Source organism: Nicotiana sylvestris, chromosome 6 (assembly GCF_000393655.2).
Source record: "Nicotiana sylvestris chromosome 6, ASM39365v2, whole genome shotgun sequence".
NCBI lineage: Eukaryota > Viridiplantae > Streptophyta > Magnoliopsida > Solanales > Solanaceae > Nicotiana > Nicotiana sylvestris.
The window spans coordinates 58,459,869-58,604,047 of NC_091062.1; the positions used below are offsets into that span (position 1 = coordinate 58,459,869).

At 39.9% G+C, this 144,179-nt stretch overlaps 4 protein-coding genes across 4 annotated transcripts; 1 reads left to right on the forward strand and 3 right to left on the reverse strand.

Annotated features, from left to right (window-relative positions):
• Positions 1-2,032: 2,032 nt before the first annotated feature.
• LOC104232942 (guanosine nucleotide diphosphate dissociation inhibitor 2) lies at positions 2,033-9,650 on the reverse strand. Its single transcript, XM_009786220.2, has 13 exons — positions 9,398-9,650; positions 8,520-8,582; positions 8,361-8,444; positions 8,170-8,277; positions 7,894-8,066; positions 7,034-7,145; positions 6,858-6,938; positions 6,651-6,713; positions 6,465-6,566; positions 5,967-6,091; positions 3,803-4,013; positions 3,647-3,721; positions 2,033-2,311 (listed from the first exon to the last, which is right to left on the reverse strand). Exons 1-13 carry the CDS (start codon positions 9,482-9,484, stop codon positions 2,261-2,263), a joined length of 1,335 nt encoding a protein of 444 aa, XP_009784522.1. The 5' UTR covers positions 9,485-9,650; the 3' UTR covers positions 2,033-2,260.
• A 28,018-nt stretch (positions 9,651-37,668) lies between these two features.
• Positions 37,669-39,687, forward strand: LOC138870669 (uncharacterized). The gene is made up of 3 exons (XM_070148496.1): positions 37,669-37,830; positions 37,922-39,158; positions 39,203-39,687. Exons 1-3 carry the CDS (start codon positions 37,669-37,671, stop codon positions 39,685-39,687), a joined length of 1,884 nt encoding a protein of 627 aa, XP_070004597.1.
• Positions 39,688-74,029: 34,342 nt separating this feature from the next.
• LOC138870671 (uncharacterized) lies at positions 74,030-74,785 on the reverse strand. Its single transcript, XM_070148497.1, has 2 exons — positions 74,276-74,785; positions 74,030-74,209 (listed from the first exon to the last, which is right to left on the reverse strand). Exons 1-2 carry the CDS (start codon positions 74,783-74,785, stop codon positions 74,030-74,032), a joined length of 690 nt encoding a protein of 229 aa, XP_070004598.1.
• Positions 74,786-95,014: 20,229 nt separating this feature from the next.
• LOC138870672 (uncharacterized) lies at positions 95,015-96,756 on the reverse strand. The gene is made up of 4 exons (XM_070148499.1): positions 96,430-96,756; positions 95,747-95,943; positions 95,444-95,546; positions 95,015-95,350 (listed from the first exon to the last, which is right to left on the reverse strand). Exons 1-4 carry the CDS (start codon positions 96,754-96,756, stop codon positions 95,015-95,017), a joined length of 963 nt encoding a protein of 320 aa, XP_070004600.1.
• Between the last annotated feature and the right edge of the window lie 47,423 nt (positions 96,757-144,179).

Here is a 144,179-nt window from a genome sequence, read left to right on the forward strand (position 1 = left end):
ATCTCAACAAAGCTCAGACATGATCTTCAACATAAGTATAGAACCCAAGTATCTCAAGAATAACGGAAATAGACTTGTATTTCTGATTAAATATAGTTATGATCGAATTCAGCACATCAACAGTCTCACAAAGAGTCCATCATATTTAATCGAGTTGTAATAAGTTGAAGCATGGTCTCTAGCATGGATATTTGTGCTCAGATTATTATGGGAGTCAAGTAAAACATAAGGCAAGAAAATCACAATGTTCAGCAAGGCATAAAGAATCACATAATCTACCCCGAGCATGGATAACCCTGGTCATGCATATACGTTTGTCACCTCACATATGCATCACCTTCGCATGTAGCAAACAATATCATTTTATTAGGAAAAATTCCATCAACAAAGCTAGGCAAGACACTTACCTCATCTTAGAATAATTTCCACAAACAATATTATCTTTCTTAAAAATACTCCTCAAAATGATTAAAACCTAGTCAAATATCATCTAAGGAAGTCAAACAATGCTAAAGGAAACATCCTCAATCAATAAAGGTTCAATCTTTGCCAAAATTCCAAAAGTCAATAAAAAGTCAATTGGCGCTCACATAATCTAAATCTGAAATCAAGATCAAATCCCGTTGACCCATAATCCCACGAGTCCAAATATATAATTTATTTCGAAATTCGACCTCAATTTGAGGTCTAAATCTCAATTTTACAAAATTTCTAAATTCTACCCAAAACCTCAATTTCTAGCCTATGAAATCTTAGATTTGATAACGAAAATTTTACAAATGTGATGCACTGATCGCAAATGCGAACCGAGGGACCATCGCAAATGCGAATTGGCTTCGCAAAAGCAAAGTTGTCCAATGTTCTCCAAAGTCGCAAATGCGACAAACCAATTGCAATTGCGGAGGCCACCCCAACGCAAAAGCAAACTTAGCTTCGCAAAATGCGAAGCTCCCCAGCCCCCTCCAGCATCGCTAATGCGAGCATGATCTCGCAAATGCGAGGCTCGCATTTGCGAACAATACCACGCAAATGAGAGAATTGCAGGCTTTCTAACCAGAATTTCTCATATATGCAAAAATGTTCCGCAACCAATCAGAAACTCACCCGAGCCCCTCGGGCTCTAGTTCGAATATTCACACAAGTACATTAACATCTTACAAACTCGCTCGTGAACTTAATTTACATCAAAATGCAAGAATTGTTTATCAAAACTCAAGATTTTCAACTTCAAAACTCAATTTTTAATTTTTCACATAACACGCCGAAATGGTCTTGGGTCACCCGGGACTCCAACCAAACATGCGTACAAATCCAAAATCATCATACGAATGTAAAGGAATCATCAAAACACTGATCCGAGGTCATTTACGAAAAACGTTGACCGTTGTCAACTCTAGCCATATTTAAATTCAAAAATCTCATTTTCTTCAAAATTTCACATTTAATTTTTTTTTTAAATCGACACAGACCACACATGCAAGTCATAAATCATTAAATAAAGCTATGCAAAATCTCGAAACACAAAAAATAAAATTAGCTAATACTCAAAACGACCGATCGAATCGTTACAATCATACATTATCTTTGTGCTACCTAGTTACATGCCACTTTCTCAGCTCTAACAATTTTGTTTGAGGATATAAAGGTAAGAGTCTCATTCAACGTTTTATACATTCATCACAAAGTTTTACTTTGTTCTATTTCAACCAAACACCTCAACAGTTTGTTTCAGTTTTAACACTTCTATCCAAATTTTATTTATAAACTAACTCTAGCACTTAAAAGTGCTTTTAAACGCATGTGCTCATAAGTCACTTTTTTTAACTAATCCAAATGGACTCAAAGGAAAAGCATGATTCAGGACAAAAGTGAAGGTGTATTCTCCAACATTATCAAGGAAAAAAAAACCTGCAAAAAATACAATGTTTTCATGGTTATCGTAATTTATTTTTAGTATATAACACGATAATCAAATACAGAATATCAAAAATCTTAAAAACTCCGACGGGATCGACAAGAAAAAGGAGCCAGGTGCAAGATAAACCCACGTATACATGCATCAACTTCTTCAACAAACATGATGTTATTGAGCATTACAAAAGCATATTGTTACAAGAAGGGCATCAACTCTTAACTCATAACAGAGAAAACAGTACAATGAGTCCATTTCTACATCAAATCCCATCACAATCTTGTTACACATCAAGGAATAAACCAGCGCAAAGTGCGTCGAAGTACATGAGGACTAGAGAGCAACTTCTCATTCTTCGGCTGCACTTGCAGCACTTAGATCCACATTGAGGTCCAAAACCTGAAGAAAGCAATTGAGTCATCTCGGTTAGGTCCTCCACATAAAATAAATACATCTTTTACCAAGGGGTGGGAAGACAAGAAATGGAAGGTAATAACGAATGCTAACTGAAGTATAATGCAGGGTATTCAGATACAGAAGCTCCGCCTTTGAAGGTAAAGTATCATGTTATCCGGATCCTATTTTAATCCAAATAAACTTTCTACCTAGAGTCACATCGCACCTCACAAACCCAAGCATTGGGCATAAAAAAATTTAATAAGCCATCAATCATAAGTTGTTAAGATAAAAAAATATTCAAGATCAAAAAGAAACTCTATACCAGCATCACATAATGCATGCTTCTCATAATTGAGATTTGGAGGGGGGAGGGGGAAGGAAAAAGAAGGGAAAGGGAGCAATTTTGTTGTTACATAAGTAACTAGGGATGCCAGTAAAAACCCTCAATCTATGAATCTATTATCAGAACTGAACCTTAACCTTACTTGATATAGCAATTTGTCATACCCTGTCAGAAACAGACTATTCATCAAGGATTCAGCTACAGTATTCAGCAGCACTCCCTTTAACTTATTCAACTTTGATGTAGAATTTGTCCCATTATCAACAACTATGGAACTCCAGAACAAAGGGAAAGTTATACATGTATGACCATTGCTACTGCAGCCAATTCTCCCCGTCTCCCACACACAAATGAGGGACGAACATGTCAATACTCATTTTGGGACAGACAGTCTGGCTACCATCAAATTATTAGAAAAAAATTCCAATGATGATACGTCCTCCCTTTCTCAGGTATCAGTACCAAAATACAGTGCAAGACCTAAATTTCAATCAATTAGAGTTATTGTTTCTTTCAAATAAGGAATCAATTAGAGTTACTGTTCTGGGGATACGTGAGCTGAGGCTAAACTACTTTCCATGAACAGCGATCCCTTCTCAATACTACTTGAATTCTGCATGACATCAAGAAAAGATATGAAAGTGTACTGAACTAGCAGAGAGGGGTGTTACCAAATGAATCAAGTTTATGCAAAGTACTATATCCTCCCCCGCCCTCCCAACCGACAAAGAGTTTTAAAAAAAAAAAAGGAAAGAAAAGAAATGACAAACTAATTTATCGTACTATCTTTTTTTGATCTACCAAAATTAGCATTCAATTACCGAAATCGTTTCCTTTATTCTATTTACTAAGAGATACGTAAGAAGATAAATGCTCAGCAATAGGACATGAAAAATGATGCATTCTGCAGAATGTCAAAAAGGATGGGCAGAGAGCGAAGGGTTGACCTCCTTTAACAAGTTCAATGTTTTCCAGAATATGCTAAAACGTACCTTTCCAGTTATCAAGGTATACATATTGAGCACATCATCAACAGTCGACTCAAAGTGAGTTGTGGGATCATAGCTCTGTTCAAACAGAAAACTGGACATGTCATGCTAGGTAGACTTTATAACAATCAGATTCAGAAGTGACTCAAAGAGACTCACAGTTGAAATAAAACAGTTATCTAATGAGGGTTCATTGACAGGTTCAAATCTGTCATATGCTTCAAAGAAGATCTCATCAACTTGTCCTAGAAGATCAATGCCAGGCTTGAGTTCACTCTCTGGATTATCAGTTTCTGCCTCTGTTGAGACAAATGCAATGAATTTGCCCTTTGGAGCAACATTATGAGTGTAAGAACAACAGAACAAGTACCTGAATATACAAATATTCAAGCATGAGTAAGAAGATCCCACTTATTTCCAAAATATTAAGTTTTCTTTACAAACCAAGTCAGAAGAACAAACATTTTCAAGGATGAATAGCTTCTGTAGGAGCATAACAACAACAACCCCAGAGGAGTTCCACAAGTGGGGTCTAGCTTCTCTAGAAGCATAATAAGTAGAAATAGTAGTGGCACTAATGCCAATCAGCAATAAGATCATCTCTCAGACCTGCTAATTTTCCTTTTCTTTCTGATGATTGAGAAATCCATCTAGGGCCAACCCTTAGGACCAACCGCTGCCTTCGAACTCAGGAATATTGGGCCCACCACTCTACCCTTCTCCACTTAAATATCAGGCTTAGTTCGCAGGGCAGCTCGAACCTATTACCTAAGTCGCAAGTCCCTCAACCTTTGCCACTTGAACTAAGCCCTAGGGGCTCTCGCGGATCTACTAATCATTAAGTTTAATGCTTATGATTCTTTGCATTAGTTGTTTGTTCAATGCTACACCAGAACTCCCAAGCAATGATTCATTGCTTGTAAAATGTCTGTTGATACAATAACTAGTCGCAGCGCGGATTTATAATCCATGTTTCTACTACTCGAGGAAGCTGATTACAGTTGGAAAGATCAACAATGCACAAAAGCTGGTATTCTCCACGTCTCTGACCATCATTCTATGCAGTTCTGGACATTGAATAACAAATACAATAAATACTTGAAATCAACTAAACAAATACGCTAGTGATGTGCTGTCTATCAAGAGTGTCTGCACAATCACATTCCCCTCAATAGTACCTAAAGAGAATCCAATTGCACATAGATAACTTTGCATTGAAATTTGAAACCTAAGAAAGCTGAAGAGCCATTTCCAGGATCCATTTATAATAATCAACCATGTCAAGCTCAGCCAAATTACCATTTTACTTATAATGGCACAGAAAACATACTGATTCCAGCAACAATCTATGCAAAGATGGAATGGGATTACAAGGGCAGAACAGTTAAGAAAAGGAATGTGCCTAAGCCAACTAACTCCCTCGCTTCTTTTCTTTTCTTTTTTTCTTTTCTTTTTTTTTTTTGGGGGCGGGGGGGTTGGGGCGTGGGATAGGGACTTAAGACACTTGCCCAAAAATAAATGCAATAGGAAGAATCTAATCACCCACCCCCACCACTGATAATAAATTAAAGAAACGGAAGAAGACATCAAGTTAAGGGAATCAGTCATAAAAAATAATATAAGCTTTGAAATGTAAAAGTAAAACAGTATCACAATGTATCACAATGTAAGAGAACGAACTTAGAAAATTTAGTCATGGAAAATTGGAGTGCATCGTTATGATACTTAAGTTCTTCCAAATGTCGAAAACTATAAGTCACATAACATTATATATCAGATAGAGAGCGAGTGAAAGAAAGTCATGGCAAACGTTGCATATATATTAAATTGTGAGATCATTATAGTTAGCATAAAGAAATTAAAATGCAATTAGTCGTCATACATCCTAAGGATAAATTTAATAAAAATTGTTCTAATCTAAATTTAATAAAAATTGTTCTTTTCTAATAAATATTTAAAAATACATCTTTTTGTAATTTAATGAAAATTGCTCACTCAACCAGGGCAAGATAAAATGTTATGACTTTAAGCTGAATAAAGTTTACCTAGTAAAATGAAGATTATCATTTATACGTGTGGATTTCTATGCTATGGCTGTAATTTCTTTACTTGATGAGAAATAAAATGATTAATTACCAAAAAAATGAAGATTATCCATGCAATAGTACACCAGCTATCAAGAAGGATCAAACAGGTCTAATGACGGGGCTAAATTTTGTTTCAAGAGTAAGCTTTGGTGTCTAATCATTTGTTTAGCTTTTTAGCTCTCCCCTGAGACTAAACACAAAATAAATTATTTGCAAGATACTGGAGAAAAACTTACATATCAGATTTACGGCCCAATTGTTTTTGGGGTAAGATAATTTGCACCGAGTGAGAATCATTGGTATTAGGAATTGGGTGGCTCATAATTGCAATAGCTCTTGCCACTTTTCCAACCTTTCTAACCTGCAATAAATGCCTTGGGTTTATTAATCTATCAAAACCACTTTAAATGATTAAGCCAGACATCCCAATAGTAAGTAGTTTGACATCTCCTAAGCTACATTGTCCACGCGTTCATTGTGATATACACGGACAATGGCCTTTTCTAAAATTTCATTAAGCACCAAATTGGTGTAAAATTTATGTCCGAGACGTCTACGTGACTCTACTTGAGTCATCCATTATCTTCCAAGTTTCACCAAGTTTGACCAACCTCCTGTACAACATGGTATTTTCTCCTTGTACTGAGAATGGCCAAATGGAATGCTAAATAAGACATGCTGGCTATATTATATTTAAGAAGTCACTAAAATTATCAGCTCAGAGCATTTATTACCTTGTTGGTCAAGTAAGAAGGATCACATACAACTTTCTTGCACTTAGCTGTCTCTCCTTCTGAAGTGACACCACAAACCTTTCCTTCATCATCAAACTCTACCTGGAATTTGAGGAGACATTCTTTTGAGGACAAAAAATCAAAGATACCTTTTATACACAGCCAATACAGAAATATAAATTGTACCTTGCATTCAGGTTTATTCAACATATAGGTGCCACCATACACAGCACTAAGTCGAGCAAATGCCTAAGTTAAGCAAAAGATACACCAAATAGAAATGATTTAATCAAGGAAAAAAAAAGTTCAAGACACTTTTTTAAGATGATGGAGGATGACTAATAATAACAAAAGCAGAAAATACAAAATTTAAGGAGGAACTCAAGGTAGTACCTGGGGAAGCTCTCCTAATCCGTATAAAGGGTAGATATAAGGTGATCCTCCTTGAAAACGTGCAAGAGACTCAGCATACAGCTGTCACATTACATGGAACAAAAGTTCAGACATAAGCACATGGAATTTTAAATACCACTAGCTTAAGAATTCAAAGGAGGAACAATTTGATTCACCTTCATCCTCTTCACTGTATCCAGCACAGGTTCATCTAAGTAGCGGTCATCTCTATGTAGTGCCAATGCATGACCAATGAAGTCCATAGTATTGTCATCAAGACCATATTTTCTGATAAAATAAAGAAATATCATAAGCAGCAGAACGCGGGGGTTTACAAATAAATTACAATATATTATAGGCAATGCTGACGAGCACTTTTTGATGCCAACTTCTACAAATTGACAATTTCAGAACATCAAAAGATCATTAAATAAAACACATGAGAGATTAAATATTAGGATTTCAACAATTTCTAATCTCAGATCATCTCACCACTACAGAAGCATGTTAGAAAAATAAGGCCCATTCTGGTCTAGTGGTAAGAGTCCAGCTCGTGATATGTGGATTAGGCGTAGTCACAAGTTCAGCCCTGCAGCAGACAAAAGTTTGGTGTTTACGTGGAGTAGGGTAGATGTGCAGGTCAATTATCCATTGAATTCCGAACCATGCGTCAGCATTGGATCTCTCGGTTAAATAAAAAAGGACCTTGGACCTAACTCAACTCCAATAATTAGCTCATGAAGTGATGATTGTTAAAACCATATTAAGGTGACAATAACCAATTTCCTCAACTAATGCAGGACACATTAAGAAAGCATAAGACAAATCAGACATTTTACAGGCACCTACCATTAATTCTACTCACTAGTTTCCTTTTCTTTTAGATAACAAAATTGTACTCACTACTTTCTTCTCACAAGCTCATAATAAACAGGTACAAAAGATACAAAATCTAAGACAATTTAACAACAATTATCTCAGACACGAAAGGCCTCAACTAATATATCGGAAGAAATAAGGAAGTTCAGGAGCTTACGCTATAAGCTCTCTTGTTGTCACTCTTGTTAGATCCATCCCCTCGTGTGTCTTAGGATCACTCTCATTATAATCCTGAACATAGATAAAGAATTTCCGTGCACGGCGTTTCTCAAAAATGCCCATTAAAGGAGATTTAAGTGCCTCCATATCTGTGGCAGGCACCTTGTGGACCTACTCATCAAGTAAATGAGAACTGTAGGTTAGATAAACGAATAGTCTTGAAACTAAAAGCTGACATCTCACGACAACACTAAAAGAATGAAAAGAAGTGTACCTTTCCTTTACTATACACAAAGCTTCCATCAACCGCTTTGAAGTACAAATATTTTGTAACATCGGTGTGGATTAGAACTCGTACAAGTGAACCATTAGCCATAATGAACTGCTCCAACCATTAAGTTAGAACACCAATACATAATCAAGAGTTTTCCATCAAGCAGATAGTCAAAAGAGGAAGAGGAAAACCTTAGGGATCATGTCGACATTATAATCCCTGCTCGAACCCAATTGAGGTGGAGGCTTGTCACTCCCCCTGAACCTCTTCCAGAGCTGAAAGCCAAAAACTCCATCAGACACATGTCAAAAACAGAAAACACGATTTGTAAATAATTAGAGGACCTTTACCTGCACAAGATTGAGGGATGTCGATTCTCCTCCATAGTAGTCATTCCTGTCCATGTGCAGAACCTATTTACATGTAAGGAGCAGTAATTACTGAGACACTTCAAGTAAAATAAGATAGCAAGCATATCTCACAAAAAAGAAAAAAAAAAGACATCAAGATAAAGAAAGTGATAAATTGCTCTAGTTGATAGTATCTCCCCTTGCTTTCTTTGTACAGACAGGAGGCTTGGTTGATCAAAGATATTGGCATCATCCATTGACATGTACATTTTATTTGCTCTGTTGTATTATATTTCTACCTCGTGCATAAACAACTAAGATCAATTGAGACAAATTCACAACATTTCGCAAAAGAGATGCAACAATCTTATAAGAAATTTAACCTTGCAAAGGAAATATAGCATACGGATATAGGTGGATAGTCAATTGTATGATTTGAATTGCATAATGCTTTAAGGCATTATTGTTCTTGTTATCTTTTATTACATGTTCGTTACCATTTTTATCAGGTTAACAATAAATGTTTATCCTGAGATTAACTTGTAATTACCTTAAAAATGACCTGATTGTGTAAGTATCTTTTACACCTAGAAGTTAAGCTCTAATTGAAATATGGCAAGTACATGTGAAACTCATGGGATTCTGATATGGCAAGTGATGAACCATTGAAAAGTAAATGCGAGAGCACAAAGAAACTGAGGGATAAAAAAAAGAATATCCGAAAAAGGAAAACTGAAAATCCACAAGATAGATCAAACAAAAGGATGAAACCGATCTCGAAGAAATCAAAAGTAGATAAACATCTTTAAGCTAATACAAAGGGGGAAACTGTAAGTAATATATAAGTAATAAGAATCAGAAATCATAAATGAAAAAACCTTAAGACCATCAACAGAGAGAAGACCACTGAGGATACATTCCTTGAGGCCTGTGCCAAGCACTATCACATCGTACTCTTCATCCATCTTTTTCTTTCGACACACAAAATTAATAAAGAGATTGGATCTACTCCGATAGTTAGGGTTCTTCTATACTTAAAGCTAAAATGGCAAGAGGAGGAGTAGACTGCGTTGATGACGAACTCTATTTTTAAAATATGACAAGTATGCTTTGATGATGGAACAAGGAAACGCCAACAAAGGGTTATGTTCCTATTTTTTATATTAAAAAGTTTCTTTTTGATTTATTTCGTTTTTATAATTCATTTATACTAATTACGTGTGATGATTTTATTAGTAATGAAAACTAAGATAGGATGAAAGACATTTAAAATTTGGTGATCTAAATTACCCCATTAAAAGTAAAATTGAAAGCTTTTTTCTTTTCTTTTTTCAATGAAAATCAGAAATTTTATTCAATAAAAAACTGCTCATTGGACTTTAGAAATAGGATCACTCAAAAATAACCAAAATTAAGCTCCCTTTTGGTCATAGATTTTGGCAGTCAAATTTTTTTGAAAATATTATTTGTTAGTGGAATATGATTAGTTTTCGAAAAAAAATTAATTTTTTTTTCAAATTACCAAAATCTCGGTTAGGATAGTTTTGGATGAAAACTTTTATTTCACTCACAACACTTCATCTTTTTTTCAAATAAAATGCATGTCTAAGTCATCCTATACTGTCTACTACTTTATTTCTCACCTTTAAAAAAAAATTAAAAGTTTACGGTTAAATACTTTTCAAATATAGGAATGTATTGCTCCTTTTCAAACGGAACAAAATGCATCATATAAATTAATACAAATATAAAGTATTTTTTCTTTTTGGTTAAAGTCCTAACTCCTAATACCTCAAAAGCATATTCTTTAGCAAAGTACATGAGATCGTGACTGAAGCAACCAAGATGCCTCTTGTCCATTACTATTAAATTAAACTCCCAGATTTGAAATCCTAAAAGAAATTAGAGAAATTCAAAAATAGTCTGATTTACAAGTCGTCATTCAAAAATAGCCATAGTTTCAAAAGTAATCGAAATTTAACCATTTTTCATGTAAAGATAAATTTGAACGAAAACACTGTTCAAAATCCAGAAAATACTCCAACATAATATATTGGAGTTCCAGCATAAGTATATTGAAACTCCAGCATATTATAATGGAGTTCCAGTATAATATACCGGTCCAGCATAATATGCTGGAAATTCATACACAGGTGCTCTAATCTCCAGTATATTATGCCGGAACTTTTCGCGTGTTGGAGTTCCAGCATAATATGCTGGAAGTTCATACACAGGTGCATCGATCTTCAGTATATTATGCTGGACCGGTCCCTGTTGCAACAAAATAGTGGCTATTTTTCAATGATTTTGCAAAGCTAGCTATTTTTGAATGACCAGTCCGAAAACTGGCTAGTCTGTGCTATTTTTACAAAAGAAACATGCACATCGATATATACCAAAGAAAAATGTTATCAATATTTCTATTTGTATCGATATATCTATTTATATTTATTTATACTATATTAAAAGCACAAAACCAATTAGCAAAACGTCGTTTGTTTTTTTTACCGTTTAACAAATAGTTTCACTTTCACACTAGACAAATAAGTCATTCAATTATTTTTTTAATATTTAGGAGTTCTAAAATTAGTCATTTAATTATTTTTCTAATATTTAGGAGCTCTAAAATTAGTCATTCAATTATTTTTCCCATATTTAGGAGCTCTAAATAAACTAATTTTGTGCATTATTTTTTAATATTAGGAGTTTCAAATCAACTAAAAAATTTCACATTAAATATTCCTTGTTTGAACTTCTATGTAATATTGTAATGAGGCCTAACGCATGCTATACACATGGAAAAAATAAACAAAATATTTTCTTTTATGAGAAAAAGAAAACTTAATGCTTAGATATAGGTAGTAGATTATCTTGATGGCTAGTGAAAAATATCATTTTTATGTCTTTATTTTATTATAAAAATATTCAACTTTCAACTAATTTTTTCTATCTATATTTACTTTTACAAAAGTAAGAAAAAATAAGAAAGTTCAAACAATTAATATTCTTTAATTACAATTAGTGCAACAAAGTGTTAAATAAAATTGTAATTATAATTAATATTTTAGAACATTATTTTATGTATGTTTTATTAGATACTAAGCATGAAAATCTAAACCAAGCTAACGATATAACACTAGAGAAGTAAATGGATTTGAATGGACTTCATTTTCTAACTTCTCATGTTATTCAATGACAATACACGTCATACTTTCTTTTGAAATTCTAATTACATAAATTTTAGCTTTCTAGATATAATTTTGTATAATATTTGAAAACTACATTGATCAATGGTAAGAACAAATTACTACTAGATAGTTAAGAATATAAAAGATTAAAAGAGAAAAAGAAATAGTTGATAGTTTAATAAAAACAAAAATTCAAAAGTAAAATATTAGATTAATTTTTTACTCTTCAAATATACAAATTTTTTATTGGATAAAATTATAATTACACTTAAATATTTAAAACTATGAATGAGATAATATATGAAGAACTTGAATGAAAAAACAATTACTATTTCTTTTAATACTGAGAACAAATAATTAAGTCTTTAAATTACTAATTAGCAAGAAAATTCAATTTAATTATTTTTAAAATTCATATAAGTAAAATTAGTTTTCAGGTTAACAAATATCTTAGGATACATAAATTTGTATCCATAAGAAAAGCATTAGCGGTACGAAAAATGAATAGCATTATTTATAATTAGTATTAAGAATTAAATTAGTAAAATACAAACTTGAAATAATAAGGATGAAATAGTGAAAGACGAAATGTATTCTAAAGAAGTTATTATTATTATTATTATTATTATTATTATTATTATTATTATTATTATTATTATTTGTATCTATTCCAAAAAAATGGCAACTTCTACATTTTTTTATATATTAAGTTAATAGTTTTAATTTATTAACTCAACATCAGTTATTTTTAGACTTTACATTGTCACTTATTAATTTTTTTCTATGATCTATAAAGCCATCTCATCAATTTTAAAGACCAAAAGATTCAATTTTTCAAATTATTTGATTTATATTTGTTGATAAAAGTATTTTTATGTTATTTGTTTGTTTTCAATATTAGGCTATAGAAATATCAGTTATTTTTCATAAATGTAACGACCCGACCGGTCGTTTTGAGATCTAGCGCGCCGTCTGGCGGTTTGAGGCTCTGAGTAGCTTCACTTCATGTTTTATAACTTGTACGTGCGGTCAGAATTAAATTTCGGGAAGGTCGGAATTGGTTCGGAAGCTTTAAGTTGGAAGAGTTGATCAAGGTTTATTTTTGAGTAAACGACCTTGGAATCAAGGTTTGAAGGTTTCAATAGGTTTGTATGATAATTTCGAACTTGGCGTATGTTCGGTTTGAATGTCGGGTGGTCCAGGAGCATTCGACGCTTATTGTGGAAGTTGGCATTTTGAAGGTTTTAAATATTCTTAAGTTTGATATGAAGTGGACTTTGGCGTTACCGATGTCCGTTTGAAATTCTGAGCCTTGGAATAGGTTTGTATCATGATTCAGGACTTGTACGTAAAGCTTGGCGTCATGTCGAGATGTTTAGATATAATTCGGACGCGTTCGGCGAAGTTTGAAAGTTGAAAGAAGGATTTTGATCATCGATTCGTGATTTGATGTTATTTGTGGCGTTTCGAGCCCTTTGGATAAGTTCGGATAAGGTATTGGGATTTGTTGGTGTGATTGGACGGGGTCTCGGGGGCCTCGGGCGTGTTTTGGGATAATTTCGGGTCATTTCCCCATGTTTTGCTGGTGATAGTGCTGGTATCTGGTTTTGCCCTTCGCGAACGCGAAGGGTCTCACGCTTTCACGAAAAAGGATTTTTGACACGCGACAGAGGGGTCGCGAACCCGAAGGAGGAACTAAGCTTCTCGTTGCGAACGCGACAGAGAGTCATGAACGCGTAGAAGGATGGTGAGCTGGGGGCCTAGAGGTGTTAAGCCTTTGCGAATGCGGCGCAATGACCGCAAACGCGAAGCGCCAGGACCTGGAGGCATCGCGAACGTGACATGTTGTTCACGAACACGAAGGAGGATTTTTGCGCAGCTGATTTTTGGCCTTCGCGATCGCGAGGGTGTTTTCGTGATCGCAAAGAAGAAGGACCTGGGCAGACTTATTTTTAAATCAGTACTTAGCTTTCATTTCTCTCATCTTGCACTTGGATGGCCGAATTTGGGGAGCTATTTTGAGGAGATTTCATCAAGCTACATAAGCTAAGTGAAATCATGAAGAAAAACCTAAAATTTAATATTTTTTTATTTTGACCACGAAATTGGACATGGAATTAGGGATAAATTATATATTTGAGTTTATGGTGTTATTGGTAATGTTAATTTTCAAAAAATATCAGAATTCGGGTACGTGGGCCGAGGGTTGAATTTGTTGACTTTTCGAGTCGAGTTGGGAATTGTTAAATTATAAGCATTGGAGTATATTTTGATTGATGTGCACGTTTTTGGCTAGTTTTGGATTGATGGGCATCAGTTTGAAGTGTTAGAGAGGCGTTGGAGCCGGTTATGAAACTTCGGAGCGAGGTAAGTCTCCTGTCTAACCTTGTGAGGGGGAAACTACCCCCTAGGTGATGAATTTGATATGTGCTACTTGTTGTGAGAGATACACACACATGAGGTAACGAGAGTTTGTACGTAACTAGATTCATGTTTATGTCCGGGTAGACCTAGAATTTTACCATGCAATAAATTGTATTACTTGAATTTAATTGTTAGCTTAATTATTTGAAGACTATAAGTAAAAGCGGATAAAGACCATGTTAGACCGAATCTCAATTCCCTGGACTATTTGTTAGGATAATCGATTGATGGTAGATATCATGTTTGCGTTACGTCTTTGACTCTAGATAGAAAATACGTGATTCATAAGTCGATAAGTTTCTTCTCTTCCTGGGTATCGGGCCGAACGCATAAGCCATATATGTATATATGAGATGTATCCATGGATCGGATCGTACGACCTCAGCAATGTGTACACGACTATATGGATCGGGCTAAATGACCTCAGCATATTGTGTGCGTAAAATCGCTAGGAGTTTGAATACCCATGAGATTACCCTCTTAATCAAACTTGGGAATTACGTAATATTCTCTTTGTGATCTGAGATCGAAAATCTAATTGATGGTTCCTATTTGTTGAGATAGCATGTGGCACTTGGGGACATTTAAACTGATAGTATTTGTTTACGGATTTTGTTATCTAGTGTTCCTTATTCTATTGATCCTATTGTATTTCATGCCTACTTATGATTCATGCATTTTATTTATTGGACCACCAGTAAGTGTCGATGTCGATCCCTCGTTACTACTTCTTCGGGAATAGGCTAGATACTTATTGGGTATGCATTTATTTACGTACTCATGCTACACTTCTGCACTACACGTGCATGATCTGACAGGTTAATTTGGTGGTCATCCTGGCGCATAGGCACTACTGCTGATGGGATTTTTATGGTGAGCTATTTTTTATGATACGCACTGCAACCCTCAGAGTCTCTATCATGTTTACTTACTTTATCATGTCTATTTTATATTCCAAACAGATGTTGTATTATTATTGCACTCTTAAGGAAATGCTCATGCACTTGTGACACCGGGTTCTGGGGATATTCTAGAATTTGGTTATGGGGTTGCTTAACATTGGCACACTTGTACTTTATATTTTATTCAAATTATATGTCTCTACGATTTTTAATACATTAATTTCTTTATCTAATATGATTCAGGATACCAAATTTAATAAAATGAATAATTTAGTTGGTAGTTCACTGTTGGCTTGCTAACGGCGACGTTGGGCGCCATCACGATCTATAGTGGGTTTTGAGTCGTGACAGTTTGGTATCAGAGCTCTAGGTTCACTTGAGTCTCATGAGTCATAAGTGAGTCTAGTAGAGTCTTGCGGATCAGTACGGAGACGTCTATACTTATCTTTGAGAGGCTGCATGGTTATTAGGAGCACTTCCCTTCTTGATTCGACGTCGTGCGATTTGATTCCATTGAAGCTCATACCTTTATTTCCTTCCTACTCATTCATATATGATGATGAGCGCTTGTTATCAATTGGGAATTGAGGAGTTGTAGTTTCTCCCTGCATATTCGGGTAGGCTATTATCGCCGCCTTATGGAAGGGTGTTCAGTTGTTTCAACCCAGTGTCAGTGTTGCCTACGGTTTTGAGGCTATGCATAGTGTATTATGATGTTCATGCGTTGTTATCGCGCATTATGGGTGTAAGTGGTAGAGTGCTTATTTATGTGTCGCGATAGTGAATGACTCGAAAGAAGGATTATTCGGTTCAAGGCTTAGAGGTTCGAAATTTAATTCTAGCGGAGGAAAGGTAATCGGACTAGGGGTGTTTAGGCCTTGGTTGACGGAGTAACGAGACTTGATATTTTCAGACGCGGTGGAATTCTCATTTGTGATGTAGTGTCGTCGTCCTTGTTGGAACGCATTAAGGCTCATCAGTGTTATGGTCTCCTTTGAATTGCCTCCAAGGCAAGGTGGTATGGGATGGTTCCTGAGCAGCAATTATTAGAGATGACGGTATAAGGAGGCTTTAGAGTCGAATCAGTGTTTCTAATATTGATGGCTCGGGAGAGATGATATTTATGGAGGCTTAAAGTTGGTGGTAGTTTATCCATTTGGGAGCTACAAAGATGAATTATGATTTGAGGCAGTGTGTTGGCAGTGAAGGAGGAAGAAGGACATGGTGAGAGGTGTCTCGCAATGGTTGAATTGCTAGAGGTCGAGTAATTCGCTCCGAAAGATGGTTAACTCGGAGTGGGAATGTTAGTGTATCATATGGATTCGTGGTAGGATGGCCACATGCTTCCAGAAAGCTTGGCACGATTATGGTCATGGTGAACAAGGGACTAAGTCTGTGTATTTGTTTGAGATGGTGGCTATGTGCTTCTGAAGTTTGAATATGACAGAAAAAGTTTGCTTGGGATGTAATATGACTTTGAGTTTCGGATGCATCGCTAGACCTTTGTTTGATGTTGATGGGAATGAGTAGGCGCTTTTGACTGGTGGGCGAGCGTGGGTTTAGGAGGATTAACTGATTTTGTGATGGCTGTAATTAGGGAAGGTCGTTGGACGATATCGATATGGGGTTACATAGGTGGGCTATCTCCTGCGAGGTGTTAGGAGCTGTGTGATTCCTAGTAAAGGTCCTTTGAGGAACTTTATTTTCTTTCCAACATGAAGTATGTACTATGACGTGAGTTGGGATCGCTTGAAGAAGATGGTGTAGCGGTCAGGAGGTTGAGTGTGTGTTTGGAGATGATAATTCGGGTTATGTTATGCAAAGGTAACAAGAGATTGCGAGAAATTTGGTGGAGAGACGGTGCGAAATCATGGTGACCGAGGAGGAGGAGTCATTGTGATTTATGGATTTAGGTAATTATGGCTTAAAGCTAAGTGGGGGAGCCCGCCGTCTATGATTGGGTCACGTGGTTGTGTGACTTTGCAGTATCGGGTTATCGGTACATTTGTAGATTAGTTATGATAAAAGGGAGAAAACATCAAGAGTATTTCAGGCAAGGAATTTGATGTATGTGTGCTACATTTCACCTTATCGATTCGAGGGTAGATATTGGGAGGACTCAGAGTTTCTTTGGAAGTGTTCATGTACTAGTAGAGCACCAGTGTTTGGTTATATTCGGGATCAGGTCAGAGTGGGTGATTCTAAAAAAAATGGTTCTAGTGGGTTCAAGAATTTAGTGCGGTGTCTAAGGATTTTAGGCCCGTTGTGTGGTTAAGGATTGAGTTTTTGTAGTGGATTATGAAAGGGACTTGGAGTGTTTCTATGTTAGCATCGAAGAGTATGTGGTGCGATGTTAGAGAGATGAAAGGAAACAACTTTGGATTCATAGAAGAACTTTCAGAATGGGTGCATCAATTGGAGATACTATTGAGTGCATGAGGAGGGTATAAGATGACTGATGGGTGTTGAGGAGATGTGGTCTCGTGATTTGGTGTCACTCAGGATGAATATTGTTTGAGGTCCATTATATGTTCGAATAGAACTATAATTTCAAGGTAAGTCAAGAGTAAATTGGAAGAAGTCGAGTAAACTAGTAATGGCTTGAATCAACATGGTTGTGGAAATGATCAGTTCCTTCAGTGTCTTAAGCTATACAGGTGATTTTTGGATGTACGTGCGGGCTTGACAGCCACCGTAATTTGGTTGATTGGAGCTATTTGATTATGATGATCCTGTTATATGTAAATGGATCCTAGAAGAATTATAGCGGTTTAGATTTTGACTTGAAGTTTGCATTTTCTGCGGTTGTGGGAATTCAGTTGCATATTGCAATTGTTCTTTTGAAATGAGTTGAGTGAAAAGGGTTCTAGCCGATGAAGTGTTTATTGTACTGGTGGTTCAGGGGTTATGATGAAATTCTTGTACTCTTGCGTAACGGCATGATAGGTGTAGTGAGCGGCATGGAAGTTGGAAGTTGAGGATCAAGGTTGCGGTTCGGTTTTGATAAGAATGTCACGAGCTCGAAGGAGCGGGGGAAGAATTAGGATGTTTAGAGTAAGCTGGCATTATCTTAATTTCGGCTGAGTATGGTGTTCTGTGGTAGAGTCATTATGCATTGGTTTGTGGATTCTTAATTGGCATTACAAAAATAGTAGGGTTGGTGTCCATGGATGTGTTGAGTTTGCTACCTAGTGATGTAGGTTATGGGAGTAACCTCCACGGGATGATTGTGTAAGTGTGACGTGTTGGTCATTTAAGTAGTAGAGAGTGAAATCGGGTATGAAGATTCCGGTACTGTCACTGATTAGAGAATTTATGTCTGAGGGACGCTCTCTTCCTTTGGTTGTGGATTGTGGAAGTTTGTTCCGGATTGGACGACTGCTCGTATGTGATATGAATAGGGTCATTATGGATCTTTGAAGGTTTATTGGCCCAATATGGGATGATCGGAATCAGCTTGAGGTCCGTTGGTAGATCTAATCTGAATGTATGCTCTATATCAAGTCAGATGTGTTTTAGCATTGCTTATGGATGATTCTTCGGGCATAGTGTAAGGCCCCATAAAATTTCACCTAGAACCGGGGTTTCGTGGCACCGAGGTAGGCTAATGTGTTTCCGCAGTACGGACTTTTTGGGTTTTCAGGTACGTCGGGGAGTTGAAAGAAAAATTTTGCACAGCATGGCATTTCTGTGGTCCACTATGCAATCGCAGAACCTCTTCGCAGACCGCAGATCGGCCATAGAATGCAACAGAACGTGAGCCAATTTTTGAAGATCATTATGCGGTCCATTATGCGACCGCATAATCATTTCGCCGGGTGCACAATTTGTTGCAGATTGAGCATGAAGATTTCTAGAGGGAGATTTCGCGGTGCGTTATGCGATCGCATAACCATTTTATGGGTCGCATAACGACCGCAAACCTGACTAGGTCTGCCCAATTTTGGGACTATTTTTGTGGTCCCCTTTGTGGACCGCATATCCGTTTTGCGGTTCGGTCTACGATCGCAGACTTGGTTTCATAGGCTTAAGTTTGGGAAAATTTTACCTGATCCCATTTTTATAAAACGACCTTGGGGGTCATTTGGGCGGGTTTAAACGGCTATTTTAGAGAGATGGGAGTATATTAGAGAGAGAGAAGGAATCCCCAACCCTCTTTGTTCATCAAATTCTTGCTCAAGCCTTGAAGTTGAACAAGGAAAGCTCATAAGGTCTTCATCTAAGAGGTAAGGTTCCATACCCTAGTCTCCAATTTCGAGTTTGGGCAGAAGTTGGATAATGGGGAGTGTGATTCTTGGGTATGAGAGTTGTTATTGATGCATGCATCTACCAATAAGGATGGTAGGGAGGCTATTGAACTAATATGGGTAAACTCTTGGTGTTGAATTGGTTGTGGGGTGAAGGAAATCTTGTAGAAGAACCTTGTAGTTAAATTGCACACATAGTGTTTGATGGAATGCTTAAATGAGCTGAACCTATGAACTTATTCCTAATTATGGTTCGATTTTGTCGTCTCTCTAATAGATTGAAGTCGCTAGGATTTCCAGAACATTGTAATAACTTAAGGAAAGCTCAAAGCTTGGTATGTTGGTTAAACTCCTTTTGTAGAATCGAATTCCATGATGTCCTTGTAAGTTGAAATTATGATTGGCTCAAGTTCTTATTCCTCATGTTCCGAGTCCTTCCTAATAAATTATATTATTCTAAATAAGTGTTGTGTTGAAAGAGGTATGTTCTCAAAATGTTTTCCAAATGTTCCTATCATATTATGATCTCCTCCGAGAATGTAACCAAGTATGACCAGTGTATCAAAGGTGTTATGATTTAAAATCATGCCTCAATTGCAAGTTATTATGCCAAATTGTGGAAGAAAACTCAATGTGTTTAAGACTCTTATTGCTCATATGTATACTTAAAGTCTTGATTAGAAATGCCTTATTGTTAATAATCCATGATGATGCCTGAAAGTGAAAGGAGTGTGTATGAAATATGAAATACGACCGACGTGCCAAGAACAAAATTACACTTGTGGCCATTCGTGCCAATGAAATGAAAAGATGTGTGAAAGATTATGAAATGAACTGTAACTCTTTTTATAATAAATGTTTTGGGAGTATCATTTAGTCATCTAGGAAGGGTAGGTTGAAATAACTTAACCCTGAAACTACACGTGCCGGTGTAAGAGTGATTGAGGGGTAAATCCCCGTATTGATATGTTGAGGTTAATCCCTTTAAATGGGATGAGGTTGATGTGTTGAGATTGTTTCCCTTAATTGGGATGAGATGATTGCTAGAAGAAAGTGATGTCGACCCACACGACATTATGGTGAGACAGCTTAACCGATCGGGCTGAGATCGGACACCATGCCGCGCACATGGTAGTGTTGTGATTGTATGTCTTTAGGTGAGATGGCTTAGCCGATCGGTCTGTGATCGAACTCCATACTAAAAATACGGTGGTGTAATCGATACTAAAGATCTCCCAACCTAAAACATTCTTATTTATTGAAATTTATCTTTCTCTTAACTTGACTCGTTATCATTGTTTGAGGCTCTCATTGTACTGTTACTCGTTCAATTGAGAGGGTATTTAGTCTTACATACTAGTACTATTTCATATGTACTAACGTCCCTTTTGCCGGGGGCGTTACATCTTTAATGGATGCAGGTGGTTCCACAACAGGTGACATCGATTAGTGATAGCAGTACACCCTCTTCTCAGCTGACTTGGTGAGGCCCACTTCATTTTGGGGTCTTGTATCTTTTGTTCCTTATGTATAGTGTTTTGAGGTATACGCTGACACTATCATACTACTTTTTTGTATCCATTGGAGGCTCCATAGACATAGTGTGGGTTGTATCTTGGTTTTGGAAAAGTCAAACTAGAAATGTTGTATTTGTATCACATGTTCCGCTTCAAACTATGAATTTGTAATGTATTTTTGGGAAATATAAATATAGTAACTAAAGGTAATGGAATTGGTGTTGTTTATGAAATCCTCTCATTTTTAACTAATGGAATATATATTTACTTTATTCACGGGTAAGGTCGGGTAGAAGGCATCAAGTAGGCTTGCTTGACTGGGATATGTCGGTTGAGCTCTGGTCGTGCTCCCCAAGGTCGGGGCGTGACACATAGTGGATGATATTCCTAGCGCCGTCTACTTCAGGTGTTACTCTTTTATGTCATATGTGTTGTGAGGCAGCTTGATTATTCGTGCGTATTGTGATCCGGCGTAGCTTGTGGTATTATATGAGCGACATGGCTTTTCGAGATGTCGGTTGTTTGATGCACCTTAGTTGAGCTTGGTTTTAGTAGTGCATGGCGCTATCTGTCTCCCCAGGGTTGTGTTTAAGAACTTGGTGTGCTTGTGGTCGATATTCGGGCATTTCGTGGGTAAGAGTAGTTTGGCTTGTGATAATAGGCGAAATCTGGGTGATTTAGCTATTGTTTATGCTTCTGCTTGATTATATTCCGATGTCATATTATGGATAATTGATGGAAAAACAGGCTCTACTCAAAATATGTATACCTTGCAGGATGAGAAGCCTAATGATGCTTTCAAGAGGAGATTGGAATGATTTATGAGCAAGAAAAACCCCTAGGAGTCGAGTGTGTGCAAGGACGAGACGGAAAAAATGGACAAAATCGAGCTACTGAAGCGCGCGAACTATCGCGCGAAGTTTGAAACTTCGCACAATAGTTCGCGAATGTTTCTGCCTGGAAGCCAAGAGAAGCGCGCGAACTATCGCGCGAACTTTTAAACTTTGCGCGATAGTTCGCGCGGGTCCTATCCGGAGAAGACTTTATTTAGGGGTAAAATCGGAATTCTTTCTTAAATCCTACTCAACTTACATAAAGCAAGAACTCCATTATGGAGAAGATCAGATTTTGAGGGGGAGTAAGTGCAAAAATACTATTCATCTTTGAGAGAGAAAGTGAAGAAGGAGCTTCATCTTGGAGCTAAGAAAGGAGAAGAAGAAGAACATCTTGGAGAAGGATTTAAAGAGTTCTTTCAAACTTTCTTCTTGTTGCTTGTTAATATTATGTTTAAAACTTTTATTGTTGATTTTTGTATAATTATGAGTATCTAAAAACTCTAATATTCTTGGGTCATGGATGTTAGATGATCTTGTTGTTTGAAGCTTAGATTGAAGATCTCGAATCTATCGTTATGGGTTGTTTATTTGATTCTGCTTCTAATTATTTTACTGCATAGCTAACAGTGAAATATTATTTACGAATCTTGAATTAAACTTGAAAAAGGAAATTCTTTGTTGCATATAGAATCAAATAGAGCACGATCCGGATCCTGGGCATCGGGTGAAAGATTCGCAATTAAGATAGAACTATACTTAATTGCCTTGCTTGGTTGAAAAATAGGAGTTGTAAATGTATTCTTGCTAATATTAATACCATAGACATATAGGTATTAGTTTAACTTGAATACATGCATAAGAACTCGAAAGATTCTTATGAATATTATTAACCTTATAATCAATAACCTGGATAATTCAATAAATCCATCTTAAGCTAAAATAGTAGCATAATTTCTAGCAAGTCCATGACCCGGGAATATATTTATCCAAATTGTTATAAACATATTGTGAAATTGGTGTAGTAATTTTGTATTGAATTATTGTTTAATTACTAGGTAAATTGTAAATTGGTTCTTTATATATTTTGTGATAATTTAGCTTGAATTGATAATTGTTTGAGTCTACATCAGTCGATAAGTTGATCACAATTCCTCGTGGGAACGATACTCTACTTACTACTATATTACTTGTCGATCGCGTACACTTGCGTGAGTGTTTTGGTCGCAACAGCTTGGTAGGTACTTCCTTATTGATGGTTATGTATGGATCGGGTGGCACGTCGCCACAGGTATGATGTTTGAATAGGTTGCACGCTACAACGATATCATGTTTGGATCGGGTTGCATGCCATAACGGTATCATGTGTAGATCGGGTTGCACGCCGCAATAGTGAGATGTTGAGTATGGTTCCTAATGCTTATTTTGTGCGCCTAGTTTCTCGTCTCTAAGATAGGTTCATAGCATATGTTTGGCCGTTTTATTCGTTATGCGGGCTGGGTAGTTCTTTGCCAGAGTTCGTTCTTCCTTATGGGTCATATTCGAGTTGTAGCTCATTGGTGCATTGATGGCATCATATGAGATTTTAGACGGTATTTGAGGTGGCTTATTGCTCTAACAACTTGTACTGGGTGTGACGAGGTTATTGGACATGAAATTAGTGCAATCGGATTTATGTAAGGTATATTACAGAGAAAATGTCACTGTTCTATTCAAAATGAGGCAATATTCTTCTCAAGTGGAGAGACTCCATTATTTATTGATTTGGCAGGTGGTTATGAGCTTATATGTGTCGCTTTCATCGTTGCAGTATCACGAGGGTTGGATCAAGGCTTATGCACGTTATGAAGTATACTACGGACATCGGGTTAGTAAACTTGCAGCTTCTACGGTCGGAGGATGTTATTATGGGCATACGAATTATGCAGTGCATTGTGTGATTTCAGCATGGGTGCATGATCATATTTGGTACAGAGGGTTGAGATTGATACAGTGTTCATATGTTAGAATCAAGTCTCGTAGTGAATTCCGAATATTGGAATTTGGTTCTAAGGCTTGTGGCCAAGGTAGCAGAAAGGATCTTCAGTTTGGCTCGAGCTAATGTGCTCACATGGGTTGTGGTGGCACATATAGGTGCACGAGGTGTTAATCAGCGATTTTGGGCAACCCTCGAATGGTTCTTGGCATGTTTGAGGACGACCGTATGTTTAAGTGGGTGAAAGTAACGACCTGACTGATTGTTTTAAGCTCTAAGGCGTCGTTCGACGGTTTGAGGCCTTGATTAGCTTCACTTCATGTTTTATGACTTATATGTGCGGTCGGAATTGAATTTCGAGAAGTTCGGAGTTGATTCAGAAGGAAATTCTTAATTCAGAAGCTTTAAATTGGAAGAGTTGGCCAAGGTTTGATTTTTTAGTAAACGACCTCGGAATCAAGACTTCTATTGTCACGACCCAAATCCCACTATAGGCCGTGATGGCACCTAATGCATCATTAGCCAAGCCAACAAATACATCAACACATTAATAGTTAGTCCAAAATGCATTTCGAAATGATTAAAGAAATAAGGAGTGAAAGTTCGTTTGTTTTCATAAAAATATAGATGTCATTATCTTAAATATTCAAATGTGGCCGAAAAATATAATCCCAAAATCATAACAGAATACAACCATGAGCAAAATCTAAATACCTAAAACACAGTGTCACAAGTGGATAAGCATCTACTAGGGAGTACAATAATAACACAACATCCATCTGGAATATAAGATAGACAAGCTAAAGTGAATAAATATGATGGGGACTCTGTATGCTGCGAATCGTAGCATGGAATGCAGCTCACCATAAAGTCCCCTCAGCAGCTGCGCCTATGCGCCAAGACGACTACTAAATAAACATGTCAGAACCAACACAATTAGTGCAGAAGTGTAGCATGAGTACGTAAATCAATACATACCCAGTAAGTATCTAGCCTAACCCCGAAGAAGTAGTGACGAGGGGTCGACATCGACACTTACTAGTGGTCCAATAAATCATGTAAATAAAAAGTAGACTGGTATGAAGCATGATAAGTAAACAGTGAAACACATATAGAGGTACATAATATGATCCTCAACTAAACAGTAAACATAAGCTCCTCAAATACTGAAAACTTCCTCAAATGGAATACGTAATGGTCATCACCAAATCAACGGTTACATCTCAAGTCAAGAAAACTCATAAGTACGCTGATTCCTTATGAAATATTTCGCACGATTCTGCTAAGGCGAGTAGCCCGATCCCATAAGAGTAAGGGCACGATTTTTTGCCACGGCGTATGGCCCGATCCCTGATGAGGCGTTTAGCCCAATCCCATAATCGTATACACTGCCGAGGGTCAACCAGCACGAACCATATATGCATCTCATAATACTGTCAAGACGAACGACCTGACCCCATAATAATACTACTGAGGTGTTCAATCCGACCCCATAGGAATAGTGAAGACTTAACGGGTCACTGGCGCCACTCACGAATATATGTGTGAGTTGTGAAATTCAAGAAACTTTCGTACAAATACGTACAACACGGGAGAAATTCGTAAAAGGAAGTGTAATCTCTACTGCTAATCAAGTAGCTCACCAAATACCTAAAATCCCAAGTCCGATAATCTATACAGGTCTAGTCTCAGGCAAAATGTAAATTAAAGCAATTAAATGGGCAGCAATAACTCAAATATTACAATTAAACATAGTGTGAGTCTCAGTCTACCCGGACCTAATCAGGAATTCTAGCGTATGCACGGACACTCCCACATCATCTAGCACATAGCACGTATAACACCTACGAGGTAAATTCCCCCTCACAAGGTTAGACAGGAGACTTACCTCAGTCCGAAATATTATAACCGGCTCCAACAACTCTCTAACACCTCAAATCAATTCCAAACGATCAAAAACTAGCCAAAGAACGTGCAAACCAATCAAAATATACTCAAAACTCGTAATTCAATAATTAGAAATAAATTTCCAACTCCGCACGAAAAGTCAACAAAGTCAATGTCGGGCTCGTGTGCTCGGATTCTGAAAATTATCAAAAATTAAATATTACCTATAACTCATACAGTGTATATCCATAAAATCATCCAATTACGTCCATGAATTGACATCAAATCAAGGATTTACCATTTTTCAACTTTGGGGCTCAAAACCCCAATTTCTAATATCCAAACATGGATAAAAATGATAACCAATGGAAATAATCATAGTAAAACATCAAAATAAAGGTCAGATAGCCCCTTGTTGAGACGAGAATGATGCCACAAAAATCACCTCAAACAGAGCTCTAGAACTCAAGATATGCTTAAAATACTAAAATGCTCGGTTTCCCCATTTAAAACACTGCCCGGGTAATTTTTGTTCTTCGCCTTCGCGGCACTCATCGCGTTCGTGAAGAAATTTTTTTCGCATTGACCTTCTACCCAGATTTCCTTATTCGCGTTCGCGAAGAACAAAGTTCCCACCATAAACAACAATCTTTTCTAATACGGAAATGGACATAATTCTCTCATACGATCTCCGAATTCGACGATTCTTATTGCTATGGTTCCGTAATTATGATATGGATCAATGGTTCAATATAATCACAAATAGAAAGGTTTGCTCAATATGGTACCCTTTATGCCCAAATATATGACGCGGAAACATCAAATAAGAGCACGACATAACCCAAACACATCTGAAACACACTCGAGGCCTCTGGGACCCCGTCCAATCACACAAACCAATATGAAAACATAATACAAACCTACTCGAAGTCTCAAATCACACCAAACAACATCAAAACTATGAACCGCATATCAATTCAATCCTAATGAACTTTTAAACTTCTAAAACTCACGTCGAACCATACCAAATCAACTCGGATGACCTCAAATTTTGCATGCAAGTCCCAAATGACACAACGGACCTATACCAACTCCTGGAACCAAAATACGGATCCGATATCAACAAATTCAACTCTCGGTCAAACCTATTAACCTTCTAAACTTTCAATCTTCCAACTTTTTCCAAAAATCATCAAATCAACCTACGAACCTTCAAATCCAAATTCGGACATACTCCTAAGTCCAAAATCATCATCTGGACCTAATAAAACCGTCAAAACTCCGATCTAAAGTTGTTTACTCAAAAGTCAAACCTTGGTCAACTCTTTTAACTTAAAGCTTCCGAATTGAGAATTATTCTTCCAAACCAACTCTGATCTTCTCGAAAATCTAATTTGACTACACGTGCAAGTCATAATACATGAAGTAAAGCTACTCAACGTATCAAATCGCTGAGTGACATGCTAGAGTTCAAAATGACCGATTGGGTCGTTACATTCTCCCCCACTTAAACATATGTTCATCCTCGAACGTGACAAGAACCGTTCCAGAGTTGCCCAAGATCACTGTTTAACACCTCGTGCACCTACTCATGCCACCATAGCCCATATGAGCACATTACCTCAAGCCAGACTGAAGATACTTCCTGCTACCTTAAGCCACAAGCCTTAGGACAAAATAACATCTAAAATTCTCTACCAGGCCAGATTCTAACATATACATGCCGTATTAATCTCAATAAGCTGTACCAAAACATGATCATGCACCCATGCCAAATTCACACAGTGCATTGCACAATTTGTATGCTCATAATAACATCCTCCAACCACAATAACTGCAAATTCACGAACCCGATACATATACCTCATAAAACATATAAGCCCTGTTCTAACCCTCGCAAAACTGTAACGATGAAAGAGATGTGTAGAAACTCATAACCTCCTACCAAATCAATAACTCATGAGTCTCTCTGCTTGGCAAGAACCATTACCTCATTCTGAATTGATTAGTGACATTTTCCCTCTGATATACACTATATAAAACTAATTGCACTAATTCCAGGTCCAACAACCTCGTCTCACCCAGTACAAGCTGCTCGGGCAATAAGCCACCTCAAACACCGTCTAAAATATCATATGACACCGTCAATGTGCCAATAAGCCACAAATTGATTATGACTAATAAGGAATAACGAACCCGAATATAAGACTATCTGTCCTATGTAACGAACAAAAACAACCAAACCAATGCTATGAACCTATCTCAGATATGAGAAAGAAAACATACAAAATAAGTATAAGGAACCATACTCAGTATCTTACTATTGCGGCGTGCATCTCGATTTAAACGTCTTACCCATGGCGGCGTGCCACCCGATCCACACATAACAATCAATAAGAAAATACTCATTGAGCCAAAATACTTGTACCCACAAAATGCACAAATATTGACCTCAAGTACTCCAAATGTATAAATACTACCCTGGGGAGATAGATAGCTCCATGCGCTACAAAATGCCAAGCACGAGTAAGGTGAAATAAATGACCTGCATCTCGAGAGCCATCTCACTCACATAACACCAGAAGCTACATAGGATCTCAACACACATGTGAATAATCAATCCAAATCACAACCCACATAGCATAAAAAGTAGCATCTGAAATAGGCGAAGGCGAGAATATCATCCATCACGCCCCAAGACCCATCCATAAACAATACTATGTCGAATAAGCATATATGATCTGGTAGAATATACATTCACAATAGACCTACCACAGACCTCAAAGCCGATTCCGATCATCCCAAAGGGGTCTATAACCTCCAAAATATCCACAATGACCCTATCCATGACACATACGATCGACCATCAAATCAGGAACAAATTTCCACAGTACACAACCAAAGAAATAGAGTGCCTCCCAGATATAAACTCTCCCATCAGCAATAGTACTAGAATATCCATACCTGGTTTAAATTTCTACCACATAAATGGCTGACATGTCACACTTATACAATCATCCTATGGGAGATACTCCCACGAACTTCTGCACCAGGTAGCAAAATTTGCACATCCATGACTATGAACCATACTATTACTGTAATGCAAATCAAGAATCCATAAATCAATACACAATGCCTCTTCTACAGAACACCATTCTCAGGCGACAAAAAATAGCGCCAACATACTTTGAACATCTGAAATCTCTCTCCCAGCTCTTCCGAGCTCGTGAAATTCCTATCAAAACTGGATTGCAACCTTGATCCTCAAATTCCGATTCCATACCGCTCATTACACCTATCATGCTGCTATGCGAGAGTACAAGAATTTCATCATACCTCCTGAACCACCAGTAGAATAAATACTTCATCGGCTAGAACCTTTCACTTAACTCATTTCAGAAGAAGAATCGCAACATGAAACCAACTTCCCATAGCCGCAAGAGACATATAACTCAAGTCGTGTTCTAAACTGCCATAACTCTTCTAGGACCCATATACACATGGTCAAAACCATCGAATCGAATACTTTAAATCAATCAAATTATGGAGGCTTTCAAGCCCGCACGTACAACCATGAAACACTGTATTTCCTTCCATACCAAAAGAATCGATCATTTTCTTAACCATGCCGATCCAAACCACTACTAGACTGACTCAGCTTCTTCCAATTTCTTCTTGACCTGCCTTCAGAATCAATACCTCTATTCAATCACATAACGGATCCCAATCAACACTCATCCCCAAGGACCCAAATCACAAGACCACGCCATTTCAATACCCATAAGCTATTTCATACCCTCATCATGCAGTCTATAGTAACTTTAATTGATACACCTGTGCTGATTAGATCTTCTACGAATCCGAAGCTGTTTCTCCCATTTATCTAACACCGCACCGCAAACCCGTTGATAACATAGAAATGCTCCATATACACTTTACACTCTACTGCAAAACCCAATCCTTAGCCACATAACGAACTTGAAAATCCTTAAGCACCATAGCTAAAATCTCGAATCCACTAGAACCATTATTAAGAGTCATCCACTCTAGTCCAATCTCGATTATTTAACCAAACCACTAGAGCTCGATTACTAATGGGCACTCCAATGAAGCAACCAGATGAATACTTTCCCTTGTACATCACATCCATAAAATCCCCTACTCAAATTACCCTTGATGTTTTCTTCCCTTAGTAATAAATAATCCACCAACATACCGATAACCCGAAACTACAAAGGCACATCACCATATGACCCAATCATAGACGGTGGGCTCCCTACTTAGCTTTAAGCCACAATCACATAAATCCAGAACCCACAGTGACTCTTGTGAGCACCTAATTTTTGCCCTGCATGAAAATAGCTCCTAAAGATATACCAAAATAATTTTAGTGGATTTTAGGAGTTTTTCTTTATTTAGTTGCATTTCATGCATTTTTAATATTTAAAAAAAATCATAAAAAATTGTCACATTTTAAATTTCATGCCATCTTAGGTTCAATTTGCATTTAGAAATTAATTACATTGAGCAAAAATCACAAAAAATGATCATTTTTACATATTTAGATTTTAGTCTTTAAAATTAGCATTTTTCTTTAGTTTTAAGTTAATTAGTTATTTTAATGTTAGAAATAGATAAAGAATTTTAATTTCTATAAAAAGATAGATTTAGGATTTTAATTAATTGGATTTTAAAATCAAAAAAAAAGAAAAAAAAAGAAAACAAGGAAAAGGAAAATAGGAAGAATATATTTTTGGTCTTGTCTTTAAATTGGGCCAATTCCTAAATGGTCCAATTGATTTTAAATCATCCAGCCTAAACTAAATTTCACCCAGCCCATGACCCGAACCGGCCCAGACCATTGACCCATTATCCCTTCACCTAAAAAAACCTAGACAATATCATAATCAAAAGACCCCCCCCCCCCTGAAAGAAGAGAGAAAAATGGCGCATCTAAAATCAGCTCCCATTTTCTTCTTGACTATCATTTTCAACCCCAAATCAAAAGCTTCATCAGAGAGCCCTCACACTCAAAAAATCGGACCCTCCCCTCTACAAGAAACAGGGCAGCGATGCAAAAGAGAGATCCGAACCCCATCTCCCCTCATCTCTCACTCTCTCATTCATTGACGCACACACATACGAAAGAGCTGAGAACCAAAACTTTGGAAAAAAGAGAGTTTCAAAGTCAGATTTGGAACCAAAACTTTGGAAAAGCATAATCAAATAAGGATTGAAGACGAGTTAGTCACTGGAACTTTAAAACTCAAATCCTTCTCCTTTAGTGTTTACAAAAGTTGTTGAAGATGGGATTCATTTGCATTTCCTGCTGATTTTTGCGACTTCTGTTTTGATTGAGCTTGATTTTCGTCATTGTTTCCTTTCCAAACCTAGAGATCTACTTCCTTATTCTTTTTTTCTGCTGTAATCAGGTACAACACTTTGGTTGAATAATATAAAGCTCATATTTGCTTGGGTGATATTTGTATTGAATTATTCTGGTTTCTCTATTTCATTTGTACGACTGATTGATAGCTAGTTTTGTTTTCTTTTTGCAAGTTTGATAAACTATTGTGATTTATTTGAAATGTGGTGATGAATTTAAAGTTTGAGTCTAGTATGCTTACTTTGTAAAATAAGGAAAAGGAAGGATCAAAATCTGCACTTTTTCTTTTGTTGAGTAAAATGGGTTGAAGGATAAAATTTGAGTAAGCAGGGGAAAAACAGAACAAAGACATATCTGAAAATTTCAGCCAAAAACCAACTTTGAGGTTTCTGTTCCGCTCGTAAAATCAAGTTTTTGAGTAATTCATTTTGATGAGGCATTACTGTTTAGACCCTACTAATATTGTGAAGTGGTATAATTCTACTGCTTAACTTGCAAATGTCAAGAAATATTGGTTGAAGTAGAAACAAATCGATTTAGTTCTTCGATAAAATTTATTTATGTGTGGATTTGTACTTTTGTATTTGAGCATGCCTTGGAGTTGTTATATTAATTCTCGGGTTCATCTCGCTTTTTCTGATTTGCACGTGACTATAGTACATTGCTTATGAATACTTGATCCCTATTTTTATTTTAGTGTCTTGTTTATTTTGCCTTATTTGTTTGTTCATGTGGAAAACATTTCCTGCTTCTGCCCTAATTCTAATTGTCCTCATGATGGTTTCATTTTGATGAGGCATTTTAGTTCTTGTTTGTTAATTTGTCATTCTGATTGATTGAGATTTGGGGGGCATGACAGTATTTGGGCCACAAATAGATAAGGAGTGCACATGATAGTTTTGGATTGCAAAAGTGTTAAAGTTTGGGCCTGTATTATTGAATTTTATTGGGCCCAAAGGTCAATAAGAATACAAACTAGCCCACCTTTCCATAATTAATTTACCTCATTTCTTCCGCAATAACTTCTATACTCTTATGGCCTCACAATAATCTCAAAATAGTTTAGGAAATAATTTGAACACCGTAGTTTACTTTAGGCGCGAACTTGACAAATGTCGGTTTTAACTAATGAATGGCTAGTAGTTGAGTACAATCCTCTAAAATAAATTGAGGTGTGCCATTCACAATTGAATCTCATAATCTATGGCCCTCACATTAAATACTAAAACTAGTGTGAAAAATACTTGGAACATTTATAATTAATGTAAAAAACACTTTGAACATTCGTAGTTTGCTTTAGGTGTGTTTATAATAAAATTATCATAGCTACGGGTACGGTTCCCGTGACGTAGTTATGATACATAATTTCCAAATCCGGGGGGTACATTTATGTGACTCGGCCACAACTTCTAATAACGTTAATAAATTAAACATGAACGGTTCTCGTGACATGATTAGCAATGTGTATCAAACAAACAAGTGTACGACAATCGTAACTTGTTCCAGAATAATTCCATAATTAATTAAAAGTGGTTATAAAGTTAAAAGTGCACAATAGGTTTTAAAACATGTAATAAATCAAATAATAGGCTAATTATTAATAGTTAAGAGGCCGTGCTAGAACCACGAAATCTGGGAATGCCTAACACCTTCTCCCGGGTTAACAGAATTCCTTATCTAGAATTTCTGGTTTCGTAGACTTTTAAATAAAGTCGATTTTCCTCGATTTGGGATTTTAAAAATAAACCGGTGACTTGGGACACCAAATAAATTATTCCAAGTGGTGACTCTGATTAAAATAAAATAATCCCATTTCGATTTATGTCACTTTAATTGGAAAAACTCCCTTATATACCCCTCGGGTGCAAAAAGGAGGTGTGACAGCTCTGGCGGCCCTGCTGGGGACAAAAACCCAGAACTTTTGGTTCAGAGTTCAAGAATTTGAGCTTAGAATAATTGTTTTACTTGCCTTTATTTATTACCTGATTTTTACATGTTTGAGCCTAATGTGCTAAATGCTGCTTTTATCGTTTTGATATTGTTTGGACTGTATATAAATTGTTACGAAACCCTCTTCTCTATGAGTCTTCTAAATCATCTGGGAAGTGTGCACTTCGTGTGACTTCTTTGCTGTTAGAGTCATATCCCAATTTTAGAATGAGGTTCGGACAAGTTGCAAAGCCAGTGAAGCTTCTGTATTCCCGGTACGCTGCCCCCCCTCCCCCCGGCTCGAGCTGTCCGCTCGGGTAAGCCAAGTCTAGAACAATACATCCAGGTTTTTAAACCTAGAATAACATAGCCTCATGCCGGATCCCTAGTAGGAACACTTGTTTGCATCACGTGCATTTGACTTTGGGGACTCAATACAGGGGTTGGGTCCGTCTAGGACAGGTGCACCCAAAATCAAAAGACCATCCTGATGCATTTTACTTGCTACTTGTACACTTATTTGCTTCGGATTGCATGATTACCGACTTCTAGACTAAGGGAGAAAAGTTGGAAAAATCAAATTGAGGCATGAAAGAGATAATTACCCGCGTTTTGAAAAATCTGGTGTCCAAAATAGACCAAAACTCTGCCGAAATTTTTGAATAAAAAGGAGAGAAAGAAAAAGAGAAAAAGGGAAAATTGTTTCAAAAATATTTCATGTTTTTTCTGTCGTGTCAAAATTGCCCGAACTACGCAAATTTGATTCTCACCGAATGTGGGATACGTAGGCAACCCTCATCAGGTCCAACCCTATTTTTGCAAAAATAACCCAAAAAGGATGAAATGTTGTCATTTTTGTTGTAAATACAGTTAGGTGATGCCGTTTCTGTCTAAATAGCCAAAAATATCCCAACAGAGCGCCAGAAGGCTATTTATGCAAGAATAGCCATGGCAAACACAGCCCTAAAATCTTCTTTCATGAGGTGCTGAAGGGTCGTATTTGCGAAAATGATCCTTTCAAATTTCTAGAGGAAATCCCGATAGGACTCAATATATGGTGGAATGACCTAGGGGAGGTCAGCAGAGGTGCTGCGATAAAAGCTTTAGGAGGGCTCATTGGTCTGTTGAAGATTAAACCAAGGTTGGACATAATTGAAGCCTTAATACCTTTTTGGGACCCGGCGCACAATGTGTTCCATTTCTCTGATTTTGAGTTAACCCCTACACTTGAGGAGATAGCATGCTATGCTAGCCTTAACGAGAATCTCAGGAGCCGATACCCAGTGGCACCAAAAGCTGTAACCCCTCATAAGTTTCTGGATCTTCTGAGTATTAGTTGGGAAGTCAAAGATGGAAATTTGGCTGAAAGATTTTGCACATTCCACTTCCTATATCGCCATTATAGGGACCCCCACGATTTTGAGGCGCCGGATACCGGTCTAAGTCATCTAGGGAACAAAGGCAAATGGGAAGCACGTCAGGGACTGGCCTTCCTAGTGGCATTCTTAGGCACCTTAATCTACCCGAGGAAGGATGGACATATAGAGCTAGGGCTCGTAGGAATGGCTGACTTCATGATCATAAAGGCTAATGGCACTATTATACCAATGATCCTAGCAGAAATTTATCGAGCTTTAACTATTTGCCGAGTGGGGGAATTTTTTTTTGAGGGTTGCAACATGTTTTTACAACTATGTATGGAAGAACACCTTTGCCATCGTCCATGGTACATGAACTATGGTATGACTGGTCTTAACTGCATTGAAGAACACGAAAACTGGGTGGATGGTCATGAGTTTCCAGAGGGCACAAAGGCATGGTTCGCACATTTGAGTTCTTTGACTACACGCAATATTGAGTGGACATTCGGTTGGCTCCCGGTCAATAAAGTTATCTATATGTCAGGCGGAGTGTGCTTTCTTTTATTAATGGGTCTTCGGAGTATTCAGTCGTATGCTCCACACAGGGTTTTGTGCCAGCTGGCCAGGTACCAAACTGTCCCTCATAATGAAGATTTGAGTCGACAAGTCATTGAACTAGGTCCAAAAGCTGCATTCCCAGAAGAAAAGGTTCACCAGATTTGGCATCAGTGTAGGTTGTTGGAGCCACAAACTCGAGTACGGGATTTGTCCAAGGGTGAGGTGGAGCCTAGCTACACGGCTTGGTATCGTAAAAAGGTTCAAGTCTATCAAGAGCCTGAACGGCCGCCAAAAGGCCCCACGTACAACAATTCACTAATGGGGCATAAGAACAATGGGATTGGTTAGAAAAGGAGAAAGGCTACTGGGCTACAATAAGCAAATTGGAAGGGCAAATCAGAGATCTTAAATTTGATAGTAGTGTGCAGGCCGCTACTGATGAAGGAGAGAAGAAAAAGTTGGCTCGAGAAAATAAAGCTCTCCGAGCCCAGATTCAAAGGATGAAGATAGCTGCTGAAAACCCGAGAAGGAGCCAAACAGATGAAAGACTAATAAACGGTCTTAGACGGAAAATATGTGAGTATGGGACTGATTTGGAAAAGTCCGAAGGTAGACTAGTAAGAGCTCGGGCAAAGTTGGTGAAGAACGCAGAAGAACGGGCAGAATTTGTTCAGCAATTAAAAGGAAGATATGATAGAGAAGTCGCAAATCTAAAGAAGAAGCTAACTACCCTCAAGAGTGAAATGGCTAAATAGATAAAGAACTTTAAGACAGAGAGGGAACATTGTTATGCATTAATGGCTCGACTGGAAGAGGACATGCAACAGTTGTAGGAGCAAAACCATAATGACACCCAAGTTATGCAAGCTAGATCTCAACAAATTGGGCACCTGCTCCAAGAGAAAGGCATCATTAGAGAAAGGATTAGAGGAATTGCTGACTACATCATCATGAAATGCCATGAGTGTGAGGATATGACTAGATCTACTTTCTTCGCCGCAGTGATGACTTTTGTTCGCCAGATAGTGGACGACCTGGATCGCCTCCAAGGAGATCTTGCACGTAGGCCCGTGTCGAGACCGACTTATGTCCCGCGGGCCCCTAGAGTAGTTTTGGAGGCACTTATGTACTCTTGATTTTTCTTTTCGAGTCTGTATTTCAGTTTTCTTTTAGAGTCTGTTAGTCTACTTTGAGTCTGTTTTCTTTGCTTTTTTAAAAAAGTTTGTATGATGGAGGCGTTGTAATAGAGGAATATCAGAAGTTTTTATTTAATGAAAATTTGAAAAACCAAAAATGTCTCTTTCTTTTATTTCTTGTTATCCCTTGAACTACGTGATGATCTGATTCACGTGGTGTCGTGATACGTAGGCAATTCCCATCGGATCCGGTCATATCTTTAGATAACTCAAATAAGAGAGAAAATGATGAAAAGAGAGAAAACAAGAATAAGAGAGAAAATAATGCAAAAGAGAGAGTGCAAAAAAAGAGAGCAAATAATGAAAAAGCACAAAAGAAAAGAAAAAATTCAAAGATCTGGGAGGTCACAAAAGCCGGGATGAGACATGCAACCGTTGCAAGATATGTAGAAACACATTTAACTGTCTAGGTGCATTGCATTCCCCAACGTACGATTCCCTATGTGTTAATTGTCTCAAACTAACCAGTTTGTTGTGTATGCTATTGAGAACATGTTCTGTTTTTAAGGTGGTTAGTTTTATAGTAACCTGGCTTCGCACCCTTACTTTACAAGATCCAAAGGAAGTGTTGAAATGACGTTAGAGAGTCATCTACCAACAATTCCCCCCAGAGGATAGCCTGTTGTCGGTTATCCCAACGTTAGAGTCAGCATCTGCTGAAGAGAACAGGGCACTGCGCCTCTGCATGTTGGAAATGTGGGACGCTTGGTCTAATGGTAGAGAGCTGCCTAGTGCAATACCTGGTTTTCCCAAGCTGGTTCCCAAAATAAGTGGAACTTCCAACATCCCTATAAATTACCCGACCACCCCATTCGGATACCCCACTATGTCGGCCCATTTAGCTGGAACGCCTTCTGATGTTTGCCCCTAAGCACTAATTTCGGGAGTGGCTTCTAACATATTCACCGCACCACCCACCTCGGCTACGGCACAACCAATATTGCCCAGGCCAAGCTTTGAGCCGTCATCCTTTACTTTCCAAATACCACCATTTCCATCAGACATGGCTCAGGTCACCACAAACTCCTACCCTCAACCACCTCGGTATGAGTTTACCGCGGGACAAGAGAGAACTGTAAAGAATCCCGAGCAAGAGAAGATCACTCGGAAAATGAAAAACATAGAACAAAGTTTCAAGAACATACAAGGCCTGAGTGGCTAGAAGAGTGTCTCCTACGCTAACTTGTGCATGTTTATCTGCCCATCGGTTTCAAGACTCCCAAATTTGAAAAATATGATGGACATGGGGACCCCATAGCTCACCTGAAGATGTATTGCAATCAATTGAGAGGAGCGGGCAAAAAAGAAGAGCTCCTAATGGCTTACTTCGGGGAGAGTTTAGTCAGAATTGCATCCGAATGGTATATGGACCAAGACATCTCCCACTGGCACATATGGGATGACTTGGCCCGAGACTTTGTCAAACAGTTCTAGTACAATGTGGGTTACTTTGGTTCCTATTCAAGCACCCTGCAATACTATTACCCTCACCAAGATGTGGCATATGCCATGACTCCTCAGCCTTATGCAGTGATGAATGCCTAGCCATACGCTCGGCCACAATAACAGTATAACTAGAACCGAGCTCCACCTCCCAGAAATAACCCTCCTCACCAAGCTCCATATAATCCTCGTCCACCATAGAATAATTTTCCATATAATGCCCGTGCCCGTGAACCACCTAGAAAAACCAACTTTACACCTATCAGTGCATCATATTCCAACCTCTTCCCAAAGTTGGTCCAAATGGGTTTGTTGCAGCCCATACCTCCAAATAGGAAGAACCCAGAGTCACCCTCCTACCGACCAGGTACCCGATGTGCTTATCATTCAGGGGTAGAAGGGCACGACACTGAAGATTGCTGGACTCTTAAGAGAGTAGTCAAGAACTTGATAGAGCAAAAGTGGGTAGTGTTGAAGGATAAGGAGGTCCCCCAATGTGACCAACAACCCATTACCAGCTCACAACAACGGGCCAGTTATTGGGATAATTTGTAAGGACAAAGAGTTTGACCTGGCTTTGAAAGTTATCATTGCTATTGCCGATGTTGAAAAGAATCCCAAAACGGCAGCAAAGCAAGCTAAGGATGAGAAGAAAAACAAACCCACTCCTCAAAGCGTAGAAAAGGTTGTGGAAACCAAGACCGGGGCAGTACCTCTTAAAGATGACATTCTATATGTTCCTAGGGCCCCCAGAAAAGAACAGTTTATGTTGAGTCCTCCTAAAAGGTTTGAGGAAAACAAGGTCACGCTTACGGTACCAAAGATGTATGTACCAAATGGGACTTATGTGGTGCAGGGGCCGATATTTTCACCCAGGATGATTGAGCACATGGTTATCAGCCGCACACCACAGAATCCCATGAAGGACCCCACTACCGTCCCCTGGAACTACAGTAAAGCAGTGGTAAAGTACAAGGGAAAGGAAATCATGAGGGAGGTGAATGAAACAAACCCATCTAGAAAGTACCTCAATTTGGAAGAATTGGACAAGACCAAACAGAAGCGTTTTCCGCTTAAAAAGCCAATCAGTGCTGAAGAGGCAAAGGAATTCTTCCGAAAGATGAAAACCTCGGACTACGCTGTGATTGATCAACTCAGGAAGTCCCCCTCTCAGGTCTCACTTTTGTCTCTACTGATGAGTTCAAATGAGCATCAGAAAGTGCTATTAAAGATGCTCAATGAAGCATATGTTCCAGTCAAGACCACGGTAGAACAATCGGAAAGAATGGCGGAACAATTTTTCGAAGTCAACCGGATTTCATTCGGCCGAAATGATTTGCCTCTGCAAGGGGATGCCCACAACAAAGCTCTTCATTTGACTGTCAAATGTGAAGGATACTACGTGAAAAGAGTTATGTTGGATGGCGGATCTGAGGTTGACATCTGCCCTCTCTCGACCCTACAGAGAATAGAAATTGGGACTGAAAGGATTAGGCCCAACAATGTTTGCGTACATGCATTTGACGGCATCAAAAGAGATACAATCAGGGAGATTGACTTGATCCTAACGATTGGCCCTATGGATTTTGAAGTAACATTTCAGGTTTTGGACATGGACACCTCCTACAACTTTCTCTTAGGAAGGCCTTGGATCCATGCTGCAGGGGCCGTAACCTCTACTCTCCACCAAATGGTTAAGTTTGAACATGAAAACCAGGAAATCGTGGTCCACGGAGAAGATGAACAATCAATTTATAGGGACCCGTCAGTCCCATGTCTGGAGGCTAAGGAAGGTAGTGAGCACATAGTCTACCAGCTTTTGAGATCGTGGTCGCAGACCAGTGTGAGGAAGGAACCCCGTGTCCTCAACCTTTCTTGTCAAACGCGTCAATCATGGTCACCAGTGAAATTATCAAACATGACTACAAACTCGGGAAAGGGCTCGAGGCATCTTTGCAAGGCATTATGGAGCCTATCACTTTGACTACCGGTGAGAACTTGTTTGGTGTCGGTTTCCAAGCTACAGAAACCGACGTGAAATGGGCTAATAAACTTAACAACTATGGGTGGGTTCTGCCTCAGCCGGTCCCACATCTCGCCAGAATGTTTGTTAAGCCAAGATACATAAAGGAAGAAGACGAGGCCTTCACGGCCGAAGAAATTGAGGACATCTGTGGAGCAATGAGGCAAATGTTATATGAGGCTTATATGGTCCATCCGGGTGAAGGCTCACGCACTGCTGAGGTGCAGTATATGGAGCCAAATGCCAAACTTCAAAATTGGAAGGCTACTCTGTTCCCATTCAGGCGAGAATCCCGGTAGTTCAGTCTTGCCATCGTTTTTGCATTCCGAGTTATTTCAGGGTGTAACTCGAATGTTTTTAGTTTATTGTCTTTAAATTCCAATGTAAACCCTTCTATCTTAAAATTCAATAAAATGAAATCAATATTTCATTGTCTAGGAATCTCTCTCTTTATTCTTTCTGATTTTTTTATATTTTTTCTTATCTCTCTTTTCAGTTCTAATAATGCAAACTTAAATAACATGACATGCTTGCGGATTTCATGCCCAGATCCTAACACGCTGTCTAACTGTGAAATAATGAATCAAGAACCAGAATATGATGAAGATGAGGCTTTTAGGGAAATAAACCGAGAACTAGAACAATTTGAGAATAAGCCTAAGCCAAACTTAAATGAAACTGAGCCAGTTAATTTGGGTAGTTCGGAAGAGGTCCAGGAAACCATGATAAGCATTCACACTGATGAAAGAACTAGGGATGCATTGATTCAACTTTTGTTCGAATTCAAAAACTTGTTTTCCTGGTCCTATGATGATATGCCAGGACTGCGTGTTGATCTAGTGGTGCACAAGTTGCCAACGTACCCCGGTTATCCCCCTGTCCAACAAAAACAGAGAAAGTTTAAAACAGATATCAGTGACAAGATAAAAGAAGAGGTCACCAAACAGATGAAAGCCAGTGTGATTCGAGTGGTCTGATACACCATATGATTGGCTAATGTGGTCCCAGTGCCAAAGAAAGATGGGAAACCCCGAGTGTGTGTCGATTATCGGGATTTAAACAAAGCAAGCCCCAAGGACAATTTTCCATTACCAAACATCCATATCCTTATTGACAATTGTGCCAAACTTGAGATACAGTCTTTCATGGATTGTTATGATGGATATTATCAAGTTCTGATGGATGAAGAAGACGCAGAAAAGATGGCTTTCACTATACCTTGGGGTACTTACTATTACAGGGTCATGGCGTTTGGTTCAAAGAATGTCGGGGCCACTTACATGAAAGCTATGACTGCCATCTTTCATGACATGATGCATCAAGAAATTGAGGTGTATGTGGATAATGTGATCATTAAATCCAGAATGCAGGACGACCATGAGCGGGATCTGAGAAAGTTCTTTGAGCGTCTGCGTAAGTATGACTTGTAGTTAAATCCAGCTAAGTGTGCATTTGGAGTACGATTTGGGAAACTTTTGGGGTTTATAGTCAGTCGGAGGGGCATCGAGCTAGATCCAACAAAGATAAAGTCTATTCGGGATTTGCCTCCTCCAAGAACCAAGAAAGAGGTTATGAGTCTGCTGGGTAGGTTGAATTACATCAGCAGGTTCATTGCTCAGTTGACTTCCACGTGTGAGCCCATCTTTAAGTTGTTGAATAAAGATGCGGCGATTAGATGGACAAATGAGTGTTAGGAAGCTTTTGACAAAATCAAAGAATATCTGTCGAATCCGCCAGTGTTGGTTCTATCCGAGCCTGAGAGGCCTTTGTTTTTGTACTTGACAGTATTGGAGAATTCTTTTGGATGTGTTCTTGGGCAACATGATGTGACCGGGAAGAAAGAACAAGCCATATACTATTTGAGCAAGAAGTTCACTAGTTATGAAGCCAAATACACTTTGTTGGAAAGAACTTGTTGTGCCCTAACTTGGGTCGCTCAAAAGCTTAGGCATTACTTGTTGGACTACACCACCTATCTTATCACTAGATTAGATCTTTTGAAGTACATATTCCAAAAGCCGATGCCCATAAGAAGGTTAGCAAAATGGCAAATTCTGCTTACCGAGTTTGACATAGTCTATGTCACCCGCACAACAATGAAAGCTCAAGCCTTGGCGGATCACCTAACTGAAAAATCCTATTGATGATGAATATCAGCCTTTGAGTACTTACTTTCCGGACGAGGAAGTAAATTTAGTCGAGGAAATTTCGGAAGACACCAATGCTTGGAAAATGTTCTTCGATGGAGCTGTGAATGCAAAAGGTGTAGGTATTGGGGGAAATTTTAATTTCACCCACTAGTCAGCACTATCCAGCCATAGCCCAACTTCGTTTCTTTTGTACAAACAACACTGCTGAGTATGAAGCCTGCATTATGGGTATGAATATGGCAGTTGACATGGATGTGGATGAATTGTTAATCATGGGAGATTCTGACTTGATTATTCGACAAGTTCAAGGTGAATGGGAAACTCGAGATATCAAGCTTATTCCATACATGCAACATGTGGAAGATCTTAGCAAGCAGTTCAAATTCATCGAGTTCAGGTACATTCCTCAGTTTCACAATGAGTTGGCCAATGCACTAGCTACTTTGGCCTCGATGCTGCCGTATCCAGGCAATGTCCACATTGACCCACTAGAAATTCAAATTTGAGAAAGACATGGTTACTGCAATGCAGTCGAGATGGAACCAGATGTTCAGCCATGGTATTATGATATCAAAAGATTTTTGAAAACAAAGGAATATCCCGAGCAAGCTAGTGGAGACCAAAAGAGAACCATTAGAAGGCTCGCTAGTTGTTTCTTCTTGAGCGGAGAAGTCTTATATAAAAGGACTCCAGATCTGAACCTTTTAAGATGTGTGGATTCCCAGGAGGCCGGAAGAATCATGAATGAAGTACACACAGGAGTATGCGGACCCCATATGAACGGATACATCCTTGCAAAGAAAATCCTTTGGATAGGTGATTACTGGATGACTATAGAAAAGGATTGTTTCAGTTTTGTCCGAAAGTGTCATCAGTGTCAGGTACACGGTGACCTGATTGCACCTCCTTCAGAATTACATCCTATATTAGCACCGTGGTCGTTCGTTGCTTGGGGTATGGATGTCATTGGGCCGATTGAACCGAAAGCTTCAAATGGGCACAGATTCATATTAGTTGCCATTGACTATTTCACAAAGTTGGTTGAAGCAGTCACTCTCAAAGCCGTCACTAAGAATGCAGTGGTGGACTTCGTGCATTTCAACATTATATGTCGTTTTGGTATCCCTAAAACCATCATTACGGACAATACTGCAAATTTGAACAGTAATTTGATAAGGGAGGTATGCAAACAATTTAAGATCATGCATCGGAATTCTACCCCTTATTGTCCCAAAGCTAATGGTGCGGTTGAAGCAGTGAATAAAAACATCAAGAAGATCCTCAGGAAAATGATTCAAAGTTCTAGACAATGGCATGAAAAGTTGCCTTTTGCATTGTTGGGATATAGCACAACCGTGCGTACATTAGCTGGGGTGACACCCTATCTATTGGTTTATGGCACTGAAGCTGTAATACCCACAGAAGTTGAGATTCCATCTCTTTGAATCATCGTTGAAGCTGAGATTGAGGACAATGAATGGGTCAAGACCCGTCTAGAACAATTAATCCTGATTGATGAGAAGCAGATGGCCGCAGTTTGCCATGGGCAGTTGTATCAACAAAGAATGACCCACGCCTACAACAAAAAAGCGCGTCCTAGGAACTTTGAAGTAGGGCAACTCATTTTAAGGCGTATTCTCCCGCATCACAAGGAAGCAAAAGGAAAGTTCGCGCTCCAAACTAGAAGGGTCCATACGTTATAAGAAAATTATTGCCAAAATGGGCATTGTACTTGGGAGACATTGAAGGAAATGACCCTGAAACAGTTGTCAATGCAGATGCGGTCAAAAGGTATTATGTTTAAACCTTTTGCGGTACTGATATTCTCCGATTGGGATGACAAAGGCTTTCATTCTCGCTGCGCAAACACTTTTAATCCTTTGCTAACCCCTTGGGCTGGTTACCTTTCTTTGATTACCTTCTTTGGAACTCAAAGATGTTGTAAAAAAAAAAGAAAAGAAGAAGAAGAAAACCAAACAAAACACCAAAAAACCAAAAAGAAAATCAAAAACAAAGTTTCCTCAACTACATTCGACTTGATTCCAAAAGGATACGTAGGCAGCCTCTCTCTAGGGTTCAGTCACACCAAAACAAAAATCCAAATTCCCCCAAAAGTGAAACTGGGGCAGAAGTTAAAATAGTTCGGCGATGGGTTCGCCTGAAAGGTTCCAAAGTTGTAATTCAATCCAAATTCTTTTTACCCCAAATCATGTTCAAATCCTTCCGATCAATCGGTGAGAATGTTCAAGGATCGGAGAATGCATCTACTTGGATCCGATACAATCAAAATAAGAGAAATAAAATGAAAGAGTCTTATTGGTGAAAACTCACACGGGCACCGTAAGGCGATGGTAAGCAGAGAAATTGAAAATGAGAGAGTCTTGTTAGTGAAAACTTGCAAAGGGCACTATAAGGCGATGGTGAGAAAAGAAATGAGAGAGGTCAACTCGTGAAAACCCACAAAGGGTGCCCCTGATCGAAAAGAGGATCCTCACAACCATCGGCATCGACAGAGTCCTGGCAAGGTTCCTCAATTTTGAGGCAAATGTTATGATGAATTCCTGAGAGTCGGACGGTTTACATGGATCAGGCATCCAGTCCAAAAAGCATGTCATGTTCATTGAAGTTCGAATGCACTCCAGATAAGTCCTTCTTTCCTTTCCCAAAAAGGGACATTTCTTGTTTACGCTCATTCTCCATTCCATTATTTGTTTTCTTTGAATCCCTTTCGGTCAAACTCTGTTCCAAGACTGAGGCAAAGAAAGGATGGCAAGATTGATTTACTGGGCTTTTGTTTTATACGAGCCAATATTCAAGAAGATACCCAGCCTCGGCAGGTGCATCGAGTCAACTTTTACCGGCCATGATGGCCAATGCTTTGAAATAAAAAAACTACTAAAAAGAAAGGAAATCAAAGTCAAATGCCCACAAAGGCAAACTAAAGTTGAAAAAGGTTAAGTCCCATGTGGCTAACCGTCTCGACAAAGATTTGAAAAGCCAAGGTACCCCAAATGCCCTGAAATTGAAGTTGGAAGAAAGAAGCAAGAAATGAAAGGCCTACGAAGGCGAAATAAAGTTGGAAAAGGTTAAATCCCACGCGACCAGCCATTGCAGAAAGTTTAAGGAGCCAAAAAGTTTCCCAAGGCTCCGAAGTTAAAAATTGAAAAAAAAGAGTCAGAAGAGAAAGGTCTACAGAGGCAAAATAAAGTCGAAAAGGATGAGTCCCACCGACCAATCGTCATGGCAAAGTCTGGAAAATTCAGAGTTTCTCTAGGGTCAGAAATGCAATCGGTATTCAAGAAACAACCTGAAAGGGGACGAGATCAAATGGTTGAAATAATCAAGGCCACAAAACCAACCACCATTTCAAACTGACAAATTATTCTTTGTTTGAAAAACAGGAAAACAGGTGCAATCCAAAGCAACTTTACAAGAAGCAGGTACAATAAAAAAGAAACTTTATTCATTTTGCAGCAACAACCCAAAAAGGACAGTCTCCTCCAAATTCTTTTCTGCATTTTATTCATTTTTCTTAGATAAAAAAATGAAAAGTTTAAATGAAAATAAAAAAGAAGAAACATTCAAAATCATGGTAGCATAGGGTCTCCAATCTCTAGCTACGTCTTTCCCAACATAGGGTCCCTTTCACTAGTCGATGCCAGCATAACTTGGTAATCTTTCCAACATAGGGTCCCACCCCTTAGTTGATCCCGGCATAACCCGAGGACCTTTTTGGCATAACCCGATGACTTCCCCAGCATAATGAGGACCTTTCCGGCATAACCCTATGACTTCCCCGACATAACCCGATGACTTCCCCGTTATAACCCGAGGACCTTTCCGGCATAACCCGATGACTTCTCCGGCATAACCCGAGGACCTTTCCGGCATAACCCTATGACTTTCCCCAGCATAACCCGATGACTTCCCCGGCATAACCCGAGGACCTTTCCGGCATAACCCGATGACTTCCTCGCATAACCCGATGACTTCCCCGCATAACTCGATGACTTCCCCGGCATAACCCGAGGACCTTTTCAGTTGTCACACCTCCTTTTTTACCTATACCCTCGTATATATAGGGAGTTTTTCTAATTAAAGGACAATCGAAACGAGATTACTGTTAAAAGATTCAGAGTCGCCACTTGGGAGATTTATGGTGTCCCAAGTCACCAGTTGAATCCCGAATCGAGGAAAATCTTGACTCTGTTTAACAGTCCGCGAACCAGAAATCCGAGTAAGGAATTTTGTTAACCCGGGAGAAGGTGTTAGGCATTCACGAGTTCCGTGGTTCTAGCATGGTCGCTCAACTGTTTTAATTGGCGTGTTATCTGATTTTAGTACATGTTTTAGCCTAGGGTACATTTTAACTTATTAAACCGCTTTTAATTATTTTTAAAGAAGATTTAACGTCATATAAAACATGTCTTTGGATCGCGCCACATGAAATGCACTCGCAATCCGAAACACATCTTATTCAATGTTGTGAGATTTAGAGTTGGGTCACATGAAATTCACACCCGCGTTTAGGAAGGTAATATTATTAAACTACGCGCCTAAAGCAACTACGCATTTTAACTTTGCAAGAGCCATGGGAATTTGCTAAATGGCGCGTCTCGATTTCCAAGAGGTTAAAATTGATAAATGAGGGCCATGCATTTGAGATTTTATTTTTGCACGGCGCACCTCGATTATGATTTTAAAGGAAAACTCAAACTAAACTTTTGAGAGACATAAACTATATCTTACTTAATATGGCACGCCCCAGATATATTTATGGAAATCTAATTAATTACACTAATGGCCTTTGAACTCTACTGTTAATACTAATGCTTAAACTAATTTAAAGAAAATTGCCTTGAAGAGAAACTGGCCGATTATTTGAAAAGAAAATGGCTTGAGCCATCAACAACATTTATGTGGGGAAATTAAAGGGCAGGCCCAAATATGATAGAGCCAGGCAGTTCCGTTTCGGGCAATCTCATGGTTCAGGACCCAAAGAGGGCCTAAATCTTTTGAGATTTAAAGACTAAAGAGAATAAGACTCGAGTTGGAGTCTTCAGGCATGCATATAGCGCATGAAATCAAAAACATTTACATAAACCCCATGGAGCTTTCAATAACGAACAATCATTTGGCAATCATGCTCAAATCAGTCTTCAGCTAAATTCGAAAGACAATCGCAAGATTTCAGATCCACTTAAACCTCGGTTTCATACATAATGAAGAATAAAATCCTATGGGACTATCCAATAAACAGATATGAGCCTAGACATTAAACTCAAAAGTAAACATGCTTACAAAGCATAACATGAGTAAATCAGTACACAACTCAATTCTTAAAGTAAGCTGGATCAATTCCCCTTTCTTTTAGCATGAATTCAACTAACTACTACTTCAGGTACTTAAACTCAATTAAAGCTCTTTCCCAACACTAACAGTAACAAAATCCAGAAGATTAGCGTACGGTTTACTTGAATTCCAAAATAACACTAAACTTCTCAACAACAGGGATTCATTTTTCTCAACATATTAGTGAAGAAAGAAAAAGCTGAAACAACATGTATCTACTGCATTGATTTCTCTATCACCCACGCGTATAATCAGGAACTTCGAACATTTAAACTAAGCAAATGTAAAGAAACATTTGTCCAACACTATAATAGAGTATAAAAATACAATAAATAAGAACTAAACAGCTTATATGAGTCTATGCAAATTGATCTTCAAACACAAACAAACTCAGCAGTATTTTCCAACAAAACTCTATGTTTCCCCTACACAAAACCACATTTACAACTTCACTTGCCATTCAATGGTTCAAAGACATACCTTGGAATAAAAGAGAAATAAAAGAAGTGAAGAATTAGTAGATAGTAGCAGCAGCATGTCCAGTAACAAAGAGCAAACCAGCAAAGCAATTTCAAAACCCAAAAAATGAAGTACTGCAGCCCAGAATTTAGTTTTAAATGCACATTCTACCCAACAGACCTCTAAACCAATCTCAATGACTAAGTCTCAAACCATTTCTAAGTTCAAATAATCAAGAAATCGATTCAGAAAGAAGAGGATTTCAGATTTCAGTACTAAAGTCCAATGAAACAGTGTTTTCTGCAAAAGTTTCCGCCGTTTTGTTGTTTTCAGAATTTTTCCCCCTTCTCTGCCTTGAATGCCAAGTTATAGAGCCTTTATAGACAAGGCATTTAGGGTAGCTAAAGGAGGATCAGATTTGCACCTAGACCCTTTGCAATTTTCATTTTAGCTTAAGTGCCCCTAGTTTAATTTCAGTTTTGCAACACAGTCCCCTCCCCAGCTTCCTAGAAGCTTCCCAAACAGTTACCAACAGATTCTCACACTTAAATTTCCTAATTTAACCTTCGAACCCCTATTTTTCTTTAGGAAACCAAACGAATCAAACTGACCCAAGGCGAACCAGATATGGACCTTCGAAAACCCGGGCCAGTCCCTTTCTTTTGGGCCCAGGTCCAAGTCAGAAGCTCAGGAGAAACAAGAAGGCAGAAAAATGAAAGGCAATTAGGATTTCAATTAGCCTTTTGGACCAAATGCTTTCAATCAGCCCAAGACTAAAGGGAACAATCAAACAAACTAACCTAATGAATTCAAACAAAACTGATGAACCTAAAAACTAACCATTGATCTTAACTTAAAAAGAAACATATGCAGAAATAATTGCAAGAACGGAAAAACAGAAAAAATCGAAACACAAACAAAAGAAATAGAGGAAGATGAGAAGGGAAATGCACATGAAAATTAAAACTCAAAAGGTAAAGAACAAAATACCTAACCATGGCCTGGACCGTAAGAAATGCAAAAAACCTTCGAACCTTCAAATTTTCCAGCCATGTTTGACATTAATCATGTGTTCTTATCAAGAACACATGAATAAAGTCGAACTAGACCTAAATCCTTACTGAAATCTTGAATTCGAGGTTTTTGGGATTTTAGGGCTTGATTTAGATTTAAGATTCGAGTATCTTGGGGCCGATTCCAGGGTAGCTGGTCTGTGATTCATGAAGAGGGGGTCTCGGGGCTCATGGGGTGTAATTTTGGGGCCAATCGAATGAGTTAGGTTTTCAGTCATTCCTTTCGATTCAAGATTCGAGAGGTTGGGCTAGGATTCGAGAGTGGGGATTTGGAGATTTGGAAAGAGGAGAAGGAGGGGGATCTGTGGTGTAAAAACAGGGTCAATCAGAGCAATGCCGCCGGCGGAGGCGATTTCCGGCAGGGGGCTCACGGCGGAGGCGGTGAAGGGTTCTTTGAGTATGTGGGGATGATGAGAGGGGGTAAGGGGGGTGCGTTTGGACACTAATATACTTATGAAGCTTCAGTTCTGAGCCGCTTGTTCAAGGGGAGATCAACGGTTCAGATTCCACAATCCAAAACGGCGTCGTTTGATTAAAGTGGAAGCTTGGACTGGGTCCGGGTGGTTTTGGGCCTCAATTTGGATAGGTTTCAGGGGTGTAGGGGTTTGGGATTGGAGATAAATTAATTTAATCTTGGCCCAAATTCCCTTTCCTTTATTTTGAATTTTTTTTCAATTTTCTAATGTCTTTTAAATTAACATTAAAATAAATCTAAATTGATTTCTAAACAAATTATCCTACCAAATTAAATTAACTACTCTAAATAATAATTACCACAACTAATTAAATGCCAAATTAAAGAAAAACCACCAAAATTCAAAATTTAAAAGTGCAAAATAAACTATTTTGTGTTTTTTTCCATTTTTTATAAAACACTAAATTACTAATTAATTCAAGAATGCAAAATTAGATCCTAAATGCAAATGCAGCGTATTTTTTTATTTTCATGAATTAAATAAAATAAACATGCACATACAAATGCAAACAATTATCAGAAAATGCCACAAAATTCACAAAAATTGCAAATAATGAAAAGAAGTTATTTTGTTTTGAATTTATGGGAGTAATTCATATAGGGCAAAAATCACGTGCTCATAGCTGCCCCTCTTTGCTCGGAAACACGCAGAGTTTTGGGCAAAGATAAAGTGAGCGTATACGAGCGATTTTTGCCCGTTTGAATACTCTGCGGAAAGAATTTTTGAAAGATTTGACCGCACCCTGCTTCCGAGGTTGCCTACATATCCTTGGCTAAAAAGGAATCAAGTCAGTGTAGTTCAGGAAGTTTTGGTAGCTGGGACTACCATGAAGCTGTGATTTCACTGTTGCTGCTGCTGCTACTGCTTACTGCATCCCCTTATTACACCATGGTAAAATAAAAAGAAGCTAGACTAGACTATGATCTGTGCATTACAAAATCCTATCTATATCTTCAAACTTGCGCCTGTGGTTCTTGTTGACTTGTATTCTCCCGGTGGAATCCCTTTGTTGCCACCTTGAATTATAATCTGAGATGTTTTCCATTTCTCCAGGTGGATGCCTGACTGCCAACTACACTTTGAGATGTTTTTTTTCCTCCAGGTGGACGTTTGACTGTTGAACCTGAATGTATTCCTTGCTCTCCAGGCGGGCTCCTGATTGCTAAACTTGAAATGTATTCCCTGCTTTCCAGGCGGGCTCCTGACTGCCGACTTGAAATGTATTCCCTGCTCTTCAGGCAGGCTCCTGACTGCTAAACTTGAATGTATTCCCTGCTCTTCCAGGAGGGCTCCTGACTGCATGACCTAAAATGTATTCCCTGCTCTCCAGGCGGGCTCCTGACTGCATGACTTGAAATGTGTTCCCTGCTCTCCAGGCGGACTCCTGACTGCTAAACTTGAATGTATTCCCTGCTCTTCCAGGCGGGCTCCTGATTGCATGACCTGAAATGTATTCCTTGCTCTCCAGGCGGGCTCCTGATTGCATGACTTGAAATGTGTTCCCTGCTCTCCAGGCGGGCTCCTAACTGCTGACTTGAAATGTATTCCCTGCTCTTCAGACGTGCTCCTGACTGCTAAATTTGAAATGTATTCCCTGCTCTCCAGGTGGGCTCCTGACTGCATGACGTGAAATGTGTTCTCTGCTCTCCAGGCGGGCTCCTGACTTCAACGAAATAGACAAAACAAAGAAAATTTTTTGCGCCAGTTTGGTGGTTGGGCACAGATGTGAGTGTAAACTACATCATGTTATTAAGTATTACTAAGAATTTGAAAGCTAGGTCCCATTATCCAGGGGGGTCCTGAGAACTCTTAATTAAACGACAATTTTAAATCTAATTTATATCTTCTAAAGGTGTGACTTCTGCTAAATCTTGTTATCTAAGAGAGTCTTTAAACTATTCCCCATTATCTAGGAGGGTCCTGAAAATCAAAAGTCAAATTTTATCTTAAGAGTGACAACTTTTATGGCTGAATTATACTACCCTACAACAAAGTTTATGCTAAATGTTGCTATCTAATCGAAATTTTAAAGCTAAGTCCCATTATCCAGGAGGGTCCTGAAAACTCCTAATTGAATCTTATCGCGAACATGCAAACTCCTAAACCAGCTTATATTACTTTGGGATACATTTATGCTAGATTACGCTATTTCTGAACTATACGCTAGGTCCCATTTTCTAGGAGGGTCCTGAAAATCAACAATCAAACCTGTTTGGTGACCGCCTTTCTTCACGGAGGGTTTCTCCGAAACAACCGACATTTCCTGCCCCTATTTTAATCAACGAAAAATTTTGTCAGTTTAAAATATGGTGGTTAGTTGATGGCATTCTTGCTGAAGGTCTCTCGGCTGCATTGTTTTGTTTTGACTGGCTTCCTCGAACTGGCCCTGAACCGCTTGACTTTCCGACTGACTTTCAAAACCCCATGACTTTGGATGACCCGAGTGTTCTATACCCGAACCATTGTTTCACACCTCTGACCCCTTTAACTGAACCTCTGCATCTCCCATGAAATTACTAAATCACTCTGCCGATGGAACTTTTGCTGGCACTTTATCCCACTTTACATCGTGCTATCTTCGGTATACTCTGGACGCATTGTGCTTTGCAATCTTGAAGCTAGTAGTGAGCTTTGAAATTCCTTCTTATTTGCTTAAACAGAACTGACATTGGGAACATCTTAGAGAAATAAATCCAAAAGAAATGAAATACAATGACTTTCAAAGTTAAGGATAAGAAAATCCAAAACTGGAAGACTATCTGAAGAGGAAAAATAAAAAAGACTTATCTGAGTGGAGCAGCTGGCACCAATGATCATGACATGCATTTAGGATTAATCGGCTGAATCTGTCCAACCAATCAACTTTCAGTTGCCATATTTTGTTGCCCCGGAATTTCCATAACCTGATTTCATTACCCAAATCCTGACATTGTTCATCCTGCGGTGCCTTGAAAGGTTTTTACCAGCAAACCTCTCTCATTCGTTCATTTGTCAACTCACTTTCGCCTCAAGGTGCCCATGAGGGTTTTCACTAATAAGACTCTCTCATTTTTATTTCTCTCTGCTCCCGTCGCCTTACAGTGCCCATGAGGGTTTTCACCAATAAGACTCTCTCATTTTTATCTCTCTCAGCTCTCGTCGCCTTATGGTGCCCATGAGGGTTTTCACCAATAAGACTCTCCCATTTTTGATTTCTTTTCCCTGTTTGGACCAGAGTGTTTCCCCTGATATGAATCACCTCTACCTTTTCGACTTGGCATATCTCGAAGACTAATCGGAAGGTCTTTCTTTGGACCATAATGTGGGCTTTTGGACGGGATTAGAAAGAAAGGGTATAGAAGGCTCAAAACAATTTGAATGGGTTCAAAAATTACAATTTTCGGAATCAGATTTCTTACAACAACCACAACTTTTGCCCCAGTTTCCTGTTTGGGGACTTTTAGATTTTTATTTTGATGGGACCGAACCGTGAGGCTGCCTATGTATCCTTAAAAGGAATCAGGTCGAACGTAGTTCATGTCATAGAAATTACTTTGTTGTTGTGATTTTCTCTTTTCTCTTTCTTTTCTTTCTCTTTTGCTTTCTTTTTTCTCTTTTTGTTGTTTTTTTCATTCTTTTCTTTCTCTTTTCATTCTTTTCTTTCTCTTTTCTTTTCTTTCTCTTTTTCTTCTTCCTTTACTCATCTTTCACGCTAGTGTTTCTGATATTCGCTACTGATTCCAAAAGAGGGGTATGAAAGAAAATAAATAAGGCTCAAAGGGGGTAACAAAGGATAAAGTGTTTTAGATAGCAGAATAAAATGCCTTCATCATTCCACATCTTCAAAGATATGCCAAGTACAAACAAATATAAATTAACCAAAGAGAATCATACATAGTATCTCTTGACTGCATCAGAGTTGATAGCCATTTCTACATATTTGCCTTCTACATCTGTCAAATACAATGCACCATTGGACAACACTCTAGTTACAACGAACGTCCCCTGCCAGTTTGGGGCAAACTTGCCTTTTGCTTCAACCTGATGTGGAAGGATACATCTTAACACTTGCTGACCTACTTCAAACTTCCGTGGACGCACCTTCTTATTATATGCTCTTGCCATTCTTTGTTGATATAGTTGGTCATGATACACTGCTGCCAATCTTTTCTCGCGATCAAACTCAATAGTTCCAAGCGGGTTTTGACCCACTCATCATTATCGATCTCAGCCTCCACGACAATTCGAAGGGATTGAATTTCCACTTCTGCGGGTATTACTGCTTCAGTGCCATACACCAACAAATAAGGAGTCGCCCCTACTAAAGTACGGACAGTAGTTCGATAACCTAGCAATGCAAACAGCAGCTTCTCATGCCATTGTCTAAACCCTTCCACCATTTTCCGAAATATCTTCTTTATGTTCTTGTTGGCTGCCTCGACTGCTCCATTCGCCTTGGGGCGATATGGGGTGGAATTGCGATGTGTAATCTTAAATTGTTGACACACCTCTTTCATCAGATGACTATTGAGATTAGCCCCATTGTCTGTAATGATCACCTTTGGTATCCCAAACCGGCAAATGATATTTGAGTGCACAAAATCAACCACTGCCTTATTGGTTACAGACTTGAATGTTTTAGCCTCCACCCACTTGGTGAAATAGTCTATGGCCACCAGAATGAACCTATGCCCATTTGATGCTAATGGCTCAATTGGTCCAATGACATCCATGCCCCAAGCAACAAAGGGCCACGGTGCAGACATCGTGTGTAATTCAGATGGTGGAGAATGAATCAAATCTCCATGCACTTGGCACTGATGACATCTACGCACGAAACTGATACAATCTTGCTCCATAGTGAGCCAATAATAACCTGCCCGGAGAATCTTCTTTGCCAGCACATACCCACTCATGTGCGGTCCACAGACTCCAAAATGTGCTTCGGTCATAATAGTTGTGGTCTGCCTAGCATCTATGCATCTCAGCAATCCAAGATCTGGAGTCCTTTTGTACAAAACCCCTCCGCTGAAGAAAAAGTCGTTTGCCAATCATCTAATTATTCTCTTTTGATCGCCTGTGGCTTGTACTGGATACACCTCATTTTAATATATTCCTTGATATCATGAAACCAAGGCTCACCGTCAAGTTCTTCTTCCACCACATTACAATAAGCATGCTGGTCATGGATCTAAATATGCAACAGGTCAACATAAGCCTTATCCGGATGATGTAACATTGACGCCAGAGTAGCCAAGGCATCAGCGACCTCATTATGAATCCTCGGAATATGCCTGAACTCTATTGATTGGAATCGCTGACAAAGATCATGTAAATATTGCCGGTACAGTATGAGTTTTAAATCCCGTGTTTCCCACTCTCCTTGAATTTAGTGCACCAGAAGGTCCGAGTCCCCTAAGACCAAGACTTCCTGGACACCCATGTCTACGACTAACCTCAAACCCAAAATGCATGCCTCGTACTTAGCCATGTTGATAGTACAGTAGAACCGAAGCCGAGCCGTAATAGGGTAGTGATGCCCTGTTTCAGTAACAAGTACCGCTCCTATCCCAATGCCTTTCATGTTAATAGCCCCGTCAAAGAAAAGTTTCCATACTGGCTTTTTAATTTGTTACAACTCATCAATGTGCATTACCTCTTCATCAAGGAAATACGTCTTCAAAGGTTCGTATTCTTCATCCACGGGATTCTCAGCCAAATGGTCGGCCAACGCTTGTGCTTTCATCGCAGTCCTAGTCACGTAGACAATGTCAAATTCTATGAGCAAGATCTGCCATTTTGCGAGCCTTCCCATGGGCATAGGCTTCTGGATGATATACTTCAACGGATCCAAGCGAGAGATGAGGTAAGTAGTATAAGATGACAAATAATGTTTCAGCTTCTGGGCTACCCAAGTTAGGGCGCAACACGTCCTCTCAAGATGAGTGTACTTAACCTCGTAAGATATGAACTTCTTGCTGAGATAATATATGGCCTGCTCCTTCCTGCCGGTGATCTCATGCTGGCCCAACACACATCCAAATGAATTGTCGAAGACCGTCAAATACAGAATCAAAGGTCTCCCTAGTTCTGGCGGGACCAACACAGGTGGGTTTCACAAATACCCCTTTATCTTATCAAATGCTTCCTGACATTTATCTGTCCACTTAACCGCATCATCTTTCTTTAACAGTTTGAAGATGGGCTCACAAGTTGTCGTAAGCTGAGCAATAAACCTGCTAACATAATTCAATCTCCCCAACAGACTCATCACCTCAGTCTTGTTCTTTGAGGGTGTCAATTCCTGGATAGCTTTGATCTTTGACAGGTTTAATTCAATATCTCGGCGGCTGACTATCAATCCCAACAACTTTCCAGACGGAACACCGAATGCATATTTTGTAGGATTAAGCTTGAGATTGTACCTGCGTAGCCTTTGGAAGAACTTTCTCAGATCGCTGACACGGTCAGACTGCTTTCTAGACTTTACAATCACATCATCCATATAGACCTCGATCTCCCTGTGTATCATGTCATGGAATATGGTCATCATTGCCCTCATGTACGTTGCCCCTGCATTTTTCAAACCAAATGGCATAAATCGATAGCAGTACATTCCCCATGGTGTAATGAATACTGTCTTTTTTGTGTCCTCCTCATCCATTAAGATCTGATGGTAACCCTCAAAACAATCCACAAAAGAACCAATCTCATGTTTGGCACAATTATCGATCAATATATGGATGTTCGGCAGTGGGAAGTTATCCTTGGGACTTGCCTTGTTGAGATCTCGATAATCAACACACACCCTGGTCTTGCCATCCTTTTTCGGCACAGGCACTACATTGGCTAACCAAGTGGGATACCGAGTGACCCGAATGACCTTTGCATCGAACTGCCTGGTGACCTCTTCCTTGATCTTCACACTCATATTAGTTTTAAATTTCCTTAGCTTCTGCTTGACAAGAGGGTATGCCAGGTCAGTGGGCAATTTGTGAACCACCAAGTCAGTGCTTAGACCCGGCATGTCGTCATAAGACCATGCAAAAACATCTTTATACTCGAACAGTGATGTAATTATCTCCTCTCTGAGTTGTGGTTCAAGATGGACACTTATTTTAGTTTCCCGGACATTATCTTGGTCCCCTAAATTGATTGCTTCTGTATCACTCAGGTTCGGCTTGGGTTTTTCTTCAAAATGGCTTAATTCTTTACTAATCTCTTCAAAAACTTCATCCTCGTCATATTCCGATTTAACATCACATTCTATTTCTTGAATTACTATTTCAGAATTAGATTGGCTTTTAAGACTGGGCCAGAGATTACTCATGCATGTCATATCATTGAGGCCACCATAAAAAGAACTGTACAAGGAAGAAAATAAAAACAAAAATAAAACTATCAGGAAGGAAGAAAAAAAGGGAAATTGCATTTCATTGAAATTAAATATAACAAGGTTTATACATCCAAGTGAACGGAACATAGAATTTGAATTACAACCCTGGAATAATCCAGATAAACTGAAAGAAAATCAAAGCAAACTACCAACACTCCTTCCTGTGGGGGAAAGGAGTAGCTTCCTAGTTGTTAATCTTTTCACTGGGCCCAACAAATTGCACATCCACCTCACTCGAACCCTCTCCAACCTCCAACATGTTCACTTTGTCAAATATCCTCTCGAACGTTTCCATCAAATCTCCATCCATATCAACCACCGAACTGGGAACCGTCATCATCGGTGTGTGTTGATTATCGAGATCTCAACAAGGCAAGTCCCAAGGATAACTTCCCAATGCTATCCTTTTTCGGCACATGCACTACATTGGCTAACCAAGGGGATACCGAGTGGCCCGAATGACCTTTGCATCGAACTGCTTGGTGACCTCTTCCTTGATCTTCACACTCATATCAGTTTTAAATTTCCTCAGCTTCTGCTTGACAGGAGGGCATGCCGGGTCAATGGGAAATTTGTGAACCACCAAGTCAGTGCTTAGACCCAGCATGTCGTTATAGGACCATGCAAAAACATCTTTATACTCAACAGTGCTATAATTATCTCCTCTCTGAGTTGTGGTTCAAGATGGACACTTATTTTAGTTTCCCGGACATTATCTTGGTCCTCTAAATTGATTGCTTATGTATCACTCAGGTTAGGCTTGGGTTTTTCTTCAAAATGGCTTAATTCTTTACTAATCTCTTCAAAGGCTTCATCCTCCTCATATTCCGATTCAACATCACATTCTATTTCTTGAATTACTATTTCAGAATTAGATTGACTTTTAAGATTGGGCTGGAGATTCCTCATGCATGTCATATCATTGAGGCCACCATAAAAAGAACTGTACAAGGAAGAAAAGAAAAACAAAAATAAAACTATCAGGAAGGAAGAAAAAAAGGGAAATTGCATTTCATTGAAATTAAAGATAACAAGGTTTATACATCCAAGCGGACGGAACATAGAATCTGAATTACAACCCTGGAATAACCCAGATAAACTGAAAGAAAATCAAAGCAAACTACCAAAACTCCTTCCTAGAGGGGAAAGGAGTAGCTTCCTAGTTGTTAATCTTTGCACTGGGCCCAACAAATTGCACATCCGCCTCACTCGAACCCTCTCCAGCCTCCAACATGTTCACTTTGTCAAATATCCTCTCGAACTTTTCCATCAAATCTCCATCCATATCAACCACCGAACTGGGAACCGTCATCTTCGGGCGCTTTCTGGTACCAGGTCTGACAAATGATCTGGAAAGACGCGAGACTGGCTTTGGAAGGGCCCATGCTCTCTGTTTCGTTTTTTTGACTCTTCTCATATCTGCGATTGTGGGCTTGAACCCCAGACCAAATGAATCCAAGTTTTTAGGAAGAGAAACTGGTTGTACGATATCTTGCAGAGATACACCCAAACCCTTGCCCGGTACAAAACCATTTTTTAACATTTCAACGGCTACCATGACTGATGCAACAGCTACCCTTGGAGTTGGCACGCACTTCCCTTCTGGAATTTTATCTACCGATACCATGTCAAAAACCTGATAAACCCATGGTCCCTTGTCGTCTTCAACCTCTATGAGCAGAACAATGGCATCATTGGGAACACACAAATTATCTTTGTCGTGCACAATAATTTCCTGTCAATCCCATTCAAACTTGACCATTTGATGCAGAGTAGACGGGACTGCTTTGGTAGCATTAATCCAGGGTCGTCCTAACAGCAGATTGTAAGAAACAGCCACATCGAGCACCTGGAATTCCATAGTAAATTCAACTGGCCCTATTGTGAGCTCAAGCACTATGTCCCCGACTGAATCTTTCCCTCCACCGTCGAATCCTCGAACGCAGATACTGTTCTTGTGAATTCTTTCATCATCCACCTTCAGCTTGTTCAGAGTGAAGAGGGGGCAAATATTTGTGCTGGAACCATTGTCAACCAGTACCCAAGTAACCACGGAATCTTCGCATTTCACCGTCAGGTAGAGGGCTCTATTGTGCTCAGTACCTTCCACGGGCAACTCATCATCAGAAAAAGTGACTCTGTTTACCTCAAATATCTTGTTAGCTATCTTTTCCAAGTGGTTTACTAAGATTTTGTCAGGAACGTGGGCCTCGTTCAAGATTTTCATCAAAGCCCGACGGTGCTCGTCTGAATGGATCAATAATGACAATAATGAAATCTGAGCCGGTGTTTTCCTCAACTGCTCCACAATGGAATAATCCTGCACTCTCATCTTTCTCAAGAAATCCTCTGCTTCTTCCTCAGTCACAACTTTTTTCACCATCACTGGGTTATCTTTGGAGGTCTTAGCTTTTCTCAACTCTTCGGGGGCAAAGCATCTCCCCAATCGAGTCAAACCATAGGTCTCACACACTTCTTCTTTAACCTCTTTCCCCTTGTAAGTCACTGTCACTCGTTCATAATTTCATGGGACTGCCTTGCTGTTGACTATCGGTAATTGAGTTACCGGTTTGATAATGATAGGATCTGTGCGAGCACCCTTCACAATTACCACAGGCTTGTTTGTCACTCCTGGAACAACCACTTTTGCTCTTTCATGTTTTCCTGCAATGTCACTTGAGGACCCCTTCTTGACCCCCACAGATGGTTCACTATTTGCCCCGTTCAACTTGATCACATACTTCTCACTTGTTGACTTTTCCAACGGCTTGGCTTCATTAGCCCGAATCATCATGACAGTTTGCGAAGGCTTCTTGGGCTCCCCTCTCTTATGCATTATCTCAATCATATTTGTGTCATGATGGGCCGACAACGGGTTCTGGTTGATATTGGGTGCCTCCGGGGCTTGGACCTCAATCCGATTAGTATCAATAAGCTCTTGAATAGCTGTTTTGAATTTCCAACATTTCTCTGTGTCATGACCCAGGGCCCCTGAGCAATACTCACAACTCACCGAGCGGTAAAGATTTCTGGGGGGGGGGATTTGGCAGTTTAGCCTCGATCGGATTCAACATACCCAACTGTCTCAATCTGTGGAATAGACTAGTATATGATTCTCCCAATGGAGTGAAAGTCTTCTGCTTCTGCAACCTCTCATTCTTAAAGGCTTGATTTGGCCGAAAACCTGTTCTAGGGGGATTTCTATAGGCTCTTGGGGGTGGATAGGTATTTGTGGAGCTGGGTATGGATTTTGTGGAGCTGGCGCACGCCATTGTGCATGAGCAGGAGGTTGGGTATATATTTGTGCGTGATGGACGAAAAAATAGCGATCTGGCGGTGGGTAGTAGTGTTGTGGTGGGCTATATGGAGTGTGGGGGTAAGTTTGATGATAGGGCGAGGCTGGTTGTATGTAAAGGGCCCCTGGACCCGACCCAAGCTCCCGACTCGACTGTCGCAACACCCTCTTTCTTCTTTTTCCCAAGTACACCTCCAGTACCGTTTTGAATGGCCTGGGTGGTCACTTTAATTGCTGAATAACTCATGATCTTGTTGGACTTGAGTCCCTCCTCAACCATGCCTCCCATTTTTACAACCTCGTTGAAGGACTTGCCCACTGCTGACACCAAATGACCAAAATAAGTGGGCTTCAAAGCCTGCAAGAAATAATCAACCATCTCACTTTCTTTCATCGGAGGGTCAACCCTCGCTGCTTGCTCTCTCCAACGGAATCCATATTCCCTGAAACTCTCACTAGGCTTTTTCTCAATCTTTGTTAATGACAGATGGTCTGGGATAATTTCAAGATTGTACTGAAAATGGCAGGCGAAGGCTTGGGCCAAATCGTCCTATATGTACCACCTGTTGTGATCTTGTCTGGTATACCATTCTAACGCCGATCCACGCAGACTTTGGCGGCAATATGCCATCAGCAATTCATCTCTTCCACCTGCTCCTCTCATCTTGCTATAAAATCCTCTTAAGTGTGCTACTGGGTCACCATGCACGTCGTACAGATCAAACTTGGGAATTTTGAACCCTGCTGGTAACTGAACATCTGGGAACATACATAAATCTTTATAGGCCACACTTACTTGACCTCCCAACCCCCTCAAATCTCTGAATGATTGTTCTAGGCTTTTGACCTTTCTGATCATCTCCTCATGTTCGGGATTTTTGGGTGGCTTCTCGATCTCTGCCGGGAGATCGAGATGAGGGGTGTAAAAATATGGTTCCGGAATTTTGAAGGTAGGTTCAGGGGGATAATACTGGTTGTCGTGAGTCTGGAACAAAGGTTCACTGGAAGATCGGTGTAATGTAGCAGGTGGAGGTGCCACAAAAACGGGAGTGACTGGTGGAGGAGGGTATGGGACTTGTTTGGGTGGTGGATCTTGATATGTATGGGTAGTGGTGCCGTGGCATTGTTGGTAGAGAGGAAAGGCTGGAGATGAGTTTACAGTGGGGGGTTCCTGAGGTTGAGCCAATGGTGGGATATAAGCAGGGTTGGCAGGATAAACCGGTGGCGGATGCCCCTTTGCCGAGGCTTGGTACATTTCAGCCATTTGCTTCTTTAACTTATACATCTCTTCCTTCATCGCATTAATATCCAATTCTTCCACCTCTTTTGATGGGTCAACAATACTTGCCTCTAATTCTTGGTTGGCCATGTTCAGCTTGTCTTTTGATCAGGTGTTGTATGAGTGAGTTGCCAGAATGCCAATCAACTAACCATCTGCCTGGACTCAATACATCAACAACAACCTTGTTAGCGATTAGGGCTTTAACAGATGGGTAACCGCACATTTTGGGGAATGAATGCACCTAAGCAGTTAACCGTTTCTATTATGCATTTGATCGGATGCTTGCGTTATCCCGACTTTTCTTTTTCTCTTTTTTTTTCTTTTCGTGTTTTCACTCTTGCCCTTGCTTTCTCTTTGTTTTTATCCTCTCATTTCCCACTTGTTTTGCTTCTTTCTCTAGATTTTCTTATTCTTCTCTCTTTTCTTTTCTTTCTCTCTCTTATTTTTCCTTTCTTTTTCTTTTGGTTATGGTCCAATCCTATGGAGATTGCCTACGTATCATGTCCCCGCATGAATCAGACCGAGCGTAGTTCTGGGAGATAAGTGTGAAAGTAAATAATAAAATATTTTTGGGACTTTAAATTTTTCATAAAGGGCAAATACTTTGATTACAAAGACTCAAAACTAACAGACTCCAAGAGAAACTAGCAGACGCTGATGAAAAGACGAAATACAGACTCCAAAAATAAACTATCATACTCCAACAAAAGAAAATACAGACTTGAAAACAATTGACAGACTCCAGTAGAAAGAAAATACAGACTCAACACAACTGATAGGTTCTAACGGAAAAGGAAATACAGACTCAAATGAAAAATCATGAATACATCAATGCTCCTGGTGCCCGCGGGACATCATTCGGTCTCGCCGCGGGCCTATATGCAAGATCCCTTTGAAGTCGGTCCAAGTCACTCATTATCTGTTTAACAAATGTCATCACTGCCGTGAAGAAGGTGGTGCAAGTCATATCCTCACAAGCTTGGCATTTCACAACAATGTAATCGGTGATGTCTCTAATTATACCTCTTATGACCCCTTTTTCTTGTAACAAACGCCCAATCTGCTGGGCCCTGGCATCCAAAGTTTGCTCGGCCACATGATTCTGCTCTAGAAGTTGTTGCAAATTTGTTTCTAATTGTGCCAATGTTGTATAACAATGTTCCCTTTCAACCTTGAAGTCTTTCGCCTGTTTGATCATTTTGTTTTCCGTGACGATGAACCTTTTCTTTAATCCCGCGACCTCATTGTCGTACTTTTCTTTTAATTGCTTAACCAGGCGTGCTCGTTCATCTACGTTTTTAGCCAATTGCTTTCGAGCCCCGACTAGGTCACTTTCTGCTTTGTTCAAATCAAAACTATAGTCATTCACTTTTTGCCTCAGGTTATTTATGAGTTTTTCGTCTTTGGCACTTCGGACGGGGTTTTCTGCCGATATTTTCATTTTCTGAATTTGGGCTCGAAGGGCCTCATTTTCTTTAGCTAGATTTTTCTTTTCTCCTTCGTCTGCCGTGACTTGCAAGCTATTTTCAAACTGAAGGTCCCTGACTTGTTTTTCCAATTTGCTTATGGTAGCCCTGTACTCGTTTTCTTTGGTCAACCAGTCCCATTGCACTTGTGCTCCGTCGGTGAACTGTTGGACATAGGGTCTCTTTGCGGGCCTTTCAGGCTCATGTTGAACTCAGGATCTTTTACCATACCAAGCAGTATAACTAGGCTCCACCTCGCCTCTGGATAGATCTCGTACTTGAGTATTAGGCCCTAAGAATCTGCACTGATGCCAAATCCGCCGCACTTTTTCTTCTGGGAAGGCAGCTTTTGGCTCTAACTCAATGACCTGCCGACTCAAATCTTCATCGTGTGGGATGGTCTGATATCGGCCTAACTGACGTAGGACTCTATGCGGAGCGTAAGGCTAGATACTCTGAAGATCCATCAACAACAAAAAACACGCCTCAGCCGACATATAGATTACTTCACTGATCGAGAGCCACCCGATCGTCCATTTGATCTTGTTTGCAGTCAAAGATCTCAAATGAGCATGCCATGCTTCTGTGCCATCCGGGAACTCATAACCCTCTACCCGCTTTTCATGTTTTTCGATGCATTCAAGGCCAGTCATACCACAAATCAAGTATCCGGGATGGTGGCAAAGGTGTTCCTCCATCCATAGTTGTAACAGCATATTGCACCCTTCAAAGAACCTCCATCCTTCTCGACATCAGAGCTCGGTAAATTTCTGCCAAGATCAGCGGCACTGTAGTCCCATTTTACTTTTTCATCATAAAGTCAGCTATCCTTACAAGTCCCAACTCTATGTTCCCGTCTTTTCTAGGGCAAACCAAAATACGCAGGAACGCCACTATGAAAGCTAATCCTCTCCGAGCTTCCCACTTTTCTTGGTTTCCCGCGTGAGTAAGACCGGTATCTGGTATTTCAAAGTCACGGGGATTCCCGTAACGTCAATACAAAAAGTAGAAGGTACAGAATCCTTTGGCCAAATTTCCGTCTCGGATGTCACAACTGATGCTTAACAAGTCCAAAAATTTGTGAGGGGTTACTGTTCTTGGTTCTACCGGGTATTGACTTCTAAGATTCCCCTCGAAACCGGTATAGCCTGCTATCTCTTCCGGCGTAGGAGTTAACTCGAAATCAGCAAAATGGAATACATTATGTGATGGGTCCCAAAATGGTATCAAGGCCTCAATCACGTCTTTTCTTGGCTTAACCTTCAAGAGCCCTATAAGACCACCCAACGCCTTTGTCACAACCTTTCTGCTATCTTCCCCCAAATCATGCCACCACATATGTAGCTCCAAAGAGATCTCTTCACGGACTGAGAAAGGTTCATTTCGAATTGTGCTCATCCTGCACATTTATTAGGGTGATTTTAATAAAAAGGAAACTATGACTCATTTTGACTCAAGAGAAATGACCATTTTTAAGGCTGTGTCGGCTAACCAGCCAAAACCTTTAAAAGTGACTAAAAGTGGCTGTTCTTGCAAAAACAGCCTTCCGGTGCCCTTTTAGGTACATTCGGCTATTTACGACAAGAATGGCATCACCCTAATTATTTTCAAGTTAAAGTAAAAATTTTGTTCTTTTGGGCTATTTTTGCAAAACGGACGTTGGACCCGATGAGGGTTGCCTATGTATCTCACACCCTGTGAGAATCAAACTGGCGTAGTTCGGGCAATTTTTCTTTTAAGAAAATAAATCCAACTTCTTTTTTTTCTTTTTCCAAAAACACAAAGATATTTATTTTTTTTCTTTAAAAACCACAAAATTCCCCTCTTTTTTTCAAAGTTTCGGCAGAGTTTCAGTATATTTTAGGAACATTGGTTTTCAACATAGGTAATTACCTCACACTGCTATTTTCTTTTTCAAATTCTCTCCTTTTATTCAAAAGCCGGTCAGCATGCAAATCTGAAGCAAATAAATGCACAAGTAGCAAGTAAGATGCATCAGGATGGTCTTTTTATTTCAGGTGCACCTGTCCTAGACAGACCCAACCCCTGTGTTGAGTCTCCGAAGTCAAAATGCACATGATGCAAGCAAACGTTCCTACTAGGGATCCGGTATGAGGTATTGTTATACTAAGTTTAAAAATCTGGGTTTATTTGTTCTAGACCTGGCTTACCCGAGCGGACAACTCGAGCCGGGGGGGGGGCAGCGTACCAGGAATACAGAAGCTTCACCGGCTTTGCAACTTGTCCGAACTTCGTTCTAAATTTGGAATATGACTTTAACAAAAAAGAATTCGCACGAAGTGCACACTTCTTCATGATTTAGAAGACTTAGAGAGAAGAGGGATTTCGCAATAGTTTATATACAGTTCACGGAATATCAAAGCGGTAAAAGCAATCAATTAGCACATTAGGACCAAATCATGTAACAAAATTAGATAATGGATAAAGCCAACTATAATAATTATTCTAAGCTCGAATTTTGAACCCTGAACCAGAGATTCTGGTTCGATCCCCAGCAGAGTTGCCATAGCTATCACACCTCCTTTTTTACCTACACCCCCGGAAAGGATGTATATATAGGGAGTTTTTCCAATTAAAAGACAATCGAAACGGGATTTACTGTTAAAAGATTCAGAGTCGCCACTTGGGAGATTTATGGTGTCCCAAGTCACCGGTTGAATCCCGAACCGAGGAAAAGCTTGACTCTGTTTAACAGTCCGCGAACCAGAAATCCGAGTAAGGAATTCAGTTAACCCGGGAGAAGGTGTTAGGTATTCCCGAGTTCTGTGGTTCTAGCACGGTCGCTCAATTGTTTTAATTGGCGTATTATCTGATTTTAATACATGTTTTAGCCTAGGGTACATTTTAACTTATTAAACCGCTTTTAATTATTTTTAAAGAAGATTTAATGTCATATAAAACATGTCTTTGGATCGCGCCACATGAAATGCACCCGCAATCCAAAACACATCTTATTCAACATTGTGAGATTTAGAGTTGGGTCACATGAAATTCACACCCGCGTTTAGGAAGGTAATATTATTAAACTACGCGCCTAAAGCAACTACGCATTTTAACTTTGCGAGGGCCATGCGAATTTGCTAAATGGCGCGCCTCGATTTTCAAGAGGTTAAAATTGATAAATGAGGGCCATGCATTTGAGATTTTAATTTTGCACGGCGCACCTCGATTCTGATTTTAAAGGAAAACTCAAACTAAACTTTTGAGGGCCATAAACTATATCTTACTTAATATGGCACGCCCCAGATATATTTAAGGAAATCTAATTAATTACACTAGTGGCCTTTGAACTCTACTGTTAATACTAATGCTTAAACTAATTTAAAGAAAATTGCCTTGAAGAGAAACTAGCCGATTATTTGAAAAGAAAATGGCTTGAGCCATCAACAGCATTTATGTGGGGAAATTAAAGGGTAGGCCCAAACATGATAGAGCCAGGCAGTTCCGTTTCAGGCAATTTCATGGTTCAGGACCCAAAGAGGGCCTAAATCTTTTGAGATTTAAAGACTAAAGAGAATAAGACTCGAGTTTGAGTCTTCAGGTATGCATATAGCGCATGAAATCAAAAACATTTACATGAACCCCATGGAGCTTTCAATAACGAACAGTCATTTGGCAATCATGCTCAAATCAGTCTTCAGCTAAATTCGAAAGACAATCGCGAGATTTCAGATCCACTTAAACCTCGGTTTCATCATAATGATGAATAAGATCCTATGGGACTATCCAATAAATAGATAAGAGCCTAGACATTAAACTCAAAACTAAACCTGCTTACAAAGCATAACATGAGTAAATCAGTACACAACTCAATTCTTAAAGTAAGCTGGATCAATTCCCCTTTCTTTTAGCATGAATTCAGCTAACTACTACTTCAGGTACTTAAACTCAATTAAAACTCTTTCCCAACACTAATAGTAACAAAATCCAGAAGATTAGCTTACGATTTACTTGAATTCCAAAATAACGCTAAACTTCTCAACAACAGGGATTCATTTTTCTCAACATATTAGTGAAGTAAGAAAAAGCTGAAACAACATGTATCTACTGCACTGATTTCTCTATCACCCACACGTATAATCAGGAACTTCGAACATTTAAACTAAGCAAATGTAAAGAAACATTAGTCCAACACTATAATAGAGTCTAAAAATACAATAAATAAGAACTAAACAACTTATATGAGTCTATGCAAATTGATCTTCAAACACAAACAAACCCAGCAGCATTTTCCAACAAAACTCCATGTTTCCCCTACACAAAACCACATTTACAACTTCACTTGCCATTCAGTGGTTCAAAAACATACCTGGGAATAAAAGAGAAACAAAAGAAGAGAAGAATTAGTAGACAGCAGCAGCAGCAGGTCCAGTAACAAAGAGCAAACCAACAAAGCAATTTCAAAACCCAGAAAATGAAGTACTGCAACCCACAATTCAGTTCCAAATGCACATTCTACCCAACAGACCTCTAAACCAATCTCAATGACTAAGTCTCAAACTATTTCTAAGTTCAAATAATCAAGAAATCGATTCAGAAAGAAGAGGATTTCAGAGCTAAAGTCCAATTAAATAGTGTTTTCTGCAAAAGTTTCAGCCGTTTTGTTGTTTTCAGAATTTTTCCCCCTTCTCTGCCTTGAATGCCAAGTTATAGAGCCTTTATAGACAAGGCATTTAGGGTAGCTAAAGGAGGATCAGATTTGCACCTAGACCCTTTGCAATTTTCATTTTAGCTTAAGTGCCCCTAGTTTAATTTCAGTTTTGCAACACAGTCCCCTCCCCAGCTTCCTAGAAGCTTCCCAAACAGTTACCAACAGATTCTCACACTTAAATTTTCTAATTTAACCTTCGAACCCCTGTTTTTCTTCAGGAAACCAAATGGATCAAACTGACCCAAGGTGAACCAGATATGGACCTTCGAAAACCCGGGCCAGTCCCTTTCTTTTGGGCCCAGGTCCAAGTCAGAAGCTCAGGAGAAACAAGAAGGCAGAAAAATGAAAGGCAATTAGGATTTCAATCAGCCTTTTGGACCAAATGCTTTCAATCAGCCCAAGACTAAAGGGAACGATCAAACGAACTAACCTAACAAATTCAAACAAAACTGACGAACCTAAAAACTAACCATTGATCTTAACTTAAAAAGAAACACATGCAGAAATGATTGCAAGAACAGAAAAACATAAAAAATCAAAACACAAACAAAAGAAACAATGGAAGATGAGAAGGAAATGCACATGAAAATTAAAACTCAAAAGGTAAAGAACAAAATACCTAACCATGGCCTGGATCGTAAGAAATGCAAAAAACCTTGTAACCTTCAAATTTTCCGGCGAAGTTTGACATTAATCATGTGTTCTTATCAAGAACACATGAATAAAGTCAAACTAGACCTAAATCCTTACTGAAATCTTAAATTCGAGGTTTTTGGGATTTTAGGGCTTGACTTAGATTTAAGATTCGAGGAGCTTGGGGCAGATTCGAGGGTAGCTGGTCTGTGATTTAGGAAGAGGGGGTCACGAGGCTCATGGGGTGTAATTTTGGGGCCAATCGGATGAGTTAGGTTTTTAGTCATTCCTTTCGATTCAAGATTCGAGAGGCTGGGCTGTGATTCGAGAGTGAGTATTTGGAGATTTGGAAAGAGGAGAAGGAGGGGGATCTGTGGTGTAAAAACGGGGTCAATCGGAGCAACGCCGTCGGCGGAGGCGATTTCCAGCAAGCAGCTCACGACAGAGGCGGTGAAGGGTTCTTTGAGTGCGTGGGGACGATGAGAGGGGGTAGGGGGTGCGTTTGGACACTAATATACTTATGAAGCTTCAGTTCTGAGCAGTTTGATCAAGGGGAGATCAATGGCTCAGATTCCACAATCCAAAACGGCGTCGTTTGATTAAAGGGGAAGCTTGGACTAGGTCCGGGTGGTTTTGGGCCTCAATTTGGACGGGTTTCAGGGGTGTAAGGGTTTGGTTTTGGAGATAAATCAATTTAATCCTGGCCCAAATTCCCTTTCCTTTATTTTGATTTTTTTTTCAATTTTCTAATTTCTTCTAAATTAACATTAAAATAAATCTAAATTGATTTCTAAACAAATTATCCTACCAAATTAAATTAACTAATCTAAATAATAATTACCACAACTAATTAAATACCAAATTAAATAAAAACCACCAAAATTCAAAATTTAAAAGTGCAAAATAAACTATTTTGTGATTTTTTTCATTTTTTATAAAACACTAAATTACTAATTAATTCAAGAATGCAAAATTAGATCCTAAATGCAAATGCAGTGTATTTTTGTATTTTTATGAATTAAATAAAATAAACATGCACATACAAATGCAAACAATTATCAAAAAATGCCACAAAATTCACAAAAATTGCAAATAATGAAAAGAAGTTATTTTGTTTTGAATTTATGGGAGTAATTCATATAGGGCAAAAATCACGTGCTCACATCGGCATAACCCAATAATTTTCCCGGCATAACCCGATGACTTCCCCGGCATAACCCGATGACCTTTCCGGCATAACCCGATGACTTTCCCGGCATAACCCGAGGACCTTTTCATCACAACCCGATGACTTTCCCGGCATAACCCGATGACTTTTCCGGCATAACCCGATGATATTTCCAGCATAACCTGGTAATTTCCAACATAGGGTCCCATTCCCTAGCTGATGCCAACATAACCTGGTAATCTTTTCCAACATAGGGTCCCACTCCCTAGCTTTACCAGCATAACCTGGTAATCTTTTTCGGCACAGGGTTCTATTCCTTAGTTGATTCTAGCATAACCTGCTAATCTTTCCAACTTAGGACCTCTGATCCCCATTTGATTTAATTTTTAGATATAAGGCTCCACTCCCTAATCTCTTTTCTCCCAAGGATACACAATCTTGATTTTATTGCTTCCAATAAAGAAGTAATTTAGATTTTTGTTACAATAACTCACGAAATTTTCCTAGTAGAAAAATGTGGTAGAAAATTTCGTTCGTTTGTTTGTTTTGGTGCCTGAGCAGGTTTTTACCTTGAGGCACAAGTTTTGAGGTGACCAAAAGAAGAAGTCTTGATTCAAATAAAAGAAAAGAAAAATAAGAAAAGAAGTGAACGCTAAGTGTAGAAGCGAAGAAAGATGCGGACTGCTCAAGATATGATTGAAGTCACAAGCTTTGCATGTCCTGCCTTGATCCGTAAAGCTCAAGAAGAATGAACCAGTAGTTGCAGCTAACGAGCATCAAGATTCAGATCAGAGTCTGCAGGAAGAGCCAACCAAGACTCAAGATCAAGCTTTAGAAGGTTTATAGATAGGAATCTTGTAACTCATAGTTGATAGGCTTAGCTAGTTTAGCTTTTCATCTTTCATTTTGGTGTAATAAGGAGCTCAGCAAGCAGAAAAACAGCAACAATAGTGAAATCACAGTTTCTCGGTAGTCCTAGTTACCAAAACTTCCAGAACTACACCGACTTGATTCCTTTATAGCCAAGGATATGTAAGCAACCTCCGAAACAAGGTTCGGTCAAACTTTTTCAAAAAATGCTTCCAAATGGAGTATCAAATGGGCAAAAATTGCTCGTAATTGCTCACTTTATCTTTGCCCGAAAACTCTTCATATTTTCGAGCAAAGAGGGGCAGCTGTGAGCACTTAATTTTTGCCCTGCATGAAAATAACTCCTAAAGATATACCAAAATAATTTTAGTGGATTTTAGGAGTTTTTCTTTATTTAGTTGCATTTCATGCATTTTTAATATTTTAAAAAAATCATAAAAAATTGTCACATTTTAAATTTCATGCCATCTTAGGTTTAATTTGCATTTAGGAATTAATTACATTGAGCAAAAATCACAAAAATGGTCATTTTTACATATTTAGATTTTAGTCTTTAAAATTAGCATTTTTCTTTAGTTTTAAGTTAATTAGTTGTTTTAATGTTAGAAATAGATAAAAAAAATTAATTTCTATAAAATAGATTGATTTAGGATTTTAATTAATTGTATTTTAAAATCAAAGAAAACGAAAAAAAAACAAAGAAAAAGAAAATAGGAAGAATATATTTTTGGTCTTGTCTTTAAATTGGGCTAAATCCTAAATGGTCCAATTGATTTTAAATCATCCGGCCCATGACCCCAAATTTCACCCAGCCCATGACCCGAACCGACCCAGACCATTGACCCATTACCCCTTTACCTAAAAAAACCTAGACAATATCATAATCAGAAGACCCCCCCCCCCTTAAAGAAGAGAGAAAAACAGCGCATCTAGAACCAACTCCCATTTTCTTCTTGACTATCATTTTCAACCCCAAATCAAAAGCTTCATCAGAGAGCCCTCACACTCAAAAAATTGGACCCTCCTCTCTACAAGAAATAGGGCATCGGCGCAAAAGAGAGATCTGAACCCCATCTCCCCTCATCTCTCACTCTCTCATTCATTGATGTACACACACACGAAAGAGCTGAGAAGTTTTGGTTTTTGTTTTCTTGGGGAAATTCACAAAAAAAGGAAAAAGAAAAGAGTTTCAAAGTCAGATTTGGAACCAAAACTTTGGAAAAGCATAATCAAATAAGTATTGAAGACGAGTTAGTCACTGGAACTTTAAAACTCAAATCCTTCTCCTTTCGTGTTTACAAAAGCTGTTGAAGATGGGATTCATTTGGGTTTCATGCTGATTTTTGTGGCTTCTGTTTTGATTGAGCTTGATTTTCGTCATTGTTTCCTTTCTAAATCTAGAGATCTACTTCCTTATTGTTTTGTTCTGCTGTAATCAGGTACAACACTTTGGTTGAATAATATAAAGCTCATATTTGCTTGGGTGAGATTTGTATGGAATTATTCCGATTTCATCTATTTCATTTCTACGACTGATTGATAGCCAGTTTTGTTTTCTTTTTGCGAGTTTGCTAAACTATTGTGATTTGTTTGAAATGTGATGATGAATTTAAAGTTTGAGTCTAGTATGCTTACTCTGTAAAATAAGGAAAAGGAAGGATTGAAATCTGTACTTTTTCTTTTGTTGAGTAAAATGGGTTGAAGGATAAAATTTGAGTAAGCACGGGAAAAACAGAACAAAGATAGATCCGAAAATTTCAGCCATAAACCAACTTTGAGGTTCATGTTCCGCTCGTAAAATCGAGTTTTTGAGTAATTCATTTTGATGAGGCATTACTGGTTAGACCCTACTGATATTGTGAAGTGGTAATATCCTGTTGCTTAACTTGCAAATGTCGAGAAATATTGGTTGAAGCAGAAACAAATCGATTTAGTTCTTCGATAAAATTTATTTATGTGTGGATCTGTTCTTTTGTATTTGAGCATGTCTTGGAGTTGTTATATTAATTCTCGGGTTCATCTCGCTTTTTCTGATTTGCACATGACTACAGTACATTGCTTATGAATACTTGATCTCTATTTTTATTCTAGTGTCTTGTTTATTTTGCCTTATTTGTTTGTTCATGTGAAAAACATTTCCTGTTTCTGCCCTTATTCTAATTGTCATCATGATGGTTTCATTTTGATGAGGCATTTTAGTTCTTGTTTGTTAATTTGTCATTCTGATTGATGGAGATTTGGGGGGCATGACAGTATTTAGGCCACAAATAGATAAGGAGTGCACATGATAGTTTTGGATTGCAAAAGCGTTAAAGTTTGGGCCTGTATTATTGAATTTTATTATGCCCAAACGTCAGTAGGACTACAAACTAGCCCACCTTTCCATAATTAATTTACCTCATTTCTTCCGCAATGAACATCGTAGTTTGCTTTAGGCACGAACTTGACAAATGTTGGTTTTAAATAATGAATGGCTAGTAATTAAGTACAATCCTTTAAAATAAATTGAGGCGTGCCATTCACAATTGAATCCCATAATCTATGGCCCTCACATTAAATACCAAAACTAGTGTGAAAAATACTTGGAACATTTATAATTAGTGTAGAAAACACTTTGAACATTCATAGTTTGCTTTAGGCACGTTTATAATAAAATAATAATAGCTACGGGTACAGTTCCCGTGACGTAGTTGTGATACATAATTTCTAAATTTGGGGGATACATTTATGTGACTCGACCACAACTTCTAATAACGTTAATAAATTAAACATGTTGTAGATCGTGGGTACAGTTCCCGTGACACGATTCGCAATGTGTATCAAACAAACAAGTGTACGACAATCATTACATGTTCCAGAATAATTCCATAATTAATTAAAAGCGGTTATAAAGTTAAAAATGCACAATAAGTTTTAAAATATGTAATAAATCAGATAATAGGCCAATTATTAATAGTTAAGTGACCGTGTTAGAACCACAGAACCCGGGAATGCCTAACACCTTCTCCCGGGTTAATAGAATTCCTTATCTAGAATTTCTGGTTTCGCAGACTTTTAAATAAAGTCGATTTTCCTCGATTTGGGATTTTAAAAATAAACAGGTGACTTGGGACACGAAATAAATTATTCCAAGTGGCGACTCTGATTAAAATAAAATAATCCCATTTCGATTTATGTCACTTTAATTGGAAAAACTCCCTTATATACCCCTCGGGTGTAAAAAGGAGGTGCGCTAGCTCCTTCTCCCCAGTTGCCATGATCTCGTACCGTTGCTCAACAAAATTTCTCATAAGTTCTCGTTGCACTAATTATAACACATCCCGAATTATCAGCCACAATCGCACACTTGACCTCCTGACAGTCTTACCCTCTTCTTTAAGCGATCCAAGCTCACATCACAGTACATGCATCCTATTGGATAGAAGGCATAACTTTTATAGGAACTTCATCAAGAGTCATGCAACCCTAACCTTCTCACAAGATATATCCCACCTATGTAACCTTATACCGACATCCTCCAACGGCATAGCCACAACCACGTCCATTATGATATCAGTTGATTCTCCTAGGTCCACACTCATCCTCCAGCTACAAGAGTCTGTTTATCCTATTAGCATCAATTGAAGGTCCAACAACGTTCCAAAACTCGAAGTCATATTGCGTCCTAAACGATAATCAAGCTTACACAACTCTCTATGTTCTAAGGAAATTAACTTCCTAAGGAAACTACTCGATCTCTGATGCTCGTGCTTAACCTGCTAACAACTCATCTACCCCGATACATAACCCTACATGTCTTTTCTTATCCTTAGCTACTAAAATACTGCCTCAAATCATAATCCATATCTGTAGCATCTGAACTAATGAATGATCCACCAACTCTAAGCCTCCATAAAGATCATCTTTCTCGAGCCATCAACACTAGAAACACCAATTCAACCCTGAAGCTGCCACATACCGCCATATCTGATACCCGCTTCTTAGGTACCATTTCACAACACCCAGCCCCGAAGGCAAACCAATGAAGACCATCAAACCAACAAGCATAAATGCGTTCAAATAAAGATGACGATACCACTTCACAAACAAGAATTCCACCAAGTTCAAAAATATCCAATCTCGCTAATTCGTCAACCAAAGCCTAAACATCCATAGTCCGATTGCCTCTATTCCGCTGGAGTTAAATGCCAAATCTCCAAACCATGAATTGAGAAATACTTCTCTTGGGACATTCACTACCATAGCACATAAATAAGCACCTTACAATACATTGTGCATAACCTTAAAACAATTCGATTGTGCATCACCTTGAATCCATTCACCTTCCTCATTTTTGATCTTGTGAATATAGAGTTTCCTTCTCCTTCCTCTTATGAGACTGTGAAAGTATCTTGTGTTTGTATAACCTTCCTTTGCAATTGTGTTTTCTGCTTTAAGACTGCCTCTTCAACTTTCAAATGCCTTACATATTGAGCTTGGATTTCATGCAAGGTTGCTATATCTGTAGGATCATTGGGGGCCAGCCATTTTTCTTCTGCTTCTTTCACTTTCTGTTCAAGTTATTTTGGCTTTTGAAAAATGTCACCATACTGTTCCCTAGACCATTTTCTCAATACCTTTGAAGTGGCTTTGAGCTTCTGATGAAAGATCCACATGGGGTGCCCATCAATCTCCTTCTCCCAAGTCCTCTGGACTAAGGGTAGAAAGGTATCATTGTCTACCCAACACTTGAGAAATTTGAAATATTTTTGGTTGGCTTCCTGTCTCACATTCACTTCCATTAACAATGGTAAATGATCTGACCCTGCAACAGCCAAGTGTGTGATTGTGGTTGCAGGGTATGAAGCTAACCAATTATCATTAACAAATCCCCTATCTAATCTTTTCCAAACAATAGAGCATGGACCTCTTCTATTAGACCAAGTGTACCTTTGACCATTAAAACCAAGGTCCACCAATCCACATTCATCAACCATGCTCAAGAATTCAATACTCTTCTTCATTTGATAAGGAATACCTCCAATTTGTTCTTCAACCGATGCAATCACATTAAAATAACCAATGACACACCAAGGCATATCACAAGAGGATCTGTGCCTTAGGTTGTCCCATAAAGGTCTTCTCATGTTTTGTTTTCATTTTTCATAGATGACAGTCATATGAAAAACCTGACCAACTTCTACATGCCTTAATTCAATAGTCAAATATTGTTCATCTATGTCTAGAATTGTATCATTGAAGTCCTGGTTTCAGAGTATCCAAATTTTATTGTTGACATTGGAAGCTGCATGTTGCATGCCCAGTTGGATTTTATAGTAGTTGAGGTATTTGGTGTCAAGAAATGGTTCTAGTACAGCAATGAAGGAAAGGTTGTGAATTTGTTACAGAATTCTGAGTCTCTCAATGGCTCCAGAGGTTCTGATACCTCTTGCATTCCAGATTATTGTACTAATTATTAAAGGATGATGGATTTTTTGGATTGTTGGTTGTTACTGGAAGCTGTAGCTGCTCTGCTTCTGGTTAATCTTGGTGATGGCTGTGTAAACCTTGGTGACAACCCTTGAGAAACAATGATTTGGTCTTGGTATTCTTCCCCATTGACTGTTTTGATGAGGAGATCACAATGCTGATCATCATCACTGTACTCATCATCCCCTTCACTTCCTTTTTCTAGTTCATCCTCTGAAAGGATAGGTCTATACTCATCATCCTGAGGTAGATGAGCCAAATTGTCTTCAAACACAGTCAACCTCTTCTCAGCAGTTGAAATGTGATTGACACCCTCTCCTTTGTCAACTAGCAGAGGTTGCAATTCAGTGGAATCAACTTCCAATTAATGATCATCAGTTGTAAGGTCTTCCTGCAAGGCCTCAGAATCCTGCTGAATTCTTAAAGCCATTTCCTTTTTCTGTAGATTCCTTATTTTCTTTTGGCTGGGGTTACTCTTCTTTTTGGTTTTAACTGGTGCAGTTTCCATAACATGTTGTTTATCCATTGCCTTCTTTTTGAGTTGTGCTATAGTTTCCTCTTCAGAAGTGACAATAAGCAGAGGAACTTGACCAGCAACATCATTCGTGGTTGCAGAGGTTAAGTCCAACCTAGGTTCAATCATATGTGCATTAGCACACTCATGTAAAACATGAGGAAGCCCCCTTGTTTGGATCCCCATCTCTAAGTTCTAAGGTTTCATCCTGCCAAACCTCCATTCCTCCAATGACTTCATTAATAGAAACACAAAGGGGAATATGAGGATTGGGTTGATTCTGGGCACCAGAATCAGCACTCCTCTCCAGTTGAGCTGGAGGATTGTTAGAAATCATACCTGATGGTTCAGAAACCTTTTGAGTGTTTTCTTTTGATGGGTTCTACTATTTCTGAACATTAGGTTGTTTAGCAATATACATTGCCTGTTGCCTTTTGGTGTTGTTCTATGCATTTCCTTTGGATCTTCTATTTTTCTGAGTTTGCCATTCCTCTTGTGAAGGGTCTGCCCCTAAAATCTGGTGTTCCTCGTTATCTTGTGCTTGATCGTTTTGGTGCCTGACCTGCTGTTGGTGTTGAGGAATCTATTTTTGCTGAGTATCCTGGGTTTGTTATTTTGGTAGTTGTTGTGGTTGTTGTGTCTCTGCTGTGGTCTTTTCTTGTTGTTTGTTTTGCTATTTGGTTGTTGCATTGGCTTTCCTCTTTTGTATCTCTTCATGCTTGGCTTTTTCTGGACATGCATGAGTTGCATGATCAAGGTGTCTAAAATATAGGCAGTAATTAGGGATGCTCTCATATTTTATCTCCAACCATTAGCCATCACCATTTTTATCTTGGTTATCATCATAGCCCAGCCACACATGTTGAGGTCTGTCTTTGGTAAGATCAAGTTGCATTTTTACCTTGGCAACACTGCCTCTTGTTTTTTGAAAAGATGCCAAGTCCAGGAACATGGTCTTACCTATATAAGACAGTAGTGGAGTGAGGATCTCCATATAATAAAGGTGCCAAGGTAGATCAGGAATAACAATCCATACTGGCACAATTGAGGAATCTTCATTGGGACTAAAAAGAGGTGTCCAAGCTTCAATTTTCATCATTTGTCCTTGAATGTACATGAATTGCTTGTTCCACATAGTTGCATGATCATATTCATTATCTAGCTCAATGTAGATAGTCTTTGAATTGAAATGAGCAATTTTGACTCCTCCCTTGAGCTCTATTTGGTTTACAAAACTTCTTCTGATAACATCCATCCTAGGCATAGTATTAGAGAATTTCCCTACCACAGTATACTTGCACCTAGTAGCCATAGTGCCCATGTAGTCTTCTCTTTTGAAAACCACTGCAGGTCTGACTTGTTTGGTGGTGAGCTTTGGAGGAGTGAAATTGATTGGTGTTCTATTTGCTTCAAATCTAGCCCTAATTTTTGTAGCATAGGAGTAGGTAACTGTTGTAAGAGATGGCTCAGTGGTGTTTGGGGGGGGGGGTTTAGCTTGGTCTTTGGATCCTGAAGGTTGAGGAATTTCTTTGTTTGCATTCGGGATTAATGAAACAGCAGCTGGTATTTGTGGAGTTATGTTTGGTGGGCTTATTTTCCTGGTAGGTCGATCATAATTGGCAGAGACCTTAGGTTGGTTATTTGCTGACTTAGGAGGATTATATCTGGGTTGTGGTTGGGACGTTTGAGGTGGTGATGCCGCATTGGGCACCTGTGCCCCTGTAGTTGATGTGCTTTCTTTTTCATTTGGATTTTTGGGAAGCAAATTATTTGAGGTGTGTTGTGAGTTGATGGTTCCGTTAGCTACATCAAGGACAAGTACTTCACCTAGATTAGCCACAGTTTGAGGCTCAGATATTCCTGAAGCAACAAGGCCCTGCACCTGTGTTGCTGCTATGGATGGGAGTAGTCGCTCACCATTTTCTATGGTGATTTCTCATGACGACTAGTTTCAATATGACCTTGTGTAGCACTACCATTTATTTGTTCATTAAAATTAGAAGCAAAACTAACCTGGGCATTTCGTTGAACACCTGAAAAAGTGGAGTCTGCTGAAATGGTTTTTAAAACATTCGAGAAGTTTGGCTCGATGGAGATTGGATTTGATGATTGAGAAACAATCTCTTGAGCATTAGGAATCATTTGGCATTGGTCTTGGGCCAATTGGTATACGAGAACACCCTCCCCGGCCAACTGGTGCAATTTTGGGCTCTTTGATTCATAATGGTGATCAATTCCTTTGTTAGATTGGTCAGAAACTTTGCAAGCAAGTTCCTTAGATGTTTGAGAAAGACCAACGGCCAATTGGCTTCAATTTGGCTCAGAATTGGAAGAGTCATTTCGTCGAACACCTGTATTACTCAGGTTGTCAGATTCATTTGATTGCAAAATTGAGGCTTGTGTTTGATACCCATGTAAAATTGGAGGTGCAATTAGGTTTCTCTCATCAAGGTGAGCACTTTGGTACCAATCTTTTTCCAATTGAACATCTTGAACACTATGCACGACCATTTCTGACACGCCGACGATCTACAGTGCGTCGGAGACGATGGTTCCCACGGTGGAATTCCTTGAAAATTGGTGGGGAGGTGCGCTTTGTGATGGGAAAGAGTTTCCACGGTTTGGAATTTTTAAATTTGTCCCATAAATCGCTTGGGAAATATCAGAACCTTCCAGGCGATTTTTATGAACAGTGATCTCTATGCCATTTTTGAGATGTGCTCCGACTGGGTTAATGTTTTGGACTGAGGTTTATTGGGGTAGATGCGCATTAATGGGACACACATTTTGGAGGTGGTCCGGTGGTTTTTGGCCACCAGACGGCAGAGCAGTGGCCATAAAGGCGCACATGCATTACTGTATCGGCAGATCGTTTGTACAGAGAGTGTTTGGAATTTTTTTGGGCGGGTGGCGCAGATTCGGATAGCAGATATTAAAATCCCAAATTGAGGGTTAGAGTATTATTTTCATATTTGAGTTGTAGAGCTCGGTTTTGGGCGATCTTGGATGGTATTTTCACGTCTTGGATCGGGGTAAGTGTTTTTGACTTAGATATGTTAATATTTCATGATTCCATCTTCGTTTTTAGAATTTAATCAGTGAATGAAAGTGAAGGAATGGGGGATTTTGTGGAAACTTTTCAATAATGAAAAATGGAGGTTTGAAGGTCGATTTGAGGTCGGAATTAGATGATTTTGATATGCTTGGACTCGTAATCTAATGAGTGTCCGAATTTTGTAAATTTTGTCAGGTTCCAAGGCGTGAGTCCGGGGTTGACTTTTTGATTTTTTATAAAGATCAAAACTTTACGATTTGAAATTGCTTCTTACGGAATTTTTTTGTTGATATTGAGTTGTTAGTGACTAGATTCGAGTCGTTTAGAGGATGATATGCATGGGAAGGGCTTGTTGGAGTTGTGATTTGCGTGGTTTGAGATAAGTAACATATCTAAACTTGGAGTTAAGGGCATTTAACCCTAAGGACTATGTTGTATGAAAGATATTGGGGTGACGTACGTGCTTGGTGACAGGCGTGTGTGAGTGCACCAGTTTGTTCATTGTTTGGGGAGGCCTTTAGGCTAATACCAGACTTGTTTATTATCATATTATATTATCCCCATGTCCCCTCTACTTGTTTGATTATTTGAATTGTGAATCATGTTAGACATCATATCTAGGCTATGTGCTAACTATTTGAGACTTGATAGGGCTATTCTTGTTGTTTCTAAGTTAAATACCTTATTTGCACACATGTTCTCAATCATGATACTATATCCGAGTATGATAACTTTGTTTCAGTACTTCTTATTTGAATCCTCACATGCTGCTGATATCGCTTAGGGGTAAAACTGTTTAATTGAATATTTGAGATGTGCTCATTTGAGACTTGAATGGTAAATAACTGAGTTTGGGCCTTATAGCCAGTTTGGTACTAATTTTGAGGTGACGCATACGCCAGTCCAATATTGGGCTGAGTGTTATTATTTTGAGGCGACGCATGCACCAGGCCTCATTATTGGGCTAAGTAATTATAATTAGTGCCTGGGCAGGATTAGCCCCTCCGGAGTCTGACATGCCAGTAGTGGGCGCAGGAATATTATTTCATATATGTACTTGATGATAGGCAGTTATGCCAGGCACCCATACAGTGCTAAGTGTAAATACTATTGGTGGATCTACTGTGATACTATTGATTTACGTGTATACTTGACATGTAGGCGTAGAGATGTACTTTTCTCATGCTAACTGGTATTGACTTGATTTATCCGTGTTGGGTTTTAAACTGATATACTTGAAAGCATGCCCAAATTTCTGAAATTAGAACGAGTTGTACTTGATATCATTGATCTACTGTTTATACGATTATCCTGTATTTTCTGAACTGTTATCGGTTATTGGTACTGGCATTTTACTATTGTTCTGAGCTCATCACTGCTTTCAGTCTAAGGATAGTATTGTTACTTATTGAGTACATTGGTTCGATTATACTCACACTACTCTCTGTACTTCGTGTGCAGATCAAGGTACATCCAACCGAGGTGATTTTCAGGCTTGAGTTGTGCCAACTATTTCGAAGACTATGAGGTGGCTGCCATACCGTCTGCAGTCCTTGAAGTTCTCTTCCAGTTATCTTTATCTTTACTATTTGTCATGTTCAGAAAGTTGTATTAGAGGATTTATTTCGCACCTTGTTATTCAGTAGTGCTCTGTATTCTCATATATTTGTTGGTATTCTTCTAATGTTGAATTATTAGACCATATTATTTTATTTCCATTTTTAATCATCTGACTGTTGGCTTACCTAGCGGGTTGAGTTAGGTGTCATCACGACTTGTGGATTTTGGGTCGTGACATAGGCAAGCAAACGTTAGCTAAAGAATTAACCAATTTTAAGAATTTAAAAGAAGAATAATAATAATTAACAATTGATAAACTATGAAATACATGGAATTACTACATAAGTAACGCAATCTATACTAATCCCAGAAATACAGAGTCACAAGTATATGAGCAACTAAAATATTACAAATACAGTCTGAAATGGAATACAACTATTCTAAAATAAGGTAAACGGTAAAATAAAGCAGAAGGGGACTCCATGGACTGCGGACACCATGCCGTTCTACCTTAAGTCTCTAGAACAAGTCAGATTTCTGAGCTATCTCCGCTGTAATTGACCCTATGTAACGACCTGATCGGTCGTTTTGAGCATTTACATTCAGATCAGTAGTTTGAGGTCATAAGTAGTTGCGTATGGTGTATTATGACTTGCGTGTATCTTCGATTTTGGTTTTCAAGTTGTTCGGAGTTAATTTGGGAGAATGATTGTTAAATAGGAAGCTTTAAGATGGAAGAGTTGACCAAGTTTGACTTTTGAGTATTTGACCTTGGATCAGAGTTTTTATGTTCCCTTTAGGTCCGAAGGTGATATTGGACTTGGGCATATGCTCGAATTTGCATTTGGATGTTTTTAGGAGGTTTCGACACCATTTGGCGAAAGTCGGCAATTTGAAGGTTTGGAATGTTCATAAGTTTGACCGGGAGTTGACTTTGATGATATCGAGTTCGGATTTTGGTTCCGGGAGTTGGAATAGGTTCGTTATGTCATTTGGAACTTTGTGCAAGATTTGAGGTCATTCCGAGTTAATTAGTTATGGTTCGACATGAGTTTAGAAAGTTGAAAGTTCAAAGGTTTATCAAGTTCAACTTGAGATGCGATTCGTGATTTTGATGTTGTTATGTGTGATTTGAGGCCTCAAGTAGGTTCGTGTTGTATTTTTGGACTTGTACATATGTTTGGTTGGGGTCCCAGGGCCCGAGTGCGCTTCAGTGATTTATGTGAAAAATTGGAAAATTTGGTTTTAAACTTGAACATCTTGAGTTTGATGATCAATCCTTGTTGTTTGACGTTATTTTGGAGATTTGAGTGATCGAGCAAGTTTGTAGGATGTTATTACACTTGCGTGCATGTTTAGTTTGGAGCCCAAGGGGCTCAGGTGAGTTTTGGATGCTTAGAGAACTGATTTTTGGCTTAGAAAGAATGCTGGTGCATTATGCCTGCATGTCTCAAATTTGCGAGAACCTGTTCGCAAATGCGAGCCTCGCAAATCTGAGGTCAGGCTCGCATTTGCGATGCTGGTGGGGCTAGTCAGCTTCATTTCAGTGAAGTTCTTTCTGCATATGCGATGGTGGGGGAGTCTCGCATTTGCAAGTTGAATGTCGTATTTGCGACTGTGAAGAATTTAGGGCAGACTCGCATTTGCGGACTGCCCTAAGTTTGTATTTGCGATAATTTCATTGCTTTTTGCGATATCATCAGGCTCGAAGACTTTTTGCCTTTGCGATTGCCACAATTGCAAATTAGGTTTCGCAATTGCGATATCTACAACTGGGTAAAAGAGGGAAAAATCGGGACTCAACTTATTTTACACTATTGTCAACCCTAAACTCCATGAGGCGAGTTTTGAAGAGAATTTTCTTTCCAAATTCATTGGTAAGCATCTTTTTCTAGTTTTCAATCAATTTCAACTACTTTTTCATGACTTTAAACATTAAATCTATGAATTTCAAAGGAGAAATGTCATGACCCAAAAATCCAACCCATTGTGATGGCACCTAACAAACTTTCTAGGCAAGCCGACAATCACGTAACAACTAAACAATTGAAAGGAACATGATTTAATAAACTCAACAAAGAAAAATCTTATAGATATATGATAAAAGTAACTGAAACTCTACTAGAACCATCCTAAAATCCGGTGTCAACGAGTACATGAACACTACTAAGTATCAACATAAGCCAAAACTCTAGTACAACTATCTGAATAATAGAACAGTATTGAAGTAAATAAAAGTAAAGAGAGTCAAGGTTTGTAGATGCCATAGTAGCTACCTTGAAGTATCCAAGAATGTATTGGCAACAATCTAGAAATCACTGTGTCCAGATGTACCTGGATCTGCACACAAAGTGCAGAGTGTAGTGTGAGTACAACCGATCCAATGTACTCAATAAGTAACTGGACTAACCTTGGGTTAAAAGTAGTGACGAGCTTAGAATGATTCAATTAGAACCAATATAATGACAACACAGGTAAGATAATGACAATGACAATAAGTAACTCAGAGGAATTCCATAATTAGCTCATTCAGGGTACAGAAATTTAGACATACTTTCAAGTTCAACAATTAAAGCCCAACACTGATAAACTATGGCAAGTACAACTAGCATGAGGAATGTTATATCTTTATGCCTACATGTCAAATATGCATGTCAAATGTAATATATCACAGTGATATTCCCACATACTCATACTCTCAGGTACTCAATCTGACTATCTCAATTACCCACTCATTACACACATAATCACTCAACACTGTACGGGTGCTTGGCCTTAATAGCCCCATCCAAAGCACATGTAGATATCACTGTGACTACACTCACTACTGGTATGCAAACTTTGGAGGGGTGGATCTTTCCCAAGCACTAATATAAATCCTATAAGGCCTACTACGACATGCAACCCGATCCACAATAATAAATAAGCCAATAAGGCCTGCTGCGGCGTGCAGCCCGATCCACAATAACACTCATAATTCGGCTCTCACACCCACCTCAATCATCAATCTTTCAAGTCTCAAGGCTCATAACCCCATGCTACTCAGCCCAAATAATAATAATATATGATGTAACATTGAATAATAACAGAGACTGAGATATAATATGCAAAAGAAGGGTCATGACTAAGTACATAATTATAGTTAAATAAGATATCTCAAAATAGCATAAATAACCTCAGTAGGTCTCCGTCAAATAAGCATATAGCCTAAACATGATTTCTAATATGAATCACCGCTCAGTTACTCTAACACATAGGAATTACACTGATAAAATAAGTTTTGATATCAACACAATACAAATAATTAGTCCGGATCATGATTACCACGGTGTACGCCCACACGCTTCGCCTAGTTTGTGTGTCACCTCAACACAAACTATATAACACATTTTCCAAGGATTTATACCCTCAGTTCAAAGTTTATAAGTGTTACTTACCTCAAAACGTGCAAATCACAACTCCAACATGCCCTTCCCACGCGTATTGGCCTCCAAAGGACTTGAATCTAGTCACAAACAACTCAATATCAAGAAATAATAGCGTAGGAAACAACTTCAAACAATAAAGTTTTGATCTTTATCAAAATCAAAAAGTCAAACCTATGCTCCCACCTAGAAACCCGAGAAAATTCACAAATTTCGAGCACCCATTCGATTACGAGTGCAACCATACCAAATCATCCAATTCCGACCCCAAATCAACCTTCAAACCTCCATTTATTTTCTTTTTGAAAAGCTTCCACCAAATCCCCCATTTCTTCACTTTATTCACTAAATAAATGACAAAAACAAGGATGGAATCATGATAAATGAACAAATACGAGTAAAAAACACTTACCCCGATCGAAGACGTGAAAATCCTCTCCAAAATCTCCAAAAATCGATCTTTATAACTCAAAATAAGAAAATAATACTATAACCCTCGATTTGAGTTTTTAAATCTGCCCAGGAGCTCCTCCTTCATAAATGCAGAAAAAGCCTTGCGTTTGTGAAGCACAAAAATTCTCAGCTCACAAATCCTCCTACATGAACGTGACAGAGCAGTCGTGAATACGATGACTAAACATCACAAAGCTTAGCCATCACGGTCCAGGCCTCGCGATCGTGATGAAACATGCCTGCCACCCTTGGGCCTTGCCTTCCTTCTAAGCGAACGCGACATGCATCACACGTTCGTGATGCACAACCTACCAGAACCTTCACAAATGCGTCCCAAGTATCGCGGACGTGATGCAAAAATTTCACATGCCACCAAAAGACTCTTCGCGATCACGATCGTGACCCTTCCCTCGCGAATGCATATAAGAAAACCAGATATAGAAAAATCAGTAGTCCACAAAGTTCAAAATGAAGCCAAACTTGATCCGAATCACACCCAAGGCCCCTGGAACCCCATCCCAAGACTCCAACAGGTCCTAAAACACGATACGAACTTAGTCAAAGCCTTAAATCACATCAAACAACATTGAAATCACGAATCACACCCCAATTCAAGCCTAATAAACTATTGAACTTTCAACTTCTAAAATTAATGTCGAAACATACCAAACCAGCTCCGATTGACCTAAAATTTTGCATACAATTCATAAATCACACAACAACCCTATTCCAACTCCCCGAACCAAAATCCAAGCCCTATATCAACAAAGTCAATTCTCGGTCAAATTTCTCAACTTTCCAACCTTTAACTTTCCAACTTTTGCCAATTCAAGCCAAAACGACCTACAGACCTCCAAATCAATATCTGGACATACTCCTAAGTCCACAATCACTACATAAAGATATCGGAACTATCAAAACTTCATTTTAGAGTTTTTTTACACATAAGTCAACATCCAATCAACTCTTTCAACTTATGCTTCCAGCTTTTGGACTAATTATTCCAATTCACTCTGAAACATCCCCGAAACCAAACCAACCACCCTGACAAGTCACATAACCATAAATGAACATAGAATAAGCAATAAATGGGGTGTTACGACTCGATCTATCATTTTGAGCATTTGCATTTTGTTCAGCTGTTTTAAGTCTTGAGTAGCTCCGTGTGATGTATTATGACTTGTGTGAATCGTCAAATTTGGTTTTTAGGTGATTCAGAATTTGATTTGGAAGAATGAATCTCATGTTGGAAGCTTGTGTACGGTGAAATTGGAGGGTCCAATTCCTCGTCATCGAGGCACCTTAGAAAATTATCTCGAAGCCTCGAGGCTACAAGGCTATGGTCGAGTTTCCTCCCTCGAGTTTCGTCAGCGCCCGACCTTGGGACAATGTTGACCACGACTATGGTAGAAGTTGGGGGTTCCCAAGGTACACGACTAGGACTGACAGAGCCTAGTGGGCTACCCTGACCCTGAATGAGGGTGTCATCTAGTTGTCCCATCTCTGCTTCTTTGTCATTAATGTATTTTGTACTATGTTGGGATTCCCCTCCTATATAAAGGGGATCATTGCCATTTTGTAAACCCCTGTTTCTTCAGTTGCTCCACATGAAATATACAAGAACATTTGCTCCACTCTCTAACACATTCTCTTGATATTATTGCTTCCAGTTATTATCTTCATTATTGTTCATCATTTATTGCTTATCATTGGCCATAAAGAGCCTTCGTTGATTTTACTATAACTATTAGCCATACTTTGACCACCTTCGATAGCTCCCAGACGAGCTCTGGAATCAACCTCGAGGCCTCCGAATCAACAAGCTCGAGGCACGATTGTTAACCTATCGGTTTGGTTACCACCTTATTCTTAACTCTTATCTTGTTTCTAAGTCTCAAACATAGCATCATCTGCTTAACAACTAGCATAAAAATAGGTCACATATTTTTAGAGTCTCATAATCAAATTTAATTGTTATTACCATTTTCACGACAAACAAAGTTTTAAGTAGGAAGAATTGACCAAGTTTGATTTTTGTATATTTGAACCCCGGATTGGAGTTTTGATGATTCCGTTAGGTCCAGATGGTAATATTGGACTTGGGAAAATGCCTGGATTTGCATTTGGATGTTTCTAGAAGGTTTTAGCAATATTTGGCGAAAGTTGGCAATTTGACAGTTTGTAATGTTTATAAGTTTGACTAGGAGTTGACTTTAATGATATTGGGTTCGGATTGTGATTTTAGGAATTGGAATAGCTTCGTTATGCCATTTGGGACTTGTGTGAAAAGTTTGAGTTCATTCCGAGTTGATTTGATATGGTTCAACACGAGATTTGGAAGTTGTAAGTTCAAAAGTTCATTAAGTTCGATTTGAGGTACAATTTGTGGTTTTGATGTTTGTCGCGCCCCCTTTTTCCTCACGGAGTATGGGTTTCAACATTCATTGGGAACAACTCATTTCCTTTTGGGAATTGGGTATTTGAAGAGTCGCCACCTAACAGATTAAGGTGTGTTAGGGCTCCTAGAGTAATTAACTCATGTAACCAGTTTGCATTACCAGAGATTAGGGTAAGGGCTCAAAATAACCTTGAGGGGAAGGTGTTAGGCACCCCTCATGGTCCACAACGGTGGGTCCCGACTGAACTTAGTTATGTGAATTAGTCATTTAACAGGTAAACAGTCTAAGCACACATTTGCAAATAAGGGAAGTTTATGCAGTCTAAGCACACATAAATTAAGGAAGTTTAGACGGTCCAAGCACTCATATGCAAATTTAAGAAGTTTAGATAGTCTAAGCATACATAAATTAAGGAAGGGAAGTCCTAAGTTGGTTAGCCTATAGGATCACATCTGTACGATACCCGGTAAGCCTTCCTCAACTAGAGGGGTTACACGTGGCATTAGCGCATAGGTCATCATGTCCTTTTACTACCCATTAATCTCCCCTTAGTGGTTATAGAAGCGAGTTTAATTAACGAACTCTAAGCGTGCTTTACCTGTCCCTTCCTCGTGGTCCCGGAGGTGTTTAGAACCTCTATACTTAGGCAGTTCTAGACACTCCTAAGGTATTTAAAAGGTAAAATCTAAGTGATAACAAAGAACACGCAGGACTGTCAAATAGGGAAGCAATTAAAGGGCTCATGTTTACCTCCACATGTAAACAAATAATTAGCATGTCTCAAACAACTGATTTTACATAATTTTAGAAATCCATAGAACATGATATCTAGATGAGTATCACAGAATATGCAGCATTGTTTTAAACGAAGTGATATAACCTGATCAATTGCCTACTGATTTAAAATTTGTTAGACCTGGGTAATTTTACAAATAAGTAGAGTATAACTTTATAGTTTTTAGACCTTTAATTACATAAGGCTTGCCTAGGCATGAGCTGTATGCAATCAGAATCTAATTAAAACGACTTGAAATTATTCAGTCCTATAGGCATGCGGATCTAGGTGACTAATGTTACAAACTGATTTCATGCATGTTTATACTAGGACCTGATATTGTGTTGGACTGTTTTAAATCCTTTTTATTCAGTCATTCATTTAAGCGACATAGATAAGATCTAAAGCAAAATGCAAACAGAGTCCTAAAGTAGGATTTCTAGATGGTCATTTTATCAGCATGATTACAGAAGAGACATGGATTCAACATACATGGAGCAACAGATAATCATATAGATTTGAAATTCATAATGACATTATAGATGGAAACATACCAGTTAAGGAAGCAAAAACAAAATGTAAAGAAGGTTGGATTCAACAATCTAGCCTTGGGTTCTAGCCGGCTAGACAAACAATGAGCACAAGTAGCAGAGAGAGAGAGAGATGAGAGAAAGTTTGTGTGTGTGTGTATATATTCTGAACTATTGTTCGTGTTTTTTAGAGGTAAAAAATAAGATAGTTTACATAGTAGTTCAAGAGTAGAGTAATTAAGGCAAAAGAATCAACTTCAGTCAATTAAGGAAGTCACAGAATCCAATCACATAAGGGTTCAGAATAAACCTCCCTTAATTGAAGGCAATTAGCCAAACGGTAATAATAGGGAGCCAAATTAAGGAAAGAAGTTCAAATCAAACCAAATAAAGGCGTTCAGAATAAAATAATCAAGGGTTTAATTAAGGGAAGAATCATGTAAAGGAATCAGTAAATATACAGGTAATCAAATAAGGCAAGAATGACTAATTAAGGTCGTAAATAGGGAAACAGGCAAGACTTAGGCATACAAATCTCTAACAGAGCAAATCAATCAGCCAAATTTCAAAGTAACAATGATTTCTAGAAAGAATATATCAACTCCCATAAATAGAAAATAAACTAAGTAAACTTCGCAAAAATACAGAATTAGCCAGAAAACAGATGCGAACCCTAATAGAGATTAATTAGGGCAAAAATCATAGAATAAGGGTTTTGACAGAGAAAACATTTAAGTCCCAGAAATAGGGCAAAGTAATATGACTGGTAACGTAGAAAGTACCAAGAGTCGAAGCAAAGGTTAGAAAAATCACAAAATCAACTAAGGTTTGAATACTCTAGTAAAAATCAGTCAAGAAGATAAAAGGAGAGTCGATTAAGTACTCAGAAGTCAGAAAACCTTTGAAAAACAACTTGTAATGAACCCTAATTTTAGGAAAAATCAAGAACAATCGATAACAGAAATTTTCAGAGAAAAACATATAATAGTGCTCGATTCGTCTCAGATCTATACAGATCTGGAAATGATCGAAGGTAATAAACTAGGGTCTTTTTGAAAACATAATAGAGATGAGAGCATAGGTTTAGAAACCATAGATTCGTAACAAAATTAAAGAGAAGTTCCCACTCACAGTCGATAAAATGGCATGAGACAGGCTAATAAACGAAGTTTCAAACCAGAACCAGCTAGGTTCTTTGAGATCTTCTCAAGGATCCAAGAAATCAAAGAGCCATGGCGTGTAAGAGGCCAAGACTGGCCGGAGAAGACGGTAAAACATCACAAAGCTGAGATATACGTTGGTGACGACGCTTAAGAACTAGGGTTTAGTTGAGAGAGTTTTGAGAGAGGAGGGATATGAGGGCGGCGTGTGAGGGAGTGAATGAGAGGGTTTGGGAGGGGGTCATTTAGGTTAATTATGGTAATATGGGTTGTGGACCGTTGATAAAAAATGATCAACTGTTAGGATTGGATGGGGGTATTGGGTTGGGCAGGTGTGTGTTGGGCTTAAAGGGATTGGGCCAATTTTTAGAGGGTTATTTGGGCTGGTTTGGTGGGTTAAATTTGAAAATAAGGGGCTATTTATTAAATACTTAAGTAATTAAATAGAAATATTTTATAAAATAATTAACAGATATAAAAAATAATGTTCATGCATAGAAATGTTTTTAAATAATTACTACATATTTAGAAAATACAATGAGCTATTTTCTGTTAAAAATAATGTAATAATATACACATGGGCTATAATTGCAAAATTATTACAATTATAGCCAAAGGGTCTAAATCTGGCCATTTGTGAAATATTTTGAACTTAAATACGACCATAAAGAGTAATATTAAATCATGGAATGCTATAAAGTCATTTGTGATGCAATTTTGTAATTATTTATATAAACAAAATATTAGGATAAATTAATTTAAAAATACAGAAATTATGGAAAAATATCAATTGATGCTAATGCATAGTTTTGAAGGTATATATGAACTTTAAAAGTATTATAGGGAAAAATTGGGTATTAACAGCTGCCCCTCTTTACCCGGGAAGGATGAAAGAGTTTTCGGGTAAAGAAATGATGGCCAATTTTGACCGAATGGGATGTTTTTTTAGAAAAATAGAGGCCGAACTCTGGTCTTTGAGCTGCCTACATATCCCTGGTTTTACAGGAATCAAACCATGTATAGTTCTGGACCCAACGTTGAGCGGAAGCCAATGGAATTATTATAGAAATGGTAGCCAATTTCAGCAAAGGTTCTTTTGTGAAGGGTAATGTCGGATGAAGTTATGATTATGGGTATGGAGTGTATTGGATGTATTATAGGACAGATATCCAAACATGCAGAGTAGGTGGGTGATTGATGGGAATTGGTCATGAATGGTAAAGTGAAAATGGTGCAAGCGGAAGCTGGAGTGAAGGTTGCTCCTGTTTGAAAACGGCTACCTCTGGGATCACCTGCAAACTCAAAATACGACGCATGCAAGTACGCAGATTACTGCAAAAATTTAAACGTGATGTAAATTCCCTTTGAACCATGAAAGATTGACTTTGGACGATGCGGATGACGTCCTTAGACTATGATGTCCCGGGCCATGAATTGTGAGATAGGAGATTCGTAGGCCATGAAATGATGTTCTCGGGCCATGAAAATGGTGCCTCCGAACCATGACGCCTTTGAATAATGATATGTAAATTTTTGGGAGATCCTCAGGCCATGGCATGGTGTCTTCTGGATATGAGGATGGTTCCTTTAGACTATGACACCTTTGGACAGGTTGGCAATATTTCAGCTTATGAGATGCGATAATATGAGGATAGAATCAGCAAGACAAGGCTTAGTCTTGTGAGGTTGGGGGTAGAGCTTAACCCGAAAGAAGAGAAAAATAGATAGTGTCGGAGAGATAGTGCTTAGTCTCGGCAAAAATACAAATTGGAGGCAGAGCTTAGCCTCGTGCGGATATGGAGACAGAGCTTAGTCTCATGCAGGTGGAAGGCAGAGCTTAGTCCCATGCAGGTGGAAGGCAGATCTTAGCCTTATGCAAATATGGAGGCAGGGCTTAGCCTCATGCAAGTATGGAGGTAGAGCTTAACCTCATGGAAATGCGGGACAAGACTTAGTCCCACGCAGATGAAAAGCAATGCTTAGCCTTATGCAGACATGAAGGCAGGACTTAGCCTCACGCAGGGTTCGGGACATGGCTTAGTCCCATGCAAATGGAAGGCAATGCTTAGCCTTGTGAAAATATGGAGGCAGGGCTTAGCCTCATGCAGATGGAAGGTAGAGCTTAGCCTTATGTAGATGTGGAGGCAGAGCTTAGCCTCATGCAAATATAGAGACAGAGCTTAGTCTCATGCAAAATGCGGGACATGGCTTAGTATCATGTAGATGGAAGACAGAGCTTAGCCTTATGCAAAATGGAGGTAGGGCTTAGCCTCATGCAAGGTTCGGGACAGGGCTTAGTCCCATGCAGATGGAAGGCAGAGCTTAGCCTTATGAAAAATGGAGGCAGGGCTTAGCCTCATGCAAGGTTCGGGATAGGGTTTAGTCCCATGCAAAGAACGAGTAGCAAATAAGAGTAGAATGTTTCTTAGCTGGAGATATATTCAGTGTCTGGTGGCCCGATTGATAGTGATTTCGCTGCATGTATATATTTGCGAATGTTACTATTACATCAGATGTGCCTGTGCTCAAAGAAAAATTGTAAGTTTTGTAAGGGGAGGTTGGTTCGCGCCTTCGTCTGCTGGCTCTGCTCCTCCATTCTGGAGGCATTGTTTGAGTTTCCATGGTAAAACATGGCTGTTATAGAAACAGAGTTTTCAAAAATATGCAATTATTGACGAAAATAGTGTTATTTTAGAAAACATGGTGAAATATCACACAATTTTAGATGAACTAGTGCCTGTAACATATTTCAGAGACATTGCAGCTTTCTTGTGTTAGAATTTTGAGGGTCCTACTCAAAATTTTACCCCAGTTTGGTAGATAATTCGTCAGCCGTTTGCGAGTGACAAAACTCGTTGAATCCTCTTCTAAATTTTGAGAATCTTTCTCAAAATTCTGCCCCAGTTTCTTAACCAATTTCTGACTCTCTGGCATGCAATGGCGTCGGCTGGACTTGCTCCGAAATTTTGAGGGTCCTCCTCAAAATTTTGCCCCAGTTTAAGGTTCTGGGGGGGAGGGGAAATGAAAATTTTATTATGATATGACCGAACCCACAGGGCTGCCTACGTATCCCCTCTTAAACGGGAATTAGGTCAAGCGTAGTTCAATTACATCAGATGAAGGAATGTAAACAATCTAAATATAGTATCTCTTGACTGCGTCTGAATTTATTGGTTTCGGCCAAACTTCTCCATCCATTTCTGCAAGTATGAGTGCTCCTCATGTTAGCACCCTGTGAACTATGTAGGGACCTTGCCAGTTGGGAGAGAATTTCCCTTTGGCTTTATCTTGATGTGGGAAGATCTTCTTCAGCACCAACTGTCCTGGTGCAAACTGGCTTGGTTTGACCCTTTTGTTGAAAGCTCTGGACATTCCTTTCTGATAAAGCTGATTGTGACATACTGCGTTCATTCTTTTTCCATCTATAAGGGCCAATTGCTCATAGCGGCTCCTTATCCATTCCGCATCGCTGAGTTCGGCTTCCTGTATGATCTTTAAAGAAGGGATCTCTACCTTGGCTGAGATGAAAGCTTCAGTACCATAAACCAGTAAGAAGGGAGTAGCCCCAGTTGATGTGTGAAATGTAGTGCGGTATCCCAACAAAGTAAATGGTAGCTTCTCGTGCCATTGTTTGTGGTTTTCTACCATCTTCCTTAGTATCTTCTTGATATTTTTGTTGGCGGCTTCTATGGCTCTATTCATTTGAGGCCTATATGTTGTGGAGTTCTTGGGTTTGATTTTGAAAGTTTCACACATGGCTTTCATCAGATCACTATTAAGATTGGCGGCATTATCGGTGATGATTGATTCTGGAACTCCAAACAGGCAAACAATACGATCCTTGACAAAGTCTACGATGACTTTCTTGGTTACAGCTTTTTAGGATGCACCCTTTACCTATTTGTGAAGAAGTCAATGGCTACTAGAATAAACTTGTGCCCATTTGAAGCAGTGGGCTCGATCGGACCGATGACATCCATTCCCCAAGCGGTGAATGGCCAAGGTGAGCTTGTTGCATTGAGCTCATTTGGTGGCACTTTTGGCATGCACTTGACATTGGTAGCATTTTCGGACATACTGGACGTAATCTGTCTCCATAGTCATCCGAAAATAACCGGCCCTAAGTATCTTATTGGCTAAGACAAAACCATTCATATGTGGGCTGCAGGTCCTAGCATGTATCTTAGAAGATTCCTTTGCGTCGACAAACCTTAACAATCCCAAATCAGGAGTTCTTCTGTACAAGTTTCTTTCGCTATGGAAGAAGTGATTGGACAACCTCTGAAGTGCGCATTTCTGAGTATGGTTCGCATGATCCAGATATTCTCCTTTTGTCAAATATTCTTTGATATCGTGAAACCAAGGCTTCCCGTCTGTTTCTTCTTCAACAAGGGCACAATACGCCGGCTGATTATGAATTCTCACTGGGATGAGATCAATGAAATTCTTGTCTGGATGTTGTATCATGGATGACAAAGTGGCCAATGCATCGACAAACTCGTTATGAATTCTGGGAACATGCTGAAACTCTATCTTCGTGAACCTCTTTCTCAATTCCTGTACATGGTGCAGATATGGCAATATCTTGGAATTCTTTGTGGCTCATTCTCCTTGTTCCTGGTGCATAAGAAAATATGAATCACCGATTACTAACAGCTCTTGAATATTCATGTCGATTACCATGTTGAGCCCTAGTATGCAGGCTTCATACTCTGCCATGTTGTTGGTGCAGGGAAATCTGAGTTTAGTAGATACCGGATAATGTTGGCCAGTTTCCAATACCAAGACGGCTCTGATGCCCACTCTTTTGAAGTTTGCAGCTCTATCAAAGAGCATTCTCCAACCGTCATAAGCTTCAGTAATGTGCTCTCCTATGAATGACACTTCTTCATCAGGAAAATACATTTTAAGGGTTAGTATTCTCTTCCCACAGAATTTTTGGCAAGATGATCTGTCAATGCTTGTTCCTTGACTGCCTTTTGAGTTACATAGATGATATCGAACTCACTTAACAGTATCTTCCACTTGGCTAACTTCCCAGTCGGCATGGGCTTCTGAAATATGTACTTTAGAGGTCCATCCTGGATATAAGGTATATGGTGTAGGCACAGAAGTAATGCCTCAATTTCTGAGTTGTCTAGGTCAAAGCACAGCAAGTGCATTCCAGCAGAGAGTATCGTGCTTCATAAGGTGTGAATTTCTTACTCAGGTAGTATATGGCATGCTCCTTTCTCCCTATCTCGTCATGTTGTCCCAGAGCACATCTGAAGGCTCCTTCTAATACAGAAAGATAGAGCAGCAAAGGCCGCCCCGGTTCCAGCGGGACCAAGACTGGTGGTGTGGACAGGTACTCCTTGATTTTGTTGAAAGCTTTCTGACAATCTTCGGTCCAACTTGTCTCGGCATCTTTCCTCAACATCTTAAAGATGGGTTCACATATGACTGTGGACTGTTCTATGAAGCGACTGATATAATTGATACGTCCTAGGAAGCTCATCACATCCTTTTTGCTCATAGGTGGCGGTAACTCCTGAATAGCCTTAACTTTGGATGGGTCCAGCTCGATCCCTTGGCGGCTGACATTGAATCCCAATAACTTTCCTGCGGGAACCCCGAATGCACATTTTGCGTGGTTCAATTTTAAGTTGTACCTCCTTAACCTGTCAAAGAACTTTCTTAAGTCTGCTATGTAATCTGCGGCCCTCTTGGATTTTATAATGACGTCGTCCACATACACCTCTATTTCTTTGTATATCATATCATGGAAGATGGTTGTCATGGCTCTTATGTAAGTAGCCCCATCGTTCTTTAGACTAAATGACATTATCTTGTAGCAGTAAACCCCCATGGAGTAATAAAAGCTATTTTCTTTACGTCTTCTTCATCCATCCAGATCTGGTGATAACTCGCGAAGCAATCTACAAAGGATTGGAGCTCATTCTTGGCACAATTGCCGATCAGGATGTGTATATTTGGCAGTGGGAAGTCGTCCTTAGGACTTGCTCTATTTAAGTCTCAATAGTCAACACATATTATGACTTTTCTATCTTTCTTCAGGACTGGTACAATGTTGGCTAACCAGATTGGGTACTCAACCACCCTGCGAACGTTGGCTTTGATCTGCTTAGTAAGTTCCTCCTTGATTTTCAGGCTCATATCTAGTTTGAATGTTCTAAGTTTCTGTTTCATCGGTAAACACATTGGATTGTTAGGCAACTTGTGAGCCACTATGGACGTGCTCAAACCGGTCATGTCATCATATGACCATGCAAAGATATCCTCATACTCCTTCAAGAAACGGATGTACTCCTCCTTCTCTGTCGATGATAAGTGAATGCTTATGCGAGTTTCCTTGACGGTTTCGGTGTCTCCCAAATTTACTGCTTCGAATTCATCCAAGTTGGACTTAGGCTTATTCTCAAAGTTCTCAACTTCTCAAACAACCTCCTCAGGTATTTCATCTTCTTCCTCTGAGTCACTATCCTTATATTGTGTTGCCTCATTACATGTCACAATCATCGGTTCATCAGGAAAAGTAATAATAACGCTATAAAAAAAAGGTGTGGAAGATAATAATGAATAGTAAATAGCAATACATTGATTAAAACTAAAAACATCCAAAACAAGTACGGATCGATGAATCGAGCAATTATTTTGAAACAAGTGAGTCTTTAAAACAAAATTATTGAAAATATCTGAATGCCTAGCATGGCTATAGAAATAAAATTAAGTTGATTTCCAAGCTACCCAGGGACTCGGTGAGCCCGGGATGATGTGGCCGTCCAGTTCCTGAGAACAGATCCCTTCTCCACAGTCTGAATGGTGAGGCCTTCTTCCTCCTCCTCCTTAATTATTTCATTGCAATCCATACCCTCATCCTCTAGGAATAGATTTTTCATCCCAGCTAATGCTTCTTCTTCTGCAGTTCCCCATATTGTATCAGCCTAGTGAAAAGTCTGACCCAAATGTGGAACTGGTTGCTCGAGAGGGTAATAAGGTCCACGCCATGGAGGCGACCAATCATCATACTCCTGCCATGTATACTGGTATCCGAGCCCGAAGGTAGTACCATGACGTTTCAGCTATATTAGTTTGGTAATGCCCTGGAGATTCTTCCCAAGCCCTATGTCGACTTCATACCCAGACCATGCCAGTATGCTTTCTATTTTGTTACTCCACCATTTGTCTTTCTCAACAGCATTGACATGTTCGATGTGATGATAAGTTTCCCCTCCTAGCCTTCTCCTGTTCCTGATAACCGGGATGGTTTGACTGGTGTAAATAGGGTTACTACCGTCTCTGTAAATGATCACCTCCTAATGGTTCCATTCAAACTTCACGGCCTGGTGTAGTGTGGAAGCCATAGTGGCAGCGGCATGTATCCAAGGTCGGCCTAACATAAGATTGTATGAAGCTGTAATGTCAAGCACTTGGAATTCAATGTCGAACCAAGTTGGACCCATCTGCAGACAAAGATTAATCTCCCCAATTGTGGCCCTTTGAGACCCATCAAAGGCTTTCACGTTCATGATTCTTGCCCATATTTCATGGAAACCTTTGCCTAATCTTTTCAGAGTATCCAATGGACAAATGTTGAGGCTTGAACTTCCATCAATCAGGACTCTGGCAATGAATTTATCTTCAAATTGTACCGTGATATGCAATGCTCGATTATGATTCAGCCCTTCAGGCGGCAGTTCATCCTCGTAGAAGGTTATCTTATGACTTTCCAGCACCTGCCCTATCATGCCGACCATCTCTCCGCAGGTGATATTGTTGGGTACGTAAGCTTCGCTCAATACCTTCATCAAAGCATTCTTGTGCACCTCTGAATTTTGCAATAGTGATAGGATGGATATCTGAGCGGGGGTTTTGTTCAAATGATCTATGACAGAGTATTCTCTTGCTTGCACTTTCCTTTAAAGGTCATCCGACCCTGTTGATAGGTTGCTTGGTAGTGGCCTCCTTACTTGATCCTCCCAAGTGTTCATGTGTATAGATTCTTCCGGTCCTAGTCATTCCTTGTGCAGTATCAGATTCTTCCATCTTTGCCTTTCCCTTTCACCTAGCTTCAGCAACGTAATCCCAGGGTATTACTTTTGAATCGAAAGGAGGTGTGGTTGATACTGTCACTGTGAAATGTGTGTCCACTTCTACTTCAAATGGAACAGGTGTGGCAGCAGGTGGAGCTACCTCATCCTCAAAAGGAACCGATGCAGCTACCTCAACCTCGACTGTCGACTGAGTTTGTACTACAATAGGATTAGGTGTGACTGCAGGTTTAAAGTCATCGCCTTCTCGAATAAGCCCGATCGACCCCTCAAGATCCCATCTTTGTCTATCTCTATCACATGTACTCCACCGCCCCTATGATCCGGGAGAGGATTGTTGCAAACGTTGGGTGCAGCTTCTTTTGTCTGTATGACCTTGTTGTCAATCAATGTCTGGATTTTATCTTTCAATGTTCAGCACTCGTCGATGATGTGCTCCTTCATACCGGAGTGATATGCACAGGTTTTGTTTGGTTTTACCCATTGAGATGGGTTCTCCAATGCCATAGGGGGAATATGAGTGATGTAACCAGCGACCTTCATCCTTTCATACAGCTGGTCGATGGGTTCAGCAATAGCGGTGTATTGTTTGGGCGATTTGCAGTCAAAATTGGGTCGTGATCTTGGGAAATTTTGACGAGTTTGAGGTGACTGGAAATGAGATGGTTGGGAATTATAGGTGTGATAGATAGTGTCTGGTTGGAAATATCTGGGAGATGAGGGTTGATATGTAGGTGAAGGCGCTTGATATGTGGGCAGAGGTGTTTGGTATGTGGGTGGAGGTATTTTGTATGTGAATGGAGATTTTGGGCCTTGAGCCACCATTACTGCCCCAACGTCTTTCTTCTTTGATATGTCACCTGATTCTAGTGCTTTGTTTGTGGCCTGTAGTGCCTCAAAGTTTGTTACCATCCCGCTCTTGATGCCTTCTTCGATTCTTTCCCCATGTTTGATGATGTCAGAGAACGTATGGTTTTCAATAACCATCAACCTTTCATAGTATTGCGGATCCTGTGCTCTGATGAAGAACTTGTTCATCTGTTCCTCGTCCAATGCTGGCCTGACCTTGGCCGCTTCTGACCTCCATCGAGTGGCATACTCGCGGAAAGTCTCGGTGGGCTTCTTCTTGAGGTTTTGTATGTAGAAAACATTCGGTGCATTTTTTGTGTTGAACTTGAATCGGTCCATGAAATCAGATGTCATACTCACCCAGTTGGACCATTTCTTAGGATCCTGACTGATGTACCAGGACAAAGCATCTCCCATAAGACTCCTCATAAAAAGTTTCATCCGGATCTTTTCATCCTTTCCGACCCCGAAAAGTTTGTCACAGTAGGTCCTTAGATGAACCCTATGATCACCTGTGCCATCAAACATCTCGAACTTGGGAGGTTTGTAACCCTTTGGAAGTTCTACATTTGGCTGTATGCATAAATCTTCATAATTCAAACCCTCTATCCCTTTGCCTCATTCGACACCCTGAACTCGACTTGTCAATTTCTTGAGTTCCTCATCCATGTTCTTGATGAGCAGGTCCTTCTCAACGGATTCTGGTGTATAGGAGGTTGGTTGAGTAGAATGAGGTACGGTTTCCACATATATAGGGTTGTTTTGGTGAGTGCCAGGAACCTGGGCGTAGTGGTGGTCATTGGTTGAGTTTTGAGGATCGGGAATAGGTTGTGGTGTGTTCTGAGGAGTGTGATAAGTAGCGGTTTATGGGTAATGGATTGGTTGATGATGGTGTTATGGTGGAGTTGGTATCGGTAAGGGATTGAGATTTTGAGGTGGAGTTGTATATTGATGCGGTGCGAGAGGGTTTTGTGGATGCTAGTTTGGTGCATTTTGGGGAGGTGCTGGGTTTTTGGTATTTTGTTGGTTGACATAGGGGACATTCAGGGTGAGGGATAGGTTTGCTAAGTTGCGGACCTGCTTAAGTTCTCTCTGTAGCTCCAGTATCTTTTGTTCCAACCGTAAAACCAAATCATTTGGTGCCGGAGTACTCCGACCAACTGAAGTTTCTGCATTTTCCGTATTTTCTTTTCGAATACCACTTATGTCATCCATTTTAGCTTTCCCTCTGTTCTTTGTATTACTTGGAGGAGGAGGAGGTGGAAGGCCTCTAGATCTGGTGTGATACGCTGATGATGCCAGTACGTGCGAACCAACCTTAGGGGATGTGAATAAAGAATAAAGAGAAACAAAAGGTAAACCAGTCGGTAAGGGTTCTGAAATGTTTGCAGTATTTAAACACTTATTGCGGGAATGTAAATTCGTGTCCTAATTTGGGAGCCTCATTTTGCCCGAGGTAGGCCTAGCGACAAATAGATTTGGAGAAATTTAGTACCAGTAATTGCCTCATTTCATTAATGTAAAAAATAAACGACCCAAAAGTGACATTAAATAAGAGGATATTACTAATGGAACTCGGCCTTATTACAAAAGAAAAGCAAGTAAACCCTATCTACTTGGTCCCAAAAGGACCCTCTCCAGACTGGATGCTATTGTCGATCAGTTCTCCTAGCTCGCGCAGGTTCAGCAGTAAGAATGCTCTTGCCAAGTGCCCTCCTTAGTTTCCCTCAGTGTTCTGGCAGTCGGTGACTCTCTTTCTTATCTTCCCTTCCAATTCCATCAAACTGTACTCCAGGCATTCCAACCTTTTGCTGGATTTAACAGCCCTCTCTTTCCACTCATTGATCATTTCTATATCGGCCTTATGATGTGTCATATGCTCAGCTTCAAACTCTCAAACTCTTTTGCGCAGCTTGTTACACTTCACCTCTGCTTCGGCAAATTCGTCTATGACCCTGTTTCCTGGACCAACCATTGGCTCGAAGATTCTTGATAGATTATCATCCAACCATGAGGGGTAAAAGTATGAGTGACCCGCATGATATTGGTCTGGCTCGATGGTATCCTTCTCCACGATAATCTTCAAAGTCCACATATGTCGTGCTTCATTCTTATATGGGATAGCGTCGCCCTGGAAATCAACTATGAAGTGACTCATCTTAGCGACTCGTGATATGACCTGTCTCCTACCTTCCTGTCTCATAACCCTGAGGGGAGCATAAGGGTATATCCCCATTAACCCAATCAACACCAAATGCGGGACGTCTCTGGATCTGATGATGAACTCATCGGTGGGGAACCACTCAAACATCTACTGAACCTGATCCTCAGTTAACTTGTTGAAAAATTGCACCCATCCTACAGCATCCTTAGGTTGAGCAAACATGTCCGGAATGTAAGTCGTTCTCTTAGGGTGATGGAAAGCTATGTGGTCATTCCACGGCCTTCGTGGAAACTCTTGTCGGTATTGACCCCTTTGGAGATGCTTTAACAACCAAACATGTAGTAGCAAATTACAACCCTCGAAGAATCTTTACCCCTCTGACAACGTTCCAAGGCCCGGTACATATCTGCAATGATCATAGGGACAATGGTATATGTCTGCCCCTCGATCCCATCCATCAAAGTTTTGGCCACCATGGCCAGCCTGGTATGGATTCTATCCCCTTGGATCGGGAATACCAGCATGCCCAAGAAACACACAACGAACACGAAGACCCTACGATGAACCCAGCCCAATAATGTGATTGAGAACTCATCATCAAAAATACGGTAGGAGCTATTGTGACTGTATCTTTCATAAAGGAAGTCAAAAGGTATATAGAAGTTCTTTAAGCACTCCAAATCATCATTTTTCTTCAACCCCATCATCTTAAGAAATCCTCTAGCGGTGCGATTTTCAGGTGCTAATAAACCAGGGCTATCCCAAAGCAACCCAGCAAATCCTCATATTTCTTCTAGAAGAGGAGTCATTTCTATGTCCCCAAAGCGGAATACGGCCCTTTCCTTGTCCTAAAACATAGTCGCAGCCTCGATCAATATTTTGTTTGGCTGAAGATCCAACAGTGAAGCCAAATTCCCTAAGACTCGTTTCACATGATTTTGGTCACTTGAGGGAAGATCCCTCCACCAATCTAGCAAAAGTGAAGGTATGCTACTGACCATACTGAATTTGGGAATTTCGTGCCTCATTTTCTGCAAAACAAAGGTTGGTTAGGCCCTTTCCCCCTCTAGGTTCATCTATTTATACAATAATGATTAGCATATTGACATTTATTTCTCCAAAATTAATGCATACAATCGTGGTTATGTCCGTTGGGAATATGGAAAACCCGATGGCCTTTTGGACGAGGCTTGTCTTAAAAGGTCATTATGTGGACAACATATTAACCCGACTAGGTTTGACCATGATGCATACACACTTAATCAGAGTACGGTTGCTATAGAGGTCTAGACTAGGACCCTCAAGCGGACAACTTGAGGGGGAAAGACACAGAACCGTCGAGCGTACCGCTGATCGACTAGTTTTACCGCAAATATGCTTTTTCAAATTTAAAGGGTGAGATATAGGAAGAGAGCACACACTCATCACGCACGAGTGGAATATGATGTTGAGCATGATTTATACAACAATAAATAGCATGTTGTCAAGTATTTGCATATTAAAAAATGATAAATGCATTATTTAAATAATTGAAAGACAGTTACGAAAAAAGAAAACAAAGAGACAAGTCAGTTTCAGCAAGTAAAGGAAATCATAAATGCTTGAAAATAAGCCATTAAATCCAAATAAGGGGGAGGGTGCACGGGATAAAGCATGATTAAGACTAATTCAAAAAATAAGTTCATTATGGTAAGAGCCTAAAATATCCCCAGCAGAGTCGCCATGCTGTCGCGCCCCCTTTTTCCTCGCGGAGTTCGCGTTTCGACATTCATTAAGAACAACTCATTTCCTTTTGGGAATTAGGTTTTTGAAGAGTCGCCACCTAACGGATTAAGGTGCGTTAGGACACCTAGTGTAATTAACTCATATAACCAGTTTGCATTACCAGAGACTAGGGTAAGGGCTCGAAATAACCTTGAGGGGAAGGTGTTAGGCACCCCTCGCGATCCACAATGGTGGGTCCTAGCTGAACTTAGTTATGTGAATTAGTCATTTAACAGGTAAACAATCTAAGCACATATTTGCAAATAAGGGAAGTTTATGCAGTATAAGCACTCATAAATTAAGGAAGTTTAGACGGTCCAAGAACTCATACGTAGATTTAAGAAGTTTAGACAGTCTAAGCATACATAAATTAAGGAAGGGAAGTCCTAAGTTGGTTAGCCTATAGGATCACATCTGTAAAATACTCAGTAAGCCTTCCTCAACTAGAGGGGTTACACGTGGCATTAGCGCACAAGTCATCATATCCTTATACTACCCATTACCCTCCCCTTAGTGGTTATAGAAGCGAGTTTAATTAACAAACTCTAAGCGTGCTTTACCCGTCCCTTCCTCGTGGTCCCGGAGGTGTTCATAACCTCTATACTTAGGCAGTTCTAGACACTCCTAAGGTATTTAAAAGGAAAAATCTAAGCGACAACAAAGAACACGTAGGACTATCAAAGAGGGAAGCAATTAAATGGCTCATGTTGACCTCCACATGTAAACAAATAATTAACACGTCTCAAACAACTGATTTTACAGAATTTTAGAAAGCCCTAGAACATGATATCTAGATGAGTATGACAGAATATGAAGCATTGTTTTAAATGAAGTGATATAACCTGATCAATTGCCTACTGATTTAGAATCTGTTAAACCTGGGTAATTTTACAAATAAGCAGAGTATAACTTTATAGTTTTTAGACCCTTAATTACCTAAGGCTTGCCTAGGCATAGGTTGTATGCAATCAGAATCTAATTAAAACGACTTGAAATTATTTAGTCCTATAGGTATGCGGATCTAGGTGACTAATGTTACATACTGAGTTCATGTATGTTTATACTAGGACCTGATATTGTGTTGGACTATTTTAAAACCTTTTTATTCATTCATTCATTTAAGTAACATAGATACGATCTAAAGCAAAATGCAAATAGAGTCCTAAAGCAGGATTTCTAGAAAGTCATTTTATCAGCATGATTACAACAGTAGTTCAATGACAGGACTTATAGGTGGTAGCAACTTATGCAGAATCAAAAAAGAAGTGGTGAACTTATAACATGTTTTCTAATATGCAAAAGTAATAAATGTGAGCATCCTAAGGCAAGATTTCTGATGCAAAGAACATAGACCTATGACATGTTTCTAATGCAAGTAACAAACCATATAGATCTAACACATGATTTCTATCATAATATAAATCCAAAGCGGGGTTTCTACTGCAAATCCACACATGTATAAACCTAAGAGCATGAATTTTATTGCAGATCAACATACATAAACCTAAAAAATGATCTCTACCCGGTTTTCCCACAAAAATCATATAGGAACCCTCCCTTTTTACTAATTACCCCAATATCTGTTTACAAAGAGTATTATTACAAACCAGGATCAAATGAATTACATAAATAAATGAAGCTATACTATATGGAGCCTGAATCAGGCCCAAAGTAAACCTGGGGATGCCAGGCCATCAATACAGTCTCAGAAGCCAAAGATCTCACAGCCAATAGTGTATCTTGGTGTGTCAGAGTTCCTTAAGGACCTCAAGGATCTCGGACAATGCTCACACCAAGACCTTTCTCAAATAGGGATTGGTTATGTGCAGTGTGGAAGGGCCAGCCCTGGTGTGCCAGAGTTCAGAGAGATCTCAAGTATCCCTAAGCAGTACACATACCAGAGGGGCAGAACTTAAATCTAAGAGTAGAAGTGAGAGTTCTTGACATAGTTTGGAAGAGCTTAGTAAAACAGTGATGAAATAAACTTTTAGGAGTGAAAAAAAGGTTTTTAGGAATATACATAGTTTAGAGAAAATATAAGAGTGAAAATAGTTTTGAGGTCAATCCTGAGAAGAGCAAGGATACAATCACACAGACTTAGAATGCTTAGAATTACAACCATTCAGCAGTCGGCTTTACAAACTGGGGTCAAGGGGGTTGGGAACATAGAGAGTTTAAACATATAACAGGGTCTAGGGGAGAATATGGAGCAACAACTGTGCAGATAGGGATCAGGGGTTGGGTACACAAGATTCAAAAACACAAAACAAGAGAGAGCACATTGAGTAACAAGGACAGACAAGGGTTAATTGTCATTTAGCAACCAAATTCATAGCATTAGAACATAGACTACTGATTCAGAGTCTTAGCAGGGAAATCATACTTGATGCTAAAGTGGTAATAGACAGTAAAGCATAGAGACTAAGTGTAGAAATGGTCATGCTGAGGGCAGGGGTTTTAACCATATGGTATAATTAAAGTTAGTGGACAGAAGAGACAAGGGCCTTAAACAATAAAAGTAGACACATTGGTTTAAAGCAATAAACAGACTGGAGACTTAAACAGGAATAACATGCTGATTAAAGTGATTGACATGGAATAATGAAATTAAACATGTTGATCAAGGTAGTAGACATGAAAGAATGTAGCATTAAGTATATAAGTAATTAAACTAGTGCAGAAGAGGCATGGCTTCAACAGACATGGAGCAACAAATAATCATATAGATTTGAAATTCATAATGACATTAGAGATGGAAACATACCAGTTAAGGAAGCAAAAGCAGAATGTAAAGTAGGTAGGATTCAACAGTCTAGCCTTGGCTTCCAGCCGGCTAGACAAACAATGAGCACAAGTAGCAGAGAGAGAGATGAGAGAAAGTTTTTGTGTGTATGTGTGTGTATGTGTATTCTGAACTATTGTTCGTCTTTTTTAGAGGTATAAAATAAGAGAGTTTACATAGTAGTTCGAGAGTAGAGTAATTAAGGTAAAAGAATCAACTTCAGTCAATTAAGGAAGTCACAGAATCCAATCACATAAGGGTTCAGAATAAACCTCCCTTAATTGAAGGCAATTAGCCAAACGGTAATAATAGGGAGCCAAATTAAGGAAAGAAGTTCAAATCAAACCAAATAAAGGCGTTCAGAATAAAATAATCAAGGGTTTAATTAAGGGAAGAATCATGTAAATGAATCAGTAAATATACAGGTAATCAAATAAGGCAAGAATGACTAATTAAGGTCGTAAACAGGGAAACAAGCAAGACTTAGGCATACAAATCTCTAACAGAGCAAATCAATCAGCCAAATTTCAAATTAACAATGATTTCTAGAAAGAATATATCAACTCCCATAAATAGAAAATAAACTAAGTAAACTTGGCAAAAATACAAAAATTAGCCGGAAAATAGATGTGAACCCTAATAGAGATTAATTAGGGCAAAAATCATAGATTAAGGGTTTTGACAAAGAAAACATTTAAGTCCCAGAAATAGGGCAAAGTAATATGACTGATAACATAGAAAGTACCAAGAGTCGAAGCAAAGGTTAGAAAAATCACAAAATCAACTAAGGTTTGAATACTCTGGTAAAAATCAATCAAGAAGATAAAAGGAGAGTCGATTAAGTACTCAGAAGTCAGAAAACCTTTGAAAAACAACTCGTAATGAACCCTAATTTTAGGGAAAAGCAAGAACAATCGATAAAAAACAGAAATTTTCAGAGAAAAATATATAATAGTGCTCGATTCGTCCCAGATCTATACAAATCTGGAAATGATAGAAGGTAATAGATTAGGGTATTTTGCAAACATAACAAAGATGAGAGCATAGGTTTAAAAATCATAGATTCGTAACAAAATTAAAGAGAAGTTCCCACTCACAGTCGATAAGTGGCACGAGACAGGCTAATAAACGGTGTTTCAAACCAGAACCAACTAGGTTCTTTGAGATCTTCTCAAGGATCCAAGAAATCAAAGAGCCATGGCGTATAAGAGGCCAAGACTGGCCGGAGAAGACAGTAAAACATCACAAAGCTGAGATATACGCGGTGACGCCACTTGAGAACTAGGGTTTAGTTGAGAGAGTTTTGAGAGATGAGGGAGATGAGGGCGGCGTGTGAGGGAGTGAATGAGAGCGTTTGGGAGGGGGTCATTTAGGTTAATTATGGTAATATGGGTTGTGGACCGTTGATAAAAAATGATCAACGGTCAGGATTGAATGGGGGTATTGGGTCGAGCAGGTGTGTGTTGGGCTTAAAGGGATTGGGTCAATTTTTAGAGGGTTATTTGGGCTGGTTTGGTGGGTTAAATTTGAAAATAAGGGGCTATTTATTAAATACCTAAGTAATTAAATAGAAATATTTTATAAAATAATTAACAGATTATAAAAAATAATTTTCATGCATAGAAATATTTTAAAACAATTACTACATATTTAGAAAATACAATGAGCTATTTTCTGTTAAAAATAATGTAATAATGTACACATGGGCTATAATTGCAAAATTATTGCAATTGTAGCCAAAGGATGTATATCTGGCCATTTGTGAAATATTTTGAGCTTAGATATGGCCATAAATAGTAATATTAAATCATAAAATGCTATAAAGTCATTTGTGATGCAATTTTGTAATTATTTATATAAACAAAATATTAGGATAAATTAATTTTAAAATATAGAAATTATGAAAAAATATCAATTGATGCTAATGCATAGTATTGAATGTATATATGCACTTTAAAAGTGTTATAGGGAAATACTGGGTATCAACAATGTTTTTACATGTGATTTGAGGCCTCGAGTAGGTCCGTATTATATTTTCTAACTTGTTGGTATGTTCAGACCGGGTTCCGAGGGGCTCGGGCGTGTTTCAGATTGATTTTGGACCGTTTTTCTTCATGTTTTCATTGCTTGTTTCTACTGGTTTCAGATGCCCCAATTGTTTTTCGCGATCGCGAAGATGGATATGCAATCGCGTTGAGGAGATCTGAAGCTGGTCACTTTGTTCATTGCAGTCACGATTGGAAGACCACGTTCATGTTGCTTTGTGTTGATTACAGTATGCGTTCACATATGAGCCATCGCATTCGCATATAGCTGAGCTAAGAGCTGGTGATTTCTCCTCCATGTTTGCGTGGGTCAGTCCATGTTCACGGAGATTTGGCATCTGTGGGCATCGCGTTCGCATGAGGCGGCTCACAAGAACGTAGAGTATTTTCAGGGCAATGTATTTTTCTTCTTTGTGATCACGATGGTATTTCCGCGATCTCTATTCATAAATTCGTCAAATGATTATAAGTACTGAATTTTCAGATGTTTTGGACTTTTTTTTTACATATTTTGGGCTATGGAGCTCGGATTGAGACGATTTTGACCACATGGATTGGGGTAAGTGTCTTCTACCACGTATTGATTTTATTCTGTGATTCTGTCTTTGTTATTGGCATTTTATTGATGATTTCTGAAGAGAAATTTGGGGTTTTTGGTCTAAACTCTCCTAAAGTGAATTTTTGAGTTTTGAACATCGATGTGGAGTAGGATTTGAGTGAAATTATTATGGTTAGACTCGTAATAGAATGGGTTGTCAGATTTTGTAAGTTTTCTCGAGTGCGAAGTGCTAGCCTGGGTTTGACTTTTTTTGTTGACTATGGGCTTTTGATTAAACATTCAACCTTTATTGATTGGGATTGTTTCCTTTGGTATTATTTGATGTTTTTAGTTTCTTTTGGTTAGTTTCGAGCCTTTCGGAGGTTGTTACGTGTGGGATGACATTTTTAGATTTTTGTTTGACTTGTTTGGTATTGGATTCGGCTTGTTCGAGGTAATTAATACATCTAAACTTAGATTTAAGGGTATTTAACCCTGGGAACTATGTTGTACGAGATGCATTGAGGTGACACACATGCTACGTGACAAGCGTATGGGCGTGCGCCAGGGGAATCATGATGCTAGTTGACTATTAGACTGTGACCAGACTTGTTTTGTTGTTATATCTTGTCACATCCATGTTCTCCCTACTTGTTTGATTATATGAGCTGTGAATCATGTGAGAAATCATATTTAGGATATATGTTTATTTTGTTGAGACCCACTGAGGTCATCTCTGCAGTTGAGATATTTGCTTAAATTGCAATAATATACTCAGTTATATTCATTCGTATATCATATCTCAGTTATTGTTATCATTTGTTGTTACATCATGTTATTATTGATTGGGCTGATTGATATAAGATTTGTGAGTCCAAGAGACCAGAGATATTGATGACTGAGTAGGGGCCTGGGGGCCAAATTGTGAGTGACGTTTATGGGATTGGGATGCATGCTGTAACAGTTATTTATGGGATCAGGTTGCATGCCGCAACAGGCTTTATTAACTCATTATCGGATCGGGCTGCACGCCACAACATGCCATGTTGGCTTATTTTAGCGCTTGGGCAGAATCCGCCCCTCCAGAGTCTGGCATACTAGCAGTGAGCGCAGGTACCATAAAGTGCCGAGTGATTGAGTGTGCCGAGTGATTGAGTATGATGAGTGAGTGTGTGAAACTGTGAAACTGAGTACTCTAAGAGTGTGGGTACATGAGTTTGTCATTGTGATGCATTATATTTGACATACATACTTGGCATGTAGGCATAGAGATGCATTTCCTCATGCTATAAGTTATTGGGATATTCATGACTTTACATGCATATTGATATCTAGGCATAGAGGTGTACTCTTCTCATACTATATGATAATAAAATTTCTTGTCTGTTGTTGAAAGAATTTGGGGAAAATCATAGTTTTCCGATATATTCATATTTCGGTTAAAGATTTGGATTTTACTGTTATACCTTAAAAGCATGCCTATTTTCCATAATTGTGAACAAGTTGAACATAAGATCTTTGATTTATTACTTGCACTGCTTTTATTACATTGCTATGAATTGTTCTTGACTATTGGTACTGGACTCTGACTGTTTTCCAAGCTCGTCGTTGCTTTTAACCTAAGGTTAGGTTTGTTACTTATTGAGTTCATAGGGTCGGTTGTACTCATACTACACTTCAGCACCTTGCATGCATATTTTGGAGCTGATGTTGCTGCATGCGAAGGGAGTTGGTGTTGAAAATGTACCTGCATTCCGGTTATAGCTACCTCTTATTCTTGGTAGCTTTAGGTTTATAAGTCTATTTATGTACATTTCGAACATATGATGTATTTATTTCATACCACTTTATAAACTCTAAGTCTTAGAAGTTCATGATTTATACTACCTGTCCTTGGGTTGATGTTTAAAAGTTCAACTATTTCATCATTTATTTTCTCAGTAAATCTCATTTGAATTGGATTATTGTTAATTGTCTTATCTAGCGGGTTAGGTTAGGTTCCATCATGACTAGTTGGATTTTGGGTCCTGATAAGTTGGTATCAGAGCTCTAGGTTCATAGGTTCTACAAGTTATGAGCAAGTGTCTAGTAGAGTCTTGCAGATCAGTATGATGACATCCATACCTATCTTCGAGAGGCTACATGTCATCTAGGATAAACTTCTTGTATACGGTAAAATTCGAGGGACTAATTTTATGGTCATTTTGGGGCTCCAAAGATGCGCCTCTTAAAACCCGAGGCAAGGCTCGAGGTGAGATCTAGTAGAGTTTCCAAAATGCTTGGCTCGGAGACAATCTGGATCGATGGTTTCCATAGAAAAATGGGGATTTTCCTAGGCACTTGATGAAAGTTGACAAGCGGATGTGCGCCCGTACCGAGGCATTAAATAGTTGTATCAATCTCATATCTTTGTAATAAATGTATTTGTACAATGTTGGGATCCCCCCTCATATATAAAGGGGATCCTTGTCATTTTGTAAGACACAATATACTTCATTTAATACAAGAACATTCTTTCTGCTCTCTAACAAAAACATACTCTCTATCTGGCTCTATTGCTTACATTTACATTTATTATACCTCATTAATTGTTCTTCATTTATTGCTTGTTATTTATTATAAAGGCTTCCATAAAAGCTATCATAACTGTTAATCCCCCCACGATTGCTCCTAGCTGAGCATCCGACTCGACCTCGAGGCCCGTATACGTCAGCTCGAGGCCCCTATTTCCAGCCCTTTGGTTTGGTCATTATACTATCTACAAGCTATTATCTCGTTTCCTAATCTCTTACTTAGCATCTATTGCCTAAACAACTAGCATAAAAATAGATCACGTATTTTTAGAACCACAAAATCAAATTTAATTGTAATTACCATTTTCAAGGTAAACAGTTTGGCGCCCACCGTGGGGCTAAAATTAATAGTGATTATTTTCTTGCTGGTTCACTCCATAACGCAAGTTATCTTTCACACTTTTTCTTGTCCAAGATCTTTGATTTCAGGTCAAAATGTCTAACTCAGTGAATGTATATGAAAACAACGGTCTTGAGGACCGCAAAGAGAATGGTGTAGTTGTTCAAGGTATTGGCGCACCACTACTAAACCCCGGGAACGCGCCAGAGCCAATCCCATGTGGTATCACGCGCTGCCCAACACGTCGATATAAGCTCCCACACTAACAGGAGCGTACTTTAGGAAGACCAACAAAAAGCTCAGAAAATCCCAGCTAGGGAAGAACATGAGGTTAGCCTTCACGTTATTTTTGAAATGTTACAGGCACAACAGCTGGCAATTTCTCTGCTGCAAAGCCATCAAAAGACCCCCAGCACGGTAGCTCCAGGAACGACTCCCCGAGCTGAGCAGGTACCAGAAAAATCAAGCAACAACGGGTCGGCAGCCGACCCCACCATCATAAAGATGCTCGAGGACCTCACAAAGAGGATCGATTCGGGCAAGGAAAAGATAGAAGCCAATGATAAGAAGGTAGAGACCTACAATTCTAGGGTGAATCAAATTCCTGGTGCACCCTCGATCCTGAAGGGTGTAGATTCAAAGAAGTTTGTACAAAAGCCATTCCCGCAGGAAGCTGCTCCGAAACCCATTCCAAAGAAGTTCAGAATGCCCGACCTTCCAAAGTACAACGGAACCTTAGACCCCAACGTACACGTCACTGCTTACGCTTATGTGGTGAAGGGCAACGACTTGAGGGACGATGAGATCGAATCCGTCCGGCTAAAGAAGTTCGTGGAAACACTCTCGAAAGGGGCCATGATGTGGTATCACATCCTAGCTCCTAACTCTATAGACTCATTTGCCATGTTGGTAGATTCTTTCATAAAGGCACATGCCGGTTCTATCAAGGTAGCTACAAATAAATCTGACGTCTTCAAAATCAAGCAAAGGGAGAATGAGATGCTGCGAGAGTTCGTGTCTCGCTTTCATATGGAACGAATGGAACTACCACCAGGTCTCCAATGACTGGGTAGTGCAGGCCTTCACTCAAGGTTTGAACGAGCAAAGCTCGATAGCTTCAAAGCAACTGAAGCATACTTTAGTCGAGTATCCCGCCGTGACTTGGTCGGACGTCCACAACTGCTACTAATCAAAGATCAGGGTCAAAGGCAACCAACTAGGAACCCCCTCGGGCTCGGTATATCCTAGCAGGCTTCCGACAAAGGAGTCAAAGTCGAATAAAGAGAGATACCAACCATACACTAAAGATAGAAGAAATGCCCCAAGGTGCAACATACCCCGCAATGACCGAAGGATGGATCGAGGCCAGAATCCTCGGGGACTTATCAATAGAGCTGGATTTGATAGGCACACAGTGCCGACGGAGGCACCCTTCTTGTCAGAATACAACTTCAACATCGATGTTTTAGATATTGTATTCGCCATCAGTAAAATCAAAGACACCAGGTGGCCAAGGCATGTACAATCATATCCTTCACAAAGGAACCACAACTTAGTGTGCGAATTTCACTACACGCACGATCACAGGACCGAAGATTGCCGACAACTCAGGGAAGAAGTAGCTCGACTACTCAGCAAAGGTCACCTCCAAGAATTCCTCAACGACCGAGACAAAAATCAATTCTAGGAAAGAGTGGCGAACAAGAAGAACGAAATTAAAAAGCCACAACATGTCATCCACATGATCTTAGGAGGCATCGATTCTCCACAAGAACCCATGATCAGAAAAACAAAAATATCCATTACCAGAGAAAACCGAACTCGAGGTTACATACCCGAGGATGACCTCACATTTAGCGATGAGGATATCGAGACCTTGTCTCAGCCTCACAACGGCGCATTGGTAATCTCTTTTTTTGTGAATACATTTCAAATTAAATGTGTACTTGTGGATCCAGGGAGCTCGGCCAATATTATAAGGTCGAGGGTGGTAGAGCAGCTTGGACTGCTTGACCAAATCGTACCCGCCTCTCAAGTCCTCAACGGGTTCAACATGGCGAGTGAAATAACGAAAGGGGAAATCACCCTTTCGGTCAACGTGGCTGACACAACCCAAATTGCCAAATTCCATGTCATCGAAGGAGACATGAGATACAACTCCTTGTTCGGGAGGCCTTGGATACACTGCATGAGAGCAGTACCATCCACCCTCCATCAAATGATGAAATTTCTGAAAAAGGACGGGATAAAACCATCTACGGGGAACAATATGGAGAAAAGAGATGTTCACAGAGCATGATTGTAACGATCCAGCCGGTCGTTTCATGAGTTACCACTTCGTTTACTCCATTTCTGCTTCTTATTGAATTGTTCAGATGTATTTTGTGTTACCGGGTTGGTTGGTTCGGGTTCGGAGAGGTTTTGTTAAGGTTTGAGACACTTAGTCTCTTTTGAGGAAGCTTAAGTTGGAAAAGTCAACCGGATATTGACTTATGTGTTAAAGGGCTCGGACGTGAGTTCTAATGGTTCGGATAGCTTAGGGAGGTGATTTGGGACTTAGGAGCGTGATCGGATTGTGTTTTGGAGGTCCGGAGTGGATTTAGGCTTGAATTGGCGAAATTGAAATTTTGGCGTTTCCGATTGATAGGTGAGATTTTGATATATGGGTCGGAATGGAATTCCAGAAGTTGTTGTTGGTCCGTTTTGTTATTTGGGATGTGTGTGCAAAATTTCAGGTGATTCAGACGTGGTTTGATAGACTTTTTGATCGAAAGCGGAATTTAGAAGATTTTGGAATTCATAGGCTTGAATCCGATGCGAATTTGGTGTTTTGATGTTGTTTTGAGCATTCTGAAGGGTGGAACAAGTTTGAATGATGTTATGAGATATGTTGGCATGTTTGGTTGAGGTCCCGAGGGCCTCGGGTGAGTTTTGGGTGGTCAAACAGACTATTTCATGTTGTGGAAAGTTGCAGAAACTACCGTTGTGTGTGTGTGTTGCAGACATTTGGCCTTCGCGTTCGTGAGTGGGCCCTCGCATTCATGAAGGGTTAGGCTGGGAGGTTGTGAAGTTGGACTTCAAGTTCGCGAAGGATGTCCCGTAATTGCGAAGGGTTGAGGCTCGGGTCATCGCGTTCGCGAGGTTATGCCGCGTTCGCGAGGTTATGCCGCGTTCGCGTAGAGGAAAGTTGAGCAGCTGGGTTCAGGTTGGTTTGTTCTTCGCGTTCGCGGTGGGTAAGGAAGCTAAGTCTTCGCATTCGTGTGCTGGGAGTCATGACCTCGATGAAGGAAATTTTGGTCAACGTCAGTTTGTGCTTCGCGACGCGAGGATTTGACCGCGTTCGCGAAGAATGATTTGAATGCCTGGGCAGAATGTTTAAATAGCCATTGTCCGTGATTTTGGGGCTAACTTTCACCATTTTTGAGCGATTTTGGAGATTTTTGAAGAGGATTGAAGAGGGAATCAAGGGAGAACACTTGGAGGTAAGATTTATAGACTTAATACTCGATCCTAATGTGTTTTCTACCTAATTAATCATAGAATTTAAGCCTAATATTGAAGAACTAGGGCTTGTAATTGGAGACCTAGAATTTAGGATTTGAGGGGTCGTTTGTGGTTGGATTTTGATGCTTTTGATATAAATGAACTCGGGGAGTGATAAGGAGTCTATTGATGTAATTTTTATCGGAATCCGAAACATGGGCCAGGGGGGTCGGGTTTGGCCAATTTCAGGATTTGTGTTGTGATTTGATTTCTTTCGAGTGAGATTTGTTTCCTTAGCATATTTTGATGGTTTTGCACTGATTTTGGTTAGATTTGAAGCATCCGGGGGCCGATTCGAGAGGCAAAGGCATCGCGGGCTAGAGTTTGGACCGGATCGAGGTGAGAATGGTTGTAAATGTTGTCCTGAGGGTATGAAACCCCAGATTTCACATCGTTATGTTATATTGAGGTGACACACACCTAGATGACGAGTGTGGGGTCGTGCACCATTGGGGATTGTGACTTAGTCCATCCCGAATGATTGTTTTACTGCGTATTTGATTGAAAATTATTTGCTATCATCATGTTTTGGGCTGAATACCATATTTGGGCCTCGTGCCAACTATTTGGACCCTTAGGGGTTTTTTACTGCTATTTCCTCACTTTTTTGATTTCAATATCTATACTCAGTCATGCTATATTATACCGTTTTCATAACTCAGCCATGTTTACTCTGTTTTAATACTTTAAATAATATTTTGTGTTGAGCATCACAATTTTTACTGTGCCCGAGTGGCTTTTAGAGATTTCTGACCGAGTAAGGCCGAGGGCCTGTATTGTGAGGATACTTTTGGGTCGGGCTGCATGTAGCAACAACGATACACTGATTTATGGTTATGAGGCCGAGGGCCTGAGTTGTACGCCATTAGGTGGCTTGATATGAGGCCGAGAGCCTATTGATTATGCCACGAGATGGATTGATATTGCGCTTGAGCTATAAGGGGTCCCTCTCGGAGTTTGTACACTCCTAGTGTGCGCGGGTACCCATTGTGATATTAGATATAGCCCGAGGGGCTGGTTCTATTGGTATTGTGCCCGAGGGGCAGTTTTTATGTGTTTATCACTTCTAGTTGCCTGTCATTTACTTGTTTAACTATTAAAAGGGTGTTTTAAAGAAGCTTATTCTGAACTAAGGTGTTTTTTATAAGATTTCACTATTTTTTTTGCCTTTATTGTTTTTTTACACTGCTTCTTTATAGCATGTTGTCGTCTTTTTACGTGATTTCTTATCACTCAGTCTTCATTTATTATTATTACTCACTGAGTCGGAGTACTCACATTACTCCCTGCACCCCTATATGCAGATACAGGAGCCTCGGGTCCCGCTAGCGAGTGCTGATTGCTTCTAGCTCAGGCGGTTCAGAGTTCAATAGGTAGCTGCTTGGTGTTCGCAGCCCAGTGCTTCTCCCCTATCTTATCTTCCCTTGTTTTAGTTTAGTAATAGACTATGTAGACTCTTCGTACTTTTAATCGGTTATTAGATGCTCATGATTGGTGACACCCCGATGTTGGGCTGTGTCTATTCAACAAATTGTACTGTTTTACTGTTTATTTGGGATTTAATCATGCTAATGACTTAAATTGTGTTATTTTAATTGCTTAAAATGAATTGTGTGTGTGTCGGATGGCCTTGTCTTCACGAGAGGTGTCATCACGACCGGGTCTGGGTTTAGGGTCGTGACAACTTGGTATCAGAGCCTAGGTTACATAGGTCTTACGAGTCATGAGCAGGTTTAGTAGAGTCTCACAGATCGGTACAGAGACATCTGTATTTATCCTCGAGAGGCTGCAGAACCTTTAGGAAAAACTTCATATTCTTGAAAATCTTGTCGTGCGAATCTGGTGATCCGAGTACTAAACTTATGTTATTCTATTCTCTCACAGATGGTAAGGACACGTGCTACCGGTCAGGATGGACGACCACCAGTACCACTAGGTGTGGCCACTAGAGGCCGAGGACGTGGTTGTGGTCGCGGTAGGGGTAGGGGTAGGGGTGTAGCCCGCACAGCAGCTAGGACAGCACCTGCAGATCCACCAGCTGCCCCAGTTCAGGATCAGGTCCTAGTTGTGGACACTCCAGCAGCACCAATTCAGGCACCATCTGTGCCCATTGTGATTCCAGGTCTTTAAGAGGCCTTGGCTCAGATTCTATCAGTATGCACTACCTAGCTCAGGCGGTCTGAGTTACTATAGCCGCAACTACTTCTTAGGCTGGGGGAGGCACTCAGACTCCTGCCGGTTGCACATCTGAGCAGATTGTGCAGGAACTTCAGACACCGGGGGCACACCCAACCCAGCCGGTTGATACTGCTCAGGACTATGTAGCTCCTGCCATGCTAGAGGACGAGTAGCGTAGGTTGGAGATGTTTGGTAGACTTTAGCCTCCGACTTTTAGTGGTGCAGAAGGCGAGGATGCCCAAGGTTTCTTAGATAAGTGTCAGAGGATTCTTCGCACAACGGGTATTCTGTAGACCAGCGGGGTTGCTTTCACTACTTTTCAGTTTTCTAGGGTTGCCTTCACTTGGTGGGAGGCTTTTGAGAGGCGTAGGCCTGTTGGTGCAACACCCTTTACCTAGGAGCAGTTCTCCGTTCTCTTTTTGGAGAAGTATGTGCCGCAGTCTTGCAGAGAGGATCTGGGTAGGCAGTTCGAGTGGTTACGTCAGGGATAGATGACTTTGACGCAGTATGAGATGAGGTTTTCCGAGTTAGCTCGTCATGCTATTTGGTTGGTTTCGACAGATAGAGAGAGGATTAGGATGTTTGTTGATGGCCTCACTTATTAACTTCGTATTCTTATGACCAGGGAGTGGGTTTCTAGTGCTACTTTTGAGGAGATTGTTGACATCACTCGTGAGATTGAGTCCATTCGTCGCCAGGAGTGAGATGAGAGGGAGGCCAAGATGCCTCGAGGATCTGGTAGTTATGGTGGTGCTCCTTCAAGAGGTCAGTTTCAGCATGGCAGAGGTCATCCATTCAGGCATGCTCAGCCAGCTCGCCCAGGTTATCGTGGGCGTCATCGGGTCATGGTTCTCACAGTTCTCATCAGGGCCAGTCATCACTTAGTGCCCTTCCAGTTTAGAGTTCGTCCCGTGCTCTATTAGTTCAGGGCTCTTCTATACCAGGTGCATCTGCTAGTCATTCCAGTGCTAGGGGTTCCCTTCAGTCCCCGTCTCCAGCACCTGGGAGTTGCTATGAGTGTGGAGAGATGGGTCATATATGGAGGAAGTGTCCTCGTCGTCTTGTGGGTTTGTCTCAGTAAAGGAGTCATCCATCGGCTTCAGTGCCAGTTACTTCACCACCACCCACCCACCCAGCTATGGGTGGAGGTCAGTTAGCTAGGGGTCGCCCTAGAGGGGGGGGGTCAATCAGGTGGCGGTCAGGCCCGTTTCTATGCACTTCCAGCTAGAATCGATGCTATTGCTTCAGATGCTGTGATCACAGGTATTATCTCAGTCTGCCACAGAGATGCTTCTGTATTGTTTGATCCCAGTTCCACTTATTCTTATGTGTCATCATACTTTGCTCGTTATTTGGATACGCCTCATGAGTCTCTTATTTCACATGTTCATGTATCTACTTCGGTGGGCGATACTATTATTGTAGACCGTGTATACTGGTCGTGTGTGGTGACTATTGGGGGTCTGGAGACCCGAGTGGATCTTTTGTTGTTATGCATGGTAGATTTCGATGTTATTTTGGGCATGGATTGCCTATCTCCGTGTCGTGCTATTTTGGACTGTCATTCTAAGATAGTGACATTGGCTATACCGAGTGTGCCACGGATTGAGTGGCGAGGTTCGACTGATTATGTTCCTAGTCGGGTAATTTCATTCTTGAAGGCCCAGCGTATGGTTGGAAAGGGTTGTCTTTCGTATTTAGCCTTTGTGAGGGATGTCGGTACAGAGACTCCCAGTATTGATTATGTTCCTGTTGTGAGAGATTTTCCCAATGTGTTTCCTGCAGACCTGTCGGGCATGCCACCGGATAGGGATATTGATTTTGGTATTGATCTGGTGCCTAACACTCAACCCATTTCTATTTTGTTGTATCGTATGGCACCAGCAGAGTTGAAGGAGTTAAAGGAGCAGCTTCAGGAACTCCTTGATAAGGGGTTCATTCGGCCTAGTGTGTCGCCTTGGGGTGCGCTGGTTCTATTTATGAAGAAGAAGGATGGCACGATGAGGATGTGCATTGATTATAGGCAGTTGAACAAGGTAACAATTAAGAGCAAGTATTCGTTGCCTCGTATCGATGATTTATTTGACCAGCTTCAGGGAGCGAGGGTGTTCTCCAAGATTAATCTCCATTCGGGTTATCACCAGTTGAAGATCAAGGACTCGGATATTCTTAAGATGGCTTTCAGACCCGATATAGTCATTATGAGTTCTTAGTGATGTCTTTTGGGCTCACCAATGCCCCAACAATGTTCATGCATTTGATGAACAGTGTGTTTCGACCTTATCTCGACTCGTTTGTCATAGTTTTCATTGATAATATTTTGGTGTATTCGCGTAGTCAGGAGGAGCACGCAGAGCATTTAAGAGTTGTGTTGCAGAGATTGAGGGAGGAGAAGCTTTATGCAAAGTTCTCCAAGTGTGAGTTTTGGCTCAGTTTAGTGTCTTTCTTGGGGCACGTGGTGTCCAGTGAGGGTATTCAGGTTGATCCGAAGAAGATAGAGGCGGTTCAGAGTTGGCCTAGACCGTCCTTAGCCACAGAGATTCGTAGTTTTCTTGGTTTGGTAGGTTATTACCACCGTTTGTTTAGGGATTCTCATCTATCGCATCGCCCTTGACGAAGTTGACTCAAAAGTGTGCTCTATTTAGGTGGTCGGATGAGTGTGAGCAGAGCTTTCAAAAGCTCAAGACAGGCTTGACCATAGCTCTAGTGTTTGTTTTTCCATCAGCTTCAGGTTCATATACCGTGTATTGTGATGCTTCGAGAGTTGGTATTGGGTATGTATCGATGCAGGAGGGTATAGTCATTGCTTATTCTTCTCGCCAGTTGAATCCCCATGAGAAGAACTACCATGTTCATTATTTGGAGTTGGCTGCCATTGTTCACGCGTTAAAGATTTGGAGGCATTACTTGTATGGTGTGTCTTGTGAGGTGTTTATTGATCATCGTAGCCTCTAGCGCTTGTTCAAGCAGAAGGATCTCAATTTGAGGCAACGGAGATGGTTGGAGTTGCTAAAGGATTATGATATTACTATTTTGTACCATTCGGGGAGGGCCAATGTGGTGGCTGATGCTTTGAGTAGGATGACGGTGAGTATGGAGAGTTTGGCATATATTCCAGTTGGGGAGAGACCTCTTGCAGTTGATGTTCAGGCCCTGGCCAATCGATTTGTGAGGTTAGATATTTCGGAGCCCAGTCAGGTATTGGCTTGTGTAATTTCTCGGTCTTCCTTATATGATCGCATCAGAGAGCACCAGTATGATGATCCTCATTTTCTTGTCCTTAAGGACAGAGTTCAGCATGATGATGCCTGAGACGTGACTATTGGTGATGATGGGGTGTTGAGGATGCAAGGCTGGATATATGTGCCCAATGTAGATGGGCTTCGGGAGTTGATTCTGGAGGAGGCCCATAGCTCGCGGTATTCCATTCATCGGGGTGCCGCGAAGATGTATCAGGATCTGAGACAGCATTATTAGTGGAAGAGAATGAAGAAGGACATTGAGGGATTTGTAGCTCGGTGTCTCAATTGTCAGTAGGTGAAATATGAGCATTAGAGACCGGGTGGCTTGCTTCAGCAGATGGATATTCCAGAGTGGAAGTGGGAGTGGATCACCATGGACTTTGTAGTTGGGCTCCCACGGTCTTTGAAGAAGTTCGATGCTATTTGGGTGATTGTTGGTCGGCTGACCAAGTCCGCGTACTTCATTCCTGTGTGTACTACCTATTCTTCAGAGTGGTTGATAGAGATCTATATCCGGGAGATTGTTCGTTTGCATGGTGTCCCAGTTTCCATCATTTCAGATAGGGACACTCAGTTTACTTCACAATTTTGGAGGTCGGTGCAGCGAGAGTTGGGTACTCAGGTTGAGTTGAGCACAGCTTTTCACCCTCAAACGGATGGGCAATCCGAGCGCACTATTCAAATATTGGAGGACATGTTGCATGCTTGTGTCATTAATTTCAGAGGGTCATGGGATCAGTTTCTACTACTCGTAGAGTTTGCCTATAACAATAGCTACCGGTCGAGTATTTAGATGGCTCCATATGAGGCTTTGTACGGGAGGCGGTGTAGATCTCTAGTTGGTTAGTTTGAGTCGGGTGAGGCTAGGCTACTAGGGACAGACTTGGTGCATGATGCTTTAGAAAAGGTGAAGGTAATTCAGGAGAGGCTTCGTACAGAGCATTCGAGACAAAAGAGTTATGCTGACAGGAAGGTTCGGGATGTGACCTACATGGTTAGTGAGAAGATTTTGTTGAAGGTTTTTCCCATGAAGGGTGTTATGATATTTGGGAAGAAAGGTAAATTGAGTCCTCAGTTCATTCGGCCTTTAGAGGTGCTTATTGGGGAGGTGGTTTATGAGCTTGCATTGCCACCCAACTTCTCGAGTGTGCATCCGGTATTTCATGTTTCTATGCTTCGAAAGTATATTAGAGATCCGTCTCATGTTCTGTATTTCAGCACGGTTCAGTTAAATGGCGATTTGACTTATGATGTGAAGCCAACAACTATTTTGGAGCGTCAGGTTCGAAAGTTGAGGTCAAAGGATATAGCTTCAGTGAAAGTGCAGTAGAGAGGTCGGCCCATGGAGAAGGCTACCTGGGAGACCGAGCGGGATATGCGGAGCAGATATCCTCACCTGTTTGAGGCTTCGGGTATGTTTCTTGACTCGTTCGAGGACGAACGGTTGTTTAAGAGGGGGAGGATGTGACGACCCGGCCGGTCATTTCATGAGTTACCGCTCCGTTTCCCCTATTTCTACTTCTTATTGCCTTGTTAAATTGTATTTTATGTTGCCGGGTTGGTTGATTTAGGTTCGGAGAGGTTTTGGTAAGGTTTGAGACACTTAGTCTCTTTTGAGGAAGCTTAAGTTGGAAAAGTCAACCGGATGTTAACTTATGTGTTAAAGGGCTCGGATGAGATTTCTGATGGTTCGGATAGATTCGGGAGTTAATTTGCTACTTAGGAGCATGATCGGAATGTGTTTTGGAGGTCCGGAGTGGATTTAGGCTTGAATTGGCGAAATTGGAATTTTGGCGTTTCCGGTTGATAGGTGAGATTTTGATATAGGGTTCAGAATGAAATTCCGGAAGTTGCAGTAAGTCTGTTGTGTCATTTGGGATGTTTTTGCAAAATTTCAGGTCACTCGGATGTGGTTTGATAGACTTCTTGATCGAAAGCGGAATTTAGATGATTTTGGAATTCTTAGGCTTGAATCCGATGCGAATTTGGTGTTTTGATGTTGTTTTGAGCATTCTGAAGGGTGGAACAAGTTTGAATAATGTTATGAGATATTTTGGCATGTTTGGTTGAGGTCCCGAGGGCCTCGGGTGAGTTTCGGGTGATCAAACAGACTATTTCATGTTGTAGAAAGTTGCAAAAACTGCTCTGTGTGTGCTGCAGACATTTGGCCTTCGCATTCGCGAGTGGGCCCTCGCGTTCGCGAAGGGTTAGGTTGGGAGGCTGTGAATTTGGCCTTCACGCTCACGAAGGAGGTAAAGCGATCGCAAAGGGTTGAGGCTCAAGGTCATCGCGTTCGCGAGGTTATGCCATGTTCGCGTAGATGAAAGTTGAGCAGTTGGGTTCAGGTTGGTGTGTTCTTTGCATTCGCGGTGAGAAAGGAAGCTAAGTCTTCGCATTCGCGTGCTGGGAGTCGCAATCGCGATGAAGGAAAATTTGGTCAACGTCAGTTTGTGCTTCGCGAACGCGAGGCTTTGACCGCGTTCGCGAAGAAGGATTTGAATGCCTGGGCAGAATGTTTAAATAACCATTGTCCGCGATTTTGGGGCTAACTTTCACCATTTTTGAGAAATTTTGGAGCTATTTGAAGATGATTGAAGAGGGAATCAAGGGGAAACACTTGGAGGTAAGATTTATGGACTTAATACTCGATCCTAATGTGTTTTCTACCTAATTAATTATGGAATTTAAGCCTAATATTAAAGAACTAGGGCTTGTAATTGGAGATCTAGAATTTGGGATTTGAGGGGTCGTTTGTGGTTGGATTTTGATGCTTTTGATATGAATGAACTTGGGGAGTGATAAGGATTCTATTGATGTATTTTTTATCGGAATCCAAGACGTGGGCCCGGTGGTCGGGTTTGGTCAATTTCGAGATTTGTGTTGTGATTTGATTTCTTTCGAGTGGGATTTATTACCTTAGCATATTTTGATGGTTTTGCACTGATTTTGGTTTAGATTTGGAGCATCCAGGGGCCGATTCGAGAGGCAAAGGCATCACAGGCTAGAGTTTGGACCAGATCGAGGTGAGTAATGGCTGTAAATGTTGTCCTGAGGGTATGAAACCCCGGATTTCACATCGTTGTGCTATATTGAGGTGACACACACGCTAGATGACGAGCGTGGGGTCATGCAGCATTGGGGATTGTGACGTAGTCCATCCCGAATGACTGTTTTACCGCGTATTTTATTGAAAACTGTTTGCTATCATCATGTTTTGGGTTGAATGCCTTATTTGGGCCTCGTGCCAACTATTTGGACCTTTAGGGGATTTTTACTGCTATTTCCTCACTGTTTTGATTTCAATATCTGTACTCAGTCATGCTATATTATACCATTTTCATAACTCAGCCATGTTTACTGTGTTTTAATACTTTAAATGATATTTTGGGTTGAACATCACAATTTTTACTATGCCCGAGTGGATTTTAGAGATTTCTGACTGAGTAAGGTCGGGGGCCAATATTGTGAGGATACTTTTGGGTTGGGTTGCACGCCACAGCAGTGATACACTGATTTATGGTTATGAGGCTGAGTGCCTGAGTTGTACGCCACGAGGTGGCTTGATATGAGGCCGAGAGCCTATTAATTATGCCACGAGATGGCTTGATATTGCACTTGGGCCGTAAGAGGCCCCTCCCGGAGTCTGTACACCCCCTGTGAGCGCGGGTTCCCATTGTGATATGAGATATAGCCCGAGGGGCTGGTTCTGTTGGTATTGGGTCTGAGGGGCAGTTTTTATGTGTTTATCTCTTCTAGTTGCCTGTCATTTACTTGTTTAACTATTAAAAAGGTGTTTTAAAGAAGCTTATTCTGAACTAAGGTGTTTTTTATAAGATTTCACTATTTTTTTGCCTTTATTGGTTTTTTGCACTACTTCTTTATAGCATGTTGTCGTCTTTTTACGTGATTTCTTATCGCTCAGTCTTCATTTATTATTATTACTCACTGAGTCGGAGTACTCACATTACTCCCTGCACACCTATGTGCAGATACAGGAGCCTCGGGTCCCGCTAGCGAGTGTTGATTGCTTCCAGCTCAGGCGGTTCGGAGTTCACTAGGTAGCTGCTTGGCGTTCGCAACCTAGTGCTTCTCCCCCTATCTTATCTTTCCTTGTTTTAGTTCAGTAATAGACTATGTAGACTCCTCCTACTTTTAATATGTTATTAGATGCTCATGACTGGTGACACCCCGATGTCGGGCTGTGTCTATTCCACAAATTGTACTATTTCACTGTTTATTTGGGATTTAATCATGTTAAAGACTTAAATTGTGTTATTTTAATTGCTTAAAATGAATTTTGTGTGTGTCGGCTGGCCTTGTCTTTACGAGAGGCGCCATCACGATCGGGTCTCAGTTTAAGGTCGTGACAATGATGTGGCACCGACACCAACACCTCCACCACCGAAGGAGCCAAAGGATAAGCAAACAATAGAATAGCGATAACGAGCTACATTCTCGGCTAAGCCCGACTAAACAAAATGAAGGACCGTACCGAGTCCTCATAACAAACGATTGAACCACATCAAGGTCCGAAGCGCTGTCAGCGCTAAGGTATGGTCATCTCCCTTTTTCAGTTACATTTTATACTAACCTGAATGCAAGTGTCCGATCGAAATGGCCGAAGCGCTTTCCAACTCAAAGGTCTTAGGTTCTTAAAGCATACGTTGCACTCTTTTCCTTCGATCGGGTTTTTATCCCAACAAGGGTTTTACCGGCAAGGTTTTTAACGAGGCAACATCTATATACTACCTAAGGAAGACTCAACAAGAATTCAAGGCTTCTTTCCAATCAACCTCGAATACTAGGGGGCATCCCCCCCCCCCCGGAGGAACACCTTCTCGGAGAAGCCAAGATGCGCTAAATGGGGTCTCGATAGGAAAATGATGTACTGCACCAGACGGTCGAACGAACCGTGCCCGTATAGAATAACCGAGCCCTTAAAAACGAAAACATGTATACTTGAACCAAATAATCGAAGAATACTTTCCATCAAAGCATTTCGCGTTTCAAAAGAGTCCGCTATAGATTGCAAAAACGGCTCCAAATCCATAAAACATCCCGAACACTCAGGGACTGGCATCAACAATTCAAAGCCGTATGACCTCCGAGTCGGAGCTTTAAACTCGTAAGCCCTTAATGAGGCAACATCAAGATTACAAAAACGGCTCCAAAGCCAAAAAATGTTCCAAACACTCAGGGACTGGCGTCAAAAACTCAAAGCCACATGACCTCCGGGTCGGAAACTCCGAACTCATAAGCCCTCAATGAGGTAACACCAAGTTTACAAGAAATGACTCCCGAGCCAGGATATTTTTGATAACTCGGGGACTGCCGCCAATAGCCATCCCCATCGACTTATCAAAAACCCGAAGCTATAAGACCCCAAGTGGGCAGCCTCGGTCTCGTAAGACCTATATAAGCCAGCAACAATATTTGTAAGACCTCAAGCAAGGCATGAACCATACTTGTACCAAGTAACCAAAACTGTAAGACCACAAGTAAGGCATGTAAAGATTTGTAAGACCTTACAAAAGGCATAAACCCGATCTTAAAGCTAAGGCTATATATCGAACTTGTAAGGCCCCTAAAAAGGTATACCCTCGATATAACCGCCGAAACTACTTGACTCGGGGACTGAAAGGCTCCATCCAAACACAATGACTACGGTCACAAGGTTGTACCAGCCAAACTAACGCGACTCGGGGATGTCTGACCGTCGCTATAAAATCACAAGCCTTCAATTACTTCGAAAGTACATTGAAAAGAACCGGTTAAACAGGCTACCCTCGACATAGGCAAAGAGCTTCGACCATGTCAGCTCCAAACTATAGGCTTCGAAATACTCAGCCACCGAGACAAAACCTCCCGAGGTGCTCGATCATCGCCACATAACGACTCGCAATCGAGGTTCTACCAAACCGTCGAAGAGTCCAACAAAACACAATCTCAAAAAGTCATGAACGAGGGAAAATTAAAGCTTGTATTAGAGGTCGTACCGATCCAATGTGCAAGAGCCGCTGCCGCCAGCCTATATAAAGGTCGTACCGACCTAAAGCGTAAGAGTCACTGCCACCAGCCCATATTAGAGGTCGTACCGACCCAATGCGTAAGAGCCACTGCCGCCAGCCCATATCCCATATAAAAGGTCGTACCGACCTAAAGTGTAAGAGGCACTACCACCAGCCCATTTAAAAGGTCGTACCGACAAAACGCGTAAGAGCCTAAAGGCCAGCTTTAAATCCAAAAACTTAAGGGTCAAAAGAGCTCTAGTCGAAACCCGACTCGGAGACTCCCGAAACAGTTAACTAAATATGTCTAAGCATAAGAGCTCAAATGGCAGCTTATACTAAAAGGTCGTACCGATCAAAGCGCGTAAGAGCCTACGGGCCAGCCCAATGAGCCCTAGGGCCGTTCTATGAATCTGAGGATTCCCTTTTAACTCGAAGACCAGTTCTTCTGGATGATGGCTAACAAACATCGAGAATTGCATGAAAAATGAAGCTGTAGGGCTTCTTTTTTGTACGTATATATGAAAAATTACAAATCTCCATTTACAATATTGGAATTTTATACAAAATCAGAAAAGGAAAATCCAATCTACATCCCCCTCGGGGACTATGGCCCGTCGGCCTCTTCCTCGCTATCCTCGGTGTCGGACAAAAGTAACTTAGCATCATACTCATCCGCCTTTGCCTGCTCTATCTCTTCCAAGAGATCAAAACCTTTGGCGTGTATCTCCTCGAGGGTTTCCCTCCGAGATCTACATCTAACATACTCTTTGCTCCTACTCTCCAGGTCGAGAGCCCTTCTCAGCTCAGCTCAAGCGTCGGCGGCGTCTTGCAAAAAGACGACCACTTTTTTATCAGCCTTAGTTCAGACCACTTCGGCTTTAGTCTGAACATCTACAACCTCCTCCTTTGTCTTTAAAATTTCAGACTCGAGCCTCACAATCATGCTCATTCGAATCGGGCTACTTGCACAAGCGTTCTGGAATTGCACTTCAAGGGCGGAAGCCTTGGCTAAAATATCCCTCTGGGATGCAACTTGGCCTTCTAGCTCGTTACACTCACGCTTAACCAGGCCAACTTCGCCCCAAAGTCATTCCAGATCCTCCGTTTTTCTCTGCAGCTCAAACAGGAGAATATTAGCCTACATAGGCAGAAGGAGGAGCATACATCGGCTCAAAACAAGGGTTACCTATTTTTCGAGATATCCCTCATATTTCCAACTTCGATCTGCCTTATAACGCAGGTATACTGGCTCATCTCCCTTTTCTTGCAAAGAAGCCTGAAGGATTGCTCCCCATCCAAAGATTTCTGTAGCCTGGCCTCACGACAAAGTAGCTCGGACTTAAGCTTGTCAAAGGCATGCAAAAAAGGGCTCAATAAGGAAGGAAAGACATGAAACTAAAAAAGCCTATACCAGCTGCCAAAAATCACCATGAAACTGAGCCGTTGAGCTTCATCAAAGGTTGAACACACATCTACTGGCTTGGCCTCATCGGCCCCAGTAAAACTATTCCCGAAGGGAGTACGGCCACTCGATGCTTCATTCGATTCGCTCGGCCCCTGGCCTCGAATGCTGCTCGAAGTACCTTCGACGGGAATAGAAGATGGCGATAAGAAAGAAACTATCTTTCCAAAAATGGAGGACTCAGAGGCCGCAGGATCAACCGACACGTCTCTTTTAACCTTTCGAGCAAGGATCGCTCACTGCAAGCACCCTCGCCCTTTGAGGTTTCCTTCCATTTGTTATAAATCCTCGGTATCGAGGTTGGCAATTTTTCCTCTTCCTCGAGAGGACACGGCCTCATCTCGAAAAACCCTCCAACACCTACGGCAGCGGAGTTAGTGCGCTAAAAAGAAAGTACTTTTCCGAGAAAACAAGCCACTATGCACCTACCATGATGTTTTTCCTCCCATCTCCCCTTGGACAGGTCTCCCCATTTGCACTTATCATAAGTTGAGCAAGCTGCCATCTTATGATACCATTCTGCCAGATCGGGAACCTCGTTCGGCAGGAAAAGGATCGCTACAAAAAGCAAAAAGTAGAACATCTTCACGAAGCTCGCCTCCACTATAAACAAAAACAGTAAAAGCACAAGTGTACCACTTATGTGTGAAATTCCATTTCTCAGGAAATGGCAGAAATTCGCCCGGGATAATATCGATTGTCTGTGCCCAAACAAATCGACTCATCCACCCTCGATCCTCATCCTCTTTGTCGTTAATGGTGAGGGGCCGGGTGGATCGACGTCGCAGAGTAATGAAGCCTCAGTAATGCAAAGGCCGATATAACCTGACGAGATGGCTAAAAGTGAATTCGAGCCCGGCCTTATTCGCAAAGTACCTTATCATCAGCAATATCTTCCAAAGGGATGGGTGAGCCTACGCCAAGGTAAATTGATACCTTCTACAAAATTCGAGCACAGACCTGTTGAGAGGGCCCAATGTAAAAGGGTACGTATACACTCTCAAAAAACCCTCGACATGAGCCATGATGCTCTCCTCCGGGGAAGGTGCATGCAGCGCCACCTCTCTCTCCCATCTGCAGTCTTTTCTGACTGCCTCGAGATGCTCCTCCCCTATCGAGGAGATAAACCTCAAAGCTTGCTCCCGATGGCCCAGGGCATTAGGATGTCTCTCTAACAAAAAGTCCCTCTTCGAGACAAAGCACCTCGATGCTAGATCACCAGACGTCTGCGGTGTACCACCAACCGAGCACGAAACTAAGGAAGAACCCTCATCTTCTTGACAAGCGGACGCAGGCACAGCATCCATGGCTATGGTAAAGCGAGGAAAGGGGAAATGAGAAGACTTAAGCAGAAGCTTTCAGGTAAAGGGAAATTGGCGCAATAAAGGGAAGCCCTATAAGGGAGATAGTGGCTCAATATAGCGGTATCTTTAAAGAAGGGAAGGCAAGCACATATATAAAGCAGGTGGCCGTCGTTTGCCTGCCTAAGGATCAATAAAATCTGACCATGTCAGTATCATTTTCTTGGGAAATGCACTGGCGAGGCCACCTCGGTCATTTCACAATCATATCACTTAAGTGATACCGTCGTGCCAGCGCTCGGGAGTCATTCGACAACGAAGGTTTTCGACATTTGCAGGGCATCGACCCTATAAAAAAACTCGCAGCCCTATCTTGAGATGGTACCCGATCTCAAAGGCCTCAATTGCTCTGAGCATATGTTCTGGAGAATCAACAATCAGAATTTGAAGACAAAAGCAATAAAACATAGCGCTCAAAAACTTGAAGTGGAAAAAATACATGTACAACAGGGGGAGAATTTACAAAGTCTTTCCCTAAGAAACCCTAGCACAAAAAGGGGAAAGGATGACCTAAATTTACTCTTCACCCCAGGAATCATCATCGGAACCCTCGTCCGCTGCATCCGAATAGGCAGTTTCTTCCTCCATGATTCGGGCCTTCTTGATCTCGATTGAGAAATCAACTCCCCTACCACTCGCTTCCTCAAAGGTTTGCTTCCGTGAAAGTGCACGAGTGCGAGCAACAACTCGAGTCAACTTTTTCTTGACCCCCGCTAGTATGTCTCGAGCCTTGTCATTCGTAGTAGCGGCATATTTCTTATACGAGGACGCCTTTTCCTCTGCCACAGACCTAGCCGACAGTAGTGAAGCAATCTCCTTCTTGGCACTCTTCAAGAGGTCTCGAGATAACGACAGCTCCATCTGCAGAGAGTCCCTCTCCGAGACCACGACCCCATTCTGCCTCCTAAGGTCAAGGACCTTCGCATCCTTGACAACTATCTCCTCCTGAAGATGCCCCACGAGAGGGTTCTTTTGCCCAACCTATAGAAGGGGAAACAAGTTGATAAGTATCAAGTCAAAATAAAAGGTAGGTTCGTAAAATACAGTACTACCTGCTCAACAAGGTTGTCTTTGTCTCGACTCATTTTTTCCAACCTTTCCCGGAGCACACTCAGCTCCTCCTCCCTTCGGGTGAAAGGGTCTCTGACTCCTTTAAACTCGAGGCAAGACCCTCGACTTCCTTCTTATGACCTATAAGCTCATCTCGCAGCTTGGAGACGACATAGTCATACAACGTTTTAGCCTACAACAAAATGAAGAAGTCAGAGAAAAAAAGAAAAATACTTGAAAGCGCCAAAACATATCAAGGTATTACCTGCCGCAGGCACCCCTCCACTTCCTCGATGGCACCGGGAGTGTCAAGGCCAATATTCTTGCTAACTCCGTCGAGGAAGTTTCTGAGCTCGCCTTCCCCCTTGTGAAAGCCTCCCGCTTTGGCAATGTTCGGGTCCTGCGCATCCCTAAGCTCTCCGAATGAGAATCGGGGACCCAAATTAAGGCCCTCCAGAACATCAAAGAACCCGAAGGACAAATCCTGTCCCCAAAAATCTCCAAGCTCGAGCCTTTTGGAGCCCACAGCAGCGAGTTCCCTGGCAGGGACCGTTCCGTGTCTGGTCGAGGACTCAAGGACCGTATCCGCACCCTCCTCAAGGTCCTCCGAAGCATAGGACCAAGCCGAATAAACTATTCCCGACTCAGCGGCCCGGCACAGACATTTGGAGGGCATCTGTGCCCGACCTCATCCTTTGTACCAAAGGGTTATCATCGTCGTCATCATCCTCATCCTCATCATCGGAACTTGCTCCAGAAGCTGACGATGAGACTTCTACCTCAGCTCGAGGCCTGCAAGACTTGGGATTCTTTGATACAGGGGATTCGACATCCATCCCCTTTTTCCTCTTCTTACCCTTATCGGGCTTAGAGGATCCTCCCTTGCCGGCAGGAGGCGGTCTCATCTGCACTCCATCGCCAAGGCCTGCGCAAGAATAGTAATCAAAATTTATCAGCACGGGGGATATGGGGAAGAAATATGAAAATATGATAGAGGCGGCAAGAAGGAACTTACCATGATTCTTGGCCACCCACTGCATTTTAGCCAACTCGGACCAAGAATGCTCGAGATAGGGGAATGAGGTATCTAATCCCCTAATCCACTCCAGCAGGTCCGAAACATATTCGGGATACCAAAGGGCGGCTGCATGAATAAAGGGAAAGTTAGTGTTTTGAGAAGAAAGTAAGAAGACATTAAAGCATACTCGAAGATGAAGAACTTACGCTTCATGTTCCACTCCTCTGGGAACGACATCCATTCAGCTGGAATAATGTCCGAGGTCCTTACTTGGACAAATCGACTAATCCACCTCCGATCCTTGTGCTCATCGTTACTCGAGAAAAAGGGTTTTGAATATCGAGGGTGAATCTTGATCAAGCCTCGAAAAAGATGGGGGTTGTATAGCCTGATCAGATGATCAAGGGTAAAAGTCATACCCTTGACTTTGCTGGAGAAGTAGTGAAGCATGTAAACTATCCTCCAGAAAGAGGGGTAAATTTGGCCCAGTGTAACCCGATATTTACAACAGAAGTCGAGAATGACCGGGTCTATAGCTGGAGAAGAAGGTTCCGAGGAGTCGACAGGGCCCAAGGTGAACTGGTATGTGTATACATATAGAAAATTAGCCTTGTGGTCTGTTATGCTCTCGTTAGGGCTAGGGATCTCAACCAGCACTTTCTTCTCCCATTGGTAGTCCGCCCGCACTTTTTCTATATCCTTCATAACGCTAATAAACCAGGACACCTATTCGTATCAACGTGGCGTAAATGAAGGTCTATCAATGGAAAAATCCTTCATACTATCGAACTCGGTGGGTGTACACTATTCGACGGTAGGAGCCACTTTGGGCTTACCCTTGGATTTATTCTTGGATGTTCGAGATGAAGAAGAAGTTTCATCTTTCCGAGGCACTGTCTTGGAGGTTCTGGCCATGACAACTAAAAGTTTTCTTTTTCTTGAGAAGGAAGGAAGGAAACAAAGAACAAAAGAAAGAGGGCCATAGAGGAAGATGGAATTGGATCTGAAAGCTTGAAGGAATCACAAAAGTGCGAGTCACTAAGCAATTGGTGTATTTATAGAAGTCGTATGGGCATCGGAAAAGCTGAACCAATAACGATTCATGGATTTTTCAATAGCCGTGTTGACAGCAACCCTTGCGTGGCCGTTGAGTTATGGCATTTAATGCCTTGACAGGCTAATGTCATGACGAGTGCAAGAGGTCAAAACTGTTTCCTATCATCTTACTCTAGAAAATGCGGGGACTATCTGTATACGGTAAAATTCGAGGGATCGATTTTATGGTCATTTCGGGGCTCCGAATATGCTCCTCCTAAAACCCGAGACAGGGCCGGAGGTGCGATCTCATAGAGTTTACAAAATGCTTGGCTCGGAGACAATCTGGATTGACAGCTTCCATAGAAAAATGGGGAGTTCCCTAGTCACTTGATGAAAGTTGACAATTTGATGTGCGCCCGTACCGAGGCATTAAATAGTTGTATCAATCTCATATTTTTGTAATAAATGTATTTGTACTATGTTGATATTCCCCCTCATATATAAAGGGGATCCTTGTCATTTTGTAAGACACAATATACTTCATTCAATACAAGAACATTCTTTCTGCTCTCTAACAAAAACATACTCTCTATCTGGCTCTATTGCTTACATTTATTGCTTCATTTACATTTATTATACCTCGTTAATTGTTCTTCATTTATTGCTTGTTATTGATCATAAAGGCTTCCATAAAAGCTATCATAATTGTTAATCCCCCCACGATTGCTCCTAGCTGAGCATCCGACTCGACCTCGAGGACCGTATACGCCAGCTCGAGTCCCCGATTTCCAGCCCTTTGGTTTGGTCATTATACCATCTACAAGCTATTATCTCGTTTCCTAATCTCTTACTTAGCATCTATTGCCTAAACAACTAGCATAAAAATAGATCACGTATTTTTAGAACCACAAAATCAAATATAATTGTAATTACCATTTTCAAGGTAAACACTTCTCATCTTTCATTCCTTATCGTGCAACATTGATTCAGCTTGAAGCATATCTCTTTGAATTCCTTCCGCTCACTCGTATGTTGTGTTGAGCGCTCGATATTAAATATGCATCGACGACTTGTGATTCTATGGATGAGGTGCGAGATGTGTTTTCTACGTTTTGGTGATGAGCTAGTCTAGAAGACTTGAAGCCATATTAGATTGCAGCTTGGGCTCGATGGTTTCGGTTGTGTGAATATGTGCTTTTGGATTCCAATGTCCGATAATATGCCTAGGAGTGGGATTTACAGCTCGGTGAGTGGTTGGATAGCTATACAATGTGTATGATATGACTACAGGATGTGTTTATATGGTTTTGATATGACATGAAGATTTTGCTTGGGATATGAAAGGACTATGGATGCAAGATTTTTGTGGGTGTGTTATATAGTCTTGAGTTATGAGTGTTTTGAGGGAATCTTTAATGTTATTTCATTTGTGGAACGAAGTAGATTCTCATGTCTTGTTAACGAGTTCAGACTAGGGAAGATTAAGTGATTGCGTAGTAGTTATGGTCGTGAAAGGGCATAGAATGATGTCAGTTTGGGGCTAAGTAGGTGGGTTATCACTTGCGGGGTAATCTACGGATGTGTGATCCTTATGATGATTGTGAGGAGAGTTTCTCTCTACTAGTGAGTTATATGTGTTGCAATTTGAGAATAGGACAGTTGCAAAAGTTGACTTGACTATCACGAGGATGAATGCGAACTTCATAGATGATTTGAGGTATTTTATGATTTGTGTTGCATGAGTGATAACTAGGGATTCTAGTTAATCTTACACTCATTTTTACTTGAGTTTTGATTAAAAATAAATACAAAATAGTCCCAAAGGCTTACATATTGTACTTGTTTGCAGGGTTTGGTCGAAAAGGTGATAATTAGTTAAAACCAACTCAAAAAGGAGTGAAACATGCAAAAGTGCCAAGAACAAGTCCAAGCACAGTTAAAACAGATCCACTACAGCCGCAATCCATTTAGTGTAGTCCGCAGTGAGGAGATTCAGAGAGGTGCAGTTTTTGGTAACTCAAGCACTATGGTCGCAAACCATTTTGTGCGGACCACAGTAGCCTTACCGTGGCCACACTTCATTTTGTGCGGTCCACGGAGATGAGATTCATAGAGTTATGAAAAATGGAGATTGAAGCTAACGCGGTCCGCAAGCCATTTTGTGTGGACCGCATTGAAGCCACCGCGGTCGCGGTGCATTTTATGCGGCCCGCGGTGGCTAGATTCAGAGAATGGCCAATTAGTCCAAGAAGCCTCATTGCGGTCCGCGGTGCATTTTGTACGGACCGAACTACCTCATTAGAGGTATTTTTGTTCAGAAAATTCGGCCTAGTATAAATACTTTCTTTTCACTTTTTTAGGGTATCTTTATAATCTGCGAAAGACCAGAGCATGTGAAGGGCTGTATTAGACTATTTTGAGTAAATTTATAGTGGGTTTATCATTGAATCTTCAATTATTAGCTTGTAATTAAATCATATATGTTATTCTTCATCTATTTCTCTGTTTTCTTTCATTATTATGAGTATCTAAAGACCTATCAACTCATACATACACCCGGGGCAATTCCCCATCATCCAAACCTATGTAGTACTAAACCCAAACCTCAATGTTTCCTCAGTGATTCATACTTGTGAGTACCGCAGACCGCGGTGCCATTTTGTGCGATTCGCGGTGGGTAGGTGAAGCGGGCCAGGTCCTTTTTCTATAAATAGGACTTGAGGCCCTCATTTAAAACTTTTCGATCCTTTGCTCTCAAATAGTAAAAAAAATACTGTTCACCCAAGTCCTAACTACACGAATTCAATCACTCACTCTCATTCATCTGTGTTTCATCCTGTTACTGGTATTTTTATTCTTCCCTTAGTCTTTAATTGTATTTATTTTCTTCTAATTGATTATTTAATACGTTTTCTTCTTCCCTTTTTCTTTAAATTTTTAGCTTAGGGTTACATACTGTGTTTAGTTTAGGATTAATTAGTTGAATACCATGATTAACAACCTAGTGGGATCATAATATGTGCATTTAGGCTTAAATTGAACAAAATCTATAACCCTAGGTTGGTATTACTGGTTGTGGTTTACCGCGATCCGTAGTGGATTTATTGCAGTCCGCGGTGCTTTTTCGCAATTCGCAATGCCATTTTATGCGGACCGCGGTGGTGAAACTTCAGAATGTGGAGAATTGAGGATCGCGGCCACGGTGAATTTTGTGTGGTCCGCGGTGCCTTAATGCGGACAGCGGTACCATTTTGTGCGGTCCGTAGTGGCCTTTATCAGAGAGTGGATAGTCTGACCCCCACCTCAATGCGCATTGCGGTGCTATTTTGTGTGATCCACAGTGGTCCCTTTGCGGTCACACTGCATATTGTGCGGTCTGCAGTTTGCAACTATTTCTTCTGTGTCTGCAATTGTTTTCTTTTCTGATTCTCATCTGATACTGTGATACTAACAAGATTCAACTAAATTCCACTTACAGACAATGGTTCAATCACGAGGCGGTGGTAGAAAACAACAAGGAAAAGGAGAGTCCTCCCGGGTTAGAGGAAAAGGCATGATCAAATTGACTCCCCAATTCCGGCAAACTATCAAAGATACCAGGAAGGCAATAAGGGCTACTGATAGAGAAGCTTCTCATTCGAGAAGCGAATATGTGCCCTCCTAGGAGGCATCCGACTCCGACTCTGTGCCAGAATATGTTCCTGACTGGCCGGAGAGGAACAGATTGAGAGATACACCTCCGGGCACCCCTACTGCCCAAGCGTCAGTGCAAATTTCTTATAAGTCGTCTAAGGGCTCAGCTGTGGGTAGTGACAGTGCCTGTTCTACCTCACCTACAGCTTCAATACCCAGTGACGATCCCGTAGAAGAAGAAGGAGGGGGTGAGCCCCAAGTAGGAGGAGTAGAGAGAACTAGGAAACCGGAAGCATGGCAAGATAGATTCGTGAGTGAAGTGGCCTACCACAAGTTCAGAGAATGGTGGCCCGAGAAGAAGTTGATACTTGAGCGGAAATTCATTACAAAGGACCTTTTGCCTCTCAACCCCAATGTGTTGAGGCAGTTCAGAGAGAGAGCAGGCTGGGACTATTTCATAGGCCACGTTGAGGATTCAAATGAGCACTTGGTGAAGGAGTTTCTGCATGTTTCTTTCACCGTTGGCAGTGTATGAAGAGTTAGAACAAGGTTTTAGTCGGTATGAGGTTTGTTACCAATGTCGGGCTTATTTTTGGGAAGCTTTTGTGGCTAGAAGTTAATGTTGTGGGTATGTGAGTTATGTGGTATATCGTGTTACTTGCATCTTGGGTTATGTTTATGGCTTAATACAACTTGTTCAGACTTATACAATGTGTAGATGTGAGATTCTAGTCTTGTAAGGAATTTCAGATGTTGAAAATTGTGTTCCAAGGTTTATGGGCTAAGGTTAAAGGAGGAATCTTCAGTCATGTTGAGTTGACAAAATTATGTGGATTTGGGGTGATGTGGGATCACCCCATGGTATGTGCATGGTAAGGTTACACAGTGATTTGACGGCTTTGGAACGACTCTTGGCATGTTCGAGATAAATGCATGTTTAAGTGGAGGAGAATGTAACGACCTGACCGGTCGTTTTGAGCATTTGCATTCTGTTTAGCTATTTGAAGTCTTGAGTAGCTCCGCATGATGTATTATGACTTGTGTGAATCGTTGATTTTTGTTTTCAGGTGATAAGGAATTTGATTTGGAAAAATGAATCTCATGTTGGAAGCTTTAAGTTGGAAGAGTTGACCAAGTTTAACTTTTGCATATTTGACCCCGGATCGGAGTTTTGATGATTTTGTTAGGTCCAGAAGGTAATTTTGGACTTGGACGTATGCCCGAATTTTCATTTGGATATTTCTAGAATGTTCCGGCATTGTTTGGCGAAAGTTGGCAATTTGAAGATTTGGAATATTCATAAGTTTGACCAGGAGTTGACTTTGATGATAATGGGTTATGATTATGGTTTGAATCGGAATAGCTTTGTTATATCATTTGGGACTTGTGTGCAAAATTTGAGTTCATTCCGAGTTGATTTGATATGGTTCGACGCAAGTTTTGGAAGATGAAAGTTCATTAAGCTCGATTTGAGGTACGATTTGTGGTTTTAATGTTGTTATGGTGATTTGAGGCCTCAAGTAGGTCTATGTTATGTTTTTGAACATGTTGGTATGTTCGGAAAGGGTTCCGAGGGGCTCGGGCATGTTTTGGACTGATTTCGTACCATTTTTCTTCATGTTTTCATTGCTGGTTTCTGTTGGTTTCTGATGCCTCAATTGTTCATCGCGATAGCGAAGATGGAGATGTGATTGTGAGCACGTGATTTTTGCCTTACGAAAACTACTCCAAAATAAAATCAAAAAATAAAATAAATTTCTTTTACTGTGTAATATTTTAAATTTGCGTGGTGTTAAATATTTGTGTTATGACCATAAATGTTTATTTTGTCATAAATAAAATGAAAAATAAAATAAAATACATGTTGCATGCATATAGGATTTAATTATGCATTTAAAAGATAATTTAAATAAAATCACAAAAATATGCAATAGTTCTATTTTAAATATTCCACTATGTGATTGATGTTTTTGTCTATGTGTTAAATAATTGTTATAGAATAATTAATATATTTTTTGCGAAGTTAGATTTATTTTATAATTAAAAATTTAAATTAGAAAAAATGAAAAAAAAAAACAATAATACATATACACAAAATCGGACCTGGATTAAAATCCAGGCCCAAATCGAATTAATTCCCCCTCACAGCCCAATCCAAACCAACCTGTCCGGTCCAACTCATGAGTAAATCCAAACGACGACGTTTGGTCACACTCCATCAAGGATCGTTGGATTAAATCAATCCAACGGCTGATATCCCCTACCCTTACCCGTAACCCGTAACCCGACCCATTGACCCGATTCAGTCCGACCCCAATGTTAAACCAAACGACGTCGTTTGGTTAAGTGAGTTGATCCTGGCCCTTCATTCTATCTAATCCAACGGACAATATCAATCCACCCCACCCCTATATAAGTCCCAAGCCCTACCCCGGCCCCAAACTAAGCACCCCCCTCCTACACTGTTCATCATCGTCCCCCAAACCCCCACTCCTAACCCTAGCCGCCCTAGGATCCCACCGCCTGAAACCCGGCGGCATCAACGCCGCCGGTCACCAAAATAACACCCTAGAACCCCCTGAACATCCTCTACACGAATCTGACCTTAGTTTCCTTCGAATCAGGCCCCAACTCTTCGAATCTTAAATCGAAGGTTGGCCTGAAAACCTGATCTTCTCCGATGGCTTCCAAAATAACACCACAACTTCCCCTAGATACCCTCATCACGGATCTGTTAGTTGCATGGTTCGAATCATACTGGAACTACTCGAATCTTCATTTGAAGATTCGAGTACAACCTGACCTTATCCCAACCTACTTCAAACTCACACCAGTTACCCCCCTGACCTCCCTCGTGCCTAGAACATCTTTGGTTTCCCTCGAATCTAACCAGAAATGAGTAAATCCCAAATCGAACTTTCAAGAACCCTAAAAATACCAGACTTTTGGATTCTGTCCAGATTGAATAAAGATTGAGGTTTAATCGACCTTAGTCGAAGTATTTTCAGTGGAAAATACTTCGACTAAGGTCTGTTTGATTTCAAACAAAATCCAAATCCAAGTCGAGTTGAGTTCAGTTGAATTTAAAGGTTCAGAGGTAATTTCTGTTTCTTATGTGCATTCTATGTGTATTCTATGTTCGTTTCATTAGTTTGTTTAATTTTTCATAATTTTCTAGTCAAATTTTGTTATACTGTCCCCTACCCGTCAACTTGATTCTAAATGTGAATTGTTTCTGTTGATTGTGATTATGTACAATGTGTGTAATCGACTCGACTAAGTTCGTCGATTAGTTATATCATAAATCCTGCTTCTGAAAATGTTGACTGAAATAACCTGTTTTGGATGGATTATTTTGCTATAATCAGTTAATTAGCTATTGTTAATCAGTTGGTTCTTGTTTAATAAATCCATCAAATGGACGTTATATGTGTGTTGTTTTCTGAACATTAAGTTCAGAACATTGTCAATATATTGACAATGCTCCTGTTTGTTTGATCTTAGTTCAAAAGCTGAGTTCAGTTGAATTATTAGGCTGAATTCAGTATAATGTTGTTATGATATTAGGTTTAATTTCAATTTCACAAATGTTGGTTAGATACCATTGTGTTAGAAAAGTGCATTCTCAGTCAAGATTCAGTCCAGAACTTGATAGGATTGGTTATAGCTGTTTAATTCAGAAGGATAATCGATTCTGAACAATTTTTAAAATCTGTTTTGCAACATATTCTGATTTTAGTTTAAGGGCTGTAATTACAGAAGGATTTCAGGTTTATTTTAGAATGAAACAGTAGGGTAATGTGATAGTGTGCTTTCAATAATATGATAGTGGCTATAATTTAAGTAATAATGGGGAACAAGGGATAATGGGGCTGCTGAAAAACAGGATAAATAGCACTTAGTTTTAAATTATTCAAAAGTAGTTTTAATGGAAAAACTTTCTGATTTTTAAAGGAGAAAAGGGTCCATCCAGCACTAAACTGTATAGGACCAGCCCTGTATAAATACAGGGAGCTGGACAGACTTTAGAGGGCAGATTTTAGGAGATTGGAAGAGGGAATTGAGAGAGAAAAAATCTGATTTTTAAGGCATTAGGGAATACACTCAGAGATAAACACAGAGAGATATACAGAAGGAAAAAAATAAAATTTGAGAGAGGAAAATCAAGCAGAAACAGAAATCTGAAAAGGAAGATAGAAAGAAAGGAAAACAGAAACATTAAAACAGAATTCTACATCGGAAGTTAGTATTGAAGCTGATTCTGTGTTTTGAAATTGAAAGCTTTTTCAGTCTGCTTTGTTCTAAGTCTCAAAATCAGAAATATTATTCTTTGTATTAAATCTGTCCGGATTTGTTCGATCTCATTCTTCAGTTAAAAAATCTGAAATTTTCTTAAAAGTACTGTCACTGTGCATCGGGGTTCCTCGGGTCTTATTATTGCTCAAATCTGTGGGAATACTGGTATACTGCTGATTTTGTTACTGCTGCAACTGTTGAAATTTACTTCTCCTACCTTCATTTCCAGGTACATATCTCTTAAATTCAATGTTGGAAAGAGATTCAACATGGCAAGTGAATGAATTTCAAATTGAAATGCTGTCTTCTATCATTTAAGTCTAAACATTTAAATTTCAGCTTTGGTTTCATGTTGAATAACCAGTAGTGAGTTCGACTTGACGGCTGCAAGTTAATTGTCTTATTTTTAAATTCATATAAAAACTTTGTAATAATGTTATCCATGTTGAAATTTCATTAGTTTAGTTATCTTTGAGTTGTGTAAATACGAAGCATGGCAGAAAGTTGGCTTTTATATACACTTTATGGTATTGTTAGATAGGCATAGCATAATATGGAATTATCAAAGAAAATATGCTATTAGTTTATTTTGTTAGTTAATTAGTTGTTGTTTAAAGCTAGATGATGATTGGTTGCAATTTGCTATCTTTTGGCATAACATTGGTGGTGTTCATAATTTATAGTTGAAAGACGCGTTAGTATAATCCGTTATGTTCACAACGTCAAATATGGTAAGTAATATGGTATGCAATATCATTTCATTAAGTCAACTAGACTTGGTCTATTTCTTAATAATAAAGGGCTTAAGAACTTATACAATGTGAAAGTTAATAGTTAGTAATAATTCACATAGATTGAGAATCAAATTGGTTTGATTATATCTATATCTATCTTAACTCAATCATAGGCATAATTAATTAAATTAATTTCGGCTATTAAGATTAAAACAAGTATATGAGAATAAGATGAGATGTACGAACACCAATTGCAAAACTTTATATCAATGGTAATTATGAATAAAACTTGCACTAAATAAAAAATAATAATAAAAGTTCTTGAAAAATATTCTTTCTTTTATAATTCATTTTTAGTTTCATATGCAATTTATTATTTGGCATATATATATATATATGTCATATTTGTTAAAAATAGTATTAATCATACTTTTATTCTGTTCTTTGAATTTGAATAGTTGGAATGAATATAATTTATACTCGGAAATTATAATCGACAGGCAACCTTTAATAGATTGTGAATTCTTTTCAAAGAATTTATAGGCCTCTAAATGGGAGTTCTTATGATTTCCACATAAAAAATATATGAATATAACAAACAATTTGTGAAAAATTCATAATACCTTTAAGAATATTTGGTGTAATTAGGGGATACGTTCGCGTAACCTGATTATACCAATAAAAGCAATTCGAATTATGCGTACGCGCAATTTCGAGCGAATATTTAATGTAAGGAATTTCTTCGAGGACGTTAATTTAATTTCATAAAAACCCAAGATGTGCGGTTCATTATTTAAGGAAAAAAACAAATATTCTTGATTCGACACAATTTCGAAAAAATGATTGTTTAATAAATATATTATCAAAAATTATCGTGTACACGTACGCGTGACACAATTTCGCATTTTTAAATTTATAACACGAATATACGTACGCGTAATTCGATTCAAAGAAGGGTCCTTAATCACAATAAGTAAAAGCGGTAGAAAAATCACGTAACAAAAATGTATTTAATAAAATCAAGATAATTAAGCCAATAATAAAAACAGTTAAGCGACCGTGCTAGAACCACGGAATTCGGAAATGCCTAACACCTTCTTCCGGATTAACAGAATTCCTTACTCAGGATTTCTGGTTCGCAGAATAATAAACAGAGTCATATTCTCCTCGATTCAGGGATTAAAATTGGTGACTTGGGACGCCTTAAAATTCCCAGGTGGCGACTCTGAAACAAATAAACAAATCCCGTTTCGACTGTCCTTTAATTGGAGAAAACTCCCCACGCGCCCCGCGGGTGCGGTAAAAAGGAGGTGCGACAGCTCTGGCGACTCTGCTGGGGATAAAAGTGTTATTGTAACCCAGAACCATTGGTTCAGGGTTTAAAGAATTCGAGCTTAAAATATTTGTGTTAATTGGCTTTATTTACTATATGATTTTCAACTGTTTATATGCTAATATGCTAAATGTTTTTTTTACCGCTTTAATATTATTTGAATTGTGAATATATACAACTGCTACGAAACCCCCTTCTTTCTGAGTCTTCTGAATTTATGGTGTACACGTGCGCGTGACCCACCTTTCTGTTAAAGTCATACCAAATAAGACGGAGTTGGGACAAGTAACTAGGCCGGGCAGACTTTCGTGCTCCCGGTACGTTGCCCCCGCTTCGGCTCAAACTGTCCGTTTGGGTAAGCCAGGTTTAGAACAATCAACCTAAGGTTTTACACTTAGAATAACTCAGCCATGTACCGGATCCCTAGTAGGAACGTCTATTTGCATCATACACATTTGGCCTTGGAGACTCAACACAGGGGTTGGGTCTGTCTAGGATAGGTGAACCCAAAATAAAAAGACCATCATGATGCATCCTACTTGTTACTTGTGCATTCATTTGCCTCGAACATGCTTGTTGACCAGTTTAAATAAAATCATGGTAAGAAGAAAGGAATAAAATGGGTTGTTTTAAAAAAAAATCGAAAAAAAAATAGTTTTAAATTTTGAAATAAAGGTATTTAATAAATAAAAAAAATTCGAAAATGATTTTTTTTTAGTATAAATTTTCAAAAATGAATTTTGACTTTATCAAAATTAAATTTCAGATACAAAATGAGCACCACACAAAGCCCCTCATCCACAAGTACGGAAGAATTTCTATGTCAGCTTCAAATGTTGTGGTATGATTTAGGCGAAGACGGTCAAAAATGGGTCGTCAAGCATTTGGAAAATCTCACGGACATTATGAAAGTTAAACCCCGTGATGATCTGATTGTGGCGTTAGTAACTTTCTGGGATCCTGTTCACAATGTTTTTCGTTTCTCTGACTTCGAGCTTACTCCTACATTAGAGGAGATAGCTGGCTATGTTGGTTTTGACGGAAGTTTAAGAAATCAAAGCTTGATATTCACAAAGGCTCCTTCGGTACATCGATTCTTCGGTCTTCTGAACATCAGCAGTCAAATCAGGAAAAGCAATGTCATCAATGGATGTTGTTCCTTCAACTTTTTGTATTCAAGGTTCGGAAAGTCAGATGGGTTCGAAATTCATGAGAAAGGCCTTACTAATAAGCAAAACAAAGACACTTGGCAGATGCACCGTCGATTTGCTTTCATGGTGGCTTTTCTAGGAGTCATGGTCTTCCCAAATAAAGAGCGAACAATTGATATTCGCACCGCAAAAATTGTGCAAATCCTCACCACCAAAGAAAATCACACCTTTGTCCCCATCATTCTATCAGACATTTATCGGGCTTTGAACTTTATGTAAATCAGGAGCAAAGGTCTTCGAAGGATGCAAAATTTTGTTGCAAATGTGGGTGATGGAGCATCTCCAACAACAGCCCAAGATCATACAGTATGGGTCAAACAATGATAATTGCATCGAGAGCTATGAGGAAAGAACAAAAAATTATCAGGCTCCAGAAGGGATAGAAGCATGGGTATCTCATCTAAAGGCTTTAACGGCAAATCAAATTGAATGGACTCTGGGATGGCTCCCGATGAGGGAAGTAATACACATGTCAGCCTCAAATAGTTATCTACTACTATTGGGATTGAGAAGCATTCAGCCGTATGCACCACTGAGAGTCCTAAGGCAATTAGGGAGATATCAAATAGTTCCTGATGATGAAGATTTGAGTGTGCAAGTAATCGAATTACACCCAGAAGCCACTATTCCCGAGGCTCTACTTCAGCAGATGTGGAATGGGTGCCGATACTTGAAAAGTGATACTCAAGTCCCAGACGCTACAAAGGGTGAGATAAATCCTGGATATGCAAGGTGGTTTGAAAAACGGTCTCGCGTGGATGATGTACCAGAGCCTGAGCTAAGAAGGCCAACAAAAAGACCCCATGTTCAAAACTTCAATGATAAAATCCAAGAACGGTTGATCTGGGGAGAAAAGGAAAAAGGGTACAAAGCAACTATCCATGCCCTAAAAGAAAATCTAAGAAGCCTCAGTTTGGAGAAAGATTTGCAAGAACAAGAAGCCGAAGGCGAGAAAAAGAGTCTAGCTTGTGAGAATGAAAATCTTCATGCTCGATTCCAAAAAATGAAAAGAGTTTCTGAAACGCCAAAGAGGAGCTGGAAGGATCAAAAAACCATCGCCAATCTCTTTGAAAGAATGCAAGATTATGATTCCATTCTTGCGGAAAACGAAAGGGCATTGAGCAAAGCAAAAGAAAGGATCCAACAATTAAACGAAGAAGCCAGATCTAACAAGGAACGCCAAGATAGGCAATCCGAAAAAGACAAGGCACAATTCAAGAAGGAAAAAGACTATTGGATGCGATCAGAAGACCAGCTTCGTGCACAACTAGAAGAGGCAAGAAGATGCAACAGAGAACATCAACAAGCAGACCTCGACAGGGAAAGATCGCAAGCAAGATTAGAGCAGGCCAGACTCCGAGCTCTGTTAGAATCAGCTCTAGATCGTGAAAACCGTGTCAGAGATATAGCCACCACTCGTCAGCAGCAATTGCAAGACCAAGACCAACGTCTCCAAGGTTTCAGGGCACAAATCCACGACCTGGCAGTCTTCACATCTCAAAGTTATGTAAACTGCCAAGGAATGGATTATGAAAGGTTTACAGAGCATGCGCCCACTTTTGCTCGTCATCTAGCAATGGAGTTGGAAAGGATGTATCGTACGCTGGGAGGCCATCCAGGTCAAGCCCCACATTGAGCAGATAATCCAATATTTGACAACAAAAGTGGAAAGTGGGGCATGTTGTGAGATGTTAAGAATTGTATCTTTTATTTTGATTTAAGTGTGTGTGTTTCAAGCCATTTTCTTAAAGTTTTCAAATGTAATTCCATCTTTGTGTAACGAATAAAAGTGATTGCCTTTAGTCCGAACTACGCAAGGTCTGATTCATGTGAGGCATTATACGTAGGCAATCTCTAAGATTCGACCACCACGATAAAAGATATATATAATAAATAAAAGTGAATAACAATAAAAATTTCAAGAAAGCTGGGACGACACAAGCAGCCGAGCAAATGCATAATAG

Excerpts from the sequence above, each read along its gene's own strand:
- LOC104232942 (XM_009786220.2), bottom strand. The coding sequence starts at position 9,484 with ATGGATGAAGAGTACGATGTGATAGTGCTTGGCACAGGCCTCAAGGAA. Across the intron at positions 8,445-8,519 it reads CATCCCTCAATCTTGTGCAG|CTCTGGAAGAGGTTCAGGGG; the intron begins GTAAAGGTCCTC and ends TTTGGCTTTCAG. Across the intron at positions 6,939-7,033 it reads ATACAGTGAAGAGGATGAAG|CTGTATGCTGAGTCTCTTGC; the intron begins GTGAATCAAATT and ends GTAATGTGACAG.
- LOC138870669 (XM_070148496.1), top strand. The coding sequence starts at position 37,669 with ATGGGTTTGTTGCAGCCCATACCTCCAAATAGGAAGAACCCAGAGTCA. Across the intron at positions 37,831-37,921 it reads ACTTGATAGAGCAAAAGTGG|GACAAAGAGTTTGACCTGGC; the intron begins GTAGTGTTGAAG and ends ATAATTTGTAAG. Across the intron at positions 39,159-39,202 it reads ATGTCTGGAGGCTAAGGAAG|ACCAGTGTGAGGAAGGAACC; the intron begins GTAGTGAGCACA and ends TCGTGGTCGCAG.
- LOC138870671 (XM_070148497.1), bottom strand. The coding sequence starts at position 74,785 with ATGAGAAGACCTTTATGGGACAACCTAAGGCACAGATCCTCTTGTGAT. Across the intron at positions 74,210-74,275 it reads AGCTCAAAGCCACTTCAAAG|AAAGTGAAAGAAGCAGAAGA; the intron begins GTATTGAGAAAA and ends TAACTTGAACAG.
- LOC138870672 (XM_070148499.1), bottom strand. The coding sequence starts at position 96,756 with ATGGTCGGCATGATAGGGCAGGTGCTGGAAAGTCATAAGATAACCTTC. Across the intron at positions 95,547-95,746 it reads CGGGCTCACCGAGTCCCTGG|CGTTATTATTACTTTTCCTG; the intron begins GTAGCTTGGAAA and ends TTTTTTTTATAG. Across the intron at positions 95,351-95,443 it reads AAGATGAAATACCTGAGGAG|GAAACTCGCATAAGCATTCA; the intron begins GTTGTTTGAGAA and ends GAAACCGTCAAG.